Source organism: Molothrus aeneus, chromosome Z (genome assembly GCF_037042795.1).
Source record: "Molothrus aeneus isolate 106 chromosome Z, BPBGC_Maene_1.0, whole genome shotgun sequence".
NCBI lineage: Eukaryota > Metazoa > Chordata > Aves > Passeriformes > Icteridae > Molothrus > Molothrus aeneus.
The window spans coordinates 38,927,300-39,067,663 of record NC_089680.1 but is presented as its reverse complement, the minus strand read 5'-3'; the positions used below and the strand labels follow the sequence as shown (position 1 = coordinate 39,067,663).

Below are 140,364 nucleotides of genomic sequence, written 5' to 3'. Positions count from 1 at the left end.
GCATAAGAAGCCTTTCTGATTGCTTAGGAAGTCAAAGTCCTTATCTCCCGATTTTTGCTGGCTTTGATTCTCTTTGTCTACCTGGATATTGACCTGGCATTTAAGGAAACACAGGCAGTTATTTTGCCTAGACAATACATCCTCACCATCAGTGCCAAATTCGAGACAGTTGTGTGGCAAGGCTTCTGGATCCTGTTTCACTCCCGCATATCTGGGAGCATATTCTGCAAAAATTTCATTTAAAGAAGAAGATATAGACTCAGTGTCATCGAATGTGCAATTTAATAGGAAAAAGAGGCATCCCCAGCCCTCCAAACCGCTGTTGCCCGGGGTACCCAGGGCGGGGGTGGTGGGTGTCCCGATCCCGGAGCCCCCCTTGGGCACGCAGCCTTGGGCAGCGCCAGGGCTGCCTTGGGCCGAGCGCGGGGGGCTCTCCTCCAGGCAGTAAAACCAGGAGGGAGCAGAGTGGGGCAATCCGGCGGCAGAGCCTGCAGGGGACGGCACCGGGGGCTGCGCCCGCGGAGCGAGGGGCGGGGGACGGGAGGAGCGGCCTCCGGCCCCTCCGCGGCCGTGGAACCGCAGGGGGCGTGGAGGAGGAGGAGGAGGAGGAAAAGAAGGAGGAGGAGGAAGAGTATTTGGGGGCGGCTCGGAGCAGGTGGCGCTCAGTGTCGCCCTGGGAAGCGGCCAGCTCGGAGCGGCCCCGGCCTGACCCCGCAGCGCGCCGGCCATGGGCTCCGCGGGCGCGGCGTTGCCGCCCCTGCTCCTGGCGCTGGGTACGTCTGTCTGTCCGTCCCGCCGCTCCGGGAAGCAAGAGAGGAAGGAGGGAAAGAGGGAGGAAAGATCCAGCGGCGGGCGCGAGGTGCGGAGCGGGGGCGGCCCCTCCCGCGCCGCCGGGCCGGGCGCAGACGCGCGGAGGGTGCGCGGCTGCGGGCGCGGGCGGGCGCGGTGCGTCGGCGGCGATCTTAAAGCAGGTTAAACTCCTGGAGTGGCGTGGATTTCACTTTGCCGTAAAATGGACTCTGTGTGTGTGCGCTGGAGCGGAGGGAACGGGGGATGTGTGAATTTAGGATTCTATGATGATTATACCTTTTTAGGCGCGAAGATGATGTTCCCTTTGTGAATGCTGCTCCTATTTGCAGGAGTTCTCTAGGTCTGTTACTACACTGTTGGGCAGATGTCGCTCCTTGGACAAGGATAGGGAAACTTGAACCATCTCCTCCTTCTCTTGGCTAACTTAATTACCATTACATCTATTTTCCTGGGAACTATAAGCAATCATATTCACTTGCCATGAGCAAATTCCCAGGCAGTTTCAGAGTTTTAATATTACTGTATACTCTCAAAACCCCTTAATTAGCAAGTCACCGAAGAGGCAGCATGAAAATGAGTTTTCACTGATGAGCTGTTCTAACTTGTTCTCTCAGTAACTATAGCGAACACTGCAGTGGAATGTGTGGCTGCAGGGTATGAAATAAAATACAAAAATATTAACCTGTGATGTGATATATAGAACAAAAACAACCTGACATTTTTTTTTAAAGAAAAAATTCTGAAAAGTACTAGTAGGCAAAACATTCCACCGTGTACTTATGCCTAATCTATCCTTTTTTCTCCTGGTACAGCTACTGAAAACCAGGACCATTAGCACTCACTGTAATTCATGAGCTCTTAAGATTTGCAAAAGTTGTAGAGCAGTGCTGAAAGCAGAAGATAAGGCTGATTGTGAGAGGAGAATTCCCCTGGCATTTTGAATGACAGAAGTGGGATAGGTCTACTTCGTTCAGGCACTACCCATGATTTATCTCAATTTATACATCTGAAAGCTGTCATAATTTTGATGTGTCATGACATTTGATGTTAGTGGATACAATTACTGGGTTAATACTTGCTAAGGCCTTTTTGATCTTGTTGGAGTAGCAATAAAAGTTTCAGGACAGGAGAGCTTTCATCAAGTGTTTTTAGAGTTCTGCTATGGTGGTACTCTTGTAGCTCTCCCACAATAATTTTCAAGTTGTTTGTATTCTAGTGAACTGGTTTACTTTCTAAGGTGATATTCTTAAATTTAATTGGGATAGCTTGACTGAATTAGTCTTTACTTCTGGAAAATATTCCAAATTATTCCAGACTTGATTTTATGTCAGTATATTAACTTCTGAATTATCAGCTGTATTAAATGGGTCACATGAGGCGCTTTGCTGTGTCTCTAAATTCAACTAAAAATAGTGCAACAGTGAAGTAGTGGGTTACTCTTTGCTGATGTGTACTTTCGTGTCTGGAAATAATTAAGACTTTGTAGATGCTACAAGAAGAAGAGATCTGAAACAGAACTATCATTTTGATAGCATGACTTTGCTACTAACCTTGTTAATTGTTGACCAAAAAGTGTATAGCATAGAGAAGTAGATTATGTCAAGAGGAATAAATGATGCATTAACAGGGCAACCTATGCAACAAAGCTGGAAGCTTTTCTGTTGCTACCTGCTGCGGATAGATTTGCCACATCCAGTTCTTTAAATTTACATTTTAAGAATGCATTTTTTTTCCTTATCCAGTTCTTAAAAGTCAGAGCCAAAACAGCCCAGCTCTCTCTGAGAGTGAAGCCAGTGGAAAATACAGTAGCTTTCCTGGGCTCAATTCTGGTAACATTTTCTTTGGAAAGCTCTAGTGTCCTCATGCTTCAGAGGAGATATTTGAAATTTGGCAGGAAGGCACTATTTGCATTGTCTACCTAAATTTGGCCAGGTAACAAGTCCATGCAAAACTGTATTCCTCTGGAAAGAAATGCATTTTTATCAGCTAGATTCAAAGTTAATTTATGTCCACTTTGTTGTGCACCTTAGTCAGATGTTTCTGTGTCAGGTCTTAGATCTACATCTGCAAATGCAAAAACTTTCTCTCTTGATATCTCATGTTATTTGTTATATTTAAAGCAATATCCATTGTTGTTTAAGTCACTCTTCTTTCCAGTTTGCTTTTGGATGGTGATCTCCTGACTGTCTGTACTGCGTGCTCTTAACTATTTCCTGGGCTTCAGATGAACCAGCTTGTTTTTCTTTTTATAAGAATAATTAACTTCAGAGTGAGTTATCATGTGATAGTGTTGGAGTACCATACAGAGGGGAGGAAGTAAAATTTGGGGTGACCTTGCCTATACTATCTCAGCAAGCCTTCATATTGAAGCCTAACATGCACCTTCCTCCAGCAACCCAGGATGTGAATGATACAACTCTTAGCACATTCATAAAATCTCCAGTCTGTGAAGTACACATCCCTTGAACTCTTTAATTCTGAAATGAACACTTGCAGCGACACAAGGGTTATGTCTTTTGGGCTATGGGTCTACCACATGAGTGCCATGGATTCTCAAGTCTCTCTGTGGGACCCAGGCAGACCGAAGGAGGTAACAGGTCTACCTGAAATTGGGCTCTCTGTATAGAATAGAGAGTTTCCAATGATGGAAATTCCTGTAATAGGCTGTAAGGCCCTATAGAGGAATAGGACACCCTACATTACAGACTCTTTTTCTTCAGTATGCTTTTGTTTAATTGGGGATGGAAGCTGTGATAATGGCATTTAACATGCAAGTTGGAAAGTTCCCAGAGTAAGTTGGCCACCTGGATTTGTCTCTTTTGCACATCAGTACACCATGCTGTCACTGCCTATGAACAGAGAAAGATGGTGTGATCAGATAATGAGCTGGAGCGCCTGCCTTGCTTAGTTTTGAAATTAGAAAGTGGTCTAATGAATGAGAATTACATGTAGGATTAAGAGAAATAAATTTCTCTTTTTTCCTTACAAAAGTGGATTCTTTCTCACTCTCTGTCTCTCTTTTTTTTTTCCCACAAAAGCTGGGTACAATTTCAGACGAGTCATTTGAATCAAATCTTTGACATGTGGTTGGAGCTTTTGTGTTCTTCTCTTTCTCTTTGCTCAGCCAGGGGTTCTCAAAACTGAAGCTGCGTTTTCACGATCTGGTTAAGCTGACCTGAATGTGGAGCTGACGCTGCAAGGACATTTCATCCACTCTTGTTTGTATGTTTCCACCAGATTCTCTGTGCTATCACTATGTCTTAGTCTCGGGAACAGGTCAGGGACCCATTTGCTTAAATAATTTTTCCCCCTTTTGAGCCAGGTTAGTTTTGGAGATGAGCTAAACTGATCCTGCTCACTTGAGCAATTTATTTGTTAGTGCTGGCATAGGGTACAGTCAGAACTCGTGGCCAGAGAAGGGAGGAAAGCTGGAAAAGTCTCTTTCACTTGTAGCTGTCACTTCCACTGGCTTGAGCTGGTTGTGCAAGTGCATCTTGATGTGCAAAACTGCTCTGTATTCACTGCTGTGACTGAAGTAAATGGAAATTGTATTTTAAATGAAAAAATTGAAGGGTTTAGCTGTATCACTAGATATCCAAAAGTGGTAAGTAATGTTTTTTTTATGGAAGTAAGGATGCTCTCTCATTTCACTTGAGTGTTGAAAAATAAATCCTCTGTCACATGCAAATACTTAAATGTTTATTTTCAATATATGTAGGCAATAATCAACAAGGAAGCTGCTAAGATTAAAATAATATACATTAAAGGACATGGCAATTTACAAAGCAGAATGGGCTAAACTGATAACTGAATAACAAATGGAAACAGAACATTTGATGCAATAAATAAAGCTAAAAGTTGGGGTGAAAATGCTTTCAACATGCAATCATGCACACCATGTTAAATCTGTACAGCCTATTTTGATTTCTGCCTTTCTCCCTCTTTGTGATCATCTGTTGATACCTTGATGTTTTATTATCATATTAGTGAGTAATGTTAATGTTTAAAATTATTCTGTAATCTGAAGATGGCTTGAAAGAAGGACCTAAACATGAACTCTTCTTAAAGTAAACCTGTTTCTAGTTTTTCCTTTTTTCTGAGGTAGCAAGAAGTAGCAGCACTACTATGTATTATTTTTGGAGTTTTGCCTCTCACAGCACTGCAGATTGAAGTAAGGCTTCATTCATACTGCATTACAGGACTTGTATTTTGTATTATGTTTATTTTAGAAAGCATACAGGCTATTACCATCAGACACCTAAACACATTAACAGTTAATATTTATTTGTGCATAATTTGGTCAAAGTCAACATGAGATCCTACCAACAAGTTTTAACTGTGTGCTGCCTCTCTCTGAAACAACATGTGAATTGTTCTTTGCTTTTTTGATTCAGTATCACAGCACTTTAATTTAAGAAGTTAAACTAGTAAAAGTACAGCTACTCCTTTTTTTCATTGTGCTTCCTAGCCACTATATAAATATTATCCATTGTGGTCTTTCTTCACTATTGTAATTTTGAATGAATGAAAGTGGAGTTTGTATGTACTCCATGTGATGTACTTTCATGAGGACTAATAACTGGAACTACCAGTGTAATGTCTTAATGTCAAAACAGCTGTGTGTGAATAAAGTACTTTCCTTTAAGATTAATGCAGGTAAAAGGGAGTTTCTGCATCTCCAGATGAGTAAAGCAAGTCATTTTCCCCAGCAGAAATCTTGTGCAGCCTCTATCCAGTGTTGTTATTTTCATTTAAAGGTTTCCTTTGTTAGGCTCTGTGCAGGCTGGTTCCCATTTCCATGGTGACTGTGCTGAAATGCAGACAGGACACAGACTGGTTTCTCATCGGCATAGCCATGCACTTGCATACCAACACATGTTATCTGCTTGGCTTAGGACATTTCCATTAGCAGTTTTAATGTTTAGAGCTTCTTTTCTCTGGAGCTTTTAGACCACATAGTGGTCTGGATACTACACAGTGTTGGGATTTCAGACCCTGTGCAGCGAGACAGAACAAGTTGACAAGCTTATTTTTTGTGTAAATAATTTGGCTCTACTGTTCCAATTTAAATTACTCAAGGACATCAGAGAACTGTCTGAGCCTTAGTTTTCTCTTAAAAGTGATAACACAGAAGGATGTTTATTTATAAACCGTTAGGTGGAAGACTGACATATATCTGTGCTAAATAGTTATGGGAACATACCCCTTCTTAAGGCACTGATAAAAGGATAATAAAAGTAAGTGAGTGTGAATTACACAGGATAAATGATGTCTTCTCTCTGTATTGGTTGAGTGTGAGTATGTGTCTTTGTGAAGCAATATGCAACAGTCTTCTTCCTGCTCATACTGCAATCATTTTCTGGAGGTGGTGAATACTAAAGGCATTTAGTGGTGTCAACATAAGCATTTCCATCACTGCCAAATAAGGCTGTGATTTCTGAATTGCCAAATAAATTCAATATTCTGAGTGTTGGTAATCATTATTTTGAATTATTCCCTGAGTAGCATTTCTGGATCCTCAGGGGAGAAAATTTTATTTTCTCCTGGGGATGCACATGCTATAAAAAATATAGTAAGACTTGCATATTATTCAGGACTTAAAAGAGCAGCCAAAGAAGAAGGATCAACACAGACTCTTTGAATGGAGGATGAGCAAAGAATTTTGTGTGCAACTGAATGGCATGTGCATGGTTGAATGTCACACATGATGAATGTCACGGATTCTTTTGTCCCTTTCAAATTGCTGTTAGACAGGGTGAAGGGCTTGGAAGTTATGCACAGCCCTGATGGAACTCTTGCCCAATTCCTGATTTATTTTGCCCTTTGCAACCTTCTTCCAAGTTTATCATTCTTCCCTTATATCATACACTTGCATGCCTTTTATTTTTTTCTTAATTGCACAAATCTTCTTGCATAACAGGTTGGTTATTTCTAAAGGACAGGCAATAAAGAAATCTTGGGGGAAATTACTGTCAACAGCAGGCTTCAGGGAGGAAGTTTAGTGCACAGTATAAATACCTAAGGAAATAGTGGAATTTGAGGATGGAGAGGTGAGTGGAGGGGTGTGAAGGATTGAACTAAATTTTTACCTTTTATCTATATGACAGCTAATCTATCTGCCTGTCTAGCTATCTGTCTCAAACATAGGGGACCTTAAGCAAGAAAAGCTGGCAGTGGTTGATGCTCTGTTAGGACTGCAATACAAAGCTCTGTGTGTTGATAAGACTGCAGATGACCAGGCTGCTTCACCCACTGGATTTCCTGGTGAACAACTACCTCAGCCAGCTGCAAGATTGGTGTTCTTACCTGACTGAGGAGTAGCTGCCTTGTGCTAGGTCCGCATGCTAGTGCAGCTAAGGATGCTGCTACTAGAAGTTGTCAACCCAGCACTTTCTGGGGGATGTGCCTGTGCCATGCTCTGTGCTGCCTGCAGTGAGGTAAACCAATCGAATTAGCTATCAGTGTGTCTAAATTTCCACATGAACAGCAGTCACTTCTCATGATTTCTCAGTTTCTGTGACTGTTGTGTTCAAGTTTCCCTTCAGCTATGAGAGCACACTGGCTGAGAAATTCTACTTCATTATATATTCAGCTTAAAGAACAAAACAGTAAATTACTGCAATTCAGGTCTAAATTTATTCTTGGCTGGTCCCATTCTCTTAGCTGAGTAGATGTCTGCGTAGGCAACTCAAGTCAAGAATTTGTGTCCTGGTTTCTTTATAGCAACATGGTAAATAAGGAGAGTAAAACACAAAAGAATCTCCTTGAGGCACCTGTTCAAAGCAACAGCCAGTGAAGTATTACATCCTGAGGCAACTATTACATCCTAGATAGTTACCAAATATCACTGAAGAGGAGGGTGTGTGACTCAAATGTCTCTGTGCCTGTATTCTTATTTGAATTTTCTGTTTGAAGAGAATATTAATTGCTACCTAAACAATAGCAAAACATTTTATGAAATAATTTTTCAGTGATTCAACTTCCTTACCAGTAAATTCTAATAAGACAATGACAGAAGTCTATAATAATGAATTTTAAAACTATTTTATCCAGTATTCCTACTGTGTAGTATAAAATTCAGTTGTCTTTATATGCAGTATTTTAGATGCACATAGAACAGATTGAATTTAAAATATTAAACTCAGATTTAGCTGAAATTCCTCAAATGATAATTTAGCTAACCTTTTGTGCATAGAAAAAATTTAGGTGCCATAACACTTTCTTTAATTGTGCTCACCAAATAAAGTTCCCATTTAAACATATATTTAGGCAAATATAAAATAGCAGAAATTATGAAGGAGGAACTCTTAGTAAGATGGGCAAATGTAAACTGAAAAAATCCAGCAGTGCTAGTCACATAGTCCTTCTGCTAATAATGGTTATCCATTTAACTCTAGCCAAATATCTTTTGTTTCACTGTTTAAAGTAAATAAAAAGAATAGTAAATAAAAGTAAATAATAGTAAATAGTAAAGCAAAGTAAATAAAAATAAAGAATGAGAGTAGAACTCTCATTCTTTATTTTTTCCCCCTTTTTGTTTTGGGTGGTGGGAGTAGGGGTTGGTACACTTTTTTGTTGTTTGTTTGTTTGTTTTTGTTTGGTTTTTTGTTTGTTTTTTGCTTTTGTTTTGTTTGGGTTTTTTTTGGGGGGGGGGTTGGTTTTGTTTGGTTTTTTGGGGTTTTTTTGTTGTTGTTGTTTTTTGTTTTTGTTTTCACTTCCAAGCTGCCAAAAGCCAGTTGATTATATTGAACACTAAAAAAGTACTTGAGTCTCTGGAGTTGTCCTTCTGAGAAGCTGAGAGCTACAATAGACTTTGGTTCTGTGAAGACAAAAAAGCAACTGTTCTGCTTTTGTGGAAGCAAGTATTATCTCCAGAAAACTCTTCTTAAATGTACATGGGCCCTTCTCTCTGACCCCAAAATGTACAATGGCTTCATTTTGAAAAAAAAAAAAAAAAAAACTTCCTTCTGAATTCTAACTACAGTATTCTGTCACCAACCTGAGCCCTGGCATCTGGGTAGACCCTGTGTGGTGTGTGGACTGAGGGCTGGAGGAGTGCCTGTTGCAGCCCCACTTCACCTAAAACTTGGTGCCCTTGTCCCAGAGTGCAGGGTTGGGTGCCTTGGACTCAGCACTTTAAAATGCACAAAAAGCCGGCTTCTTGCAACGCAGGAAGACTCCTGCAGCTAAGAGATGGATCAAGAGTGTTTGAACTCCATCCTTCTGTCACCATCATAGACGCTTCCTGCTACTGAGGTCAAGGATGGGGAAGAATTCTGGGAGACAAGTGTCCAATTCAGCTTTCTTTCGAGAGGTAGCTGCTTCAGAAGTAATGGTAATAGTCATCCAGGAAATATGGGAATTAGTTACCTAGTTCCCCCTTGAGCCTCATGGTGTAGTTTCACCCCTCAGTGTTTTCCAGAAGCATCCTTGCTACCTGGCAACAAAGCAGTTAGACAAGCAGTCTCTACCCCATATGTTAAAACGAGGGCTCCTCGTTTCAGGATGTATATTCATGTTTCCAGACAGGCAAAGATACATCTTGCCTGTGGCCTAATGTCTGGGCACTTAGCTGGAAGGAGTTCTGAGTAGACTTTTTGGGACCAGCTACCCATATAACTCACAACTGGTAATTTAGTTGTGCATAGAAAGTTACATAGCTATTCAGTTAAATAATTTAATATTACAAGTCAAAATAATTAAGTTGAAAATCCTTCATTGCCTTTTACTGTTGTATCAGAGTGGGTTAACAGTAGGGTAGAATACTTTGCTCTTAGACAGGGCTGCTTCTACACCTGATTCATATTCTAAACTTTTGTGCAACTTTGTGTAATGACACCTAAGTGACAGGTAATTTTAGGTTCACTGTGGGCTAGCCAGCTGCTGAAGTCTGGGCTTCCTGGATTGTTTTCCTCATTTTAATGTGCCTAAATTCTGCCTAGACACTATCTGGTGCCAGAATTGATCATTTCAAGGTGCATTAAGGCGCAATTTCAGGTGAGTGATTGGGACCACCTGCTTACCATTCAGGATGCCCAGCCATGAGCTCCCATTAAAATCAAAGGAGAGAAGTAGTCATTACTTCTGGCATAGGAGAACAAATGTTCTGATAATTATAGCTCTTCCAAGTATTGTGTTATATATCCTGTGGTGCTTTGAGTTTTTCTTCTTGCAGGAAGCTGATGTAGCAAACATTTTACAGCTGAAGCTGCTCTTATTTCTGTGGCTGTCTGTGTACAGTGTACAGAGCTAAGCTTCCAGTTAGCTTCAGAAGCTGTGAGGGAGGAACAGGGTCTTAAACATGCTGCCCTAAAAATGGTATGATGGAATGGTCACTGGACCCACTGCAGTCCTCATGCTTTAGGATGTGACACTGGAGTGGCAGAGGGATGGATGGTGATGGCAAGTCCCTAAGCTTTTTTCTGGTCTAGCCTTTCAGGTCACATTTAACAGTGATATAATATGATATAACACACAGCATAATATGTTATAATACACGGTAATTTTCATATAGACTAGAGTGTGATATGGGTAGGGAAGTACAGATACCTGTGCTTGCTTTCCCTTCTTGATACTTGTGTGAAAACCAGCATTTTTGCTTTGTACAATCATGTTTTCATAGCAGCTGAGATGAGCAAATGTGGCATATAGGGTGTATAGATAGCAGTCACATTGCTTTCAGTGTGGTGACATGCATTTCCTCTCTTACAGTTGTAGTGTGGCTCATGGTTCTCTGACTATATTTGGAAATATTCCTGGTTTAAAAAAGAGAAAACATGACCACTGCTAATGTGGACACAAGGGAAGAGAAACTGCTGGAGTGGAGAAATGCCACTTGGAAAGTCAGTTTTTATCATAGGGAAGCATGCAAGGCTTTTTGTGTTTATCATCATTACTTGTGAAGGCCAGTGACAGCTGCATAAATAACATATGTATGTGTACAGCTTGTTACCCTCACATACTTTTAATCTCATTGTGGTGTTGAAAAAAAATTTGGTATTCTAAGAACAAAGTTGAAAAATCTGTTAGTACCAAGATAAAAGAAAAACAGCATGTCATAACAAAATGATAGCATTTAAGTGAATTTTCTGCAAAATAAAGCTTTTCCCCACTGAAAACATGGATGGAAACATGCCAAGATAATAAATTTGAGTAGGCTTGAATACTTGCTGTCTTTATTAAAAACTCATAGGAAGCCGTCAGTCCTGCAGGAGCTGCTCCTAAGCACTTATTTGGAGCCAGTCCTTGGTGTATAGTAGGTTGTCTGGGTTTCTTAAATACAGATGAAGAGTGGTTGATTTGTCTGCTCTGGAAGCCAAGGAGGGCAATATCTGAGCCACAAGTAGGGAGTTACCAGGAGAAAGACAAGTCTTGTAGACCAGCTAATGAAGTTGTGGATAAATTTAATTAGATCTCTTATTCTGCAGCAGTGTCAGAACAGCAAAATAGACAGCTCCTAGTTGTGTTATTACAGTCTCTGCAACTTTTCAGTCACAATTTGTGTCCTACCAGGTTTGGGCTGCTTTTATAGGAGGTTATTGATAACTCCTCAGTGCAGCTTTTGCATTGTGAACCATTGCAAGGGAAAGGCAGTATCTCAGGCTTTCACACACACAGAGGCAGTCAGGCTGGAAGCTGACCTATTTCCAGGAAGAAGCAGTCAGCCAACTAAGCCAAGAAAACTTGCTGAAAAGAAGGGGAGGAAGAAGGGTGGGAGGATTGTTACTAAATGAGGCATTGTTTCTCTTTTGTTCCGAGTGGTGGATTTGGGGGTGTCTTTTTTGCCTAGAATTTATTTCTACTCTAAATGTTTTGATTTCTGTTAATTATTAAGAAGTCTGAGATATTGTGGCTGTTGTGAGGAAAAAGTTGGTCTCAAGACAACAGAAAGTAAAACAGTTAGATGAAGTAATAAAATGAAGACTTGCCTTTTTCAAGGTTCTGTAAACATATGAAATAGTGGCAAAAAAACTGAAGTGAGGATTATACAATGTTTCAACTGCCAGTATAAACAGTGTCTTGCCAATCACTTTCTTTATTTTTTTTATTCATGTAGAAGTTTATATTGACTGTATTTAGGAGGTTATTCTCTGTAAGAAGTGTGTTCAGGTTTAAATAAAACCAGATTAAATGTGATTATAAAACTACCATTTTAGTATATGAGCTGAAAGTATCTACATGCCATTATATCTACTGCTGTGGGTGTGCATATTGAAGAAAAAATTATTACAGAAAGTAGAAAAGTAAATATAAAAGAGAAAACTAATGAGAAATTTTTTTCAGTAATATTGACCATACTGGGTAAAGGCTAATACATCTTTTCAGACTGAATTATAAGTAGTCCTTTATTTTTCTTGCATGTTGGAGTGGATTCTGTGTAGCCATTTGTGAGTATTCTAAAGACAGATAAAAAAGTTATTTAATATTTATGTTCATTTATAGGAAAGTCCCAAATGGTGAAACCAATATAGTTGGAGAAGTACATTACAAGAGGAAAAAAAGACTTTCTTTTTTTGTGAGGATTTTGCTCATTGCCATGAGAATTGATCAGTGGCTTCTGAAAGCCACAATGAAGAACATCCATATTGCAATTCAAAAGACTGAAGTCTGCATGGTGGTTGTTGTTTCCTTAATGTTTCCACAGTCTTGTCAATAACGCATTCAAAGCACAACCTATTATGAAAGCTGAGTAATTCTTTCTGTAAGAATACTTGACTAATTCCAGTTGGACTATTGCTCTGATAATATATGTTCTGAATAATAAGGGAGTAACATTACTCTTAAACCAAAATGCTGTTCAAACAGTAAAGTAAGACTAAATATATTGAATATAAAGCAAATACTACTTGACTACCCTCTTTCATAACTTTATTGCTTCCCCTTCCTGCCTTCATTCCACCTTCTGGCTAACATTGCAAGGACAGTAGGTGATTATAATGTGAAGGGGGTCTGTAGGTGCCTGTACTCCCTCTCTAACTCTGGAATCTGTGAGCCAACTTCAGCAAACTTTTGCAGAGGGATGAAAAAATTAACCAGCTGGGTATCAGGCAGACACAAAAGTGCTTTTTCAAGTTCCCTGACAACTAAGGAGATCCAGTGTGACTTTGCACAATAGAAAATAGCTGAAAATCTACCCCAAAGAGAGCCCTTAGAAATATTTCAGTCATGGAGAAAGCTTGAACCAGAGTGTGCATCCACTGTGAGATGAAGTCAGTGGAAAACAACAGCTACAAGTTCTCTCATCCCTCCCACCCCTTTCTTTTCTCTGTCCTCAGCAGGGTCTGACAGGCTTCAGGGCCCTGCTGATGTGTGTTCTTTGGAGGTAGAAATCTTTGAGACCAACAGAAAAATTTTCTTTGTGGAATTTGTAGCGGCTCTCTTCGAGCAGTATAACATAAAATGGCAAAGTAAAGCCCTCTTCTGTAATGAATAGATATTTTTTAAAAGGCCAGACTGAGCAATTAAGGCAATGTCAGCAGCACACATCTTAGTGGCTGCCAATCTAAGAAACTAATTCAGGAAGCAACCAATAATCCAGTGGGGTATTCTTGATTCATTTTTCCACCCAAAATAACTTATAGATGAAAAACCGTAGTGCATGGTTTTAGCGTAATGCCAGGCCATGGCCTTGCTTTTCCTTGGTGACTACATGCTTACCCATTCCACCCCCAAATCCCTCAGCATGCTGCTGACCTTGAGTTTGGGTTTCTTGGGGTCAGCTGCCCTGCTAGAGCTGGCAGAGCGGGCAGTGGTTATAGCTGTGGCTGGGCTCCCTAGCAGAGGGGAGCTGCCAAGGATGCTCTCCTGGCATTGTGACTGACACAAATGCTCACTCACAAAGACAAAGGGTCACTTAGCTGGGTTATATAACAAACTTTTTCTGGTTTATAGCTAGTAGTTGTTTAAAGAACGGAACACCATGACATTAAGGTAAAAAAGCAAACTTTCCTACTGGCAAGGTTAGTATTAGATAAATTTAAAACTTAGTGTGTGGTGGATCCTTACAGACTCAGTGGTCAAAGTCCATTGTCTCTTTTTTCTTCTTGATACTGTCTTTGCTAGACCTGTTTGATGGAGAGAGATAAATAACAACAGCAGAGAATGCCTCTGACTGGATATTTTAATAAGAGGTGAGACTTGGCATAACAGACTCTACTTATGGTATTTTGTAATTTATTGCCATCTAAATTTGGCACATTACCTTTGCAATGTAGTAAAATGTGATTGGAAAGTCAATCTTTACTATTTAGAGTGAAAACAAAATGACACATTTATTATGATACCTATGATACATTCTATTAGAGCTTTACAAAGTTGTTCCACCAAATGAAATAATCAAATACATAAAAATCAGATTTCATTTTTTTATCCTGTTGATTTTTTTATGCTTGATGTTAATCTGAATAAGGGGCTTCAATAAAACAGCTATTATAATCTTAGCATCAAACAATTGATTATCAAACAGACATTTTTTACTTGATCACTTTAAGCTGTGAACTTTGCTCACAAAATCAAAACAATTATGAACTGGGTGTACCTAATATGAGCTTTTACTTCATTAAAACTTGCTTCAGCTTGTAGTGCAAACAGAATGAAGCAAACAAGGCATTAGAGCTATCATTAGATATGTCATTTATAGTTACAAAGGAATTTCCACACGTTGAGGCTTAAAGGTGCCAGTCATAACATGCATTATTTTTCATCCTGCTAGGAGAAAAAAATAAATCCTGGTGTTAAATTATAAAACCAGCTAAATAACTACACTGCAGCTCCCATGGCTCATACTGCAATAATGCAGTTGCTTAAATATGGGAATTCCCAGGGGAAAAAAATCCCATGCAGAGAGATACTCGAACTTATTAGAAAGCTTAGGAGTTTCTTTTATCCCTTTAGGATTTCCTTTCTTGCACTTACTTTCTGAAGCTAGATGTTGGGACTATGCTACTTAGTGAAGGTGGTCCCTTTAAACTGAACTGCCCAAGCAACTTTCCCAGTGGAGAGGAATTGCTGCTTTTGAAGTCTGCAGAGGGGCTTTCAGAAGCTTTAGGCTCATATCTAGCTTCCTTTGTTCCGCAGAGTCTGTTTACTTGACTGTAAATAAAGTGCCATTTACAGACAGAAGTTAGGAAGTGGATTTTTACTTGCCCGACCAATCTCTCATCATGATCATTAGGTCACAAAGTAGAAGTCTGTCACCAAAAGCTATTAAAATCCAGATAGTGAATTAGTTTTCTTTATTTCAAGATTCTTAAATTATCAAAGTTCATTGCCTGAAGGCAGCAACAGATACAGAATCGTTCCAGCTTGGAATATACAGTACTTTGAACCTAGATGCTTCAATGATTGGCACCCTTTTAATGCATAAGAGACCCTCTTATTTTGCACAGGCTTAAAATAGGTCTAAAGGAAACTTAGAATTTTCTCTTTTTTTGGCTGCAAATGCTTGAGTTTCTTTTTATGGATACTATATAAAGATAGATGTACAAAGTGTATAAAAGATGTCCTTATAGCGTACGCACTATATAAGATGGAGGAAAATGGCAGGAATAATGCCTTCTATATTATTGCCAGTATATACTTGCTAGACCCAGCCAACTAAGATTTGTGTGGAGTAGATGTAAAAAAATCTGCTGACAATTATAAAAATGTGGAATTTAAAATGTGACTGAAATATGCTGAAACTAGGCTGATCTGTAAGAACACTGCAGACAACAGTGTATCTTCAGAGGCTGGGTTTTATGATTGCTGTTTTTTGTTCTCTTTTCACTGTCCTTGACTGTCTGCCTGTCCAGAAAGGGAACATGATAGAGTCAGATTTGAAGAGAGCTGTGATCTGGCAGACACTTCTCCATTGTTCCAGCTGTGCATTTTTGCTCTCAAAGAGCAGTGCTCTGATGCTGCACTTGTGCAAATGATTAAAAAGAATAAAACCAAGCCCCAGTGATAAATGGGAAGGATGGGTGAAATGGTTCAGTGAGAAGAAGGCCATGGGAAGAGAAAAAGGACATTGCCTCTGCAACTGTGGTGAAGCCCAGGGAAGCTACAAGGAGTTGAAGCTTCCCTATGCAGGGACAGGTGGATTATTCCTTGCTCCTTGGAGTAAGCCCCCATCTTGGAGAAAATAGGACCACAGAGAGTGGCCCTGGAAGGTTCAGGGATGGATGTTACACACTGGTGGGAGGTCAAGGGAGGACATGAGCTGGCAACACATTACCTACCACACATTATGCTGACCCCACCTGTCTTGTCACAGCACCCCAGGGGAATTTGAACCATGGGGACTTTCCTTCAGGCTGTTGGCTGTCATACCAGCTCCCTGTACTTTCACCCAGTTCTGGAGGAAATTTTTGTCCTGCCTGTAGCATTTAACAAAACTCTCACCTTGGACATAAATTAGAAACATCTTCCATGTATTTGCATCAAAGCTGTTCAATGCACTCAGCAATGTTACCATTTGGCTTGCAGTGTGATTTGCTAATAAGTGTGTAACAGTCCAGAGAGTCAAGAGTTTTTCTCTAACTGTCACTGGATTTTGGGTCAGACTGGAACTGTTTATTATTCTATATTACTTTCATCTCTTAGGTTTGAAAGCCAGCGTTTATTTTCATGTGCAACATATAATGTGGAGAGTTCTTCTTCAGTATTTTCATGCAGGATGGTGCTGTGTTATAGTCTCCTTTGGCCTCTTGAGAAAGGGAAACTGCTAAATCATGCTTGATTTCTGGCTGAGGATAATACAATTTAGCAACAGACACAAAAAAACCCCTCAGGATACGACATGAAGAAAATGTTTTTATAAAATACAAGTATATTAGATCACAAAGGAAATACTGGCAATTGTCGATTACTATCTCAATACACCGTTCCTTGTCCTCAAAACCCAGACATAAACTGTGATTATATGAGGTTGTGTTTAGTGTCAAAAGGCTTGCAAAATACAGGGCAATGAGTCTGTACACATTCTCTTCTCCAGTCTTAAATAGCTTGACTAAAGAAATATATTTATCTCTAAGGATGTTTCTCAAGAAACTATCCTTCTAGCAGTGGGTGACTTTTTGCTTTCCAGAGGCTGACTGGTTGTTTGAGATAACTAATGTATGACTTCCTGTTTGAATTTGTGGTAAAAAAGTAGTAACTCTTTTAGTGTTGTATTTAGTCTTCTGCTAGTGATATTCCTGTTTTGAATTCTGTGGGCAAGGGTACAAAATACATTGAGACTTTCTATAGGTCGTGAACTTTGCCTGCAAACCTGTGTGATTTTAATATTTTCACTATGATTTTATTATCATTATTACTATTACAATTTAGCCCATTCAGTGATGGGCTGTTTCATGCTGATATAAACCCTGTTAACCTCTCTTCCAAAGCTGCTCCTGGGACCTGGGAGAAAGTGATACCAACAGTAAGCTCTCTGCCCATCAAAACTAGAGAAATGGTTAGAATTTGAGATTATATTTTTAAGATGCCATCTCTCCATAAAGTATCTTTGTTGTAAGGGATTATTGAAAAAGCTGCTTCTTTACTACACAATGACTCATACTAAATGATTGTGGTGAGGCATATTTGTGTGTAAAGCAGATAAAACTCATTCTGTCTGGGCACACAGGAAGGGAGGGGAAACATGAGGGACATTGGACATTGTTTAATCCAAGAGCAGCTCTGTGAACCTGCCTCATCTGGAAACCTCAGGGAGTAGCTGAGGTCATGATTTCTTCCATCATTGCCATTTTTGGAGGCTTTTCAGGAGCTCTAAGGTATTTCTCAGCTGGGCTGTAGCTTGTTCCTGGAATCCCACTGTTGTCTCAGTCCTTCCACCTCCACTCTGGGGAAGCAGTTGCCTACTCACAGCAGAATCCCTCAGGGGAGTCTGGTCTTTTTCCTGCAGCCCTCCCAGTGCATATTCTCCTAGGTATCCTCCTACAGCTCTTGATCAGAAAAACAATCAGGCCCTTTATGGATGAAGAGTGGGCCCCCATGTCCTACAAAATTGACTTTGTCCCCAGTCCACATAGCTGGTTCCTTCCAAAATGGCATGGAATGGCATGCCATTATTCCCAGGCACGTAAGTGCCCAAGGAAAAGCAATTAAGAACAAAACCACAGCTAAGTAGAATTGCAATGTTAAATGTCACGATTTATTAATGCTGTTCTACCTTGCATGTTTGTAGTTCTAAGTTTTCCTGTTTGGACAACTGTTCAGACTGTTTGGACTGAAAACAAAGGCTTCTGGCATGATAATGAAATGACTCAAAAATTTAGGTTTTCTGATGCAGCAGATAATCTCATTTTTATTCCAGTGCCACAAACTCAATTATAAACAGTGTTAGCAGGTAAAGTCAGGCCATTTTGTTTGAGCACAAAAATTGAGGTGAATGGAGTTGCACCCAGCTGGTAGTTGGTCACAAGTGGTGTTCCAAGGCTCAGTTTTGCTTTGATATCTCCATTGCCTGGATGAGGGGATCAAGTGCACACGCAGTCAGATTTTGGGTGACATCAAGTTGGATGGTGAGAGTGTTGATCTGCTGCAGGGCAGGAAAGGCTCTGCAGAGGGATCTGGACAGGCTGGATCATGGGCTGAGGCCAATGGTGTGAGGTTCAACAAGGCCAAGTGCCAGGTCCTGCCCTTGGGTCACAACAGCCCCAGGCAGTGCCACAGGCTGGGCCAGAGTGGCTGGAAAGGACCTGGGGGTGCTGGTGAGAGCAGCTGAACATGAGCCAGGCTGTGCCCAGGTGGCCAAGAAGGCCAATGGCACCCTGGCCTGGATCAGCAATGCTGTGGCCAGCAGGGCCAGGGCAGGGATTGTCCCCCTGTGCTGGGCCCTGCTGAGGCCACACCTCCAGTGCTGGGTCCAGCTCTGGGCCCTCACTGCAGGAAAGGCACTGAGGGGCTGGAGAGAGTGCAGAGAAGGGCAATGGAGCTGGGGCAGGGTCTGGGGCACAAGTGCTGTGAGGAGCAGCTGAGGGAGCTGGGGGTGTTTATCCTGGAGAAAAGGAGGCTCAGGGGAGACCTTATCACTCTCTACAGCTGCCTGAAAGGAGGCTGTGGCCAGGTGGGGGTCAGCGTCTTTTCCCAGGTAACAACCAATAGCACGAGCAGAGATGAGCTCAAGTTGCACTAGGAAGGTTTAAACTGAACATTAGGAAAAATTTCTTCCTGGAAAAAGCTGTCAAGTATTGAAGCACTCTTCCCAGGAAAGTGGTGGAATCACCATCCTGGAAGTTTCCAAAAGGTGTGTAGTTGTAGCACTTGGGGACATGGTTTATTGGTGGATTTGGCTTCGGGACATGGTTTATTTGGTGGTTGAGTAAGGTTCTTTCAACCTAAAAGATTCTGTGATTCTAGTGTACCTCAGCAGGCTGTTGATGTGTTTGCTGGGCCATAAGCTTAACTTATGCCTGAAGGTAAAGGAGGATAACAGACCTGTGAATCACACATTTTGCCTCTATTCAGCTAAAACATTCCCATTAGTAATGCTGCAACTTTTGTTAAGACAAACAGTGAATGAGTCACTGATCTCTGCCCACAGTAATACAACACACCTAAAGAGTGCTAGAGAGGCATTTGGCATGGCCAGGGTACTGTGGCAAAATCACTGTTTTTTCAAGCGTGTGTCAAAGGCTGTGTTTATTTTCTTCTGTTGGGGGAGCTGTCGCAGATGAAGAGCCTTTTTCACCGGGATGAAAATTCTTCTTTAATTGCTTCTGTTATAATCATAATCTTTCTGTTAACAGGCATTCTTTATAACTGCTGTGAAGCCTACAATGTTGGGCTCCTGGAAGCAAAAATATTTTCTGGTCCACCAAGAGAGCAGTTTGGATATGCAGTTCAACAGTTTATAAATGAACAAGGCAAATGGTAAGCAGTTTTAATGGGTTGGTTTACGTCCAACTAAAAGGTTAAGTAAAAAAATGTTGCGACTCTTAATATTTCTTTTATAATTCCACATCTCATTTGAAGGGATTCTGGCTAATTTGTCTTTATATTACAGCTATCTTTTTACAAAGAAATACTTAATGTTACTAAACCAAAAGTTGAGATATTCTAAAAGTATGTGCATGTGATGGTTCATGCTTTTTTACTTAACACCATGTCTTTCCTTAACCTGAGGTCTTTCTTATGGTAATCTTTTACTTCATCTCCAATACTCTAATTTCCTTAGGCTTACAGTTTCTTTAGAATTTTAACTTGCATTTAATTTCTTCGTGTACCCAGAGCATCTTTGTTGCTCTTTATGATCTTTTATACTCTTTATTTTAATATGTGGGTATTTTCCCATTTTAACATTTTTAAGGTCAAAACAAATTATTAGGCCTAGTGAGTTCTAATTATTAATATTAAAATTAAACTAAATTGACATAATTTTGTGTCTGGTACAGTATTAACTGTTTGCTTCACAAGGGATGGTGTATTTGGATTTTTATGATAACACAATTATAGCAAAGTATTGTGTTTGCAACATCTCTTCAGCTGCAAAATTTGACCTGAAAGCCTCTGTTGCCACAACATTGGGCTTGATGAGCAATTAGTAAAATAATTTTTCTAGTAATGTTGGTTTCAAGAAGAACTTTAACATATTATTGGGAGTAAGCGCATTTAGCGGAAAACACATTGTTTCCTCTTCTGCAGCCTCAGCAGGCGCAAATCTTAAGGTGTCTTTATGTGTAAGGACTGTAAGTCTTAGAAAGCTGTTGAGAACTACTGAACTCTTCAGTGGCTGTTTGTGTATACATGGGTTTAAGTCTAGAGCAGAAAGCCACACCAGATTGTACATATTATGGTATGCTGAGACACTTCAGACCGGTCATCCTCCATGGACAGGAGTTGTGTCAGAACCCAAATAGCCACAAACAGACAGTTCTGCTTTTGTGACAACACCCTCAGGAACTGCACTTTTTTTCAGTAAAGAGAAAGAAAGATGTCACACGAGAAAGTGTATTTTGCAGTTAAAATTTGGAAAAGTGGCACAGTGACCGAGGCAGCTGAGAGGTTTGTGACCGCGCCGCTGCCATCAGCTGCACGCACTAATGTACAACCCCGACTTCCCAGAGGTGTTGGCTTCCAGGGACCAGAAGACACAGCCAGAGCAGAGCAGAGCTGTAGCCTCTGAATTAAAACCTTGGCATTTTCTCTCCCTCAGCTGAGTAGGCTTCCAACCTACCCCCACTCTTCATCTGATGCTGTGGTGGCTTCTCACTGCATTTCTGCCTGCTTTAATTATGTGTTTAGTCACCCATAGATCAGAGACCTCTTTAAAAAAAAAAAAAAAGCAACCAAACTCCCCCCCCAACTCCCCAACTTCTGTATAAAGCCATTGAAGGAGAACAAGAATGTGTGCCTATACTGAATTGAACATTTTTGCTTCATACGTTGAGAAATTGTTGTGTTTTATACTTCTAGCAAGTTTTTCTGAAAGCTTGCAGAAGAAGCAATAGCTGCCTGATCCATTCAAGCTATTTATGTTTTATATTTCCCTGTTTTAGTTTTGCTTCTAATATAAGAACTCCTCCACTACCACTTTCTTGGATAATGTGTGCTGGATGGAAAGAAAAAAAAAGTAACTTTGGTTTCACTTTTCCTACCTTACAGAATCATGAAATCAGTTAGGTTGGAAAAGACCCTTTGACCATGGAGTTCAACAAATCTTCTCCTAAGTATATGAATATTTTGAATCTGGTAAACTTTTCTGTATGTAGGCACTTCACCATTAGTTCTTTCCCGCCATGGTGTCCGATGTATCTCCAAAAATCAGGGAAATTTTATCAGTTTGTGTTCAAGTAACGAGGACTTGTTAGACACTCTTCAGTGAAGAAGAGCCCTTTTCAGTCTTCCACTCAAAAAATCATTAGGCAAGCTTAAAAAAAAAGTGAATCATGTTCTACTGTCTTGTTCTCTTAATTTCTAGGCTATTTTATTTTTCTTGGGACAACAGAGCTTTATCTTGTATGCGTTATTAAAAACAAACAAACAAACAAAATTAAAACCCAAAACAAAAAACCCAACCAAGCAGACAAAAAATAAACTCCAACCCAAACAGAACATTCAATCTCTTTCAAGTTGTTCAGTAGAGTTGTTTTCTCCTATGAGCCATGCGGAGGCTGCGATCCATGCACAGAGCTCTTGTTGACATGGCTGAACTGGGAACAAGATAAACAGTCTGAGATAAGATCAGGGTGATTTTTCTGTCTGAGGGGAGCATTTATCATCATATGCTTTTGTGGAGAGATCGTCACTGTGCAGCAAGAATGTGATGTATCAGAAAACTCTGTCCAGGCACAGAGAATGGGGCTGCTCACCACACCATGTGCTTACTGGGGTGCCATCTCTCCCCAGAAGAGATTATCCGGAATCTGAGCTCCACCAGAAATTCTATCACTTCCTTAGATTTTGATTAATAAGCTCACAGGCTGCTATATAAAATGCAGCTTTAAAAAACCTCCTGTATTCAAAGAGTAGAAAGAAGAGCTACAGAAATATAGCAGATGCCGGTAATGTTACTCAGCAATATTTCTGGGAGGTGCATCTCCTGAGGCAGTAAGAACTAAAGAAATGATAAAGAGAGAATTTTTGCAGAATTGTTACTGGCTTTCACTTTTTCTTGGAGATGAGTTCAGAGAGAAGAGGGAAGACAGTCCAAAAGGGGAATGCAGGAGTATTGGAGTCTGGTACATGTTGGGACACTGTGGCACAAACCACCAAGGAAGACTGTTTGTGTTAGAGCAGATGATCCGGGATAATTGGGCATTAATCCGCTGTGCATTGATGAGCCTTGATGGTATGTGATGCTCATAAATAAGGACAAACTTGCAAGTCAAGTCCAGCTCAAGCTTTTCACAGTTTCTGGTGGGAATTTTAAAATAGGAGCTCTTTAATGAACTTGAGGAAAATTGTGAATACCAATGAAATTCATCAATTAGAAAAGAAGTTGGCCACACAAGTAATTAGCCACCACAGAAACATAATTCAGTTTATACTGTGGTTCTCCCTGTCAAGAGGTCATCTGCATGTGAATCTTAAACTTAAACTAAAATGTCTGTTATTTTATAATCTTTCAGAAAGTCAGATTGTACCCTATCAAGTTCATCTTGAAGGGGCATTCCCTTAACAGCAGCTGACAGTATAGTCTTCAGAGATAACCATATTTACTCCATGCTGAGAGTTGGTTTTATAGCTGTCTCAGGTGAGGAAGATTGAAACAGTTGTAGATAGCTGTGAAATGCTTTTTCTTACACACGTGTCTTCAGACACATGCTCAGCTGTGTCTGTGTGCTTAGAATTTGCAATTTTAAAAATTATTTTGGTTTTGAATTTATATTGTGGTATTTTTGTATTAAAATATTTTGTTTCATCTCACATGTCAGTAATGACACAATATACAATGCACTTACTGATGTATCTCATAACTATTGCACTACCAAATGTAGTTTTATAAATCATTGCCTAATTCTCACTGGTCACCAAATATAGTGGCCTTTTTCCTGATGATCTGTGCAGCCTCTTCAGACCAATAAGATATTTTGCGAGAAAGACACATTTCTGTATGAACTTCTATTGAAATCAGTACATTTTCAAAGCTTTCTGATTTTAATGAGGAAGGCCATTTCTTTTGAGGAGGGTAATTTTTTGATTTTTTTTTCTCCTAACAGAAGCGGCCATTGTTGCAGCTCTGTCTTTTCAGTGCCAGAACCACTGCTAATGCTGAGTTCTTTACCCAGTTTTGTTTTCCCTGACTGCATGCACCACAGTTTGCCCTTTTCCTGCTTGGAGAAGCTCTGGCTGATTTTTTCTAGGACTTCTGAGTTTGTCACTCAAATTCTCTTGCCATAGCTCACTGTAGTTTTTGAACTTCTGATTCTTGTTGAAAGGATAAAAAGTTTTAGATGGTGAAAGTGCTTTAGTGTGTGCAGAGAAGCATCTATGAGCATGAAGAGTTTTTTGGTCTTCATATCTACTCACCATTTCCTCTAATTGTAGGAAAAAGGCCACATGATCTAAGAGGTTCTTTCTACTCTTATTTTCCTATTAACCATCTTCATGTTTAGAAAACAAAACACAATGCAACACAATAAAAAGCAAATATATGAGAAGAGAGAAAAAAAATAAACCAGAAAATACAAAACATGCTCTGACAACAGCTGGGAATTCAGCCCTTCACTATGAATTCTGATTTTCCTTTCTGCTACATCACACTTTGCTGATTACTAACCTAGTCATGGTGTAATTTCCCAGAAATAATTCCTGTTGCACTTTGATCTGCCACTCCTGCAGCTTGTGTGGTAAGGCCTTGCTGCTGAACTTCATATGACTTCCTAGTGCCATTGCTTTGTATACAGTGTTGGACAATGATTAGGGAGATGAATAATAACATCAGTAGCAATATTACATTATACTCATTTGTAAAGATGATCTGCAAGGACATATAAAGAGGTTTTGTAAAAATAAATATTTGACTCATGGCTGAAAAAGAGCCTTAATTACTACATTATACATTATACAGTTTATTTGGAAACAAGCATTTTCAAGTATTTTAGTACTGCTTTCTTGCATTCTTTCTTGATATATTCTGTTTCACTTTGTCTCATGTATCCTGTCTAATTACAGTAAAAAAAAAATTGTAGTTAGCAGGATGCTAGCCAGATACTCCCTTGCTGTCTTCACTTCTGATGTTTCAGAAAGATACACATGCATTTTCCCAGAGCAGTGTTGTGTAACTCCCTACTGTAATGGTTTATGTTAATTTTGAAAGGCAAGTAGGACTTCTGATTTCTTACGTAGATTAAGGTTGGTGTTAATTATTAAGTAAGGCAGAGAATACAAAAGAAATAGAAATTATGTTATTTCCTAGAGCCTTTGGGGCTGGCAAAAGTAGGGGGCTAAGCTTGGCATAAGTCAGTTAATAATTTTTTCTCAGGCATGTATTGATGACAGGTTAGACTAGTTAAGTCAAATAATGCAATGGGTTTAATAGCTCTGTTCACGTCTGAAAATCACCATCAGTAACAGTCAGTTCTAAGTGTGAATTCTGTGTATGGAGTGGCATTTTTTGGCCTGCAATATAGGTATGACATTGAGAATCACAGACTCTGCAAATCTACAAGGAATACAGAAAAATAAATTAATAAAATAAGTTCCAGTAAACTGTGAGGAGTGCAAGGCAAATGAAAGACAAAATTAAATTTCTTTATTTGGCATAGATTTAAATCTGGATTTAAAATGAGAAAAGTTCATCTTGTTTTGTCTCACATTTTCCTGTTTGTACCATGCAGCAATCCCAAGGTTAGTTTCAGGGGTAGCAATAGCAAAATTATCTTGTGAATATCAAGTTTTAGAAGTGATAGCTCCTTGGTATAACTGCATGTCTGGATCGCAGTTAATGTTGAGGGCAGAGAAAATGGGAGGCAAATAATGCCCATGGAATGAGCAAAAGTATGCATGCTGAAAAGCAGAGAACAGCTTTTAGTAAACACTAGAGCAGGGATGATGTTTGTCTCTATGCCAGTAGCAGGGGTGGAACTTGGAGTGAGCTTGGATTTAGGCTTGGATTTGGGGTCAGCTAGTGCTCAAGCATGCTTCTGTTCTCCTTCTCACTCACTCTTCTTGTGAGTGAAACTGTGTGCTCTGGGCTCTCAGGAAAACCTGTGGCTGCAGAGCTGTGCCAGCACAACACAGAGATTCACAGTGAGTTTCATGACTAGATCGGAGTAGTTGCAGTGGGTATTTCCAAGATACAAGGCCATTCTCTGAACAGTAGCTGTCATCCTGCAAGGACTCTGAAATATGTTTGTCTTCTGGGAAACTTAGAAAAAAAAATACAAGTATTTATAAATGTACACAGTGCAATGTTCAGCTTGACAGTTAATGCTGGAAAGCTGTTCCAGTTTCAGATATTGCACACACAGTGTTGCCATCCATTTTAAAGCTGTTTCCTCTTTCCACAAAAAGTCCTAACCCTTCTCTCCCATCAGCCCAGTTAGCATTTTATATTCCTGTACCCAACTCAGTAGTACCTAGCAAGGTAACACCATGTCTTCCTCCTCCTTCTTCCTCCCACTATTGACCAGCTCCAGCCCTCTGTGTCACTGCAAGTATTTGCAGATTATGTTATCTGTTGGCACATGACCAGTGCAGTAGCTGCTTATGAGCTCTATTTGTTTGGTCCTGAGCTATGGCAGTTCTGGTTTCCACTGTGCTGAAAAGGCCCAGAAACACTCATTAAACAAACAAGAAAATCAGAGGCCTCCTCACAGCTACTGCAATTTTTTTGTTTGAGAGAGGTGTTTGTATGAAGCTAAGTTGCGTATTTAGAGATGCTAGAAGTACACTAAGTCCTGTTCCTGCTGCCTGCATGATCACCCTTTTCCAACAAGGTAATTGAGAAAGAGTTAGGCATTCTTAAAATATCCAGACACACAAGAAAGAGAATCTGAAACCAAACCCCAGCTGAACTAATAAAATAATTTTTTTTGTGTTTGATGAATGTGAAATAAACTTAAAAAGAAACTGCAGTTTAGCAGTATTTTCTCTGAGCAAACTAGAGAAAAACTCTTTCATGTGCATCTAAAACTCCTTTTTGTCATATCCATTTTATTAAAACTAACATCACAGCAGTAAAATCAGATGATCCCTAGGAAGTTAATGATATATATAGAAATTGCTTTAGAAAACAAAAATTGCACAATTTTTTTATAGCACAAGGTATAAAGGTATAGGTTAGATACCTATAAAATTTTAGAGAATAGCAATTTTGCTCTAAACAACCTACTGATGGACTAAAAAAAGATGATTTCTAGTTGAATTCAATATTCTGTATTGGGGCTCCATTGCTTGTCTTCCTACAATCTCCAAAATGCATTACTTACTACCATGGATTGTTCTGTTTGAAAATAAAGTCATGTTGCTGCTGGAGCAAATACCCATAATCCCTGCTTTTCAATAATCTGCTTTATTTTTAATAACCCTTGAGATCATCATTTAGAGACTTTTGATAAAAGAGAGGTGTTCTTAAGCAGTATTCCAAGAAGGTGAACTAAATAGTTTTGTGAAGGCTTTCAGATAAAAATTAAGAGTCTTGAGGGGCAGATGTTGGGGGGAAATCTTATGGCAGATGAACAAATGAGTCAGAGAACATAAATCACTTTGTGTTGCAGGCAAAATTATCATAAGTATTAATTTTCTTGTTCAGGATTACAGACTTTATGCAGCAGATTGTTACCACCTGCAGTATTTTCTTTCTGACTCAGTGTTATCAAGGTGTGGTAGTGCTCAAGCTCAGACATAAGTGTTTTATTGTTGCCGAGTAGATCCTGTAGAAAATGCTTTTTATCAGTTAAAAGAATAACCCAAAAGGAATCAGTTAACCATTAACTCATAGAACAATAAGTAATATGCATCTTGATCCCCAACATATATATTTGTACATTTTTATGTGTCTATATATATTAGAACCTTCACCGTATTTCTTCTGAGCTAGGACATAATGTCACATTAAAAATGCTACATGTGTTGGAGGCAGATGAAGCCCCAAAGGCTCTCCCATTCTTCTTCTCCACCAAAGCTGTCCTTGGTGAATCCAGTGCAGTGTATTGACATGCAAGTAAAGCTTCTGAACAGTTCTGGAGAAGTCTCCTACACCTGAATGCCTTGGGCGCTCATGAGAGCTTCTCTACCTGTTACCTATAGTGTGCCATGCAATGCTGCTGCTAAACTTTTTCAGTATCATTATGGACATAATCAAGTTCCTTTTCCTTTAGGTTGTTGGTTGGTTCACCCTGGAGTGGCTATCCTGCAAACAGAACTGGAGATATATATGCATGTCCTGTTGGTGTCTCCAAAACCACATGCAAAAAATTGAATTTACAAGGTATGTTCTTACTAACAGTGTCTTGCTACACTTGTTAAGTTTTTCCCTGTGTTTGTATGAGGCCAGTCTACCTTATTAAAACTTTTCTTAACTAGCAGTCTGCATAATCTCAGATTCTGTGAAGGCATGTGTGTGCTGCAAGGCCGCAGTGCTGATGAGACATGTGTCTGTCTCAGCAAAAATTGGTGCCTGCCACTGGACCCAGGCCAGGTAGTGCCAGCTGCTGGAGGCACTGGGGTCTCAGTGTCACCCCCTGGGGCACCTGGAGTCCTTACCAAGGGGCAGGAGCACTGTGGGTCCCAGAGCCAGTGGCTGGTGGGCACGGGGCTCCATGCTGGTAAGTGCCTGTCCCTGTCCTCCCTAAACCAGGTAGGGGTGTGTGTCTGTGCTTGTAAAGTAGCTATAAAATGGAGTTCAGGTTGGGATACAGTGAAAATATGAGGCAGCAGGGTGTGCTGAGATGCCTCCTTTGTGTTTATTTGTGGTGCAGATAATTTCTGCCCTCCGCTGGCCCTTCCAGTTTTTTGTCTAAAGCCTGATACTGGATCAGAGGAGTCTGGTGTCCTGAGGAATGTAACAGTAGCTACTCAGCTGCAGCTATTCAGCCAGCCAAAACCATGCAATAGGTAGATTTTTTTCTTCCTCTCTTTTGCCTTCAGCTCTCTTGAGGGCAGATACTCTAAATGGCCATACTTAATTGATGTCTATATTTGATAGTTAGCAAATTTTTTTTCCCCAAAGATTGGCTTTTGTTTCTTTTATCTCAGAATTGCATGCAGACATTTGGAAAAGGCACCTTAGATTATGAAAAATCAAGTTTTTGAAATTAATTCTAACTTAGTAAATTGATTCTACACCTTATCTATTATTCTGTCATTACTTAATTTAATTTTATTTCAGCTTTAATAAATATTCCAAATGTGACTGAAATTAAAAAGGACATGAACCTTGGCTTGACTCTGATACAGAACTCAAAAAATGGAGGATTTCTGGTATGTATCAAGATCATATGGAGTACACACAGAAACTTCTAAAGAGAATCAAGAAACCAGAATTATCCACATATTTTCATAAGTGCAGGCTAAATGTATTTTATTATGCAGCATGGATTAGTACATCCCACTGCACTTACCTAGGGTCCAAAATCAATTGTAGAATGTATCATTAATGCAAGAAAAATTGTGAAGTCTCTCCTTTGTTGTTTATCTAAACATCCTAATTAATGTCTCAGTGATTCAAGTCAGACAATATAGGCAAGAATATTTCCACCATTAAATTATTTAAGGTGGTCTTGCATAGTTCTGATTGTGCTTTCAATGGGCTTTATATAATCTCTCCTCTATCATTCACACTTGCACAGGCACTGTTCTCCTGAGATATCAGTATTTCTAGTCCCTTTTATTTGGTTAGTGAGCTTGGAAGAGGATGCATTTTCTCTGTGTATATTTCACAAACCACTGTCCTTGGAGCCTGCAAAATTCTTACCTGAAAGGAAGTGCATACCTGTTTAATATGGTTTTTTATGATCCTAATCATAATCATGAAAACTCTTGGTGTGTAGGTGTATTTCAGTTTGATGTAGCCATGTGCAGTACATAAGTAAAACAATAAAATACAGAGAGAAGATCTCTAGGCTGTCCTTAAGCTTTGTATTTTTTTGTTGCATCTTCCTAGTAATCACAAAAGTATTCAAGTATTTATTATATTCATTAACATGTAGTTACATGAAGTACTTAGAAGTATGTCTAATTCCAACCTTTCCAGCAGTCCTCATGGAATTAGTAAAGTTATTCATAACTTCAATAGTAACAGTAATTTTCTTGACTTGTGGCTTGAGAAGGCTTTGATTAAAAGATCTTATTCTCTCTCTTGAATAACACTTTCAACTACTTTTAATTGAATACCCACTTTTAGTCAGTATGAATAACTAGAATGTTTTAAAATATCTCATGCAGGGAAATTTGAATTTTCTAATAATATTTGAACTTCTCTGTTAAAAAGTATTTCCTGATCCACATGTTATTGATTGATTCTCCTTAAATTTAAAAAAGAAAAAAAAAAAAAAACACAAAAAGCCAGGTTGAATTCTAAGACATAAACAGTCACGTTTTCATCAACAGGAGTTCTTTTTTGACATAAGGAGAGTGAGGTTCTGGAGACAGGTGCTTATCTGTGACTCAGCCTCAACAAATACCAAAAGCCCCATGGTTTAGTTGTGGCAGGTATTGAACCCTATGCGTGGACAGCCTGCTCCTATTTGCAAGCTGCTTCCAGCCAGGACTTTGCTCCAAGACTCTGTCTGTGGCAGCTGGCCTCTGTGATGGGCTCTGCAGGTTATTTCAGGCTTTCCTCCTCCCAGCTCACTGTTCCTGTTCCTCCTGAGGCCTCTCCCAGCTTCCCTCTGCCTGTCCCAGTCTGTGCTGCGTGCTCAGTCCCTGTGCTCTTTGGCTTGGGAGTGTTACCCAGGCTGGCATGTCTGTGCTGCAGCTCCCAGTCCTGCCGGGATGCTGTTTGATGCCAGGGGATTGCTTCCCACAGGTATTCCAAGTGCAGGGCAGTAATTTCCCACACGCTCATTACATTTTTCTGAGGCATGCTTAGTCCTGTTGGAGAGGTGCTGAAGAATTTCACTGATGGTTAACAAGGTTTTTCTGGATTTCCCATCTAAATTTTTATCAGTTTGTTTACTGGGCAGTGCTGTGCCTTTAGTTGAAAGAAGCAGCTCTCATCTCCCTGCAGGTAAAATCTCCCTTCTCTATTTTACAGCCCAAACCACCCTTCTCCTTTGCCTTGCTAAACAAATACAGAGTTTTTTGGCTGAAATGTTCTTTCTAAAATACGTCTCTCTCAAACATCAACGACCTGGTCTCTGCTGTATTCCATGTGAGTCTTTCCCAGGCACTCTACAGTGTATTTGGTATTTCCGCAACTCAACAGGTTCTCATCACACATCTCTAAGCCATATTTGCTTTGTATGCTGGCTGCATGCTTGCAGACACCCTGCAGTCATCCATCTCCCCCTTCCAGTTTATGCCCTCATCTCTTAATGTTTGTCCTGAAGGAAAACTCCCCACCCCTTTATAACTTTCTGCCTTTCAAGTTCATCTGTTCTTGATATGTGATCTCCGGTTCAGTAATGATGCATCTTAAATTTCTGACTTAAGCAGTGCTAGAACATTAATTTCCCCCATCTTTGTTCCTCTGAAGATCAACAAAGATTATTAGAACATTTTTGCTTTTTCCTCCAAGGTTAACATCACAGTTTTCAACTACCACCAATACAGAAAAAAAAGTTAGAATAAGACCGATCTAAAAAGAACTTTAAATTAATTTTAAAGGCCAGTAACCCTCCTCCAGCTCCATATAGATGATTTATTTTGTACCTTTCACCTTGCTAAAAATCCGTCTTTTCAGTAAGAACTAACCATGCTTCGTGTAGCAGCTAAAAAAAGTACTTATCTCAAGATCAGATAATGTGGATATACTTCCTTTCTCCTCTGCAAAATCCACCATCTGGTCAAATATCTTAGGATAGTTTGATGTTGTCTCTCACTGGGAAACCAAGTGGGCGATTTAGCTCATTTTCGACTTTTGAACTTAATTACTTTTTTCTACCCTCTACTATTCTTGAGAAAAGTCCCTCTTTTCCTAAATAAAGGTGGGTGCAGCCAGAGTGTATATATAAGGAAACTACAATTTCTCACAGTACAGTTGGAGAGAGGTTATGCAGAGGTTATATTTATTTCCTCGAGTTTATAATGTTTTCTTTTAAGAAGGAAATACACCGACTCGCCACCTCAATGCACACACACACACAACTCCCCCTGTATTCTCACGGCAAGATACTGCCTTAATATATGGTTGATATCAGTACATATAAAGTTGTTGGAAGATGTAAATGACAGCAGGATGATGAAAATACTGCTGTTTACAGAGGTTGTTTCCAGCAGCGAAGCAGGGCCATTTTCCCCCAAAGCCAACGAAACCCCGGGGGGGATGCGCGGCCAGGGGCTGGTGCAGCCCAGTGAGACAGCGCTCACCCCGCTGTAGATGCCAGGGGAATTCCCGTTGGGACGAGCCTTTCGGAGGGCTCCCAGCTGTCGGTCCCCCGCTCGGCTCCCGGCTCCCGGCTCGGGTCCCCGCCCGCCCCTCTCAGATCCCGGTTCCCGGCTCGGGTCCCGGTTCCCGGCTTGGGTCCCGGTTCCCCGCCCGCCCCTCACGGCGCTGCCGCGCGTCCCCCGGGCCCGCCTGCGCGGGGCGCTGCCGCCACCTGGCGGCCGGCGCTGGCGCTGCAGCGCAGGGTGCGCGGGATGGGCGAGGGCCGCGGCGGCGGGAATTCCTTCCGCTCCCTGAGGAACTCCGCGGGAGGGGCGGTGCTGGCTGGCCTCATGACCCCAGAGAGCTTCGCTGTCATCCTGCTTGGGGTGGTTTTGTGTGTAGATGTGGTGAGACAAGTATTTGTTATTTTTATCGTTTCTTTTTGTTGTTATTTTTTAAAGACTTGTGGTCCCTTGTGGGCGCAGCAGTGTGGAAGACAATACTATGCAACAGGAGTTTGTTCTGAAATCAGTCCAAGTTTTGAGATCTTAAGAAGCTTTTCTCCAGCTGTCCAAAGTAAGGCAAAGTGTACAAAACACATTCAATTAAAAAAAAAACAAAACAACAAAACATATCAAAGAAAATCAAGAGATACTATGTGGGGGACTGTTAATTTTCATTTCTTAAAAAAAAAAAAAAATAGTATGTCCCAAAACCAAAGTCTTGAGATTTATATGTAAAGCCTGACAAATTGTGATCCGATGCTGATGTAAATATGGTCTTAATCCTCTGTATTCAGAGGCATGGCACCAGCGCAGGCTTAAAACCTGCATACGCTCTTACTGAGTTGTCATTCTGGCAAAGCCTCCTGAGCTGAAGTGTTGCCTGTGTGAGACCTAAATATGCACCTCTGTATTTAGCTGAGGTGTATATTGAGACTGCAAATGCATTTAATGTCCACTTCTTATTTTTGTTTTAGAGTGTTCCTCTGTTATAGATGTTGTGGTGGTTTGTGATGAGTCAAACAGCATTTATCCCTGGGATGCAGTGCGGGCATTTTTGAAAAAATTTGTACAAGGCTTAGACATAGGCCTTAACAAGACCCAGGTAAGTCAAAGACATATTTGAGAAAGACCAAAGAAACCCAAACAAAACCTAAACCAACCAATTTTAAAGGAAACCAAGCATGATTTTGTGTAACTACAGTACCTCAAAGCCACATATTACACAGTTATCCTACTCAGTGTTGGGAATTTTATCTCGTGGTTATCATATTTCAAAAGGGATTAGTAATTTGATCCAAAATATAAATTAACTGAAATAGAAGTCTATGTAATAGAAGTCTATCTAGGGGAGTCAGATCTCTTTCACACATTAGACATAAAAGTAGTTGAAAATAGCCTTTGGGGATGTGATAAAAGTAGAACAGATTTTAATGGACTTTTCATACAACCCTTACTTTCCAACTGCTGCATCTTTAAAACAGGAACTTTTCCTCCTTCTTTACTCACTGATCTTTGAGGGGTTTTTTTCCTTTTGATTTGATGATGGTAAGGAAAATTTTATTGCCTTTTTTTTTTTTTGTTTTAAACATCTTCTGTCTTTACAGTTGTCCATTTTCCCTAAACAGTTCTGAGAACAAAGAGACTGGGGCACTGGAAATCTCTCTCCCAAAGGCTGCCTTCTTCCTTGGGCTACTTTGGAAGTGAGGTGCTTAAAAGCTAGGCTTCCTGCTCAGTTCTATCTGAACCTCACCTTTAGCATCTTCTCTTTTTTGCCTTTGTTTTAAATGCACATCTTATCTTACATTTTTAGCTTCACCTATATTAAAAACAAGTAGGGTTTGCAGTGCTGTGAAGGAACTAACCTTTAGGACTTCCTTAGAAGAGATCAGACTGAGGTGCTGTCAGCTTGTAGAACTATTGCTATCTTCTCTTTTTTCCCAGAGCTCCTAGTATTATTGCTATCCATCAGCCCTTCCAGAAGTAACCAAGCAAACATTTAATGTCTATTATTTCAGATCATTTGCAATAACATACTGTAGTCCATAACAAATGATACAAAGTGCAAGAGCATTTTAGCTTTCTTTGCTTTTCAAACGTGTTAATATTAATTGGTTTTATATGTGTTGAAAGAGAACTGTGCATTTGCAGACCTTTTACACCAACCTGACACATAAGTAAGCATCATGACTCTATGTAACTAATTGAAAAGCATCATAATCTAACACCATTTGTCTTTATTGCATAGGTGGGTTTAATTCAGTACGCTAATGATCCCCGAGTAGTCTTCAACTTGAATACATATCAAACCAAGGATGAGGTTGTTAAAGCAATGGAGAAAACATCTCAGAAGGGAGGAGATCTCACTAATACTTTCAAAGCCATTGACAATGCAAGGTGAGATGCGTTGATGATCTACTGTGCAACTGTTGTAACTTACCTTACATGGCAGTGAGAACATCTTGAGCTTCATTCCCGCTGGAAGTCCATGTGCCCAGGGCCTCTGGAGTAGGTTCCCGGCACTAGGCAGAATCCATCAGGTACATTTACATTGTCCCATGCAGACTGGCACAGGAATATGTAAACTAGAATTGCTGAAAAGCATATTGTTAACCATTGGGTTGAAGTCTACTCTAAAGGAATTCTGGCACCCAACAGAGTTGCTTTTTATGTCACAGATCTCTAAACATGACAGTGCGTCAAACAGAGAGGACAAGGTTTTAGGAAAGATGCAAAACCACTGAAAGAAGCAAAGTTTATCCAGGGATTCAGTGGGCCCAGTAACATTTATGTTTGCAGATCAGGCTTTGGTTGGTTGCAGAGAAAATAAAAACCTCTTGTCTGTTGTCAGTTTATCACTGCAGCAGCATGAGTGTGAAAAAATAGGGAAAATTTAAACCAATGTTTTATGACTCTTAACATATATATAAACCAGGTCCATCTCAACAAGAAGATGCTGTTTTGAAGTTTTATCAAGTACAGAACTCTAGGCCAAAATACATGCTGAATCAAATGAACTTGAGAATTTGGTTTAGGAACAGGCTCAGCTATCAATGGAATCAATATTTGCAGTAGTATTGAGAAGCCTATTATTAATTCTGTTCCATTTTTGTATGAGCTTGATGATGCCAATTCCTAGTGTCATAAAACTTTAATAGTTCTGATACAACCCCCTTTTCATTTAGAAATATTTGTACAAAAAAAAAAATGTTTTTCCTGGAATTTACATTTTTATTAGAAACACCATCCAGTCCTTCCAGCCCTACATATTTTTTTTCCTCCTTCTTTAGTTATATTTCTTATGCACTACAGAAGCAACTTGCTCTAATTCAGTGATGGGCATATCCATCACAGTGTGTGTGCTGGGTTCCATCCATGATGGATTGATGTGTGATAAACCCAATGTTTTATAACAGACAGTATGCCTTCTCAGCTGAGTCGGGAGGACGCCCAACAGCCACAAAAGTCATGGTTGTTGTGACAGACGGCGAATCACATGATGGCTCCAACCTGAAAACAGTGATAGGTAAATGCAATGAAGACAATATAACCAGATTTGGCATTGCTGTAAGTAATACTGCAATTATACATTACTGCATGTTTGAAAGATTGTTTTGTTATGTATGTATCAAAGTACATGTTCTATACAAAAGTGGTATGTAATGCACACATCGTTACACTGGTGAGACTGGAGCAAAGCCAAATTAATCCTCTGAGCTGAGGGAAATACTGGTCTTTTCACTGGCTGAAAAAGCAGGACTAGAATTGCCTGAGCAACTTCAGTGGTTTTCTCCCTTGCCAGGCCTTATGTTCCTTTCCTGTATGAATGGTCCCTTGCATAGGAATGAACTCTAATAAGCAATTCAGTAATATGAACAAAGGTAACTTTTATTAAACTATGTAGAATATTTGCTAAAATAATACAGGAAGTAATGGAGTAGCACCATGATCTCTCTCTCTCTCTTCTTATTTTGCTGTTTGTTTGTTTGTTTCTTTACACAAGGTTTTGGGATACTTAATAAGGCATGAACTGGATACTAAAAACTTAATTAAAGAAATCAAGGGAATTGCAAGTCACCCAACAGAGAAGTATTTCTTCAATGTGTCATCTGAGGCTGCTCTACTGGAAGAAGCAGGAACACTTGGAGAACGCATTTTTAGTATAGAAGGTAAAATACTCAATGCGTTTGAAAAAATTAGATCAGATTCTCCCAGCTGATGAGCTTAGGATTTTGTTTCGCTTCAGTTTGGTGCAGTTTTGTGAAAATAAGGGGTAGCAGGAGCTGCAGGCTTCTCCCTGCTCCGCTCTGCTCAGGTAGGCTCTGGTTTTCACAGGTGTTCCCCCAGCTACTCCACCCCTAATTAGCCTGAGGTTTAAGTTAATTTCTGCAGTTTGGGGAAAACATTCCCCAGCTAAAGAAAATGTCTAAATGTCACGGGCTTCAGGTATGGGGGTTTTTCCATTTGCAACCAAATGTATTTGTTACAACCAGAAGAATAAAGGTATCTTTATGCTTGTGAGCTTCACCTGTGTGAAACCTAAGCTATTTTTAAATTAAAACAAAAACAAAAACAAAAACAAACTAAAACAAAAAACACCACCAAAAAAACCCCAAAACCAAACAAAAAACCCAACAAAAAAAAACCAGACCCACAAGCCAAACAAAACAAACCAGAAGACTGGGTTACTAATTACAGAACTGAAAATGCAATTTGTGTGTTGCCCTCCCTAACACCACCCACACTCCTGTGTATTGCTCAGAGGAAGGTGTTGCAGAGGTGGCACAGAGATACTTTGGCTTTGTCCCGAAAGCCAGCTTTTAAATTTAAATTAAATTGGGACCTTGCCTTGGGGATGTGTAGCCTGCTCACAGCTCCCTCAGAAGCTTATGTCTGCCACTTTCCTGTGCTCAGGAAGAAATATTCCCTTCTCTTTCTCCTTCATTTAATCTTTGCTAGGCCCATACAGCTACTCAAAGCAGGGGAATAGGTCTTTTTACTGAGCACTCCCACTGAATTCCTATCCATCTAGCTTAGGAAATGGATCTCACAGTATTTTTCAAGACAATTACAACAGTTTTTAGGAGTTCTATATGAAAATAAAAATTTCTGTTTGGAAGTTATGAATATACAGTCATTAAAGTTGTTAATTTCAGGGTAGTAATACTTCCTAGGAAACACAAAAAGAGACCAGCCACAATAGCAAGACTGTGCAAACTGATTCAAGCCATCTTGACCATCCTCTTCTGCTCTTTTTTTGGAAGAGACTTATAGCGTGGCTCTTGGCTCCATCTTATAATTTGCCTCAATTGAATCCTCCAAATTTTCTACATTTTACCAGCTCTGATTTCCATTGCTTGTAAATGCTTTGGCCAAATTGGTGGATATACACAGTCCCTCTATAGCTAACTGAGAGGCAACAAGACTGGATTTTGTATGGTTACATAGAGATAACCATATATGCATATCTGTTTTACCAGGTACTGATCAAGGTGATACCTTTCAAATGGAAATGTCACAGGTGGGCTTCAGTGCATATTACTCACAAAAAAAGGTATGTGAGTTTAATTATTTAGTGATACTAATAGATAAACATATGTACACATGAGTGTAAGAAAAGAGAAATAAAAACACAATGTCCAATTTTAAGAACTTTTTACAAGCAGAATATCAAATTATACTTTTAATTTTTTTACACATTATATTAATAAGTATAATTGTATTATAGTTTTTTTCATGTACTAATTTTGAGATGTGTTAATACAATGCTTTCAGTGATTTCTGAGTTCGTGTAGCTGGAAAAATTTAATTCCTCCTTGTTTGTGACTAGCTATACTGTAAAGCTGGTAGACAGCTACCAAAATATAAATAAATCAAATATGGAAAGAATTTCTCTATAAATTATAAAATTAATTATATTTGTTTAAGGCATATTTCACTTAAAAATTAGAACCAAAAATCAGATATATTTTAGTGCTAATCAACTTTAAGATTAACAAGTAAGTTCTCCTTGCAAAATCCAAATGTGGCTCAATCAGCTTTCAACTGAAAGTACAAGAAGGTTGTTTCTTTCTCATAACTCTTAAAGATGAATGAAATAATATTTTATAAGTCCCTTTTATTTTCACAAATTGAAGTTTTAAATTATGAAGCAGTTGATGCTAAGAAATGGAAAAATAATGAGAAACATATGGGCATTTTTTGAGGAAAATTACACATTCAATTTTATTGCAGTTTTCTGTAACAGTATGTCAGTTTAGTGAAGAATTTTAATAACTTGAATAAACTAAACTATATTTGTTTTTTCTTTACAAGTATAAGATTCAGTGTTTCTGTATGAAGTATTCTGTATAATGAGCCATGCTAATTTGGATTTTAGTTTTAACTCTTTTCTCAAGAACATCTCCTTTTGTAAAGAATTAAACTATTTATTCGCATCAGCTTTTTTGTGCTCTCATTGGCACTTTTGTTTTGAGAAAAGAGGCTTTAGCTTTTTTGTACAGCTGCATTTGTGTGATCTTCAGCCTTCTGAGGATCATGGGTGTATAAAACCATGGACTTAGCAAGCCCAACCCCAGCGTGGACAGACATAGGAAATTACCACAGTGTTTAAATAAACCCATTTTATCATGAGTTGCAGTGCCACAGGAGCTAAAGCAGTCACTTATCCTCTTGCAGTCGAAGGGTGATAATCCCTTTCAATGGGGCAGTAAAGTCCTGCACCTAAGGAGCAACGATGAGCAGCTCCAGTCAGCTGCCTGCAGGCTTTAGTCTGCATCACTGCCTTAAACCCAGTGATGTGAAATTGTGCGTGCGACCTTCAGCTTTGCTCACACTTCTCCTAAATCAGGTAGTTCTAAAATGTAGAGTTTTATTTTTTAAAGGATGTTCTGCTGCTGGGTGCAGTTGGGGCCTATGACTGGAGTGGAACAGTAGTTCAGGAGTCTTCAGACAGAGCCACCACCTTTCCAAGCCATGTGTTTGAGAAGATTCTACAGGACAGAAATCATAGCTCATATCTAGGTAAGAGGCTGAAATGCAAATCTGGAAATGTATGAAACCTTGATTGAGATATTAAAGAAGTTGGAAAGTTCTCTCCTAGCTGGATTGGTGTTAAATTATTTGAGAATGTGAAAAGAATTTTTGGTCAAAAGATTATTTTTTACTAGTCAATAGTTCATTGAATAAAAACTTGAATTTTTTTTTAAATCCTGCTATTATCAAAGTGGTAAGCTGAAAAAAAAAAATCAGTCTTTGTCACTGCTGTGGTTTAACCCCAGCTGGCAGCTAAGCAGCCCCTCAATCAGTCCCTGAAAGGGAGTGAGAATACAGGAGAGTTCAAGTGAGTGAACTCCTGGGCTGAGATATAGACAAAGTAAAAGTCAAGCATGCAAGCAAAGCAAATCAAGGGATTTATTCCTCCCTTTCCATGCACAGACAGGTGTTTTCAAGCATCCCCAGGACAGCAGGGCTCCACACACGACTGTGACTTGGGAAAACAAATGCCATCATTCTGAACATCCCCTCCTTTCTCCTTCCTCCTTTCTCCTGCACCTTTATACACTGAGCATGCCACCATATGGAATGGGATAGTCATTTGTGTCACTGGTGGGCAGCTGCCCTGGCTGTGTCCCCTCCCGACTCCCTGTGACCCCTCCCAGGCTCCTCGCTGGTGGAACATAGTGAGGAGCAGAAAAGGCCTTGACCCTGGGTGAGCACTGCTCAGTAGTAACTAAAACATCCCTGTGTTATCAACACTGTTTCCAGCATAAATCCAAATCGCAGCTCCACACCAGCTGCTGTGAAGAAAATTAACTGTATTCCAGCCAAAACCAGCACAGTCACAGAGACATAATAAATCATGGGATTTGAAAAGGCTGCTTAGTGAATCATACTGATCATTATGAGTTGCTTCTGCTACATCATTTGAGTGTCCTTCCCCATGTCGATGTGGATGAGAAGCTGATTGACTTTCTGTTGTTTCATATGTTCTTGCTGTTTTCTTAGCCTTTTCCAGTTCAGTTTATAGATTTTGAATATTACTACCACTTAATAGAGATGCTACTTATAATCTCCATATGTATTTTTGACATGCTTTTGTGACCCAATAAAGCCAGTCTGTATTCTCAGTTCATTGAACTGCTTTCTGTAAACCTTCAACATGCCTGCTCTGCTGTTTCATCCTTGAAAAATGCTACTACTACTACTACCATTAAGCATCTATGACTTTCTCATTCTTAAAGGTATTTAACAATATGCTCTCTTTGCAACTAACATACTCTTTTTTCCCCCTATGGCTCAGCAGTACTTGCATCCAACAAAATTAATAAATCTAAACCCAAGCAAATGAGCAGTAGCTCCTTTGTGTGTATGATCTCTTCAGACTTTCTCTTACTTAATTTTCTTAATAATTTTCAAAAGCTCAGATAATTTCCTTTCTCTACAAGTCAGTTTCAGTGTATTTATTTTTATCTTTCTGGAGCGAACAATGTTGTTGCCTTTTCTGTCCCTTTATTTCCCTTCCACTTTCTGTCCTCCAGTAGGAGCTCTCCATACCAGCTCTCTCTCACCAGCTTGGGAGAGCATAAGTTAAAGAGCTGCTAGAACATCACAGCCTGCTCAATTGTTCTGCAACCCTGCTCTGCATGGCACCCACTCACTTCAAATGATTGTATTCTGTATTGATTAGGAAGGTGTGTACTTAACTTGCAGAATAAAATCTCGTTTTGTTGCTCATTGAACTTGCAGTCAAAAAAGTTGTTCTCACCCTGTGTCTGAACAAAAAATCTGAATTAGACTGGTGTGATGCAAAGATCAAGGCATAATCCTTTTAGACTGTGCTCCTCATATTGTTCTGCAGCTTGCTAAAGGTCTGCATATTCTGTCCCATCACTGGCATTTTGTTATTGAGTTTAACTGTAGACTTTATAAAGGAATACTTTGTTTTCTTTGCTTAAAATAAATTTGATGGAACTAAACCACAGAATTCTAATGTACTAATGCTAGATTTATACTGCTTATACATGTTTACATTTTTACAGGTATTAAATGGCATTTCCTGAAAGCAAATAAATGCTAGAATAATGGTAATGAGGATTAAAATGTCCAGAGAAGTTCAATCAACCCTCCAGCTGACAAGCTGTTCATGTAGCCTCTTCTATTCAAAACAGTGGTCTGTGGTTTAGTGAGCTGTGGGAAAATGCACTGCAAACTTTGCAGAAGCTAGGTGTTCCTCCCTAGTTTGAAGATTTGTTCAAACACTCATCTCATATTTCTCTTTATTTTTCTTTCAAAGGATACTCTTTGCATGTTTTTTTCCTTTCACAAGTGTTCCCCTTCACAAGCATCACATTTTTGTGGTCTACATTTTACTGAATAGACAAAGCTATTGTGTTTTTCTGTAAACCTGCTTCAACTTGATCTGTGTGTCATTGTTCTCTCCAGGAGAATATTGCAAATTCTATGCATATGTGACAGCATAACTTCCCATCTGGAATCGTCACTCTTTTCAATTAACATACCGGATTGACTCATCCTCTGTGCTTTTATGGATGACCAACTGATAAGTTGTAAAGATCTCTCACATATGTTAAATGTTAACTTCTATACCCAGGTTACTCTGTTGCTGTTCTCTCAACTGTGAGCTCTGTCTATTTTGTTGCTGGCGCACCAAGATCCAACTACACTGGCAGAGTGGTGGTTTATAATGTTGACAGTGATGGTAATGTTGCAATTGTGCAGTCACAGAGAGGCGAGCAGGCAAGTATATTTTGGTCATGAATACAAGCTTCCAGGGATCTTTTTTTATTGACCCAGCAGTAAATTGCAATTTGTTTTGAAAATTCCTCTTTGTCTCAAAGCATTTAGAATCCACTTGAACTTTTCTCTGCCGCTAGACTATTTCAATGAGGTTAGCTGTTACTCTTAAACAGTATTTTAGGAAGTCATCCAATTAGTGGCAAAAGATAATATACAAATCTAACTAATGTATCCTTCTGTCAACAATTCAAATCAGGAGACACTCAGTAAATTCTGCTCTGCCTGACAAGTTATGAAGTAGATGACACCAGAAGACAGATATGGAAGCTCAATCTCTTTTTCTCTGTTTGGAAAAGAGGAATGGTTTTAGCTGGTTTTGGTATCATCTGTAAGACAAATCTGAGAGTAGATCAGAGGCTGGGTAGTTTCCTGTGCAATTATAAAAAATACATACTTCCCATATCTTATTTTCTGTTGGCATTTTTATTGCTGAGTGGTAAAGCCATAGCAGCGACTACAGGACAGAAATAGTGAAATACGTGTAAGGATATGATTCTTCCAACAATGGAGCATGCTACATAATTCATCAACATTCAGTAGCATTAGAGTATTAGTGGATATAAGTTTTCTGAATCAGGTGCTAAAACATGATTTACAAAAGCCACATACAGCAACAACCCATTTGCTTATGATTTCAGATTGGCTCCTACTTTGGCGGTGTGGTGTGTTCAGTGGATGTCGACAGGGATTCTGTGACAGATGTGCTGCTTGTGGGTGCACCAATGTTTATGAATGACTTGAAGAAGGAAGAAGGGAGAGTGTACATGTTTTCCATCACAAAGGTAAAAATGGCTCAAGCCAGCGCAGCTTAGGGCTAATTTCTTACAAATCAGATTGGCCACATGCATGCTAAAAGACCTTTGACTTCTCCAGATTCTCAAAGTCACTATTTAGTGAATCTTTTCAAAGTGTTAGTAATATTTAAAGTGACTTTTTAACAAGAATCAGAGCATGTGCTTATCCTGGGATGTGGCACAAGGGCAGGAATGAATGGTGCCAAGCCTTCCTGGTTAGAGGGATGTGTGGAGGCCTTTCCAATGTTCTTTCTTACATGTTCTGCTTTTCAGTAGCAGCTGCAAACTTGCCCCAGAACTGCTTGTGCATGTAATCTGGGAATTAGGCAGCTGGAACAGACCAAAATGGAGCCAATGAGCAAGGCAGTAGCTAAGCACTGTTAGTGGTCAGGGGCTTGGTGCTCTCTGTGTCGCCCTAGTCCTGGTGTCAGGCAATGTGCTTCATGCTAATATAGCATGGGTTGGCTGTATCTCTGAAAAACCTAGCTCAAGGCTTTTGCTAAGTAATTTGCCATTTGTTTTTGGTGAATGTATTCAATGCCTGACAGTATTCCCAAAGCAGTTCTAAGAAATGCTCTTCTACCAGCTTTTTGCATTGTTTCATAGACTCTAACACTGGATTGTTACCATAACTCTTGTTGTCCCCTCTGTTCAGTAAAGCTTACTATCATTTGTCTGATGCTTCACTAACAGTGCTTTTTATTGAGACCCATAGTAGTTGTTTTCAGAATGTATGTATTAACCATACTGAGCCCTCTGGCATTTTTGAACAGTCTTTCATTCACTGGATGTCTGCAAAGCAAATTAATTTCTGACATCCATCAGAGAAAACAGAAAATGGTCTCTTTACTAGGTAAATTGCAATCAAATAAACAGAGAGGTCCTCTTCAGCAGGACCTCAGTCAGAGTATCCTGATGCAACAGGAAACTAACTAAAACAATTTCAGCGTAGATGGAGGAGCTGAAAGTTGGCAGATGACATTGATATTTTGCCTGTGGTATGAGACATAAGATATGAAAGAAAAAAAATGAAAGGATTTTTTTTTCTTTGCTTTTGAAAACCAAATAAATTGGAAGACTATCTTACAATTTTTAGTTGTTGGAAAATGTTGGGTTTAAATTTTAAATAAGAAAGAATAAGGAAAGGTACTTCTAGTGTTTTTTAAAAATAATCTGGATTTGTGCAAGTTGTCCCCGTTGTGCAAGTAATACTTTTCTAGTCATTTTTAATAAATAACTTGGCTGTTATTTCTAAAATTTTAAGCACAGTATGCTAACTGAAGTTAAAGGTGAGAATGCTATTTGCCAGAGCTGCATTTAATCTAGTGTAAATGGGATTATTTAACTATGAAGATCTCCAATCTTTCTTTCTTCATTGGCATTGGAGAGGTCAGGAGTTTACCATTTGGTCGCATGTTTTTTGCATTAGTAGTAAGGAAATTCCATTTCTGTTTCAAAGAATTATGTCCAGTTTCATAATTTCCATTCCCTCTGCATAAAAACCAGTAATCCAAAACTGGAAACTGTATTTTTCAATGTATTGTGAAACTTCAGAACAGTCAGATGAGGACAGAGAGGGCATTTAAGCTTCATACATATGGTTATATTTGCTGTTAGTACTTTGCATAGCATGCTTTGATTTTGCTGTGTAATTCTTGCCAAGACTTTGAGACATAATGCAAACTGAATGGGCAATACAATGGGGAAGGAATTCAATGTTGAGCTATCGGAGGGGAATGTACTGGAAAACAGAAACAAAAAACAATGCACATAGATACTGCTCCTAGGTCTAATCTGGTGCAATGATAGCTGAGTTTCTGCTTTTTCTTATTTGTCATTTTTTAAAGAGAATCTTGGATCAACAAGAACTCTTGGAAGGTCCACAGGGGTCAGAAAATGCACGCTTTGGATCAGCAATTGCAGCACTTGCAGACATTGATTTGGATGGTTCTAATGATGTTGTAATAGGTGCACCACTGGAAAACCAAAACTCAGGAGCAATTTACATTTATAATGGATTTCAAAAGACTATTCGTACCAAATATTCTCAGGTAAATAACTGTGTTGTGTAATGCTGTACTCGGTGCCTTTAAATCTGCTAGAAGAAAACAGAAGGTTTTCTGTGCTTTAATTGGCTACTCTCTCAACCTCTTAAAGGAATGCTGTTATTCTCATGGTTTATTTCACATTTTGTGCCTCCTTTCAGCTGTCAGTATATCCAGACTGATGTTGTGGTGTTTATAAATGAACCATATAGAGGAAAAGCATGTGCAAGATGCACATTCTGAGCCATTTTTGATGCCTAAGTGTGAAGTCAACTACTATCCTAAAACTGACACCCATTATTTTCAGGTTTTTAGTGTTCATGTACAGCAATGAAGATTAGATAAATCCCAGCACTGCAATTTAAAAATACATAATATTAAAGGTCTTTCTCTGGTCTTCATATAAACCATAGTGGTAATCTTATTGTCATTTTCTATGCAGATTTTCTGGTTGCAGCAAGTATTTGTTAGAACTCCTATTAAGCTTCGTATTCTTTGGGTTGCTCAATGTGAGATGGAAAAAGTTTCCAGCTGTATCTGGCATACAGCAGTCAGTTAGTTGATCTGCTCCCAAGACAGAAAAATCTAGTCCTTTGTCTGCTCCAATAGAGGAGAAAGAAGTGCTACAAAACCATCTGAGAAAACACCCACAAATGCATTTTGTTTAAACAATACATTGCATATACAGGGAGTATCAGTGAAAATCTATTAACCAGGCTACTATCTACAGAATTAAGCATGCTTTGGCAAACTCAGTAACCAAACTCTCTTTCCCAGAAAATCTTAGGATCGGATCCTGTTTTTGGACAAAAGCTCCAATTCTTTGGAAGATCAGTAGATGGCCATAGAGACTTAGATGACGATGGCATTACTGACGTATCAGTTGGTGCTGATGGAAATGTGGTTGTGCTATGGTTAGTATACTCTTTCTTAGAAAGGAAGCAGTTAGTGCTTCAGATGCAGCAGTTGAACATGAAGTTAATTAAACAGGAAAAATAAGCAAATTAAAAAGCTCTTTTGTTCCATGTGTTCAGTGCTAGCACACTTACTGCCTCATCACTGCTATCAAAACTAGCTAAAAAAAGAGCATTAGACTGAATCTCTTTTAGGCATTTATCATTTAACCACTGAAAGCCAAGGCAGTACACAGGGCAGAGCCAGGGCATGTGGGAGGAAGCCAGGTAGCAGACCCTGCTGGGCGGGACCTGACCAGGAACGAGAGGGCCAGGAGACATCTTCCTGCTCCTGCTGTGCAGACACATGGTCCAGAGGGAAGGGACAGCAGCAGGGAATGGGGCTTGATGGAGGGTGTTTGTAACAGCAGGCTGTGTACCTCAGTAGCCACAGTATAAGTTTGATAGCTGAGCCTGAGACAGATGAAACCACATCTCACACAACCTGTGTGACCTTTACTGGCTGATAGGCTGGTATGGGGGCAGCCTTGTCCAGCAGGGTAAGGACAGAGAGCAGTAACAGAGAGCTGACAACTAGTTCTGGCAAGAAACACATTTGTAATGGCACATTGCCTTTGCCACAGAAGTCAGAGTACTTTCACAATATATAAAAAGGTTTCACAGAACCCAAATCATCTGCCTGCCTAAGTAGGCTGTGATTTCTGCTCCTTGCTTGAGGAGCTAAATTCAAATGCTGTTTCCTTTCCTTTGCCTGTCTTCATGCCTGAGGCTCCCCATTGTAAGAAAAATATCAGTGAATTGCTACTTCTTTCATAATGAAACTAGATAATTAAAAATGAATGGTTCAGTTTGGACCTTTGACTGCTGCTGCTACTGGGAATTTCATTAAAGAAAATTATGCTCCTTGAAGTACCAGCATTTATTTAGATTTGATTAATGAAGATGCTTGTTCTTCTTTCACTCTGACATTTGGGCTGATTAATGCATTTCATTTTGATTAAAGTGTTTGTTTTTACATGCAGGGTTCCTTTGAAACTCTTCTTCAAAATCTTGTTCAATTACATTAAAGTTGTTTTTCAGAAAAATTAGATAATTAAATAAAATGAAGAATTACCCATTCTCACCTTCCCAGAAGAGCTCTAAAGGAGCAGAAGGTTACTTACTTGGAAAATAGGCCAAGAGCTTTATTCCCTGATACCTTGAGGGATTGATTAGGGCACAGGCCCAAGCCATCAAGCAGCCATTAATTTGACATGAAAATATGTATTGTTGTTGCTGTGAGCAATGATATCAACAAATTCATGTTTACCTAAGGAAAAATAATTTTACTAGTGCCATTAAAAGAAGTTTACATTGGGAACCTAAAAAAATCAATACTAACATTTACAGATAGTATTGGATAACAGCTTCTGTGTTACCTAGTGTTCTTCAAAACACCGTGTAACTTTTGAAATATATTTTTCAGGTCAAGAGGCATTGCAAATGTGTCCATAACTGCTTCATTTAAACCTGAAAGAATCAGTCTGCTGAACAAGAATACAGATATAACTGTCAAAATATGCTTTCAGGCTTCATTTAGACCTGCTAAGAAAAATAATCAAGTGGGTAAGAGTATTTCAATGATTTGTCTTATATGAATTTCGGCAAAAGTCCATTATTTAAATGAGTAATGGAAAATCTAAATATGTATTAGATTGAATGTCAAGAATCACAAGATCAATGTAAAACTTAAGTGCTTAAAAAAGTGTTTTTAAGATCTAATTCATCACTGGCTCCATACTCTTTGAAAAGTGGGGAATTAACAGTATAGAGGACAGCTGTATCCTTGTTGTTCAATAATCCCCAAAAATGTAATTAATGAGGAGTTAGGTTCATCCAACCTTCTGTTTTCAACAGCAGACTGCATACTTTTCCTCCTCATAAAAACAAAATGAAATATTTTTCAGAGGGTCAGAGCAGTTTTCAGTGGGATGAAGCTCTTCTTTTCAGAGCACAGTGAATATTTCTGTGACCAGCAGTGGGCTCCCATGAAGTTTTTAAGTTCAGTTTCACAGACAACACCAGTTGGACTGCTTCAGTGCTACATAAAGTGCCTTTAGGAGCTCATGATTTTAAGCTATAAAATAACAATGAACTTTCACAATAGAATAGTCATAAAACAAAGAGGAGGTGGCAGAAATTATTATGTGATTGAAGAGAAGATGCAGATTGTTTAAAGTCACCTCTGAGTTCAGTGACATTATTGCAAGGCCCCTTTACCTAGGGTAACCCTGGCCCTGCTGACTGGCTTCTTGCCTGAGCTGCAGGCTCAGACATCTGCAGTGGAGGCTGGATTGATTGCCATTTGATGTGCCCCTTGCAAATCAGGACCTAAACCTGTTTGACTGCCTTGGAAAACACCAGAGAAAGTATTTTTGTTTTGAAATTGCTCTGTGTTTAGCTATGAAAAACATGAAATACTTAGTGTGGTCAGGAAAGCCTGGTCTCTATAATACTGAGCATAGTAATGAGATCACAGGCAACCATGCTCAGTCAAAAATGTACTGTTATTCTTCTTGTAGCTATAAAGTACAATGCAACATTGGATGCAGATCTCCAGTCCTCCAGAGTGACTTCTAGAGGATTTTTCAAAGAAAATAATGAAAGGTACATGCAGAGGGATCTTGTGGTGCATAATGAAGAGAATTGTGTTCATGATGTCTTCAGTGTACAAGTAAGTGCAATTGCAAGTACTCTTGCATGACAAAAGATCAGAGGAAGGCGTGGATGAATTTTTTGTCTGTAATGTGAATTTCATGCATGATGTACTGAATTATTTATGTTTCCCAAATCCCCCAAGCTGAAAATACTTAATAAGATTATGATTTCATAGCAACTAATAACTGTCACATTCAGTACACATTTTTAGGATAGGAAAGAGGGTTCTTAATTGTGTTATTCAGCTTTGGTGTAATACAGAGCCCATGGTCTATAGTTCCAATAGATTTTAATTTCCCTCTGAGTAGACTGTTTTGTAAGAACTAAAACATACATGCAAATGTTTTCTTCAAACTAACATTTAGGCAGAACTTGCATGCATCCTAACCCCTGGTACACAACAAGGAATTAAATAGAAATAAGCAGGTCTCCATTTTTCTCCAGAACCAAAGACTGAACAGAGCCCTGAGACTTGCCTTACGCTCTGTTGCATGATGCTAGGTCAGGTAGAGGACTTCTGTCCCTGCTGTGGTTTGCAGTGACCTATTGATCACATTTAGTGCCATGTGGAGCAGTGAACCACAGGGCTAGATGATGACTCATCCAGGACTGAAAAAAAGAGGAAACATGGCATTTACTGTGTTTTAGTGTCACTCAGGCCCAGATGCTCTTTGTGATGGTAAGGCAGAGTGGAATAGGAATTTGACTTCTGCAGCTAGATGAGAATGAAAGCTACCTGGTGATGGCTTTGAGGACCAGCTCCCACAGCTGCAGACAATCTGCATGTGCCTTAGCCCTAGTAGTTACTGTGATGTGCACAGTCTCTGGCAATCCTAGAAAAATCAGTTTTATCATGGAAATTGCACTGAAAACTGTTAATGTAGAGGAGCCCACACTGGTCAATCTCACAAAATTATTTTCTTTAAGAAATGAAGCTTTGAACTGTTGCTTGTCCTTGTTTAGAGCAAGTATTATTTTACTGTGCACTCTCAATTCACAATAGAAATTACCAATTTTACCCTGTTTTCTGTGCTGACAACCATCATCTGAACCTTGTGTGTTTTGCAGGAGCCTTCAGATGCCGTGAATTCACTTAGTTTGCGCATTGACATTGGCCTTGCAAATCCTGGCTCCAGCCCTGTCCTGGACATATCTTCTCCAGCATCTGTGGCCTATAGTGTAAGTATGCAGATTTACTATTCAGAAATGCATGGCCATACACGTCCATAACATGTGCCCTGCAAACACCAAAGTGAAACACATGCAAGTGAAAATTGGTGCTCTGTGTAAGTCACATGGAGGGGTGTCCCCTGGTTCCTTTCATACCTTTGCCTGTATTACGTGAGCTTGCTCACACACACACACACACACACACACACACACACACACACAGAGTCAGCCACCATAGCACATAACAAGCATGTCAGTTCAGCCATGTCACCACTGATGTGAACTTCTTGTTGATGGCAAAGATGAATTCTTTCAGTTTATTCTACAGTAAAGGGGTAGAGAGAAGAGAGATGGAACTAACTTGACTACATCCCCTTTGTTGTCATTGAAGAGTAACCTGTCTGTACCATTCTTGGATCAGTTGACATGTAGCAAGACATTATTCAGTTCACTCCTTCACTAGTCAAGATTTTTAATGTCCTTCAGAGGGATTTTCTTATCTGCAAACCAAGAATGTGCTTCAGCTTGAAGGTGTTTGCACTCTAGTGTCTTCAGATCATGTTAAAAGTTGAGCCCTGTCATTCAGGAAATGTTTTTGTTTTTCCTAGATTCCTTTTATTAAAGACTGTGGTGAAGATGAACTTTGTGTCTGTGATCTTGTTCTCAATGTTCAGCAGAAGGCAGATGATGGGTAAGAGCTGAATCAGTGGAACCCTTAAGGTCCAGTGTCCAGTGTTTTCAACAGTTGGTTTGTCTGTAGGCTTTGGATTAATTTCTAGAGGAGAATGCCTTTCCAGTTCAACATCTAGTTAGAAACAGCACAGATAAAAAAAGCAATGGCATTTTAATCTAAATTTAATCAAGGAAAAAGAGGTAGGATAGGGACACAAACACAGAAGTAGGACTCTAGGACTCTTGTCAGCTTAGACCAACCCAAGTTTTGGTACCTTAGAGATGAGCACATAGTGAGTATTTGGACAAATTGTATGTGACTGGCTGCTGTTGGGAAAGGGAGCACAATGGGAGAGCAGCAACAGCTGCAGCAGCTGTTTTCATCCCTCCTACAGGGAGCAGCGAGGATCCTGCAGTAGCTGTGCCAGTGGGGAGTTGTGGTCAGCTATCTGGGCAGCACATATTCTAAGTCCATGTCAGATGTATATGCATATATATGCATCAGAGATAAGGCTGCCTATGTGGGCTGCCCACTCTGTCCACCTTCCCACCAGGGAAGACTCCTTGAAAATTCAGCAGTCACTTTGACAACACATAATCAAAGTCCAGCACTTTTGGAATACAGTAATTCTATCTGGTTTTAGGAAACACCATCACAGAATTTCTTATGCCAAAGGGTTTAGAAAGCAGAGTGTTTAAGTGTGTACAATGTAGGAAATGTCTTGCTGTGCTTGTTATTTGTTGTTGGCTTCAGGCAACACATTTTCCTGATCCACAGCTGTTCTAGTACCTCTATTTACAACAATGGACTTTATTTTCCAACAGCAAACAACAGTTTATTGTCAGCAGCAAAAACAGAAGACTAACATTCAATGTGAAATTGAGAAATAAAAAGGAAAATGCATATAACACCAGAATCCAGGCCACATTTTCAGACAACTTGTTTTTTGCTTCATCTTCTTTACCGGTGCGTGATACCCAACTTCACTGTTTCTGTAATTGCCCCTGATTTTTGAAGTTCTCAGAGGAATTTTCTTTTTTCCTTTCTAGCAGTGCCTATTCCAGAAAAGAATGTGTATACAAAACTCTCTCACAATTTGTTTTCTTGGATACCAGAATTATTCCCCCAGCAGATCAGTTTATTTAGGTCAAGGAGAGATATTTCCAACTCAGCATAAAAGCTGGCAACTTTTCGAGTTTGACCTCACCTCAGACATTTTTTCCTCACTTTAGGCCTTGGCACCCACATCTTCTTAACTCCCAGCAGCATGCCTGAAGCAGTTGCTGTGCTACAGGGAATTTGTATTTGATAAATCAGATGTGCAGTATTGATGATGAATCCTTAAAGCACAGACTTTGGATCTAGAAATAGTGTTACTGCCAAGGCCATGTGTTCCAGCTAGACAGTTAATCAGATTGACATATGGCTATACCAAAAGCTCTTCTTCCAACAAATTTTATCTTAGAGAAAGCAAAAGAGAGGAAATATGCATACTATTTTGGGGAATGCAGTGTACCTATAATTCAGATTGTTGCTCCCAATTCACAAAGGATGAAATGCAGATTTCAGTGCTTGGCTTATATGGTCAGGCTCCTACTGGAGAGGTGCGTGATAATCCTGGGGGTGAAATCCAGAGCAATCCCTGTACTGAAGGGAGAGGAGGGATAGCATTCATTCCTGCCCAAGAACAGCATTATTCTGAACAATGAATTGGCAAAAGTACTGCATACAGCGCTGGGGGTGCCCCTCTACCTCCCCATCCTGTTGTGCAGCAAGATTGTTCATTTCAGTCCTGCCAAAAGACCACACTGGAGCTAGAATTTTCTTTTGCTTTAAAAGCTCTTTCGCTTAGAAGCACTTCAGCCTGCAAGTGAAGTTTGGACCAAAAATGTGCCTGCTTCAAGGCAGGAAGAAAAACAAACTGAGTATATATGGGTCTTTTTGGAGGTCTTGTTTTGAGGGTTTGAGGATTTCTTGGGTTTTTTTTTTTTTTTGTAGCATAATTCATGAATGGTAAATGTCTAGTAGGAATGTTTTTTTACAAAAGACAATACTTTTTAATAAATTCTTCTCTAAAGGTTGATAATTGGCTCTGGTCTGTGAATTTGTCTTTGAATCAAGGATGATGACAAGCCAATATTCTGGAAAGTAGTAAACAAACTATAATGTATGGCAGATTTTCTTACAGAAAGTTTCATTTCTTCCAGCTCTAAGACTGTGTTAATATATCTGCAAAAGTTCTGTAAAAATTCTGCTAAAAAAGGACTTACAGAAGTTAGTGGTAGAGGTGACCTGTACTCTCTGGCCTGTATTCCTCCTTCCAAGCTCAGCACAAAGTTCTAGTAAGATGATTGCAACCCACAAGAAATCGAGTGGGAATGGTCCTTGTCCCACCTTCCTTGTGACTTCCTCATGGCCCTGCCTATGCCCCACCTATCTGCTGCATCTCTAGGATTTACTGCCATAACACCTATTTTCACTCCTCCTTATCATAATACATATGCTGTTGAAGGTACACACCTCTCTGCCTTATCAAAACCTGACATAAGATGGTGTTTCTGTCTGTTTTCTCTGCAGAGTGATGGGACTGAAGTCTCGTGTCAAACAGGAACAGCACAAAGTACAGTCATTTGCCAAATAAGCTATCCTGTTTTCAGAACAGGACAACAGGTACAGCTAGCATGTTGAAATAAGCTTGAATGATACCCAAAACCTTTTCGGCTGTTGTTTTTTCCTAAGTCTGCATTTATTGCTGATAAAGGTTTCTTAGATTTTACAACAGAGGCATTATAATAAGCAAACTAGGGCTTAAAATATATGACTCCCTGTCAGATTAAAGGACAAAGGGCTCTCAAAGCTCAGTGGTCAAAACCCACAGCTTCCAAATGCTGCTGCAGTTATGTAACTTTTGGAGAGTGAAGGCTGGGGACAGAGAAGCATAGAGCATCATGTGCAGGCTCCTGAGAACTGAGCACAATTCCCATCAATTCCCTCCTGCAGTGTGAACCTGGGGTAACTCCCTCACCTGCTCAGTGAAACTCATCTCTTCAAGAAAGCAGTATTGTTTTGGGAGGAGATGGGAGGCCCACACAGTCCTAAGATGAATTATATATCTTTTTTTTCATATATACCATAAACCTCAGGATATCCACAGTTTCATGAAATCTCTTATTCCTCAAGGGCAGAGGAGAAACTGGGTTCTAGCCTCTAAGATAATCAGCTATAGCAATAAGAAACTTGCTTGAAAGAACAGAAACATGGTGTCCTGTGGTGGGACATGTAGAATAATAAAAAAAAAAATCATATATAGAAAGTTGAGCTTGTTCTGAATGTTAATGGAATTGCTCAAAGTGGACCTGCTGGAACAAATGGAAGAAAAGACTGAATACAAAGCTTGTGTCAATGCTAGAGTTTAAAATGAAGGAATTGTGAACACCTTTTGTTGCAGCTTACAGCTAGTTGTACACAATTTTAAAATGCAAATAACTCATGTTTATGTAAGAATGCCAACTTGTAGGGGAATGTAAGAACAAATTAATTCTGACTATTAAGACATTACTGAAATATTACACAGGAAAGTAGAGAATTCACGTATAGAGGGCAGTTCTAGATTGTTACACACATGAATAATGTCTTTTGGAATGTTATACCAACTTGTTTACTATGTGTCACTTGTCTCTTCTGTAGGTGTCCTTTGATATTAGCTTTGATTTCAACCTTAAAAATCTTCAGAATGTGGCAGTTCTAAGTTTTCGTGCATGGAGGTAAAGTACCTAATGATATAAAAGCAAGTTAGGTATTAAAAGCTTATTTGTATAAAACAATATTATTACACCTGACTCAAATGTGTTTTGATGAACAGTGAAAGTAAGGAACAGCAAGACTCGGACAACCAGGTCGCCTTATCAATTCCTTTGCGATATGATGCAGAAATTCACTTCACAAGGTATGCTGATTTATGTAAACAGACAAGGGCATTTTGCCAAGCTACTTGAAGTAACAGTCTTGAAAGGCCACTAAAATATAGGGAAGCTTTGCTTTTGTTTTGGAAGTCATAAGAAATTCCTCTTCACCAGTAGTTGCAGGTTTGTCCATCCTTCCAACCAAACTTATATGTGAAAAATTAGGAAAGTTGTGGACCCGTGTTTACCTCCAAACACTTGTTACAGGTGCTCCTATGAACAGAATTGATATAAAGGTCAAACAGTGCATGTGGTTTTGATAACATAAATAGTATATACTATATAATAACACCGGGCTTCTTGGCTCAAATGTAATGACATGGGATCAAATCTGGAGTTGCAGTGATCAAAACTAAACAAAGGAATATCAAAAGGAAAAATATGCTCCTCTCAGCAAAGAAGGGAAAGAAAAAAAAGAAAAAAATTATGGACGTATCTGCTGAACCTAGAGCAAGAATAGAAATTTTTTAGCAGTTTGAGATAATGGTTTGAACTAAAACCTGAGGTACACCTGGCAGATTCTCCCTTGCTGCAGCTGCACTGGCACTGGAAGCAGACACCCTGCTTTCCCATGCACCCATCCAGATTCTGGCTCAAATCTACCCCCCTGCCTGGTGCCAGCCCTTTCTTCTCCATGTAGAAGGCAAGTCAGGGCTGTTGCAAGAGAGATCCTTTTCCCTGGGAAGGTAAGGAGAGGCAGCTGAGCAGACAGGGGGAGAGAGACCAACAAAAAGCCTTTTAAGACCTTTTATCTTCATATAGTGCTCTTGAAAGTCCTTACCTTGAGCCCTGGAAACACTTGGTGATTTGGGATGCACTCAAACAGCAATTAGTCTGTTGCTGTTCCAAACAAGAATTATTTCAGTTACAGTTTAACATAGATTGCAACTGAAACAAAAATACATGGGTGTCACTCTTGGATCAAGGTAGGATGTTTGAATTTTCATCAAAGAATAGATTTATTTATCTCTCCCAAATACTGAATTTCTAGGATCAACATGTAATTACACTTAATGCACTTGGTCACCAATCCTTGATGAAAAAATGCTTTTGCATCCCAAAGTGTTCAAAAATTAGTAAATATAAATAGATATAAAAATCCCAGTAAATATTCCCTGTTATTCAGAGAATAACAGAAATTTTAAAAAGAGGGAGCTGCTTCAAAATGCACAGCAACTATGGATCCAGGAAATTAATATTCAGAGATTACCATAGCTACAAGAACTGTTGGCTGCTGTGTAGGATGAGCTGGAATAGGGACCACAGTAAAGAAGATTAGTGTTTTAACCTTCTTTGCAGAAACAGTTTCAAAATATTTGAGATGCACATCATGAATAGGTGCACCAGTCCTGGAATCATGCAGAATTTTTGAGATTATTTTAAATGCAGAAAAGCATTTAAGTCAGTGGTTCAAGTTCTTTCAGCTTCTTGAGAAAGTTGCACGAGACCTCACCAGCAGCAACAGAGACTGCAGGAGCATCTGTGCAGAGGGCTAGCTTCTTAGGAAATTCAGATGGCGCAAACTTGAATCAGTGGGTTTAATTAGCTGAGAAATATAGATTGAAATGAAATGCTTCAGAAGAAGCGAGGAATGGAGTCTATAAAAGTTATTCAAGGGAAAACAAGGGTTTTCAGCTACATCTCCTGAATATGAAAAAATTCAATTTCATATGCACATCAAGGAATGAAGGAATATCTACTGCCAGAAAATGGTTAGTTATTCTTGGAGATAATAAATTTTAAAGAATTAAATAAAATGCATATTAAGCCATGGCATAACTTGGCATAGGAAGTATTTACCTGGAATTAGTTCATTCTGAGGCAGGTAATGCAGCCAAGAAGTAATCCCTTAAAATACAAGATCTGAGAAAAAAGTATTGTTTTGCTGAAGTTAAATCTTTCTAGGGATAATTTCTTGAGTTTCTAGGAGCAGATGTAGCAATATGTGTTTCCAGAGACTTCTGAAAGGACTAGGAAGCTGATACTCTGCATCTTGGAAGGACTGGAGTCTTCAGCAGTGAGAAAGCAGAAAATATGTCATGTGTGTTTTCATTGTAGTCCTTGTAAGCAAGTCCTTCAAGTAAAGGGCCCATGGGAGAAAGAGGAGTTTCAGAAAGGATCCACAGTGCAGTATGGAGGACCACCACTGATCAGGAAGCACATCTGTGAGACTGCACACACATTAAATTGGGATGGTATTCATGGATGTTACCCAGATTAAACAGGGAGAACAGTAAAGATGATAGATTCCTTGTGGAACAGGAAAAGCTGATGTAGGAGTTGTAATAGCCTCTATTTATTGTTAACTCACCAGCTTGCTTTTTGACTGCTCAAATTAGCCTTCTAATGAAAGGTAATGATGAAGAGCAGATACAGTTCTGGCATGATTTAGCAGAGGAGCTGCTCACAGGTAGCAAGCAGTGGGTGTGATGCACTGCACAGGGATGTTTTCCTTGCCTTTGAGTGTGGTTCCAGCTAACTGAGCTCCTCAAGCGCCCACAGTTCCTTGCACCATTCCCTTCCATCGCACACCTGCCATTCCATGCTGCAGTGAGCTGAAACCACCTTTGTGTTACTTCAGAAATTCTGGATTTTAAACCTCATAATTACTGAACAATGTGACCCAAAGAGGACTATGAGGGCTATGTGATATGTGCCATCTACATAAGGAGGGTGATGCCTGTGTTTCCACCCCCCGCCAGTTACAGATGTACCAAGGAGACAGCCAGGAAGGCCCTTCCTGAGTAAAAAGGTGACTGCAAGGGTGAATGTTGCCATTTGTGTGCAGAGAAGAAGTTTGCAGTAGGGCCCTGAAACAATGCAGGGTCTAGAAGCCTGAGAGAGCCTGTATCCTGTACAATTCTCTTGTCTTAATTTCACGTGTTTATTCCAGCTCTGGGCTTCAGCACACCATTTTCTTAAGCAACTTTGTAAAATTCAAACAACAATCTAAGTGACTGACTTCTCTCTCTGTACTTCTGACCTGTTTCACAAAGGCATATCCAGTAACATATGTTTTCAAAGCAGCTGCCAAATTGAAATGTATTGTTTTATGGTTGTTAACCAGGCTTGCCAATATCAACTTTTATGAAGTATACTCTGGTCATAACATTCCTTCCACTGTGAATAATTTTGAAGATATTGGCCCCACGTTCAACTTCTCAGTTAAGGTTAGTAAGTCTGTTTTGTTCTGGTTCAAGAAGTTTCCTTAGCTCCCTCTGTAGCCTGCTCCCAAAACCTTGTTTAAAAAAACACTCCTGCTTTCATTGTCGGATTTTGAAGCTTTTGAATAGGTCAAATAAGAGAAAAAAAAATTGCAAATAGCATAAGTTCTTGGAGTCCTTATAAGGTTAAGGATGACATTTGCACCGGTAGAATAGGGGAGGGATTGGTCCTGCACTGTGTACATATTTAGAAGATGGTTAATGCTTAACTTTAGGCCAGCTTAGACTGTTTTTTCACAGAGTGTCCTGACAACTTGATAAAGAAAAATAAGTCTTTGCAGGCTTGGACTTTGAAACTTGAAGTTTGGCAAGGGTTAAGGGCTCAAACCTGATGCAAGAACTAGCCAAATCACAGTGCTTATTACATAACACAGAAAAAAACCCTTAGATCCAAATATGCAACGTGGAAGAAAGTTAATTTATGTTCCATTTCCATTCCTGTAACTGCTACTCCAAAGGACTAAACAGGCCTATTGGCTGTGGCAGAACATTTGCTTTTCAAAACATATTTCATGCAGTTAATATGAACTCTGCTAAGAAAACAGACAGGAATCTGGAGCTATACAATATACTTTCTGCTTTACTATTCACAAAATTACTACCCCGGTGTCTTAGTAAAAAAACATTGATGTAAAAGGAGTCCAGTTCTTCCATATTCATCCATTATTTCTAATTTTCTTGCTGTATCAAATAATTTATGCATAGCTACCTGAATTAACTCTTGTGTTTTTTGCTTTGCAGGTAACAACAGGAAGTATTCCAGTAAAGATGGCTTCTGTAACAATCAATCTTCCCGAAATGACCAGCAAAGGCAACCCACTGATGTACCTAACTGCAGTCACCACAGATGAGGTATAGAACTGAATTGTGTTTTGGGGGTTTATCAGTACTATAAACATTAATTATCTCCCCAATATTATGGCTTAGTTTAAGAGAATCCATGCTCTTTCTCCTTCCTTCTTCCTTTCTTCCTTCTTTGTCCCTTCCTCATAAAGAGGGAACCACAATTCCAGCAGTACACTAGGCTATTACTTGGCAGATGTGGAGTATCTGGATCTCTTCAATTAGGTCCTTCTCCAAGTTCCTGAGAAAATTATTGTAAAAATGAAATTATTAGATGAGGAAAAGCCCTTCAGGTCAATCTAGGGACAAAAAAAAAAAAACTGTCATAAGAATTATTTACTTCTAACCAAAACCACATATTTTTTGTTTCCTAAAGAATTCAGTGTTCACACTTCAGCCTTTAACAGCCACCATCTAAGCCCAGAAATATATATTACTACAATGAGTATAAACTCCCAAGTAGCATGTCATCCAGTCTCATTCCTGCCATCTTTCCTAGGTCAGAGGTGTTACTTGTGATGCTCAGATAAATCCACTGCAAATAGGGAAAAGACCTTATTCTCCATCTTTCATGAAAGAGAACTTCAGAGCTTCCAAAGAACTGGTGAGTAAATCCCAGGGCTGCAGTAAGCACGACCTTCTGAGCTGAGGGAAGCAGAGCTGACCTTCTGAGCCCACTGCTGTACTTGTGAGGAAAGTTGTGATGAGGTGGCATTCCTTATTTACAGAGCCAGAGCTCAGCCTGGATATTTTCACCGATACTGCATCTGCTTTAGCACAGCCTGTAAGCACTTAATTTGTATGCACAGAACAGCAAAGGCAAGGGCAAAAATTCTGGATGTTGCAAGAATATTTTTTAAAGTGTATTTTTAATGCATGCTCTTGCCTCTTCTTGCTGTTTCCCCTGGAAGAACTGTAAGAACATGAAGTGCAGTACCATCACATGCAAACTGGAACACATTGCACTGAAGGGAGAGTACTTTGTGAACGTGTCCACCCAAATCTGGAATGGAACCTTTGCTGCCGTGAGTATCAGCTGCATCTTTATAGAGCATACAATATTCAAGTATTTTCAAACTCCTGATATTTTTCAAAGTCCAGTACAGAGACCTTACTAAGAGACTACAGAGTACTCTCAGAGTACTTACTGAGTACAGAGACCTCAGTCTAGAAAGACCTTCCTTTCTTTTATACTGGTGTTATTTTTCCCGATTGAAAACTTGAACCTGAAAGTAGTGAGGCTGCATAACGGAGGTGATAAAACTTCAGTCCAGCACAGAATCTAAGAAAATGCTATGATAATGCAACCTTCACAGCTGAAAAAAGTTTCCTACATCTGTTAGATTCATTCTTGGGGAACTACAGTTTTCACAAAACTCATCATAGGACAGCAGAGCACAGTATCATCACAGCCTGTAAAATAATCATGCTTTTTAACTTTTGAACATCACAGCCTACATTGTGGTCATTTCAGATCACATCAAAATACCAAAGCCCTGTTGGTGCTGCCAGTTCTCTTTGCTCTATTTGATAAAGAAAGTGTGGAAACCATCTTTAATTGATTTTTTGTGTTTATTAGAGTAAGTGTCAAAGAAACAGTCCTTGCTTAGAGACCTACAGGATGCTTCAAAAAACCATCAATATCTCAGCCTATTCTCAATCACCATGTGTCCTCCAGGATATAACTCATCATGAGTTACCAGACTTTTGAAGTGAGACCATGTTTGCTTCTTAGCTAGGCAACCAACCAAACGATCTTGGAGTCCTGGGTTTGCCTAACGCGTCAGGAACGTGACGCAGTCTCCTTAGTGTGTCTGGTGATTCTTGTGGCAGGTATTGACATTTAACAGCAGGGCTGTTGTCAGCTCCAGCATTCAACTCTTAAAAGGAAAAGGTCAGGTTGATATTGTTAAATGCGTTATGGCAGTGTGCGACAAAAAGCATCTGTCTGTCTTTAGTGTTTGTATTTTTCTAATCAGCTGGGTCAAGACCATTTGTTAGTGCTGTTAGGTATGAAGAAGGTGGAGACCTGAACAAAAGGTTACTACCCTCACTAAAAAGTGAGTGGGAATTGTTTGTTTACCATCACTGGCTGATGGGAAGGAAAGTTCATATGTAACAGTTCTCCTCACATCTCCCATTTTGTAATTTTCTGTTTGGTTGTAAAAAATTCAGCACAAATAATCTTGCAAGCACTTGCTCAATCATGCACATTATCAACCTTTTTATTTAGTGGCAATCAGCCATTGTCCAAGAAGGGCATGGCAGGCTTGCCAGTACCTGCTAAGCAAAGAAAAGATGTGTTTAGGAATTGAGGTGCTTTGGAAAGTGCTCAGGTGTTTTTCTAAACTTTTAGGTGTGCAGGACACACCACTTGGCCAGATGGCCACAGTGCAGGGATGCAATAACTCACTGCAGAGCCAGTCAGTTTGGTGTGTTGGCCACTGCAGACCCACAGCTGCCCACAGTACCTGGCCCTGCCACACAGGAATGGCTGAGGAGGCAAAATGGCAGAGCAGGCATTTCTTTTGGGTCAGCTGGAGAGAGTGGTCCTGTGCTCCCATGGAGGAGCCATTCCTGAGGTGCTGTGGAAGAGTAGCAGTGAACTGACAGCGTCTGCACAGCCACGCACATCTCTTCCCAGTACATCCACAGAGGGAAGTGGGATCTGGCACGAGGTGCCTTTTCAAATAGGAATTGGCTTAAGATTTTTGTCATCATCTCTGTTTAAGCTGAGAGAGCTATGTCAGAATTTGAGACGTGGAGAGGAACACATAGTGAAAGGAAAAAATAAATGGGGAAAAACAGAAGCACTGGATAGAAGTGAGGGCGGAGGGAAGTAAAAGAACATCCAGTTTCCATTTCTTTCAAAGGCCAGAGATATATTCTCATCTGTCTTTTGTTGCTGTGTCTCCTTTTCTCACTGCTGTTTCCCCCCATCTCTTCCCTGCTAGCAGCAGTGACAGCTTTGAAAGAACTATAAAAAGGATTATGTAAATATTTCCTTCTGTTTTGCTTGAACTGTACATTAAAGGAAAAACAGTTCCTCAATGTCATTGCTAAGTGGATTACGGATATATTATTACTTTGATTGACATGTTGGCTGGGGAAAAATATTAAAATAATTTTCTTAATACTATGATTTTCTTTTCTAGCTGTGAAGTCCTCATTTCAAGGACTTCAGACTTCAAGGACTTTTAGAATGTCTACATTTTAATTGAGTTGCCCTATTACAGAGCTTTACAGCTGTTTTAATCTTCTCTTTCAGTTAATTTTCCAGACATTACAACTCTCTGCAGAAGCAAAAGTTGATACAAATAACCCTGAGTTATTTATCATTGGAGAGAATACCCTAACTGTAAGTGATAGTTAAGTATATTTTTTCAACTTCTCTACCTTTGACTGTATTAAAGTGATAGTATTTCATTTTCAGTGTCCATTAGGAGTACATAGCAACTTGATTATGTTGAAATAATGTATCATTTGACTATATACAAGTCCCTTAAGCTATTAAAATGTTTTCATTTCAGCCCACTGCTATAAAAACCAGACATGGTTAAAACCTGTAGGTCTTAAATTGTAGAACTCTGAGAAGAACTCAGCTAGAAACTTCTGAAATTCAGATAGCTTTCTGTTCATGAAAAGATCAAGATTTGGCTTTCTTGCTGCAATGGAATTAATTTTTATAGATAAATGAGCTCTGGGAAACATGCTCACAAATCTGAGTTATAGTCTTACTTACTTCTATAAGAATATGGTTTGAGGTTTCTACACAAATGTTTGGCAAAGTTCTCTAGAAAATAATCTCATTTGTAAAGGAATGTGGAATATTTTTAGCATTTGGAATAGCTTCATATGGACAATGTGGACACAGTTAATCTCAAGAGAAGTCTCCATACCACTGCTTTATTAGTACTGAATTCTTCTTCCAAGCTTTCTATTTGCTATACACAAACATAAAAAACTCTGGAAGAGTATAGTAGTACTCTGGTAATTACTGTTGTAATAAAAGAGGACACCTTATTCTCTTTGTCTTGAGAGGAACACTCTTCCATTTGCAGTACTAATTTCAGATTTATTTTTACAGGACTTACTAGCCTGTTTTGCCCATAAAATAACCAAGGCTATTAAAAAGCAAAATGCAAATTAGTAAATGAGTCAAATATATGTAAGAATGTGCAGCATAGCCCATTCACAGGCAATAGAGAATTCAACTAAATGTGCAGAAAGCAGTTACAGATTGGTCTCTCTCACTGTGTGGTATGATCATCATCCAATACCATTTTTAATCACTGGTTTCTCATGGATCACTCTATTTTTTGTGAAGAACCTCTAAATAAGCCATTTTGTAATCAGTACAACCTCCAGTGCCTGAAGAACAAAGGAAGTATGTTTTCACAGAAAAATTTCATGCCAGTATTTGAAGTGTTCTGAGTGTTTCAGTTTGGTGTGGTATTATTTCTATTATGAGATGAAGCTCATTACTATACAATGCAAATATTCCAGGTAATTGCACAGGTTTTTTAGGTAACTCATTAATAAGTATTTTTCCATATTTGAAGCATGGTACTGCCAAATCTACATTACCAGAAGTCCTGTTGGCAGTTTCAGGAGAACTAGAATTTAATTATTCAAATGACAGTTGAAAAATGAAAGTCAATTCCTCCCCCAGTCATTGAAACATGTGCACCTGGGACTTCTACACCTTTGAGGCAATAGCTGAGCAGACCCTGAAAGTTATCCACAGGGTTCCTTGGAAACAAAGTGTCTTTTGGGGACCTCCAGCCTGACCTTTACTCAACAATTAGTGCCCTGTGAGAAGTCTTGGTAAATGTGCCAGGTTGTGAAAGTACATTCTCCCTAGAGCAGAGAGTCTGACACTTGGAGTCAGTACCCAGCACGGTACTTCTTGTCAGGCCAACAGGGATACCCAGTCTGCCCTTCACACTTCCTTGGGAACAGGACAGTACAGAAGCAAACAGAGCTTATTTCCCTACTTCCCCTGTTAATTTAAATGGATGTGGTAGGATTCATCCAATTTAATATCTGCATTACTCATCCATATTCTATATACCTAGTCCCTGGAAAGAACAGGTATTTCTGAAATGCAGTTCATCTCATCCTAAATTTGATCCTGAAGATAACTAGGGTGAATTAGGCTCTTAAAAAAGCCTATCCTCCTTTGGGAGTCCAGGAACCATGCTGTAGATAAACACCAGATGAGTTGAATCCCAGTCTCATGGTGTCTTACTGACCACAGTTTAACTTCAGGAAAGATAATTTGTTCTTAGGCATCAATTTTCCTTTCCAATAGTGCCACTTCACTGTTAATCTAATGCAGAAAGCATTACTAGGCAAACTGCATATATGAAATTGGCTTCTTACATTGGATGAACTGGGTTGTTGTTTAGCCAAATAAATGAATATTGCCTTTTGATGCTACATGGGGAAGCTGCTTAGGTATTTTTACGTAAAAGCTTTCACATTTTTTCCATTTTGGAAAGGACTGCCAGCTGGAGGCCAGAATGTTAACCTGCTAGAATCATCACTATGGCCATTCAGTTAGAAAATACACAAAGCCATCCTGCCTTGGTGAAATGAATACACATAACCACACCTAGCACAACACTAGAGCCTTCCAACAGAAATGACTTAAATCACTGAAATGTCAGTCCAGAGCAAGTTTCCCAGAAAGCTTAAGATTGAATTACTCCAGACAAATGTACTGAACAACCACTCTGAGAAAATAAACCAGTGTGACTTGTTTTATCATGTTTCAGGAAGGAAAAAAAACTTTCAGCTAACTGCATGTTGTTCCAAGATTAAATCCAAAAATTTGACAGTTCATAAATATTACAGCAATGTCTCTCCAAGAAACTCTGTTATATGTAATTATATATTTGGTTATACCTAATCCAGCTAGATAGGGTATCACCTGAAAACTAACTTCCAGACACTCTATACTCCTCTGGGAGCTCTCTGGTATTGCTTATGGTTCAGGACATGTAGGTGTGCTAGAGGTGCTCCTGTTTGACTTATACATCTTGCAGCAAATCCATGCAGTTGATCCAGGAGAACACAGATCACCATGAGATCTGTCAAGTCATTAGTGGTTTCATAGAAGGTAGGAACAGCAGGCAAAGGAGACTGAGGCACCTGCCCAGCAGGAGGATTGGAATTTCAGCAGATGTGATGGTGTCTGGCCTCAGTGATTAGTTCTGCCTCCTACAGCTGCCAAGCACAGATAACGGGCTCTGACAACACTTGGTGAAATGGAGTGCTCCTCCAGCAGTCTGATTTTTGGGCTGTACACCAGGCTATTCCCCACCTTCATGTAAACATGGCTGGTTTACACAGTGATGGTGTGTGGAGCCTTTGAAAGGCCTGCTGTTAATGGAGAGGCAGCTGGCAGGAGAGATTTGTCCTCTGCCTGTTATGCATGGCCAAGAGTGATGAGGGCCTCTAGTCCCTAGCTGGCATTGCCATGTGCCACAGTGCAACCAGGCACACATGGACACCAGTGAAAGGGCCGTAATTGCTTGGTGCATTCCGGTCACTGATCCTGGAATATGTGCAGTCCAGGCATTCTTGATCTTTGGTTTACAAATCCTACCTTATTTGCAGTTCACATGAGCCCCTAAGACATAATCTCTCTGCTTTCAGATCCCAGTTACAATAATGAAGCCGGATGAGAAAGCTGAGGTACCAGTAGGTGTTGTGATTGGCAGCATATTGGCTGGACTCCTCTTGCTGTTGGTGCTGGTTGCTGTTTTGTGGAAAGTAAGTTAGTACTTATATCTTAAAACCGGAAAGGGATAAATATATTTGGGCTATTTTCTTTGGAATCTCTCTTCTCTAGTGTGAAACAAAACCACATCTGCAATTTGGTGTATGAATAATACTGCATTGACATTACACCCTTGACATATTTTAGAAGGGTTTATGAAATGAGTCCTTATAGAAACCGGCAAGATGAAGATGTTAAATGATCTGCCAATCATTCAAAACAGGGGCTGTGACATTTACTTTTTTTCCTTTCAACACTGTCTGCCTCCTTCCATAATATCCTATATGGGCTCTGAACACCCATGATATTCCCAGTGGACAAGGGTGGGGATTAAAAACAAGGTGAGAGAGGATATATTTTGGACAAAAGAACAGACAAAAGAAAGGGCAGGGGCAAAAAGTAAATTACAAAGGTTACATAGAAAAAGGGGAGATTTTTTATGTGTGCCAGGGCATTCGTGTTTGAAGTGCTCCTTGGCACACCAAGGCATCATGGAAATGTCCATATCTCAGCAGGGAGAAAACTGGCTAATCAGTACTGCTGCTCTAGCATTCAGTTGCACCAGGTAGGAGTTTAGGGCCCACCTCCTTTCATTTTAGAGGGAGGAATTTTCTACAAATCAAACTCTATAGTGTATGCACGCACACAGGTGCATTTTTACCATCACAGTATTTAGTTTTGCTGAGCAATGAATTATCAATGACTGACTGCAATGTGGTGTTATTTTAATGCTTCTCACAGCTTGGCTTCTTCAAGAGACAGTACGAGAAAATGACACACGATATAGAAGATGTTGATGAAATTGCAGAACTCACAAAGGACAAAGACTGAAGATGAGTTATATGGATAAAGAGGAGATCTGAGCCACCAATAGTAGTTGTGATCAGTCAGTTCTTCAGCTGGAGTGCCTTAAAGCTTAGTAACATTTAAACGTTTTTAATGAAAGCGTCTTTATAGATGAAGTATTTTACAGATTCTACTCTATTGTATGAGTAACTGCAGGACAGTTTGGTTTTTTCAAAAATGATTTATAATGCCTTTTCTTGTAAATTTTTGCCTTTCAAACAAACTTAACCCTTAGAACTGGCAGGTCCGGAGTATACAGTAACATACTGTTCCAGCAGGCCTTCTCTTGATCCACTGCAGAGTGAAACAGAAGAATTTATTTCAGATTATCGTGGAACAGCATCACTTGGTAATTCAGTTGACAAGTACCACGTGTTAAAGGACATTTTCTATTAAGCTGATGATGAATGTGTGGTGAATACTGCTTCCAGACTGGGAGAAGAAAAGTCATTTTTTCATTGACTAGCTCCATCCTTATTGTTTTAGAAAAATAATTTCCACCAGCAAACCTTTGCTTTAACTAATCTATAAACTGGGAACTGTGTATGAAGATGTCTGTTTGGATGTTATAGGGCAACTGGTTGGGCAAAGTCTTCCAAAAGTTCACCATATTTCTTGCTCTAAGGTCACAACTAAATTACTGAAGGATATTGTTTTGGGGAAGTATTGTCAAATGGTATGTATAACTGTCTTCTGCATACTTTCTTCCTGAGAAGAAAATATGAATTTCATAATCACTTACAGCATGTTCTCTGCAATGTTATTACTCATTTTCATCTTGAGAAGCACTACTACTGTTATGCTGGCCTTTATACTCTCAGTCCCTCTGATTTTAGTTTGGCTTTTGACATAAATAGAAAAGACAGTCAAGATCTTGACTTTAATTCTGTATTGAAAGATTTTGCAAGACTAAGAGCATAGAGTGAACTAAAGGGGATAGCTGACTGAGGACTTATGCACATTACAAAAGGGGATAGTGGAGATCTAAGCTCTGTAAAATGTTTACTGCACTTACTTCTTTAGCATCTCAGTGCCCTCCAGGAGACCAAAGTTCAGTACAACCTCCTTACCTATCACATTTTTTTTGGTCCTACCTGTTCATGTCTTGATGAAGTTAACTTATGTTTTATACAGTGAAGTACTGTAGTGCTCTGGAATGAGCTCTAAGCACAACACTTGAGTGACTTTGTTGGTTACACACCTCAAGTTTATCACATGCTGTTATGCTGCCTGGTTATAATGAAAGCTCAGTCTTATAAAGGCCCATGCTGTAAGACTGGTAACAGTCAGGGAAATTGGCCTTTTGGCTGCCTTTCTCTCTCATGCCTGTCAGTTACACTTAAAATTGATCGTGAGAGAAGATGTGTGTAATTTTCATATGCATGCTGCCATGCAAGTGAGATTGTTTCCAGCTTGAGGTGATTTACTTGAAGAGTAAAACATGCAAATGTGCCTGATTGAGAACACGAAGTTATGGTTTCTTCCCCCCAAAGCTGGCTTGTAATTATGCTTAGGCACTTTGCCATTATTTTTTGAGGGACTAGGCTTAAGCACGTTTGAAAGTTTTACTCAGTCTTTTTTAATAGCTAATCAGACAAAAGCCAACCATCTCTTTGGCAAATAACAGCTTCATTTGCAGCAACAGCTGGATTACTCTCAGTGTAGTTTTATATGTGTTTTGAATTTATTTTGTATCTATGAAATGTTATGTTTTGGGACATTTTGTTGCGGTTTTTCTAACATTCTGAAAAACAGTTCAGATTCTTATATCAATTTTCAAACAAGATTCTTGCCATCAGCTGAGTCTGTGACCAAAACAAATATTTAAAAAGTGGGAAAAAAAAATATCAATTGCATAAATCTAAAGAATAAGCTCCTGACTTGTAATTATAAACTTTGAGGGCAAATGCTCTGAGAGTAGAAAGAAAAAATTTGTCTGCCTCAATTCTTATATAAACTTGTGCAGAAAAAAATAACCCCTACAGCCATGTATGTGGGAAGCTCCTACATAATCAGGGTCATGCACTCCAGAGCAGAGGGGGAATTTCACAATACACCAGATTTCTGGTGCTGCCTACCAGGCAGTTCAGGCCTTGACCCAGATTTCCTTCTTTTGCATTCAGTGGGAGGTACAGGTCAATATCCAATATGCAACTTCTTTGGGGATTTAACAGTTTATCAATCAGGTAGCAATGAGTCAATTCATTAGCCTTCATTGGGTTATATTTTGACATGGACAATATAATTCTCCTTCCCAGCCTGGACACAATACTGCTTTTCCAAAATAAAGGGGAGACATAGCAATGGGTAAGGTTTTTGTATTCTAACCTAACCACTCCAAGTTACTAGTTTATTTTTCTTTTACAATTAATACTTAAATGGATATTCAATTTTTGTAATGGGTAAGTCTATTGCACTTTTAAGTTGGCACAACCGCAAATAATACTGGAAATATTATGTATATTTTGTATTGTGTGCAAGGGTTTGGTTTGTTTTTTCCTTTTAAGTTGACTTTTTTAAAGCAGCATGTTTTAAATACCATGAAATTTTCAGCTTCAGCATGTACTTCTGTTTGTGCTTGCAGCAAGAAAAGTCAGCAATACCTTCAGCAAACTCAAGTTATATCTGATTCTGGTCTTGAAATCTAGCTGCTGATTTCCTGAAGTACTAGAATCAAGTCCAAAATCTAAGTAGGTTTCATGTGAGCCTATGTATAAAATTGGAATATACGAGAGAGTTTATAATAAAGTTGACTTCTAAAAGCTAGCATGTAAGCTCTGTGGGAGCAGGGACTGTATCACTGTGGTGGCCTATCTGAGGGCCTACCAGCATTACTGCAATAAAACCCAAGACTACTGCTGAACACAGACTCATTTATTTTTAGACAGCACCCTAAAGAGAACCAATGCTACTGAAAAAGCACTGCATAAAATGGGGCCAAATATGGCTTTGTCCCCGTAGCACACAGTGAGAACCGAGGGGGATGACTCTGCTAGGTAGACAAAGAAACTGCACCTGAAGTCTTGCAGATCACAGTCCAGAGTGAAACATAACCAGTAAGCTGTAATGTACTGTAACCCAGCTCACATAAGCACAAAATATTTGTAAAGCTCTAGCTGAGTAGATGGTGTTAAAACATTACCATGGCCAGGCCTTCCTATAAACATGGGCTTATTATCACTGCTACCTAAAATTACATCCCATTCTGCCAGTCTCTGCACTTTATCTATTTACGGAATTGATCAGCAGTAGCTTTTCATGACTCTGGCTCTGGCTACACCCCATCATATGTTGAAAAAGCTGAAGTCAACTTTTCAGCAGGAACAATGTGGCAAAAGAAGAGAGGGAGGAATTTGGCTATGAATAGAAAGATGACAGGAAGACAATATTGTCAGAAAGTACCACCTGAAAACTACACACTTTCACATAGCTTTTAATTTCCACTTTCAATTTCTCCATACTTTTAACAGTGGTACATAAACATTCAGGTTTCAGGCTACCAATTTTAACACTTCCATCATAGAATATCAGATGAACCTAATCTTAAGGCACAAAGTTCTGTCTTTTTCAGCAAGTCTTAATTGTTTTGCAGAATTACAAGCTAGATTCCTTATATACTGACTTATGTATGTGCTGGTTTTGACTGGGGCAGAGGTACATTTCTTGACAGTAGCTAGTATGGGGCTGTGTTTTGGATTTCTGCTGGAAACTGTTGATAACTCAGGGATGTTTTATCTGTCAGTAAGCAGTGCTCACAGGTTCAAGGCGTTGCTATTCTTCATCCCACCTCACCAGCAAGGAGGCTGGGGGTGCATAGGAAAGTGGGAAAAGGACAGAGATGTGACAACTGCCCACAGCTGACCACAGGCATTCGGAGTATTTGGTGTTTGTCTTCCCAAGCCACTGTCACATGCAATGGAGGTCTGCTTTCCTGAGTTTCACTCAACCTGCCTGCCAATGGGAAGTGGTGAATGCATTCTTTGTTTTGCTTTGCTTGCATGAGCAGTTTTTACTTTCCCTATTAAACTTCCATCAACCCATGAGACTTCACACTCTTACTCTTCCTATTCTCTCCCCCATTCCACTAGTGGCAGTGTGAGTTAATGACTGGGTGGGGCTGAGTTGCTGACTGGGGTTAAAGCCCATCCAAAACTGAACTACAACAAAAGATTGCAAATTAAAGACTAAAAGAATTAAGGTATGAAAATGCATCTCAAAATCTATAGCTAAGTACCTTAATTTTTTATAGCCTGTGAAAGTGAATGAAGTGTACATTTTCATAGCTTTAGAAAAGTTGAGTCCTACATTTTTAGTTAATCTTTTTGTTCTCAGTTAATCAGTCAATTATTTGTCTGCAATCACAAGTTTTAGTATGCTAGCAGTTTTTAAAATGTACTTGCCTCTTAAAATAGTCAAAATAGAACTTTTATAGTATGAACTGCTATAAAGATAGATCAGGGTGCTAATTTTTGTTAAGTTGATACAATCAAACTTTATGGTGTGTTTGTTTTTCAAAAAACTGGCCTAAGGTACTCAAAGAAACTGGTAATTTATAGTCATCAATCTATTCTGAACTCTTTTCAATCACCTCCACAGTTAATTGTATTTAGTGGCATTTAATGCTCAAGACTATTTTTCACAGCATTTTAAAAGGGAAAGGGCAGCACTGTCTGCTTTAACATATAATTTGTTAGTAATTAGATTTAGCAGTTCTTTCTTTTTAATGCTTCTGAAGCAATAAATGAATGTGCTACTCTATAAAACTACAACTTAGTTGGAACAGCTGTGCATAAAGTGAGCAGAGAGAAAGACCAAAAATCTAGTTCAAAGTTGAGCATCTAAAGGCTTCATTCCTGAGTGCAGCAGTGCCACTTTCACGAGCAACAGCCCAAGTGAGGGCCTGTATTTGCCAGCATGGGCAGCACCTGAGCAGGGCCAGAAGCTGCTCCTGCTCAGCCATCTCTCAGCTGCCATCTCCTGGGAAGGCCCCTTGTAAAACAACCCCTTCCTCCCCCGCCCCACTATTCCACGACAATCCATCAGCTGCTGTTTTCATCATATGCATCAGGCTGAGCTTCTCTTGAGAACAGAGCACAGTGCTCAAAATCAGGAAAGGAAACTCTTAAAATCAATCAGTGCTGGTATATGGATGTTCAGCCAGACAAAGGGGTGGATCAGTGTATTCAAATTTTGCCAGCCAAGACTAAAGCATCTTTTCAGAAGGACAAATTATCACTCTGAAGACATGCACTTCCACAGACAACCCTGATCTGGCAGATCTCTACAGGAATCACTTGGTGACCCTCTGGGTCTGTAGCATTTGTGTCTGGGAACATTGCTCTATGTACCAGAGCCACCAACTCAACACAGCTGGTCTCATGAAGAGGTGGGATTAGCCTTCACTCTGGACAAGGCAGAGAAACAGCTGGACACATCCCAGAAAGCTGGGTCTTCCTTGTAGACAGACAGATCTGCAGCTGTCTATCATCCCACTCAATGGACCTCACCATAACACAGAGTAGCCCTCATCCAGCACTGTAGTTCTGCATGTGTGGACAGCGAGAATTGCAACCATATCTTTTCCTAACACACACTGAGACACTGCTGGGATTCATCCCCTGGCCTGGCAATTTGGAAATGCTTCTGGGACACTTCAGACACAGCTTAAGCATTTATCTTAGAACACAGTAATCTGCCCTCTTATGATAATACTGCCCTAGCAGAGAGGGTAGCCCTACAGAGGGAGGCAGAACACTGAGTTCAGAGCATGAACTTAAATTTCAGTGAGATACATTTTACCTCTAATTAGCACACCATCCCTCCCAGAAACATTTCCATTTTGCTTTTACATGCCAGCTGAAGAACCCAAAGTTACACAAGACTGATATATCATTGTTCCAGAACAAAGCAGTACTTGCCTCATGCACAGCTAGGGACAAAAAATGACATTTCATTGTCTTTACCATGGCAGCATACACACATTGTAACACTCAGCTGTGACTCAGTACAACATCTCTTCCATTCATTGTTCCTGGTCACTGTGGGGAAATACACAATTATTCTCTCTTCTTTTCTGCACCCTCAGCTGCATTGCTGATGGAGAAGGTGCACTTAAGGTCACCCTGGAAAAATCTTCCAGGAGACTGCAGTGCTAGAAAGGCACTAAAGAGACACTATTGCAACTCAGGAATTGCCCCTTATCATGGGGTCCCAAATAGCATTTAACAATGGTAACTAAGATATACTATTGATTTTCTGTATCAGCACAACACTAGTATGGAACCACTGCATAAGTTTTACTTAATTCATAAAATATCCACTGAAAAACAAGCTAACATTTATTTTTGTGAAATTAATACACTAATTAGTTGCATAGTAACAACAAACATAAACATGGAAAAATGAACACCAAGTATGAAAAGTTCATGTATTTCTTTCTCTTCTAAAGAGAAAAAGAATTCTTTCACAAAGCAAGTGATTGTGCTCAGTATTCTGTACAATTCCCAGGAAAAATTACATTCAAACAGCAGAGGGCTTCTCTCCAACCTCCAAAAAAACCAAAAACTCAGTCTTGTACTTGACCACCTCTGCCTAGATAATAGGGCTCACAGGCTCACATGGTTTGTAGAGTGTGTATCTGTAAACATGCAAAGAACAGCTGCTGTCCTGCAGATGAAGGCCTGACTTCCACTGAGGAAAGTACATCAAAAATTTAATAAGCACAGTTTAACGATGTTTCTGCCTGAAGCTGTATGTTTCCCTACAATTTACTTAATTCAGATACAGTAACTAAGTATTAAAAGTGATTAAAATCCCTGGGGAAAAAAAAAAAACAATCATCACCTACTTTGCCCATTTTACTTTGTGCAGCTAGAAGTTGTTAGTAGATTTTTGCAGACACAATAAAATACACTATACAGCTGAGGCTTCACTAGTGTGTGATGTAATGATTACAGAATCAAAGACTGGTTTGTGTTGGAAGGGACCTTACAGATCACCAAGTTGCAACCATCCTGATATAGGCTGGGACACCTTCCACTAGACCAGGTTACTCAGAACCCCATCCAGCCTGACCTTGAACTTTCCCAAGGATGGGGCATCCACAGCTTATCTGGGCAACCTGTGCCAGTGCCTCACCACCCTCAGAGTAAAGAATTTCTTCCTATTATCTGATCTAAGCCTACCCTCAGTTCAGCTTAAAGCCATTCCCCCTTGTCCTTGGGAAAATTCCCCCTCCAAACTTACTGTAAGCCCCGTTTAGGTACTAAAAGGTGATGTAAGGTTTCTCTGGAGCCTTCTACAAGCTGAAAAACCCCAGCTCTCAGCCTGTCTTCATAGCAGTGGTGTTCTAGTCTGATAAACTTAGTGGTCCTCCTCTGGACTCCTTCCAACAAAACTTCTTGCACTGGGGGCTCCAGAACCAGATGCAGTGTTCCAGTGGGGTCCCTTGAGGGCACAGCAGAGGAGCATAATCACACCCTTTGACCTGCTGGCCCTGCTGCTTTCGGTGCAGCCCAGGACAGAGCCAGATTTCTGGGCTGCAAGTGCACATTGCCAGCTCATACTGAGCTTTTTGTTCACAAATACCCTCAGGTGTTTCTCCCCAATGCTAGTCTTGATCCATTCTCCCTCCAGCTTGTACTTGTGACTGGGATAGCCCTGACTCAGGAGTATGACCTTGCACCTGGATTATAAATAACTATATATGATGTAGGAACATATATATGAGGAACTGAGCAAATAATTTTGCATTACCTTATTTTCCTTCACTTGTATCTACCTTGTCTGCACTGATAATGATAACCAGATAACACTGCCTGCCAGCATTAGCAGAAATGCCATACACAATGGGATTTGAACTCTTAGCATCTAAATACTATCACGGCACATTAGAATAACAAATAAAATTACCTTGCTCAGACACATATTTCCCCAGTATTTCCAGTGAAATCCAGGCATATTATGTCAGTTCATTTAACTAGTTTTCAAAACAGTAACAAGAGAAAAACTGTAATAAGATTAAATCTGAAATGTGAATATAAATACATACATGAATTGCAGTAAGTTCAAAAAACTATCTTTTCTTTGAAAAAATATTTCATTTGATGACTTTTAATCCCCACACATATTAAGTCAAATTACTGAACATAATTATAGTTGTGTATTTGTAGTAATAGTTGGTTTGGGTTTTTCTTCCTTCAGCACCACACAACTACACAACCAAAAAGTCACTTCAAAATTTTGTCTAGACATCATTAAGTAGTTACAGATTAGCATGTTATTGCTAAGGCAATTCTTTTTGCTGGTAGAGTACTAGCTTTAACTTTGTATCAATCCCTATCCATATTGTTTAATTTAAAGGACTCGTAGTATCAGCTGCACAGTAAAAATCTGTGAGACAGAGCTACTGGAACATAAGCACTACTAAAAATTTAATAACTCTGGAGTACAGTTTGTATTTTCTCCTCTGTCTGCACTAAAATAGTTCATCTACTTCAAGTAGCTTTTATGTTAGAAGAATGTCAAAATAGCATAAAGTTTGCAAACTGTGTCTGCAGTCATATAAAATTAAACCTCTCTGAACTTTAAGATTGAAAAAAATGCCATTGTCCTGTGGTGACCTGCCATGCAGACAGAGAACACAGACTACCAAGGTAAAAGAAGTAGAACAGTATTTATCACAGAATAGTCTAAACCTTGCCACAAAGAATTTTAGGGAAGATTCTTTTAAAAACTGACTCCATGTTAAAAATGCACAGAAAGGCAATTCCAAAGGAGAGTCAAGACACCTAAAACCCCTAATTAATCCTCAGTCATTTCACTCAATCCAAACTAAATTATTGAAATTGAAACATCTGTTAGAACCATTTAGAAACAGAGAATCTCTGTAAAAGCTCAAAGGTAAATATGCTCATTAGGAAGATTAACACTTTATTTTCAAAGGAGTACAATTATTTTTCTGAATTTGCCCAAAAGCATTCCTTGTTTTCTTTCCAAGAACATTCATCCTCATAAATCTCCTGTAATATAAACAAAGAATGGGAAATGTTGTGAGTCTGCTACATACGGCTACAAACCACGCCAAACAACTCAATAGCCACCCCGCTATCATTTACTGATCACATCAGGACTGCACAGCATTTGGCTGGCAAGCAGAAGAGAGGGCAGCACCCTTAGAACATATAAACTTGGCTGAACCACAAGCTGATCCCCACTGAATTTAAAAGGGCCTACCTAAGCTGAAGTCAATTCAACAAAGAGATCTAGAAGAAATTATGTAATAGCTGTAGAGTACACAGCATTCATGCTGCTACATTAACCTACTGTACCATCGTTTTAAGACAAAAATTTAGATGTAACAAAATGTCAATACTAAAATAAAAATTACATTAATACACTAAATACACTACTAATAGATCTTAAGGACAGACTGGATTACCCAGCAGCAGTCCAGTCCTAAGCAGCAAATTCTGAGTCCCTGATTATTTATTCTGAGAGAACTTCCATCTCCCCAGGAGGTATCAGAAAAGTGAAGTAATGTGTGGAATATCACTGTTAACCACATGCCAAGTTCTGCCAGGGAGAGGAGGCAGAGATAATGCTCATTACTTGCATGCAACATTGAAGTTATACAATGAAGCCCTTTCTAGACTTGGGCTGGCTTCTCCACACACTTTTCTGCGCCTATACTAGCTTTGAGACTTCTGCTCATTGTGTGCTGTTGCTTAGTGCTTTGTGCTTTCTCATGGCCACAGCAATGAGGGGCAAACAGACAAGAAATGCTCCTGTTACTTCCAAGCTGCAATGCTGTCCAAAGCAAAGCTGACTCAAATTCTTCCACAAGCCTGTGCAGAACTGAGCTTTGCTACTCAAAAGAGGACAGCTCAGGCCTCCTTCGCTTTCACCCTAGGATGGCCTCAAAATAGAGAGGAGCTAGATGGTACAGGTCCAGGAGAACCTTCCAGATGCTCTACCTGTCACAAATTGGCCTGGCTGCAATAGAGGGAACTCACTGGTGCTAGACACTGACAACCCATCAGGAGCAGCTGCTACTGCCTGGAATGCTGCTAAGGCAGCCCAGATGTCTAAGACTAGCACAGGCCTAAATTTGATTTTGTCCCCGAACTTACCTTTTTCCATATAGGGACAGATGCTTTTAAGGTATTGATGCAGTACATTACAGCTTCAAGGGATTCTGCTCTGTGCGGAGAGGAGACTGCAATAATTACACTTGCTTCAGTTATTGGAACCACACTAGGGAGAGAAGAGGAACAACAGCAGTTTTAGCTAAAACTTAACATCAAGAGCACCCAAAAGTTGTAGCCATGTCACGTCAGTATTCTGTTCACATGCTCTCCTGACTCATTCATACTGAGCAAGTGTCAAACCACATCCAAAAGATTATACACTTTTTAAAAGAAAGAAAACCATAACAAAAATCAGTACCAGATGTTAGAATTCCACACTCTAGAATAAATAAACCCACCAGACAGAGGCTTTTTTCTTCCATTCTTTCTTTTTTTAAAATTAAGCTTATGGAATTAAGAGGGGGAAATTGTTAAAATGTAACAATGCATAGGAAACTCACTGGAAGCTGGCTTAATAATGAACAATAACAAGTAAGAACAGCCAGTTCTTACCTAAAAACCTAAGAAATCATCTCAGTTTGCATAAGAATTTGTGAAAGAACAAATTAATTGCCTCACACTATGCAGATTTCGTAATGAAACCAAATTTTTGATGAATTCTGATTTTAGATTCTTGTTTCCTACTTAGTGTGCTGTGTTAAACTTAAGAGAAGCACAAGGTTCTGTGTTTCTCCTTGCAGTTGTAGCATTCCCAAAATCTCCCTCCCAATCCTCCCTCTATAGTAAGACTCCTTCGGCCCAGTCTATAGGAAGAAATCTCAGCCTAAATGCTTTGACCTGCCCTCATGACAGCCACCCTCTCTGCTGACTATAGAGGAAATCTAGGGAAACCACCCCTCAGGCCTTTTATCTTAGTTACCCTTTACAATCACATCCCAAATTCCTTCAGGATTTCTGCAATTCCTGCTAGTTTTAGCAAGAAATCTTCTCTGAAGTGGGAAGGCCTAAGAGTATGTCAGACACTAGTATTCCGACAGCATTGCAGTTTTGAATCAAAAGGAAAATGCTTATCCAAGACTCAAGGAACAACAGGAGGTTTCTCACAAGCATGGCTGGCAATTACCATGCCCCACAGCCTAAGCTTCCAGACTTTATGTAGCATAAATAGACTAAAATCTGACAATAAGAACATTCTGCAGCCCCTCCACAGGAGAGAGAAGAAAAAAATAAAGTGCTGCCAACTTCATACCTTTAAAAAATAAAGAACAAAATAAACTAACAGCCTCCCCTTCCCTGGAGTGAAATATCTCCCCACTTTCAAAATATCACATCAGCATCAAAGATCCTTCCAGGCTAAGTGTGGACTCCAGTAAACCCTACCAATAAACACATTTTTGAAAACAAAATTTTTGAAACTTAGCTCCAGAGCAAGAGCTTGATCCTGCAGCCAGCTTTGCTGCACTATGGTTTCTAAACACTCTCGTGGGTTCTGCAACTATGTAAGCACAGCCATGTAGCAAACAAGAACTGATATTCCAGTTGCAGAAGAACGAGGTCTGGACATACATACCCAAGTCTATGGTGCACTGCAATATGTTTGACTGAAGGCCATTTCTGTCTAACATCTCTGCAGATTTTCTTTATTTCAGTCTCTGCCATTGAAGTATATGCTTCATATTCTAAGTGAATCACTTTTTTTCCTTCAAAATTATTTCTTGTAGTACCTAAACAAAAATGATTTATCAGCTAAAAGCAGTGGGTAAATGAATACATATTGTATCTTTATAATACACATTATATACTAAATTAATACAGAGTAAAAACCCAGGATCTCTTGCTATGGTCAAGGTCAGCACTGTGCAAATACAAACAACTTCCCTAATCATGGCTGCATAATGAGATTATTTGAACAAGATAAATCTTTACTATAAAAGGGAGAATTTAGTTTACACATTACACAGATCTGCAGCCCACAATACCCAAGGCTGGGACATCTTCTGTGGTAACTGGTAAGGTTATATAAGGTTATAATGGCATTTGCCCATATAATTTTTAAATTCCCAGTATTGAGGAGCCTAGTAGCACTAAAATTTAAGCACAAAGCAGTTTCATATGTGTGCCACATACATTAAGCACTATACAGAGCTATCAGCCTGACCTTCACCAGCCCACTGGTAGAATAGTACTCCACTTTCAACTAAGACCTGAGTTACAGAACCTCGCATACAGGTGTGGACATGTGGTTGTCATAGCCACAATATTCAATTTCCCACCCTGAACAACTTGTATCCCAGGGGACAGGGTAACAACTCCCAGGCAGTTCTCTACTCCAGAGCTACTGTTCTGTTTAGTCCTATGATAGCCATATCAGCCAGAAAGCTCCACACCACTTTAGCCCACGGCAGCTATTTAAGAGCTGCCATGGTCTTGCTCTAATAATTCAGAATCTGTTTTCTAAACATAATGAACTCAGACCCGGAACTGATTCATTTGAGAACTACAAGTCTGGGATGTGGACAACCTAAGTTACATTTATTAGACTAGTAACATGTCTAGTGACTTAGCCACAGATATTAAACTCACCAATGAACAGAGACACTGCCCCACAGTATGGTGAAACAACCAGCTCTGACACTTCATCTACAGAGAGCTTTTCAGACTTGAGCTTGATAAAATCTTTTGGCACATCTTCGTTTTCTTCCATATCACAATAGAAAAACTGAAACCAAACAGACTCTGTTGTTGTTCCTGAAGATACTAGCATCAGCCAACTGCTTTTTATCCAGTGCTCATGCCCCAATTTATGCACAACACAAGGCACTATCTGTTTACCCAAGAGACTAGTCTACATGTGAAATTCACTTCTCAGCAGCCTCACTGAGAGAATATTACCTGCAAATAACAAGCAATGACTTGGTTTTATTGCATACATATTTCTTTCTGATAGGAAAGTCTAGTACAGTGGGATAAAACTATAATTAGTCCAAGGTCCTGGTTCAACAGTACATTCAACCAGCACAGACCACTGTGTAGTGCTGGTAAATCTGTGGTGATATTGTCAGTCCCTCCTACTTATCTCATCAAATCAAACAGTTTAAAACAGAGATTTCTGATAAACATGGATTAGAGTTCTAATCCTAAAGTTGAGTATGCTCTCCAGGACATTCAGGACCTCATACTATGAGTCTGTGACAGACACACAGAAGACACTTCTAACTTATCTGAGTAGAAGCCAGTCATCAGATCACCTAGGAATGAGAAGTAATTTGATCAGCAGCAATGGAACAAGCTGCAGCGAGTAGATGAACTGGCACTTGAAAGCAGTCAAAGAAATGAAGTTATTCTAAGGACACCTTTTTAACAGCCACAAACTAACAAAATTTCTAAGCAGCAGTCAATTATTTTTACTTTATTATCTTTTCTGTTTAAAAGTGGCAGGAAATTTTTCATTATTATCTTGTTTAAGCAAGCTAAGTTTCCACTGGTAGGAAGAAACAACCAGGAAAGAGTAACAAGACCTAAAACCCAGATTCAAAGCAATGCCTGACCTCTCTGGCAATTGTCTTCCATTTACTGCATACATGTTAATCATTTACTGGTACACTGGCTTATAGCTTCTGCTCAGCACAACTGCACTCACCAGACGGAAACACAAGTTGGGTTTTCTCAAAAGAGTACTGGGGTGGAGGGAGAGAATTGCAATCACATCTTCAGACCTAAACAAGAAAAGGTTCTTGTAACATCACACAGAATTCATGAGGTATTTTAGCACAGGATTACACTCCACAGGAAACTAGGCAGTAAGTGATACCTACCTAACAGAACCTGGCAGGTTCAGCCTCCACTAATTGGTGGGATGATGGCAACCTCGTCTCCAGGCTGCAGGACCAGGAGCTGATCTCCAAGAAGCACGTACTCCTGCCGAACAGCAAACACCACTTGATCCCGGATGAGAGCAAGCCTGAGGGGGATTGGAAAGAGCACAAATAGGTTTCCAGACAATGTCTGCATCTAACCATGAGATTTCATTAAACAGCAAAGTGGTGCTCAGTATAGGGCAGCTGAGGTAAAAACCACTGAGACTTGCATAACTTCACTTCCAAGACACTGTCAAAAATACAACAAACACACACCTCCTAATCTTGGATTTTCTTGTAATGGCTAAAAACAAATTAGATCAGTATAATTTTCAGAAATCAGGAATTGGATTTGTCATAGGCCTATGTTAGAACAAACCAATTCATACCAGACCTACTTCAGAAGCTTACAATAAAAAAGTTGGTAACTCAAGAGGCAGCAACTATCCAATCTGGGATTAGAAGGAAATACTGTCTTGATGCAGTTTGGCAGGACTGGAGCAATTTTCTTATACATCAAGAAGCATTGTGGTATGCTGTTCATGAGATCTCATGAACATTCAGTAATCAGAGAGCTGCTCTTGTTGTGCATGCTCAGACTTTGTGAGGCTTTGGATCTTTTGTACTTACAGGTCTGAAACCTGCTATTGATAAGGAGTGGCCACAGAACTAAGAGAGCAAATGTGATGTGTCTTCTGGCAGATCTTCTACATATTTTTTACGTGAGATATTGCTGTGAGAGTCCATAGCTCTGGATATCATGAGGCAGGGAATCATTTCTATGACTAAGTACAATTACATAGCAAGCATGAGGACCATAGCAGTAAGACAGGAGACAAAAGGATTGCATTTTACTTCAGATGACACAGGCATGATAACAGTTCTTCTTTGAGACTACAAAATCTAGCATAACCAGCTCAGCTGTATTGCCTAGAAACAAGTAAGCAGACCAAAAGAGTACAAGTAAAAATCATCTTGTTTCCTACCAGCTAGATAGACAAAAAGTAGTCAAGGCACAGGCTGAGCAGAACACAGTAGCACTGATTCAGAGAACAGACTGAAGGGAGGGATTGTATGAAAGCAAAGCAAGCCACTAAAGAACTGTGCACTACCATGAAACTGAAGTGCCCATTAGAAGGACGGGCTCTAATTAAAGTCCCTTGCAAGCTAATTAGTTGGGGAAAATGTGTCGAACAGAAAAGCACTGTCAAGTACGCTCAAACTGCAATTTGAATATCCATTAGCAATGTGAATAGAAGTCTGTGGTCAATGCCCTACAATTATATTGAGTTTTTCCAGAAAATTCTACCGCCCCAAGTCATCATTCATAAAAGGATAAAGTTGACAAATTACAGCAAAATTACCAATGGTGCTGCTGCTGCTTCTGACATAGACAAAAAGGCTGCAAAGTAAAATATATGCATTCCCTACTGCCTCTAGCACCCAAATACACTTTATTTCAATTCTCTGTGAGGAAAAGGTCCCAGGTCCAGTGTTTTGTGAAGAGTTTCTCACTTGGAAACAGATACCAATGTTAAATAGTTCATTTTTTTTCACAGTGTTTAAGAGCATTTTACTAAAGAAAGACTTGGACATCTAAGTCCAAAGTTTTGGTAAGCCCAGAGTAGTGAGCACTAAATCCTGAGGACCACAACCTCTTTTATAATTTACTCTTTTTTTTACCCCCTTCTATCTCTCCAAAATGGTGTTGCACCTTTGTCCATCAGACTTATTCTTGACAGGACTGAGTACCTTCCCTCAGCTTTAAACAGAGGGGACATTTCTATTAACACCCCCAAGAGCACCAATGCTGCTGAGACCCTTACAGCATACACAGTACTTTCTCAGGACCAGACTCCTTATGAAATACAAACAGCAGCGTTTCAGAGCATTGAAGTGGCTGACCATATTTGTTGTGTTAGGGCTGAGTGGCTGGAAGCCTCTGGGGGCTTCAGTTTCCTTCCTAACCTGCCTCGCAGAGTGTGCCATAGGCTCAAACCAATGGCTCACAGTACAGTTAATCACAGTTAAGTTTGAAAAGCACTCTGTGACCATGGCACAAAGTCCAATCTTCCCTTAAAAACCTTCAAGGAGAGTGACTCCACCACGTCCCTGGGCAGTTCATTCCAATGTCTTTGCATCCTTTCAATGAAGAATTTCTTCCTAATGTCTAACCTAAGCAATTGGAAACACCCACATATTATCATTTATTTCTTATTTATTGTCCTGGCTGTGCTTGATACCTCCTTGCAACATCTCACCTTCTCCACAGACTAATAACATGGTAGTTCTCAGTTACCACACCACAGCTTTCCTGGACAATGGACCATGTGTACTCTCAGGCCCAGTTTTGGGTACATGTCCCGCACCTGGGCCCTCCTTGTGTATACAAAAAGCTACAACACTTCCAGCTGTGCAAAACACAAAACATTTAGTGTTTAGGGTTACCAAAAGAAGGTAACACCATTGGTTTTGTTGAAGTGTTCCAGCCCAACGCTAAGTACCGAATTTGCATTACAAAAAAAAAAAAAAAAATCCACGTTTCTTTGTGCACCTCAAGGGTAACTTGCTGCATACCTGGGGTGGACCTTGACGATCTCCTCCCAGAGCTGCAGAGAGGTGATCTCCCGCGGCACCGAGAGGGTCTCGCAGCGCAGCCCCGCCAGCTCCGCGCTCCTGGCGAAATACAGCACCGAGACCTGCCCGGGGAACAGACAGCGCTCAGGGCCGCGGGGCCTGCCCAGAACACCGCTCCCGAAATACCAGCACACGACCGGAACCAGAGCGCCAAGATCTCGATGCCGATCGGCTCAGCAGCGTCCCTCCTGCCCCGGCTGTCAGGACAGCGGGGGAAAGGAGGAGAGGGCGGGGGCCGGTGAGTGACCGCGGATCCGCGCCCGCCGCCCAGGCCGCTCCCGCTGCCCATCGGGGCCAGGGGCAGCGGGAGCCCTGCCGCCCTGCCCGGCACCGGCCGAGCCTCCGGCCGGACCGGCCTCGGGGTCGCCGGCTGGTGGCACCTACCTGGCAGCGCATGGAGCCGCCGTCCCGGGGCGAGCTGCCCTCCGCCGCGGGCCCCCGGCAGCGCCTGCGCCGGGGCGAGAGGCGCCGGGCCCGGACCGCCCCCTGCGGCCTGGCCGGGAGCGCCGCGGGCCCGCTCCCTCTGTCGGGCCGCGCACCGCCGGTTCTTTCCCTTCTCGGGTGGTGGCGAAGGCGGGAGATGCCGGGGCTTTGCCCCAAAACTCAGGGTACAGTGTTAGGGACGGCACTTTACAAGCCGGATTTTCAGGAGGACTCGCAGCCCCGCGCTCACCGGGATTGCAGATGTTCGCAAACATTACGCGTCCACAGCCTGACGTCTTAAACATGTACTAAATGCACAGGACAGGTAGAATTGGCGTGTAAAAGCCACGGATCCGTTTCAGTGCTGACACAGGATTTCAGGGTTAGGGCCTGTTTCACCTCTGCCTGCAGTAAGTGAGCAGGGTGGAAGCTGGCTGGCTCTCACCGGGGAGGGGAGCGTGACACGGGATGTGTAGTAAGTGCTGCCGAGAGACCCAGAGCAGTTGTTCCACACGGCATAACTGTGTCCCAAAACTACTCCTTGTGGGTGGCCAGGGTTATTTCTGTAGTGTTTGTCTGGTGACACTTGTAACCTCACAGCAGTAATGGAGGAGCTCCTCCAGGCAAACCAGGGGTAAGTCCACAGCCATTAGCAGTGTGCAGAAAATCATTCTGCCAACTCCCAGGGTCCACAATGAGACAGAGGAGTCCTGCAAAAACAAACTCTACTGAAAACTAGGGAGATCCCACTGGGGTATAACCATCTAGGATCTCTCCAGTTTTTAGCAGACACAGCCTCCATTTATTCTAAGCACCGTCCTGCTTTTCCCCTAGGGTGAGGTACTAGGAAGATGCAACTTTTCAGAGATCCGCATACTACGTATCTCCCCTCCAGCATGTATCCCCACACCCATTCTTCCAGAACTTGTTTGGTTCTTTCAGGTTATCTAGTTGTTTGTACAGGCATGCACACCCATTTCTCCTACCATCAGTGCCATAGAGTTTATGGGCAGTAATTGTGATTTGGGCTGGTGGTCATTAAATTGTTAAGGTTGGAAAAGACCTCTAAGATCATTGAGTCCAGTTGTTACCCCAGTACCACTGTGTTGACCACTAGTCCATATCCCTGGGTGCCATATCCACAGGTTTTTTTAACCCTTCTGGGGCCAGTGATTCTACCACTTTCCTAAGCAGCCTGTTCCAATGCCTGATCACCCTTTCAGTGAATTGTTCTTCATATACAAACTAAATCTCCCCTGGTGCAACTTGAGGCCATGTGCTCTTGTTCTGCTGCTTGTTCCTTGGGAGAAGAGACTGACCCCCATCTGGCCACAGCCTCCTTTCAGGCAGCTGTAGAGAGTGATAAGGTCACCCCTGAGCCTCCTTTTCTCCAGGATAAACACCCCCAGCTCCCTCAGCTGCTCCTCACAGCACTTGTGCTCCAGACCCTGCCCCAGCTCCATTGCCCTTCTCTCAACAAGAACATCAGTCCTTCCTGGATGCAACACTGTCGGTGAAAAAAAGCAAAAAAAAATTTAAAAAACGCAACCAAACAACCAACCAAACAAACAAACAAACAAAACAAACAAACAACAAAAAAAAACCCAAAAACCACCATCAACAAAACTGAGAAAGGAAGCAGACTTTTCTGCGTAATAATTCTCTGATTTACAAAAACAATGAAAGTTAAAGTGATTACGTTTTTCAAAAAGTGTGTGATAGAAATACAATCATTTCTGGAGAGCAATTGTATTGCACCAGTTATTCAGTACATTGTGTCTTAATCCTCTGCTGCGAGGAACAAATAAGTTACTTTTTAAAATTGTGTTCTTTTGTGAATGATTAACTGGTGTTGCAAATTGAACTCTCCTAAACACAGCATGTGTCAAGTGAACAAAATAATTGCTTTCTTTTTTTCTCTGGGCTGAGTAATTTTGGATCTATACATCTTAGATGGAATAGATCACTTTGACATGGTGTGTGTGACCCAGCCAGTAGCTAGCAAGTGGCTGGCACATTTTTCCCATGCAAAAGGTATACCATAATAGGTGTTCTCAGAGTGAAGTGGAGGAGTACTGGCCTCAGCTGGAGAAAATTAGCCTCTCAGCCCAGAGGATCTCAGCCCAGAAAACAGTGAGCTTTGAAGGATTTATCTGTACATTTAGGGTTAAGACAACTATGGAATAAGGAGAGATGGGTTACTGACAGTGAATTACAGTGAATTTCTGGATTTTCTTTCTTTGATCTCGAAGAAATAACTCACCTAAACCAATTCTTGAGTATTTTTCAAAGGATGGATCAGTCTTCAGCTCTGCATTACATGATTTAGTTAAAGGCAGATTATGTGCCTAGGAAGCAGAGGAATAGAGTATGATTTGTGATTCTTGTGATCCATTATCTATGTTCTTGAACAGCTAAGAAGCAGTTAAAAGTTCTTAATCAAAACCAGGAATTAAGATGAGGTGTAGTATTAGTGGCTAAAACAAAATTCTCCCTAAATACCTCTTTATTCTGGAAGTCTTATCTTCCAGGAACATCAGCCTCAGCAAGAGGTGGGACAACTACACTTCTTGGTTTGCAAGAATGAGTTTTATCCAGATTGATTTTGTTTGATTGTTTGGTTCTTTGGCTTGTTTGGTGTTTTTGGAGGGAGAGTATAGACACCTACCTAAAATTAAATAAGAGATAATTTTATAGCTCTGGAGGAGATATGCTAGCTCTGTAGAGACCAGGATTCAAAACTATCCATTATTATATAGACTAGGTCTATATGATATTCTCTTAAAATATTTCCTGTTTTGTATCGTTCTTTCAGGCACTATTTTCTTCTTGGACCTTTTGGGTTGGAATATGGGTAGCTGCAATTTATAATATCTTGTTCTGTTACTTCTTGAGTCTATTATTTTCAATTATATCATGTCCTAAGTAAAGGGGCCTTTGCTGTAGCAGAAAGGTGTGTATGTATTCTCCCATGCCAACATGTACATTAGCTAGAATGTACATCATGTACATTTTCAGAATTTATTTCTTTCAGATGTCTTCAATTTCAAAAAAGTTATGTTATGAAGTCCTCCAAAACAGGTGTTTCTTGTTCCACTTCATAACCTTTCTTTTTTTTAATAATGTTTAATACTGAAAATTCAAATTTTCCTGTATATGTGGGATATCCTTACACTTCCCAAATAGCAGCTTAAAGAAGCTCAGTTCTAAGGAATATTCTAGATAGGGATGTTTTACCTACTAATTTCTTTCTTACTTACCATCAGGAAACTTAGAACTTTTAGATGTAACTGGAGTATGCCCAGACATTCTGCTTACAGTCTAAAGCACTAATTCTGCATGTGATGTTGAATGGAGAGAGCCACAGCAAAGTCAGCAATACTTAAATAGGTACACTAGTCTGTCTGCTAGTCCTAAGTTAATTTTGTAACAACTTAGTACAAGAATTGGTATAAAATATGACTGGATGCACTGGGAAAACCAAAGAGGATTGAACTGGAGACATGTTGTTAATCTTTAATTCTTTTTACCAATGATTTACCTAATGTTGCTGCAGAAAAAAAAAGTCTCTCTAGGACTGCACAAGACTGTGATTGTCTAATTTCTAGCAGATTTTCTGTTTCCTTTTGTTTTCATTTTAAACATTTTCTCAGGACTGTTTGGTATAAATCATGAGTTGCTGCTCTGAAGTTCAGATTTATACTTGGGAAATCTTCAGAGAATGTTTTTTACTCCAGTTTTGTTGTTGCGAAGAATTTAGGCCATGTTGATGTCAGACTTGAGTGCTCTTTTTTTTTTTGAGATGTTGATGCATAAGACGTTATTTAGAAGAACAAAGAAAATTCCTTTACTTCAAGCTTCCTGAAATAACTAGGGAAAAGAAAAATTATCACTCATGTCATGGAATAACCCTTCATTACCTCACACACCCTTCATATTCCTTGGGCAACCAGCCAAATCTGAAGTCATTTTAGTATTACATTTTTGCTACTGAGTTCATTTAAAAAAAAAAAAACCACAACAAAACAAAAAAAAGACCCAGAACAAAACAAAAAAAAAAAAAAAAACAAAACAAACAAACAAACAAAAAAAACAAAGGAAAAGAAGGGAAAAACAAACACCCCAACCCCTCCAAAAAAACCCCAAACGCAAACAACCCCAAAAGTAATTTGGAATAATCTACAAGGATCCAGAAGTCAGGCAGGTACAGGAGAGATGTCACTGTGAATTCCAGTAATTCCACTGAATTCAGGTCTGAATTTGGCATCATACGTGTCAACACTGATAATAATCTGGAAAACATCTTCCTATTTTGGAAGGAAGGAGAGCTGTTTCTTGAGTTTCCATAGTGGAACATTTGAGGGAAAAACTTGAAAATATGAATCTGTCTGAGACACTGTGACCTCTAGGATTCCTGTGTGTGAGGTATATGTGGCCGTTTGACCAATGTATTTAACATTTCCCTTGGCACTCTTTGAAATTGTCTATTACAAAACAGATGGCGCAGTAGTTACTTTTTGAAGGGCTAGAAGAGCAGGACTACATCTGGAATCAATCTTTAGGTCCCTAAACCAATAGATCACCCAGTTTTAAGAGGGCCTTCTAATATAATTGCATTGCACAAGTACAGAGAAAGAATACACAGCTTTAAGGCAGAGCATAAGCAGTCCGGAACTATAATTCATAGACACACAAGTCTTTCTGTTCAACTGTCTCATTTATGGGCAAGTCTTTTCTACAAGAATTTATTTTTATTGAGCAACAGCAGTAAGTGAAATGTGTAACTTCTTCAATGAGATTTTAAAAATCCACAAATTTTCAGGGTTTGTATAAAGTATTTTTCTTTTCTGTTGGCAACTGCAGTATTCTTAGAGAGATTACTTCTTTCCTTTTTATACTGTCCTTTGCCCAAAAAGGTAGCTCAAGGTATTAAACTAGAATGCACACCATCATCATTCGAGTAAAGCCAGTTTTGGAGTTTTTGATGATTATTAAGTCATACAACACATGCTCCAAAGAATGATGGGAAAGGGTATTAGGGCATTCAGGATTGATGCTAGCATAAAAAACTATTTCTGCAAACTTCAATGCCAAAGGAAAGTGCAGGTTTTAACCCATAGAACGTCATATTTGAAACTGCCTTGTACTGAACTGCCTGGCTAATATTTGATCTGGATTGTCTAAATATTTAAAAGATTAAATGTGTCATTTGTCTTGGAAAAAAAAAAGTGTTGTCAAAAATGCACTGCTTCCTGCAAAGGTCCCGAATTTCTGTAAAAAAGTTGTTATAGGGCAAGGAATTTGGAATACTATCAAATGAGATATCTGAAATAATGTTTAGAAAGATAAAATTGGTCTTGTATTTCAGTAGGTTTGTATGCCCTTCTGTCCTTTTGTAAAGCACCTAGAACAGGGAGACATGAAAGGCTGGCAGATAAATGATAGTTGTTGGTTTGCATTCCCAGATTACATTTTTGGCACTCTAATTATCATAATGTGTAAGAGTTTAAAATACTGTACAAAGTAAGAAGCATTTCAGAATATCAGTTTTTCTGAAGCCAGTGGAAATTCCCAGGAACTACTCAGATCTGTAGGTGACAGATGAAAATGAAGAAAACCTCTACTAGTTCATAATTTGTAATGTCAAATTACAGATTGAAGTTACCTTGTCTTTCCATTATTTCTAATCTTTATAGCTGCTTTACTTGGCTTGAATGGGGAAGTTTTGCTGAAATTTTAAATTACTATTATTTGAGATTAGTATTTCAGTTTAGTATCTTCATAATAGCTGCCACTGGGGGCACACACATCACAATTTTAATAGAATATTCTGCAAATGGCAGTCTATCTTAGGTTTAGATTCTGGCTATATGACATGGTGATCCTTTTGAAATCTGTTAACGTATTGTAGAAGGTTTGCCTTCAATCTTTTCCTTACATTTAAGATGTAAATATTATATAGCTGGTTCTGTAAAATGTTGCACAACTTGATTAATTCTACACTTAGAGTTTAATATTTTCAAGTAATAGAGTTAAAAATACATACACTTTAATAAGCGCTCCAAAGGAAGAGTTGTACAGTAGAAGTGTACCTGCTCTGGCTCTAGCAGGGGGTGGGCTGCAGCTTGCATCCTGCCTACTCATCCAGCCTACCTCATACCTACCTACTTGCCATCCACAGGATCCCTGCTGATCCCTGCAGATGTTCATCACCACATGGTGCATGTATGAAACTGAATTAGTATTAAAAAGGGAATACTCTTATTGAAAGGGATCTATGCTTTTCACTCATCTGTTTTGCACACTTCCAGAAAATCATGCCTAGATCTTGACTGATGGTGTCTTCCAATGAGGCTGATCAGAAAGGCATTATTTCCACCAGCCCATATGCCCTGGTCATATTCAGCTCCTCTCTGTGATGGCTGACAACTGGAATGCTTCCTTTGTAAATAGGAAAGGTGTTTCTTTAAAAAGGTTATATTCTGTTGAAATTTTTCCAAACCCTGGAAAAACATTGTGTGATTAGTTCTGAAAGCCAGTCACTTGATACTTTTACATTTTAGTATGAATCCATAGGGGTTTTTTTGAGGGAGAGAGATTGTGGTTCTGCAGATAATGAGCTCATTTTCATACTTAAAATTTACATTAAGAGCTATGCTATATAATGGCATCCAGGTAGCAAATTCTGCTTACAACTAAGTAAATGGCATTGCCTGTACTGCAAGTGGATAATGAAAGACCCTTAAACCATCTGTACAAATTCTGTGTGCAAATCTGAGATGTTAAAGTTTCTATGGCTTTGTTTTGACCAAAAGTTTCATTTTCTATTATATATAGTGGCACACTTATCCACATGAGGGCACCAGCTGACATCTTATTCTCAGACCGGTGTGAAACCTGTTTCTGAAATGATCGTGTTTATCAATGGCTGCTCCATCTTTACAGAGCTGGAGTGAAGATAAAGCTGTTAAATGTTACAGTTCTCCAATTTTGGGGTATTTTTTTCAATTCTTAGGGCAGCAATATTTTCACTTTCCCTAAATTCTACATGCAACAGAAATCTTGAAAAATACTTCAGTCACGTAGAGATGTGGGGATGTTAAGTTTTTAGAATAAATAAAATCAAAATTATTTTTTAATTTGGCTATATATTAGAATCTGAAGGAACATTCATTTAAATTGGCAAATTTTAGTATTTCTTAGCTTTGGAAACAGAACCAATATCCTGAGGTTTTAGCTTCGTTCGTATTAAACTCACAATAATATGCAGTCAACACCCATTCCATTTGTAGACAAGCATACAATCAGGTTATTTTTACTATTTTATTTTTATATATAATAAAAGTTATACAATCTTAAAAAAATGCAAAGGGTAATTGATGTACTCTGTACATGTACAGAGTACTAATGACTATACTCTGGGTTAGGCTGAGGATCCAAGACCAAGCTTGTCCATTTCCTTTCCTGGAAGGAAAGGAAATCGACCAATGTACACTACAGGAACAATCTCATTTCCTCTTCTATCTCCTAAAGTTTCAGGCAATCAAAACCGCAAAGGCCTGAGGCTTTCCTCAGGGACCAGCAGATTGCATGCTGTAAGGAGGAGGTATCAGTCTGTTACCCACTTAGGGAAGGCTACCCAAGCAGACCGCACAGTTATTTGACAGAGACAAGTGCACACAACATGAAGAGATGTAAAGGTTATGTTTCTTTGAAAACAATTTGATAGCTTTTTGAAGAAAAATTTCCTTTTTCTTTTGAAGTCAGGGATTTCAAAAATGTTTCAGAGTACATTCACAAAATGTTTTAGCTCAGTGAAGCTAATCTTTCTAGACTCTAAGAAGTGGAAACCTACACGTTTTTCCAAAGAATGATTTTGATTTCTCTTGGTTTCCCCTGCCCAAGCCTGTTTCTCCTTTGACTGTTCGTGTGAACTGGAGAAATTGGGATTCTGGGGCTGATCTTGGTCTTGGGGAATATACTCCCCTGATACATATACTCCCTAGAGAAACAAAATGCCATTTTTTCTATATTAAAGTTATCATGGTAGAACAGAGCTCTCTGAGTGGAGTGGAAAAAGCCTAGGAAAATTTCTTTTCAGTAGAAAGCCCATAGAGCTGGAAAAATCAGAAAAGGTGTTAAATTACTCTCAGTCTTTATTGAAGCATAGACACAAGCATGTTTTGTAGCATGAGAAGTAACCTGAGCATGGGAACAGGTACTAAAAAATTGAGAAAATCTGAACCTACTGAAAATCCTGATGCAAAATGTTGACTTAGTAGTCCATTTTTTCCTAAAAAACAAAAAGGAAAAAATAGCCAGTAAGAGTTTCAAAAGGTTACGATAGAAGAGGTTCTGCTTGATCCATAAAATATTTGATCCGCTAACTAGAAGTCTGGATTAGCTGAATATATATTCACTATCTGAAAAGCCTGATGCCTTGGAAACACCAGAGGATTTCTAAGATTCTAGACCACTTTTAGCAGAAGTCTGACCTCAGTTTATTTCAATGTAGCTGATAATACAGGAGAAAAATTCTATGTCCCTAGAGAAGAAGACAAATCTAATGATGCAAAAGAGAGGACCTGAGATTTCAACATGCACACTGAGCCAACAGGAATAAGGCAGAAAATGTAGCTTTGTTGCTGAGTAAAAGACTGAGAGGGTCAGTAGCACTACGGGAGTGCTCATACCTGAGGGGAATTGTAAAGCTGATAACACTCTGTGTGCCAGGATTTTTGGCACATGTGAGTCACAGCCTTTTGCATTTAAGTAGTAGAAACAACTTAGAGAAACTTTCAAAGTCATTGCAGGAACAAGAACTAATAAAAAGATTAAAAACAAAAGACTGTAAACTGAAGCTGTAGCAACTCTGGCTAGCGTAGCGGAGATTTCTGTAGAAAGCTTCTGAGCAGGGATCTGTCAGAAAGGATAGAAGTAGTGTGATATACTTTTAGCTGTCCAGTGTAATGAACCTTAATTTGTTGCCTAGGTTTTTCTTATAGTTGTTGAAGAGATAGAGACATCTTCAGATAGTGGTTCAGGTTTTTTGTACCAATCTAATACTTACTTATCCTGAGTAAGATATTTGCTGTCTAGAGACAACTGTATAGTTTCACTGACTGTAGAAGGATCATCTGAGACAAGATTAGACACAAAACTTTTAGACAGCCAAAGTGAAATAGTCCCATTGATTTCTAAGTGGTGGTGTGCATTTATAACTAGGGTCTGAGTAATGGTGTCTTCTGCACAGAACCATAGAATCGTTAAGATTGGAAGATACCTCTCAAACCATTGAGTCCAACTGTTAACCTAACAGTGCCATTTTCACCACTGAACCACGTCCCCAGGAGCCATATTTAGACATTGGATGGTTAACCTGATCTCCTTCTCTAACAAGGTGACCCACTTGTGGATGAGGGGAAAGGCTGTAGAGGTCAATCAAGCAGGACCCACCTGCTACATGGCTTGTAATTCTACATAAGAAACTTACAATAGTTGACCTGTCTCATATTTGGTACGTGAAGACCCAGGTGCTAAAAGTAACACACAAATAATGACACCAGTGTGGCACAGGAGAAAGCAGTGATGAAGAGAGGAGTTCAGATGCATGCAGGCTTTGAAGATACAGGCATCCTTGTACTGGGAAGTGGCAACTCTGGAAAAAATTTAGAAATAATGACAGGAATCATGTGTGATGTTTTCCTCAACTCTTCTCTTTTGCTAATATGTATTCAATGAGAGCATGGACCTTTCTGTATACTTAAGAGCTCCTCTTCCTTGCCACATCGATACCCAAATAACAGTAAATGGGTTCTAATGGATCATTTACCAAATCCAGCTGTGCTAACAACATGAAGATTCTGTGATACAGGATCTAAAGTTTCCTAAAAGGCTCCTGATTTTCAAGTGACATGTTTGAAATAATTATTAATATTAAAATTAATAGGAAAACCCCAAAACTCAACAATATGTTTATTAAAAGAGTAATCTTTCCATGAACAAAAGCACTAACATGTTTTCCATAGGTTAACTCTGACTGATTTTCCAGATATCTCTACCATGGAAATCAGGTACTGGTATGATTGGTAAAGCTACTGCAGTGAACTTCTTCTTTTTTTTTTTTTTTTTTTTTTTCCCAGTTAGGGGAATGTCCTACATTTTTTCCCCAGCACAGCCTCAAGGCAGACTTTTGGCCTCCACTTCCTTAGTCTAGACTTCTCCTGGACACCTCAAAATTTTTACCTATACACTGACAGGGACCTGCAACCTCTTTTTCCAGGCAGCAGCGGGACTTGAACATACTTTCTTTGGCTGGTGTTTGCATTGAAGGACAGATGGCAGTAGCCCTTTTTTCCCCACCTTTGCAGTGAGTGTAGATCTGCTACAGAATGCTTCCAGGGTGTGCCAAAAATGGTACCTGTAGCAGCTTGAGAGAAGCTTACTCTGTACTCATGTACAGCAGCTTTACAGGGCTCTGGGAACTGCAAAACCTGCTCTTTTATAGAGACCTGGTGACCCTCAGTCAAATTCTGCAGGACTAGCAGCAAATATTGCAGTAAATGTTGATTAAATTAAAAGAATGTCTCTCTGCCTTTCCAAGGTTAAAACTACTACTGAATTTATTTTTTTTTTCTGGCTGGCCACAATTTACAGCTAATCTTAAGAATAATTTTGTCACTTCCTCTTAAGCCTACACATCTAAACAGCAAGAACATACATACAGCTTGTTGTATGCAGAATGGTATCTGTGGGCTTGAGTTTCACACACCTTTGTATGCTTTCTGCAATGAGGACATTTAATGCCTCTTTTGAAGAATTTTCACTTACAAGTATTTTCAAAATTCATAATACCCTGAAAGTATTGTAGATAACCTGCTAGTAATTACCCCTTTTTTTTTTTGATAATGCACTGATACACTTCATTCAACCTGATGCTAATTATTGCTGGCCTTGTATTAAAAGACTAACAAATGCATTTGTTGCCTGAGTAGATACTCTCTAACACAGAGTAGATACACATGTAACATTTTTAATTTTGGGAGTACTTCTGGTTAGCGGCCAGCGTCATGACCAAATGTGGTAACTGCTGAAAGATGTCTAGGTTTAGCCAAAAGAAACTTTGCAGAGAAAGTGTATCAGTTCACCATGCAGCTGCATGAACATTGATGCCAGCTCCAGCGAGAAGGTATGGGTAGGAACTAGCAGTTGGAAAGTGGAATAATTTATTTCATCAGCATATGCCAAAATAAACTGCTGATGGGTCTGCTAACTAAGGGTTGCCAAATAACAATGATATGTAAGTATAAACTCACTACTGATAAAGTCTTACATTAGTCATCCATAAATTTAAGACTAGAAAACTGAACCCAAATTTAAAAAGAACTCCAGATGTCTGATACCAGAATGTAATCACTCTCTCAAAATTAAATTCAAAGAAGAAACCGGTCAGAAACTTGTGCATGAAGATGGGCATGCTGTTGTCAAAGAAATGAAGGTTTAAATTAATGAAGTCGAGTGCCTTTCATTTTGCTGTCCATGCACATCATCAGCTGCCCTATGAGCTGGAATCAGGGTGCTGATAGCTCCAAGACACAGGCCACGGTTTTGTGCAGACCTAGGAGTGGTTCCTGAAAAGTAAAATGCCCCTATATTTTGAGAATAAATCTAGACTCTGTGATTGGTTTGTCAAATTAAAGACTCACAAGCGGTTAGCTAAACTAAAAAAAATTATATTTGAAGTTACAATGAGAAATTGCTAGAGTATTAAGTAAGCTCCTAGCATTACACCAGGGCCTATGGATTACTCAACTAATCTGGAATAAAGCTTTCTCTGTAAAATTAAACTCTCCAAAGTAGAAAATGATATGGAATTTCCTTTGGGCTAAGTACTCAGATCTCAGACCTGGGAAATAAATGTGATCTGTAACAAACCTAATAGGAGCTCAAATACTACACAACCTCCTCCAGCAACCCCAAAGTAATTATTCTTTTCCTCAGGGCTTCTGTTGCTACATCTTGAGAATGCTTCTCAGGACTGAGGGTAAAATGTCTCTTTTTAGACAGCAGCTTCTAAGCTCCCATCTTATTTGCACACAGCACTGGCATTAGACAATTTTAAAACTGGTGATGAGCAATTGTAGCCTCTTTATTACTAACACTGAATAATGCACACAGTTATGCACACATAAATGAAAATGGTTAGTGGAAACCTGTATCTTACAAGCCTATGTTTTTTACTGTAGATCTTTCTTTTGCATTCAAATACATAAAGAATGGAGATGTTTGGTTTTCCTTTCTCAAAAAGTTGTTACACAGTTTAGCAATGCTTTTTCTTTGCAGCAAGATGAGCAGGAGTTGTTAGTTAAAAGACTTGAGTTTATAATCCGGCATACATGTGACAAGTCATAGAGTGTACATGAGCAGCAGTGGTTTGTGAATCACTTCTACTGTGTTGTCTACTTTTCACTCGGTTGATATGTGATAATCCTGGCTTGTAAACTCTCTTGCCATGTCAGAGACTGAGAAACCGAAAGTAACAGGCATTAATTAAATTCAAGTTATTTCTTATCAGTCTCAATATTATTTCTACCTTCTGTACCTGTTTCAGCCTGTCACAATTCCCTTTAAAAGAAATAACAGCACAGATAAAGAAAATGTAATACTTTATGCAGAGCACAGCACCACTTCAGATACACATGAAAACTGTGAAAAATTTTCACCTTGGTATTGTATTTGTATGTTTCAGATTGAGATTTGTCTTCTGTCTCTTCCAACAAAGGATGTATTTTCTTTATTTTTCTTTTTAACTTTTTTCCTTCTTTTTCTTTTCTTTTTTTTTTCTTTTAACTTTTTTTCCCTTCTTTTTATTTTCTTTCTTTTCATTTTTTTTCTTTTTAACTTTTTTCCCCCCTTCTTTTTATTTTCTTTCTTTTTTTCCTTTTTTTGTCCGCTCTTTCATGTGGATAGGGCAAATTATAGCACATTGGTTTTGGCAGCTATGAAGGAAAATTAATGTCCCCACATTCATAGGCCAATATTTGAAAGGACTGTATATAGATGAGCCATATATTTCCATCACATGAATGAGACAGAGCAACACTGTCAAGAAGTGCTGGAAAGGAAAAGTAAAATATCTTTCCTTCAAAGACTTTACATTACTTTACATTACCACTGTTTTTACATTTTGATCTCAGAGCTTCTTCAGTTCTAGCTTGACCGCTGTCTAAGACATGCTATTGTTAAAATCAGACTACTGGTGCTTCAGAGATTTTGCTAAAGTTTAGTAAATGCAGAGGGAAATGTCACTGCTTTAGTTATAAGCATATATAGGGATAAAATATTGTAAATTATGAAGTACACATTGTATATCATTCTTTAGGAACTAAAGTACAGTAACAACCTTTAAAACTATGATATTTCTCAGGCTATAAGGGTTCTCACAGTGGTGCTACCCCAAGAGGAAAATTTAAATATCATCCAGTAAAATGATGCAACTCAGTATCCTTTTTAAGACCAGTTTATTTAATTTCACTGTCATGCGGATTAAAGCAGCCTAGATCACCATAATCTTAAACACATGTCAAGATGGAAAGAGAGCACAACAGCACAAAGATCCTAACAGAACCTGTTAACATTCATGGCAGGTGTAATACTAAGGGATACTACATATATAAATATATACACACACATATATATACATACATATTATATTTACAGGAGAAACATAACACCACTCTTCCTCTAGATAAGAAATATGGATGGATATTCACTGATGTATGCTTGTCGTGTATGTTTCCAAGAACTGGTGCATGTTGGTTACTGCCTCAGACCCGAGGTTATGCCTCACCCCCAAAGCTTTTCTCCTTCCTTTTTAGTTGGTAGGTGTGGGAGTCTCTTGCTGGTCACTGTGACCCTGAGAAATGTTAGAAAGTTTCTTTTCCCAGCTCGGCACTTAAAGAAGGAGTCAGAGCTCTTCATTTCTTGGTCTCAAGATTGTTTATTGTATCTTACCTATGAAATTCTTTCTCCTGTCCTGCGGAGGTTGGCTCAGCAAGACAGTCCGAGGCATTCTGCCTGCTCCCAGGGCAGTGTTAAGTCTTTATACTAAAAATTATGTATACAATGTTTCCAATAGCTATCACCTATATTAGACAGTGAGCTTCTACTCTAAACCAATCTAAAAGTGCCAACATCACAGCAGAAGATGGAGGCCAAGAAGAAGGAAGAAGAAAGGCTGGATGCACCCAGATCCCTCCATCTTGCCCCCTGAACCTCCATTCTAGAAACCCCAAAATCTACTTTTTCGCTCAATGATAAATTCACTGTTATTCTACTTAACTGTCGTGGCCTGCAGATCTTCATCTAAGGTTGGTAACTTGCTCCATGGGTCATAATCAAACCCACCGGCATCTTGGGCTCTGTGCCAGGGTCCCTGAGCCCCCTGGCAGGGTCTTGGCTGCTCAGAACAGCCAGAGGGATGTCCTGGGTCCTGACAGATAGGGAGTGTGTGCAAACCTGGCCTCAGCAGATGAGTCTGTGGGCTTTGGCCTCCTCCTGGCCAAACCCAGCCAGAGCTAATTTTCAGGACAGCTGCAGGATTTGGCTTTCTTGTGGATACATTCTTCTCCCTCAGTCTTGTTTATCTCCCTCAACCTGAGGTAATTAAACAGTAGTGTCACTATTGTATCTCAAGCTCTGTTGGGCAGCTTAAATCACAGTCCAAAGTTTCAGTCCAAACATGAAGGATGGGTGGCCCTCGCTAATCACAGCTTCTTTATACAATTTCGCCATAATGTGAAAAGGCTTGCTTCATAGCAATGCTTAAGCCATTACCCATAACATTTCAGTCTCTGACATCACTGGTATGCCCAGAGCCCCTGTGAGGCTTTGGACACAGTGCCACATGAGACCCCAAACCCCACAGTGCAGAGGCCTGGCTTTGGAGGGTGGACTATACAGGGCATGAAAAGTTGGGCAGATGGATGCAGCCAGGGAATTTTGGTCAGTGGCTCCATGTTCAGGTGGAGACCCGGAAGGAGAGGTGTCCCTCAGGGCTCTGCCTTGGCACAAGAGTTCCTTAATGGTTTTGCCAATGACACAGAGATTGTATGGATCTTACCCTTAGCACAGGGTTTGCAGGGGACAGGCAGCTGAGCAGGGCAGAGGCTGAGGAGGAGGACTTAGGCTTGCAGATGGAGGAGAAGCTCAGCAGTCTATGCTCACAGCTCAGAAAGCCAGCCATATGCTGGGCTGCATGGAAAGGAGCGAAGAGCAGCAGGTCCAGGGAGGTGATTGTGGCTCTCTAGTCCATTTTTGTGAGACCCTTCCCAGAACACGACATCTGTGTCTGGGTTCCCAAGCATAAGAAGGATGTAAAATTAAAATAGAATAGAATAGAATAGAATAGAATAGAATAGAATAGAATAGAATAGAATAGAATAGAATAGAATAGAATAGAATAGAATAGAAGTTCAGAGGAGAGTGATGGAGGTCATCAGAGAGCTGGAGCACCGCTGCTATAATGACAGGCAGAGCAGAGAATATGTTCCAATCCAATTAGGGAGAGATGCCGCTGCCCAAACCAAGGCACACAAATGAGACCATATGATGACAACAACATGCAGATTTTATTTAGCATGGATTTTATTTAACAAGAAATGCGAAGTAGAGAGATAGAAAGAAATAGGAAAGAGATCTCAGAAAGAGAAAGAATGGAACTCGAGGATCTTTAAGGCCCTTCCCAATACAAAGCATTCTGTAATTCTAGAATATGTGTGTATTTGTACTTTAACTTATTATTATAATCAATATAATTGTTATCATAAATATAATATTATCATCAATGATAATGATTATTGTTATTATTTACTTCTACTATTTCTTCATCTTATTATTATTTTTTTTCTTTTGCTTATTATTATTTACTACTATTACTATTTCTTCTTTTCTATCATCCTATTCTTCTTATTCCTATTCTTCTTCTTCTTCTTCTTATTCTTATTCTTATTATTATTTATTAGAAGTAATTCTTCATCTTCTTCATCTTATTTTATCATTATTCTTATTACTATTCTTTCTCTGTGTTTTTTTCGTGTGGGTTTTTTTTTGTGGGGGTTTTCCTTTTCTTACTACAATGATTTCTTAAACCCACCTTTTATTGGAACTGTGCGTGTTGCAATCCTGCAGTGTGCAGTGAGACCCTGGGAGCAATACCTCCTGTCTGTGCCCATTCTTCATGGATAAAATCCCAAAGGATCAGCTGGTAACCTTTTCAAGGTGAGAGGAAATGGCCTTTCCACCAGGGAAGGTTCAGATTAAATATCAGAAACAATTTTTCCCTGACAGAGTTGTCAGGCATTGGAAGAAGTTGCTCAGGGAGATGATAGAGTCACTATCTCTGGAAGTGTTCAAGGGTTGTCCAGATGTGACACTTGGGGACATGGTTTCAGGGTGATGATGGTGGTGCCAGGGTGATGGTGGGATTGAGTGACTTTCAAGATCTCTTCCCGTCTTGATGATTCTCTGTGATTCACCGCTGAGCCACCTGCCACTAAATGTCCCTCAGGAGTGCTGGTTTGGGCTGGCCACATGAGTAATATTTGGTCTTGAAAACACCCACTTGGGATGCTCCAAAGCAGCCGGGCAGTGCTGAGGCTGCAGGGCCACGTCTAGGCAAAGGCAGCCCGTGTGGCTGCCTCAGGACATGGGGCAGGCTGTGCGCCAGCCACCACCTGCGCGGCCCGGGCTGGGGCCAGCAGCAGGCCCTAATCCTCGGGCTGCGGTGCCAGGCAGGGGCAGCACAACTGTCTGCACAGCGCCCACAACGCCAGTCTGAGATAGGAGGGATGCTTCTCGTGGGGAGCTGGCTGCCGCCTCTGGCGGCGCGGCAGGATCTGCCAAAACTACCACCTTCCTGAGAGTGTCCTCTTCAAAAAGGGATATCTCTGTGCACCAGGTGCTTGCACCACACGTTGTTAATCGTTGTTACTAGAAGGTCAACAGAGAGAAAAGCACATGGGAGGGGCTTTTTGTATGGTATTCCAAGGGCCTTTATTAGCAGCACACTAAAGGGAACCAGGGACAAAGAACCAAGAACAAAGGAGGGTCCAGGGTCATATACGGGATAAGGGAGGTGGAGCATCAGGTCTGAGGGCCAATGGGTTGAGGGAATAGGGACGGTGCAGAGGCAGGGTTAGAGGGTAACAGCCAACTGGGATTCTGGGAAGGAGCTGTAAGGAATGAGGACCAATAGGGAAAGCAGAAGTGAGGAACATTCTAGAAATGCGGAGGGGAAACGAGATGATGTAACTTGGCTTATTAACATAAAGGCACAAGGAACTGTGGGAGAACATTTCTTTGTGTCGCCCAACTTAAAGGGATATCTCTTCCCAGGGCATCCCTGCCTCCCTTCTATATCTTGGGATGCAGCAGCAGCCTGTGTGGCTCCCTCAGGATGTGGGGCAGGTTGCATGCCAGCCACCACCTGCGGGGCCCAGGCTGGCATCAGCAGCAGGCCCTAATCCTCAGGCTGCGGCCCCAGGCAGGGGCAGCACAACTGTCTGCACAGTGCCCGCAGCACCGGTCTAACATAAGAGGGAGGTTTCTTGTGGGGAGCTGGCTGCCACCTGAAGGCTTGGGCTCCCAGCTGGGGACCTAAGCAGCTGGGGATGCTGCACGGGGCAGGGCCTGCCTCTGGCACCTGCTTCTTGAAGGCAGGAGAAACTGCAGGTCCTCTGGGTGCTTGGGCTTTCACATGGAGAGGCTCAACCGAAGCCTCCTGAGGGACAGGAGCTGGAAGCTCATCCTCTGCAAAGTGTGCCAGTCTTTTGTCTCTGTCTTCTTCTTCAGACAGCTCAAGGACGCTCAGATTGTCCCACTCATCCTTGTTCTGCAGTAAGGGCTTGACCTCAGTGTGGTGAACACCCATGTGTTCCCATCTGTCCTGCATGAGCTCTTTATCACTGTCATTTTCCCAGCTGGACTGCATGGAAGGTCTGTTAATATTCCCTTTGGATACCTTCTGTCCAATGGAATCTTCCTCTTCAGAAAGTTCTTGGACAATGGACTCTTCCCTATCAGAGAGTTCTTGGTAGCTACTGACTTGGGGGGACAGCTCTTGCTCTCTGTATTCTTCCCAGTTTTGGGAGCTACCGACTTCTTGGGAAAGCCTTTTCTCCATACGTTCTTCCCAGTCAGAAAATTCTAGGTAGCTCCTGGATTCTTTCAGGTACAACTCTTGTTCCATGAAGTCTTCCCCTTGGGACAATTCCTGGTAGCTACCAATTTCTCCTGGGGACAGCTCTTGCTCCGTGCAAGCTTCACCTGAGCACAATTCCTGGTAGCTACCAGCTTCTCCTGGGGACAGCTCTTGGTCTGTGCAGGCTTCCCCTGGGGACAATTCCTGGTAGCTAACAGCTTCTCCTGGGGACAGCTCTTGCTCCATGCAGGCTTCCCCTTGGGACACTTCTTGGTATTTGTTCATTTCTTGATGGGAGAGCTCTGGGTCTTCTTCATCATCATACTGGAAAGGCTCAAGATCCCCAGCCAAGGTGCCCTTCTCTCTCTCCTCTCCACCGTGCAATCCCTGTCCTGACAGGGATGACTCCCTGCCTGTATCCTCTTCCTGCTTACTGAGTGCCTGGGCTCCCAGCAATCTGGGTGAGGGGCTGGGTGAGGGGCTGAGTGAGGCAGAGATTGGTCTCTCTTTCCTTTCTGCTGGAGCTGCTGCTTCCAGTTCTGCAGCCATGCTTTGGTCCACGTCCCTCTGTTCCTCTGGCTGCTGGCCAGATGCCTGGACCTCAAGCTCAGCCTTGCACACCACCTCAGAGCTGATGTGCCCTGCTAAGTCCAGCAGAGCCTGGCTGCAGCCTGAGGTGCTGTGTGAGGCAGGGCTCTCTGTCCCTGGGCTCTCTGGGCTGTCTATCTCTGTCTCTGGTCTCTCTATCCCTGACAATGGCATCTCATCACTGGGTACAGGAGAATCTGGTGCTTTTTCCTCCTTGGGAGCCAGAGACTCAGGGGATTTCTCCTCAGCAGCTCCAGCCGCAGCAGCAACAGCTGCTGGCTCAGCCTCTATGGGACTTCCCAGGGCAGGAGAGGTGCTGGACAGCTCATGGGCTGCCTCTTCTGATACCTTAGTGCCTATGCTGCCAGAAGAGCTTGGCCTCTGCTGGGCAGAAGTTTGGGCATCCTCATCATTCTCTGTATGCAAGGGTTTGTCCCAGGTCTTGTATCTGACTCCTTCTCCCCATTGGGACAGCCTCTGGCTGCTCACACCTTCTTCCTGTTGGGACTGCCTTTGGTCACTCTTGTTTTTTTCCCATCGGGGCAGCTCTTCAACATTGTAGCCTTTTCCTTGGGATAAGTCCTTGTCACTGTTGTCTCCTACTTGGGATAACTCTGAGTCTTTCTTGTCCACTTCCAACTGGTGCATGTGTGGATGGCCTTGCACATCTTGCAAAAGAGATAGATCCTGGTATCCCTCCCCTTCCCACTGGGACAGCTCTTGGTATATTGGATCTTCCCACTGGGAGCACTTTTGGCATCTGTCATCATCTTCATGCCATGGGTACTGCACTGTCATGTTTTCTTCACAGTGGCACAGCTCTTGCTGTGTTCCACCTCCCCACTGGACTCTCACACCTACCTCACATGGCAATGTCATTTCTTCTTGCAGTTGGTAAAAGTCTTGGAGTCTCATTTCTTGCCACAGGCAAAGCTCTCGGCCACAAATACTTCCCCTTGGGGAACATTCTTGACCTGCATCATCTTTCCACTCTTCATCCATGTTGACAAAGGCCCCCTCCTTCTCAGTCTCTGACAGGGGCAGGCCTGAGCTGCCCTTTGCTCCCAGCCTGGTCAAGGGACTAGGGGGCTGGGAGCTGGGGTTTACCTTGGCCTCTTCCATTTCAGATGTCCTTTGATGCAGGGGGATCCTGGGAGCTGCTTTCTCCTGAGATGGAGGTTCTCATGTGATTGGTCAGCATGGGATTGGCTCTGCACCCCCTAAGTACCCCCCTGGCAGGGCGGGGCTCTGCCACGTCACAAGAGCCTCTGGGCACCCCAATGTCCCGTGTCACTGAGGGTCCTGACACAACGCACCTGTGTCCTGTGTCACAAAGGGCCACACCTTGCACCTCTTCAACAGCCAAACTTGCTGGAATTGTGGGTTTCTAGCCCCATCATAACTATTAAAATTCCAGCTATTAAAATTTTCAGAAATGCCTCTGCCTGAATTAAGGTGCAAATGACACCATATGCCAAAGTGAATAGAATAGAGGTGGGGGCAAGAAAGAGAGTGATAGAAACAGATTAACTAGAAAATATCACCACTCTGTTGATCCCAATGGTGTCCTGTTGGTGGTCTCCATGAGGGCTTCTTGATGGTGAAAGGAAACATTGAGTTCAGTGGATTGTTATACACTTGGGCTGGGTGGGAATGCCGAGGTACCTCCCCACGGGAGGGGGACAAGTTTGACACAGTCTCTTGCAGATCTCTCTGAATCTGTCGGATCACTTTGTATCACATGCAATGCTCTGCTGCAAGGCCTCAGCAATGAGGCTGGGGAGAGCTTTGTGGGTCTTTGATGGATTATGACACCTCCTCAGGGCCCTTCATGTGCATGTCCCATGGATGTGACCTTCCTGAGGTGGGAGGTTTTACAGCTGAGGCAGTTTGTGTAAGGAAGGATGGGTCAATGGTGTGCTGGGAATTCAGTACACATTGCCAGACTGGGGAATGACTATGGAGCTCCTCAGTTTTATTTCACATGCAATCCCAGGCAGCTAGAATACTTCTGGTGGGACAGACAAATTTATAGATATGTGACAGGAAACTGTTAGATATTGATTGTATGCAGTGATACATATTATAAACTTTGCAACTATTCTATGTTCAGTACCTTTCCTGAAAGAAAATTCACAACTAGGTAATTCTCATATGACTGGCCTTTAGCTCTTGGCATTTATCAACAGTATGGCCATTACATCAGTGTTATATTTAGTCATGGAGAGAGAAATTGTGGTAAACAGTCTCTCAAAACAGGGATCAAGGGCATAATTGATTTAAACTGACCCTGACAATGAAGTGGTCTCATTACAGTGCTCTGCAGCCAGGGTCCATTAAAGTAATCGGGTGTTTTCCTGGATGCTTTTGAGACACTGAAATTTTGTCAGCATTGAAATAGAATGAACTGCCAGGAGTGTATTTGTAGATGTCAATGGCATCTCTTTCAATGTTTTTCTAATTCTGCTGCATATAAGACAGAAAAGTATAGGTTCCTCTGTGAGAGATTTATGAAAACAAAAATCTTAGTAACTCCATTATCTGCACCATTTATTTTCATTTTTCTAAGGCATCTCCAGGGTTTCCAGATATAACAATTTCTGCAGGGGCTGTTCTTCCAAGAACAATTTTCTTAGGGGATAAATGGAAGAACAATATATCTGTAACATGAATTTTTAAAGTTTCCAGAGAGAAAATACTTTTTTTATCCCTTCCAGGAAATGTTTTTTGTAATGCAAACATTCTACCTTTTAATCAGTTCAAGATAATTGGATACCTGCTGTTACTCTGGGAATTACACCTTCAAGATGCTAAGGAAAATATTTTCCAAGTGGGATCAGGCAGGCACTAGAACAGGTTGCCAAAAGGGATGTGCGGCCTCCATTCAGCTCATCTGAGCAAGGCATTAAGTAGCCTGAGCTGATGTTGCAGGTAGTCCTGCTCTGAGCAGGTTCTTGGATTGGGTGATATCCCATGCTCCATTCTAAAATTAGTTCTTCTCTTAGGCTATTATTTCGAGGAGTTACACAGAAAATGCTAACTTCTTCAACTCTTGCACTTCAATTGACAGCAGACACCTGTGCTCGGGGATGTTTATTGTCTACTCAGACTTGGGCCTTTATTAATTAGTAAAATAAAATAACTGACTGAGAAGGAGAAAATGAGGATTTTTATGAAATAAGTGTGATTTTAAAAGTGTGGCAATTTTCTTTTGACCTTAGGTAAGTACTGAATATTCTTAGTTATGAATAATAAAAATTAGTTTCTTTTTACAAAAACTACTTTTATGGCAGCCTAGCACAAGTTTCTTGAAAGGGATTAGCTCTGATCTTATTCTTGAGAACAAAGGCTGGCCATTGTCTCTTGATAGCTTGGATGCCAAAATACTTTTGTGTACTCACTGTTCTGAATACGATTTCACATGGTCAGAGGTATGAGAAATTTGAAATCAGCCCTGATACAGAAAAACACCCAAACAAGTTCATGTTTTTTCTTTAGTTGCCCAAACAAGTTTATGTTTTTTCTTTAGTTGAAGCATGGTCTGGATTTTTCTTTTTGTCCAGGTAGTGGGTTTGGACCACAAAATGCTGATCCACAGATAGAACTAGCCCAACCTGTGGGACTCTTCCCATTCAGATTTTTTTCTCAACCCATTAAGTTGTAAACTGCTAAATTGCAGAAAATGTCATTGTGTGTATTCCTTGGAGAGTAGAAGACCTGGTTCCATTATTTGACTAATTTTTGTGGGTTTCTTTCAGACCTCTCAACATGTGTTTCTTGCTGGCTGAGTCTCTGGGGATGTAAGAAACAAAGACCGGCACGTTTTTATGCCTTTAGCACTGAACAGCACTGTGGCTTCTCTGGTTACCGTATGTCCCAAAAAGCAAATGTGGGGTGCCAGATGATGAATGACATGCGCCATGCTACTGGCTGAATAGAAGTGTCACACAGGATTCAGCTGCACCACTTTCTTGCCTGCAGGTCTACATTTTCATTCTTCCTCAATTTGATGCGTTCAGAGTTAAAGTTTGTGGGGCACAACTGAATGCAAAGATCTAATTCTCTCATTTTAAGGGACTGAAATTAAGATCATATTTGCATGAGGCTCTCTTAGTAGTCTGTTAGGAAACAGGATTTTTTAGGAAGTGTTAGGGTTGAGCTGAATAAGAGGGATCCCCTTCTCTTTCAAGAGGGAGCTAACAATGAACACATTCCTGATTAAGGTACCTGGCTATCTACCCAGAGTTAGGCGAGATGAAACCAGACAGAGCACAAATGCTAACAAGGCCAGCCCTAATCCAAACAGTCTGAATCCACAATTTAATTTTCCTAGGAGTCACACAGACCCAGCCTGTTTAACCTTTTTTCTGTGCTTCTGTCCTTCAGTTTTCATATGTCAATGACATTGTCCTTACTAGCAATGTGTGGGTTCCTACTCCACGCTAATTCATTTTTCTTTTGTGGAGAAGTTACCAATAGCAAGCTACCTAGCATGTCTCAAGGTCCAAACCTGCCCACAGGCAGGAACCACAGACCACAGATGAGCACATGCATGGAACAGTTTTTGGAGGCAGAACAACAGACAGACAGAGAAGAGAAAAAAAGAGATGCTGAACTGAGGAGGTGAAAGATAGGAAGAAGAGAGGAAGGAGGAAGATGAGGGCTGATAGAAAGTCTTCAGTTACAAGAATACACATCTGGGTTTTTGTGAGAAATGTAGAACCCCTAATTCCACGCAAAGTCCAGAGCTGTGTGAAGTCTGCCTTGCTGCAAGTAAGCGATCTCCATATCACCCTGTACTCCAGCCCTTCCACCCTGTTACAGAATGGAATCCAGCTGTAGTTCAAAAATCATCCAGGAGATTCGGAGTCTGATTTGGATTTTATTCTGCCCTGTAAATATGAAGTGACAAAGTAGTTTGGAAGTACAGAAAAAGTAAAATATGAGAACTTAAAAGAAGGCAGAAATGCAAAGCTGGCTAAAATCAGAAAGGTGAATTATGGCTGATAAGCTTAGATTCTGTAGGAATTTTTTTCCTCTATTGGTTAAGTATTTCCAGTTTGTATATCTAGCTGTCATTTTGTAAATATCCAATAATTGTCCACTAGTCAATACTAGGTGCATCTTGCTAGCCTCCCACACTTCTGGCATCTGAGAGTTTTCTCTACCTCCTCTCAGTTTTCTCAGTCGTTACCCACATTTTTTTTCTGGGAAAAGACTTCTATCTGCTGCAAAGCATGTCCTGCAGTGGTTTGGGACTCCTTCTATCTCACTGAAGCTTGTATGCATGAATAAGAGCAGTGGATCCGGTGCACTCCTTTTCACTGCTGAGCCAACATTTGGAGCCATTTTGTATCTCATTAGACACATAGAGTATTTTAGCATTTAAAATTTCAGTGTTTTCTAAAAAATATTTTACTTCATTCATAATATGCAAGGAATTAATATCCTGATTTATATGCCAGACTGGCAAACAGAAGAGGGAAGGGTGTCTAGCAAATAGTGTTTCAGATTTTGTCTTAGGGGTTTCCCAATTTTTCTCTGACCATCTGTCTTTATGTATGATTATTCTACTACAAACCTTGTTATGATACCAGAATAATTTTATAAATATGCAATTAGAGGTGGGCCCAGTTCAGCCTGAACATTTGTGTGTATGTTTGTGTGTTTATCTTTGCCTCCGTGTATGAGGTTCATTTCCAAGGAGTCCAAACCTGGATTCAAGTCCAAAGTCCTCAGATGGTCCCTGTCATTACAGAAGGCTAAGCCAAAACAGCTGAGCACAACTTTGAAGACATTTACATTCTAAATCCTAGTCCAAATGACTAGAATTCCTTTCCTTCTCTCATCCCTTTAATCTAAATTGAAGATAAGATCTAGGGAGCACGGGAAAAAGAAAAGACAATATCAACAGTTGATATTAATTGCCCTTTATCAATCCCTGAAGGATTCTCAAAATATTTAAACAATCTGCTCTAAGTAACAACATTAATAAACTAAATGTGAGAAAGAAGAAAAGCCAGTAATTACAGCAGAGTTTAAACATCACATCTGATAAGTAACAAAGACCTCTAAATTAAACGAATAAAAAAGATAAAACAGAAAGCATAGTAAAAAATAATCAAAGCATTGTCCTAAATGACATAGAGGTCACATGAATTAAATACCTCTAATGTCTTTCCAGAAAGAAAACATCCTTAAAAGCCTGGAAGAACTAAATTAATTCTTCATCAGCATTCAAACTGCTTCCCCCTCCTTTCTATCCCAGCATTTTTCCTAAGGCCTCATGCTTGACCCATAAAAACCATGTAATTGTAATAAATAAAAAATAAACTTTTGACAATTAATGGAAGATTAGAGTGTTGTAGGAAGTAGGTGGAGTATGAAAGCCTAAAGCCAAGAGTATATTCAAGGCCTGAGAGAGGTTCTTTATATGGGATATATATGAAATGTATGGAATTTATTTGGTATTTATTGAAATTACACATTCTCTTTGCCAACCAGTTATATTTACTAAGTAACAGTTACTTGCAGATTCATTTGATTTGAAGATAATTTTTTTTAACTTTTATAGCAGTTCTGCAATGTTGTAGAACCCAAATTTTTGCCAAAACAATCCCAGTCAGGGCAATTTGCAAAAGCTTCTGGTGTGTTAGCTTAATGCAAGTTTTTGGGTTAGAGATAAGGCTGCTGAATCGTACCATACATGATTTTTCTTTCACTGGACTTGAATGGACAGACACCTTAAATCCACCTTTATTTAATTCCAAAGCCTTTAATTCCAAGGCCTTTGGGCAGGCAGCTGTTCAGCAACCTCTGCCAGCACTTCCTTCTCCCTACTGCTGAAACCTCCTCATCCTCATCCTTGATGTTTTACATGGCTGATAGTCTTCTCTTTCATCAGTCATTTCTAACGAAGTGATACAATGGAGTTTAATAGACTTCACTCTGGTAGCAAGTATATTTTTTCTTGTTTTGCTTGCATTTGCTATTAAGAAGTTACATTTTTATGCAACCCTGCAATAATTTCATTAAGATGAAACATTGAGGTCAGTTCCATTGAGATGAAGGATATGTCAGAATTTCAAGACTGTTTCTCATGTGGTTCTTCAGTGACATGTATTTTTTCATATTAAAAAGGAAAAAAAAAAAAAGAAAAGAAACCCCAACAAAGGAAATTGGCCTGGGGAAAATGCCACTGAGATACTGTTAAGAAGTCTGACTTAATGCCAAGCAGCATATGCAGGGCGAATGCTTAGTCCACCCATTGTGTTACAGCCACAGGGGGCTGAGAATAGTACCCTATGAGATTTTACCAGAAGTATGGTAAAAATATTCTGGTATAGCTGCCTGTCTTTATGAAATGGGAAACCTTAGTTTTTACTTTAACTTATACTACCTACTTGGACATAGGTTTTTATTTCTGTGTTGACACTGCATCATTGTGCATCCAAAGAAGTGCTGTAAATGTAGTGCAGACTATTCCTTAGCATACTCAAAGTTAGTTGTAACCTGGATACCACTTATTCCAGTGCAGGTGATGAGGGGCCATGAAGTCCATGGCTGCAGAAGTCATGGCTATGGTGCATTTACCAGTTAGTTCTTTTACCAGAATGCAGCCTATGAAGATCTATTTCAGTCTATGCCTTTCAGGCATAGGGCAGAATTAGAAAGGTGAAGAGAAAAATCATCTTTGTTCATTTTAAACTCTCCAGTTTTAAGAACAGTGTTGTTTACCAGAGAACCTGATCCATTTTTGACAGGTTTTCTTTTCTTTTCAATAGAATAAGAAAAAATAATATAGGGTTATCTGATAGCTTGGAAGTGTGGAAGTGCAAACCATGCTGTGCTGGCTGGTCTCCCTTGAAACACACCCTTTGAAGGGCAGAGACCTGGTGTAATCACTGCCTCCTCACCTCACTGAGGTGGCCAAAGCAGACAGTGGCTCCCAAAACTGGAGCACAGCCCTGGTCTTTGCTGGTGGCAGAGCACAATGCTCTACCTCTTGCTCCAGGCTTGGAACAAATCTGCTATTCAGCCTTAAGGAAAGGCAAATTTGTTAACTAGAGTATTAGCTACAACCTTCAAAACAAAACTTGTTATTTTATTGTCACAGAATGCCTGTAGATTTATGAGGCCTTGGGAATACAGTGAATTAATCACAGTAGTACTTGTTTGTTTTTATAAAGTTTTGCAAAACAAGTAATAAAGTGTTTATGTGATTTTTTTTTTTACTTCAAAATCCATTAGATATTGTTCTGAGTCTAGTTTTCATTAAAATGAGCTGTTCTAAAATACATCTAGGAGTCATGAGCTGGTTGAATATGATTAGGATTTCAGGAGTTACGGTCACAAGTTGAAAATCATCAGATCCTGAGTTTAATCTTCGTTATATTTCTTCTTTAGCTACAATAGTAATCTATAAATTTTATAAAAACTCCATGATAAAATTTGTGTTATTACAAAGAGCTACCTAGGAAAAAAAAAAGGAGAATTATTAAAGGAAATAGGCACTGACTTTCCAGTAAAATAAATGGAAGTATTGAAAGTTTTACTTTACTCTTGAAGTGATTAATAATTTAATGGAAGTCTTCTATTTTAGAATGCAGATGTTTTTTATTAGGACTGCTAAAATGCTTAAAAAACCATTGCATAATTTGTCAAATTACATCCAAATGCATTAACCAATAAAATATTTGTATTCAGTAGTTCTGAAAAGGTATTACTTCAAAAGCTGATGTACTAATCATTCTTCAAAATCTAATTCTGGTCCTATTTTACATCTCATTTCACGTTAAGAACACCATGTCTTATATCTAAAACACACTGAAACCACAGGCATCCCTGCATGTTCCAGCAATGGCAGTCTCAGCTGGTGGGGATGCCTGCTATCTCCATGCTACATTGCCTCTTGAAGGAGTCTGTTTTCTCAATTGATGACATTGCACAGCATTTATTTTTGCCAAGGCTTTTTCAGTGGAGTGGCATGATGTGAAATAAAATAACCTGATGAAATACAACAAGTTAATAATAGTGCTGTACACAGAGCACCTTTCATCATGACAGATCACAAAGAGTTTTACTTAGATTGTACATATAAAAATCATTCTTCACCCACCACTGAAATGCAGTTACTGTTACAGAAGAATAGGGTAACCATACCATGCCAGGAATAACAGCTTTTTTGAGTAAGGGAAATTAAGAAAAATGTCTTCATATGAAACAATAATGAGAATGCTTAAGGACACTGGATCTAATTACTAGCATTTGCATTTGGTCAACGTGTTTAAAGGACTTCTTGTAAATACATGAATCATTAATAGGAATAGGGGTATCCATAAATATTTAATTTGCCACAAGTTCTTGTGACTTTATTTTGCCTTTTCTCAGAAACAGCACCTTAAGCAGCAAAAAAAGAGGAAAGAACCACATATATTTAAGAATTGTTTCAAAATTTACTCAAGAAGGAAATGGCAGTTAGTCATGAAACATTGGCTCTAAAATGTTCACATTTTTGGACCAAATACTGGACAGTTCTAACTCTTCCATGAGATGTAATTCAACAGAGACCCATTATGGATATTTTTGTGAGCTACTGCAGACCATAAGGGTAACCCAGGTTTTTTAATAGATCTCTTGGGGCAGATTAGAGTGAGCAACTATGTTGTGTGTTTGTATATTTGTATATTTACAAACACACAACTAATCTGTGTGTTTGTAAATATACACATGTAGGGTTTATTATGGAAAAATTTGGTTGCAAAGAAAAGCAGGTATGTAGGCATTTTGGTTATTATTTCATATAGTTATGTGCACAAAATCACGCTATGCAAAGCCAGTGTGCATGAAGGAGACAGAGGAGTATTACAACTTTATTTGAATAAAAGGAGCATCCACTGGGGCATACACTCATGCAGTTTCTCAAGGTTTTGGAGGACGCAGCCTCCTTTAATCCTAAACTCCTGGCCACCTGTTGCCCTCTTCCTTTCCCCATTGGCTGAGGTACTGGGAAGGTACAACCTTCCCAAACCACCTACCACATATTTCCCCCTTGAACACATAATTTTCCTCCAAAGTTCAGAAATCCAGGCTATCTGGGTCCTGCAATAGACTTAGTGCACACCAGGTTGTCAATTGCCCTAAAATTCAGTGGTTCAAACTGTAGTCAAACTGCCTGGTTTCTATAAAACTTCGTGTGGCTTGAGGTTGATAGAGACATTAAGACCCATTTCAAAGACATTAATACCCATTTCTTCTAAAGACCCTCACCCACTGAGTTGTTTGTAAAGACATTAGAGATCCATCTTTCCTATCAGTAGTACAAAAATCTGAAAGCATTGCAATATGAAAGTGCAACATCTCCCAAGAACAAGCACAAGGCAAAAGAAAGAGAGGGAGAAAGGACAAGGGAATGAAGATCTCACAACTTATAGGCTACACAATGAGACTTGGGTGCTTCACAGTCTTGGTCAAAATGTGGTCACAAACTGAATCTGATCATGGGTGAAGTCCTGAAGAAGTGGTGGGCAGAAAACCATAGGAAAATCCATGAAACACAAATCCACTGGGTGTATAATCCACTCTGGTTCAGGTGGGAATGCCCAGGTAGCTCCCCTGCAGTGGGGACATTTTGGGAGTCCCTGACACCTTCTAAGACAGCAGAGCTGCCCATCATACCAGCACAGTTGAGTCAGTTATGGCCCATTAGGGCTGCTAACAGAGATGAACGCTCTCAGGCCACAGCCAATGTCTCAGTACTTCCCTGGGGTGGGGAGGGAGCCCCATCGCAGTGTTTTGTGCAAGGCAGGACAATTGAGCTTGGCAACAGGCACCTGCCCGACTCCAGTATCACTCACAGCCCATCCTTCACCCTCTGTCTTTTCAGATCAGAGGTTTAGCCACTGCCCGCCCAAAAGCTCACCTCCTCCACCTCAGCAAAGCACCCTGGCATCTCCACAAATCGGGGAAATGTTTTGAGTTATTACTGTTTAACCATTCAGTCTCTCACAGGTATGTCCAGCTAGAATCCTGTCACACCAGAGGGTGTGAATCTGAGTTCCAGTGCCATTCAGTGAAATATAATACTGGCAGTGGCAATACTGGTGCTGTGTTTGCTCTCAATGGTTCATGATATAACATGAATATATTGACACTGGGAATATCAGAGGAAATGTAACTGTAAGCCATAAGCATTTACAATGCAGATCTATGACTCTTGATTTAAAAATGCAATAAAATTGTCATAAGTTATTCAATGTGCGGCAGTTGTGCGGGGTTTTTAGCCTTAACTATTTAAAAGTCATGGAAAAGAACAAACATTTTCCTTTGAAGATTAAGTCTATTTGCTGTAGGCTAACAGCACTCCCCATCAATGGGCTTCATTAATGTGCTGCATGTGCATTTTGCGGCTTGATCACTGTTTTTGCAGCAAACAGATACTGAAAAATGGAAATGATCATATCAAGATAGGGAGAGCTAGAAGGATCATAGCATCCTCTTTTTCTTGATACTCATTGCAGACTGTAAATCAGCATCAGTGACATTTATCACATTGTATATATAGGAAATCTAGCCAAATATGAGAGAGGAATTTGTTTGATGCTTCTCAAAAGCTTAAAAAATTATTGTAAATTCACTGGAACAGAATGAGCTGAAGGGTTAAAATGAAAATAGCAGTTCATGACAGTAGTTTAAGCTGGTGATGAATTATCCATACAGTATCATAAGGATTAGTCTCCTTGCATGTAATTATTGATTCAATGGAAAAGGATATCAAAACAACAGTAATGAGGTTTGGAAACTGAAATAAACATGAAGAAGGCCAGCAGTAATAAAAAAGTCCACACTTAAAGGTAAGGAATATGAATTGGAAGTATTATACTGTGATTCAGTATGAAAAAAAGCAACCCAACGTAACTAAAGAATCTAAAATTTATGGATATCAGCAAAAATGAAAGTTAATAATGATGGACAGTGGTTTAGATATCTGTAATATCATCTAGTGCCTAAAAAGTATGTTTCAGGGCTCGACACACAGAGGAGAAGGCAGTAAGGGGCAGCAGGGGTGGAGTTACAAGTCAGCTCGGAAAACTAAACCTATCTGCAGCTCTGACAAGTGAACCAACACTGCTAGGTAAGAGCCAAGTAGGGCTCTTAAGTTTTGTACCCTTCTAGAAATTGTAAGGCATTGCTTTAATGGTTTTTTTTTCTTCACTTCTACAAGGAAATTCTTCCATTCCTTCCCTCCTCCAGGCCTCGCTTGAATATCTATCTCACTGATATCACAAAACTTACCTTCAAGTTATGATTGTAAATCTATATCCCTTATCTCAGATTTCACTCTCATGCCAATATCCTCCATTCTAGGAAAATCAGTCCAGATTTTAAAAAAATGGAAATAAATAATTTTCATCCAATATTTGCCAACTCTGCAGAATTCCCCAGCTTGAAAAACCTCACAGCAAAGATAATACTAGGAGGGTGAAGTATGCAGTAATAAAGGCTTTAGTCGATGATAAGGAAGGCTTCAGTTCATACCCAACTGAGGCCTGAGTCACCAATTTGATCCCAGAGTTGTTCTGGCTCTCATTTCTCATTCTTAAAATGAATTTAATAGTCTCTCTATATATCATAGGAGTCTTGTGAGAGTAAATATGCCACAGATGGTAAAGTACTTAGACATTAAAATCCTTAGAGCCAGAGGAAATCAAAAATTATATCCTTGTATCTGACTTTGGAGTAATTTGAAATTGAGTGCAAAAAGGTTCAGAGAACATCCTAGACACAATTGCCTAATTTACAGCACATATTTTATTCCATTAATTAAATTTCCATTATTCCTATGAGTTGTCCATAAGTGGTTTAGGAACATAAGAATTCCCACCCCATCAGGAGGAGAGTTTAATAGAAGGCGGGCATTGTGGCACTGCAGCAGGGCGAGTAGCACACGGCCTCCCAAGTCTCTACCATCTGTGCAGCTCTGACTTCCACAGTTAGTGGATTTTGATAGATGTTGTTCAGTTGATTGTTTTAGCCCCACTTCTTTTTTTTTTTTAATTTTTTGATGTTTTGAGGTATTGTCTGAGGCTCACCAGAGAGCTGAATACCCCAACAGAAACGATGGGATGCTTTTCTCAGAAGAGAAACCAAAGTGAGCCTATTACCACCAAGCTGTTGGAAGTATGGATGGAATTTAGTGAATATGTTATCACCCAACAAGAAGAATCTCAGCATCAGCCAGCCCACTTAATGTATTTTATCAGTAATACTCTGTGTGTGGAGGTGCTTATCTGTATGTTATCTTCTACATCTATAAACTTGATCTATTTTCTGTGACTATACAGCATCTCTATTTTGAGTAAATTTGGGGTATGGTGTAAATATTTACAGATATTTACACACAGGACCTTGCTTTTTAGCACTGAATACTCTGTCTGCATTTCTAACCTGGAGATAGTTTTTTCAGTAGTAGACTTTCTATGTTTTCAACACCCAGGTTTAACGAAATGACATTTTTTTTCTTGATTAAATCTGGTATTTGTACACCAGCTTTTCATCAGGAAAAGACTCATTCAGGGCCAAGATCACGTTCTTGTTACACAAAACTGGTAGTTGACATTGTCAACACCCTTATTAACTAATTCTTAAAGCAAGCTTTTAGATCATTATCCCTTTACTCGGCCACTCACATGTGGAAGCAAAGGCAGATGGAATACACAATATTCCTCCAGGCCACAAAGAAATCATTAGCAGAAAACAGAATAAAATCCTGATTCCTTGTCCATTATTTAGATGATGCCTTTTCCTTGCTAAATTCCCCTGCTGTTCAGCACACTAACTCAACACAGTGCTTCTTAGAACACTCACATTTTGATCCAGTGTTTCAGAAGAACATAGAAATGACAGTAATAGTGGCTAAACCCTCTTGGGTTTTGTGCAGAGTCCAAGAGAAGTGAAATAGAGATAAAGTACAGCTCTGGGAATGGGGCTTGGTTTTGAACTTTTGTTAGGTGAGGCTGCCCAAACAGATGGTACTAGGTGGTGGCTAACTAACCTCTTCCAGCTTACAGGAAAAGAAGTTTCACAGTTGTTTCATAATCCCAGCAAATCTGTCTTATTTTACAGAAGTAAGGCTAAATTGGCCCTTTTTAATTTGAATGCTGTTTTCTTCTAGGAGAAATGTTAACTTCTTCTACAGGAAAATATCTGTGAAACTCTACAATATGATATATAGTTCCTTTTTTCAGTTTTTATTTTAAAAAATAAAAAGGAATAAACTTTTAGATCTTGGCTACTTTTTTACTATTAAATACGTCTTGGCACTTGCCTAGATTATGGAGTAATCTGTATGTTGCACAACATCATCCTTTAAATAGGTCAGCCAAAACTCTACATCCAAATACACGCTATGCTCAGATCTCAGACTTTTACAGTTGGATTCTGTCTCTCTAATGGTCTGAATCAAAATTCAGGATACATCCAAATACCCTGAAGCAAGGGTATTGCAAATACAGATCCAGCATGTCTGGCACAAGTCTTTCATTTTCAGGCTTCTTTTTTTATTCTCCTCTTCCCCACCCCATCTCCTCCCTTTCAATTAGGGCAAAAGCACATTGTTATTCCAAGAAATCTAGAAATTATTATTTTCCAGGATAGTTGATATTCATACGTGAAAAATGATAAAGTGATTAACTTTCAATACAACTTGAGTAGACCCACAGAAAAGAGTAAAAACATGTAAATTCAGCACATATGTTTTGTAAAGAAAACCTATTGTCCTCTCTGGGAGGCTTTATTTCCTGAGCTTTTTAGGCAACATTTCTTTGTCCCATAAATCAATATGGAGGAGGCCTGGTGCTCAAGCCTCTGTTTCTAGCTACAGTTGCAGAAGGGTTATATGTGTAGTAGGATAGTTACCAAAAGTCTGGAAAAGTCCTCTCAGAACATTACAGTAGTTGTGAGTATTTGAGGTAATCACATTATATACAATGCGTATTGTTTTATTGTGGCTGATATTTGGCTTTCTATCCTTAAAGCAGAGTCAGAGCTCTAATTAATCCTGAACCATCACAGTGACACATTTTCCAGAGGATATGAGAACTGAGACTGATTTTTCCATGGCTTTTTTAATGTCTCCCCTTTACTTGATTTCTTTTTTGAGCCCAAGCTGTTGCCACAGACAAGCATAGGACAAGATCTCAGTATTTGTTATGTCTTGCCTTCCAGGATATAATTTTTCCTAACTATCTTTAATTGAATGGAAGTAACTTTCTTTTATAAGTCTACAAAATATAAGGTGTGCTCAGATGCCTAAATGCAAGCATTAACATTGTGTCAACCCAGTCTAGTTTTGTGATTGTGCAGTCTAGAAAAGCTTGTTTTGGTGTACTGGAGCATGTCCTCTGGCTGCAGGTGCTTATATTCCAGCACCTCTTTCATTAAAAAATTAACTTAATATTTACAAATTATTTTGTGCATAATGACTAATGGGATTTATAGATACTTTCTTCTATTCTTGCCATTTTAATAATCTGTTGAGCACTTAAATTTACTCTTTTGGCATTTCTATCTCTCTCTATCATTCTTGCAGTGACAGCTTCAATGCTCCATTCATCTCACAAATGCACTTTTACACATCTTCTCAGATCTCATCTGCACCTTTTCCTCCCCTATGCCTTGGTTTGCCCTCACCATTGGGTCCCTCAGGCTCCAAGAAACTTGGACTAGAGAAGCAACTTTATTTCTGTAAAGACTAGGGCTGGGAAATAAAAAATATGTTATCCCAAGCTGCTCACGTGCCTTCTCTAACTACCACCACTCTCAGCACTTTATCTTGTCCTTCATATTTTATTAATTCACTGCTTCTACTTCCCCTTTTTTGTCTCATCCCATCCAAACTCAGAGAGGGAGAGGTTTATGTTGGAGGCAGCTTTCTCCCTCAGCTCTATCTCAAGCACAAACGTGGGTGCTGGTAAATAAATTAAACCTCTTCAGGCAGATGGAAGGCATAGTGCTGCCCCAAGGACTACACAGACTAAAGGCTGTAGCTGTTCTACTAGCTGGGTCATGCTGCTCTTCCACACTGCTCAGCACCCACCTCGACATCTGTTGCAAAATCGTGTCTTGGATGAGGATTGACCTTTCCATCTCATCGTGGAGTTAAAGCTGGGGTAGCACTTGCATACCAGGACAATGTCTGAAAGTCCCCCTGAGTTCCCATGTACTAAGTACTGCACTGGAGTAGTCCTCACCCCAAATATGTCAGTCTTTGTTTTTTTGTTGATTTTATTTTTATTTTAGCCCAAGTACCAATATTAGGACAGTCTGTGCCTGAGACCATGAGAAAGGAGATGCCTGTTTTACATTCCTGTGCTGCAAACACCAAAATCTGACCGTAAGTTTTGCTGCCTTTTCTTCAAATCCTAGCTACTATTGGCATGATTCATTTTTTGTTTTATAATAGTAGCCAGATGTCCCAGTCAGGGTCCTGCTGTGTTCAACACCATAGAAACATATAGGAAGAAACAGGCTTTTCTCTGGAAAACATAAAATTTAATTTAGGAAACAAATGTAGTATTGTAAACAAGGTGAGATAAGCATCAGGGTGACTAGTTGCTGTAGGCTGGTACTGGTCACCAAAGAACAGTGCTACATCATGCACTGGGACTTCTATGGTGCTGGACAGCACTGGTCACTGACCGACTGTGGGTCTGTCATCAGCAATCAGATGGTGTCAGGAGCAAGTCCTGAAACAGAACTTGAAGCCAATAAGTTGAATTTAGTAGACAAATCCATGCAGTCTGATGGGGGAGCATATGCCTTGGTTAGGTTTTTTCTTTATTGTCCCAATGAGGGGACAGCAAATCCCTGACAAGATAATGCTGGGTAGGCTTGTGGAACAAAAGCTGTAGAAAAGTGCTAACGGGGAAAAAAGCCTCCCTTGTGCAGCAGTGAAGGGACAAAGCTCAGTACAGTTGGGTGATGGTCAGATCTCAGTGAGGAAATGGTATAATAAAGGCTGGAACTGAGAGAATGAAGAAGACTAAAGGGATTTCAAAAAGTTAGGTATTTTTATTTGATACAATAATAATTTCCCTTTAGATCTGAAACACCTATCTTTCTATTTTCTGTTCTTGAAATACTAAGTACTGTATCAATTTTATTATTTTATAAATAAAACCATGCTTTTGAATAGACAACATAAGTAATTTCTGGAGTATATTTATAAAGTAATTTTGCCTGGTGTATAGATGAAATGTGCTTTTCATTCAGTTGACCATTTGGTGGCAGTACACGTTAGCCTCACTTTTTGGATGATAATGTGTTATTCATTATGGTTGTATCTCAAATTTGTTCCTCTCAAATGTGTCAAGTGCAGGAGCCAAATCTTTATATAAAGTCTGCAATGCTAAGGGGTAAATGCCCGTTCTAAAATCTCACTAAGAGAAACAGGTATTGATATGAAGAAAATAGTGTTCATTAACGTTTCATTGTAAGTTTTCACCTATGACAAAACTGTTCCTTTTGCTTCTTACCATTGTTTCTTTTAAGTGTGACATTTCACTCAGAAATTATGCTTATAATGAAACATCAACAGTATGTCAGGATTGCTTTCTTCTTTACATGGAAATTAAAATGAAAACAAAATAAACAAAATTAATGGCCTGCACAGAAAGAATAAATTCCAGCTATAGGATAAAAAACATGTCCAGGACTTTCTGCGGTAAAAGGCATGTGTTACCACACTCCTGCAGTGCAAAGTACACTACACTCTGAATGAATAGTTCTATCTGGTACAGTTTAGAGAAGCACACAATATCTTGTTTTTAATGCAGTGCAGGTGTGGGCAGATAAAAATACCAAGTCTCATTAACTCATAATATATATATATATAAATAAATTTCTATCTCCAATACTAGTGTACTAGATCAGACTGTTAAAACTAAGAGGAGGGACGTGAAAAGGAATCATCTGTGGTGCTCATAGGGGTTGATACGTGCTAATCTCTGTTTTGATATGAGCAACATTTCACTGGACTGTTTATTTTCACTAAGATGTTTATTGAACTTATTTATTGAGCTGTGATACTTCTTGGGAAGTGTTTCTGGCTGTGGACAAATACCATCTGCAGTAAAGTAAACTTGTGTATAAAAAAGCTCATTAACACAAGCTGAAACCAGGAAAGGATCCTAGAAAGGGGCCAGGGAGGGGACCTGTAAAGTAATGACAGGATGGAAGGGCAGAAGGACACTGAGCTTCAGGGCTGGACAGCAGTCCAGCTTCAGGCTGACCACCATGCAGTGAACTTGTATGAATGTTACTGCGTGCTCTCAAGCAGGCTGCCTCCACCTGCAAAGCATTCCTGAAGAAAAAAGAATTTCTGAAATATGGACATGGAGGTGCAAAATGCACAAATTATGGATCACAATTATATCTAAATATTTATACATAACAATGTGTATCTACATTAAAAATGCATTTTCAAGTCTCTATGAATTTGAAAACTGAAATCTGAATTAACTTTGGAAGTCCCTTAATTTTCAACAAAAGCTACAGGTGCACTCTAGTTTGCAGTAGCTGTCGGCATACCCAGTTCTCGAATAGAGAATAGGCAGTTTGATTTGATCTCCTCTGTTTGACAGTTTGTCTTCCTACATTTTATAATCTTTATATTTTTTCAACATGGGACATTTATAAAACCTCAAAACACCTGTCTGCAGGAGACAAGTAGTCACTATACCTGAGTTTTGGGTTCTGGAAACGAAAGAACCAAACTATTTAAAATATTGCAATGCCATACCATGGTCAAAAATATAGAAGCAGCATTCCTTTGGGGTAGAGAACTTGGTAGTTTCTGAGTCATATTATTAATATCCTTCTTGTTTTGGCATCCACTTAATACATTACACTGAGAACACCACTGGATTCAGTTTAGAATTTAAACATTAATTTAAAGCATAGTTTTTCCCAGTAACATCACAATTTGAACTAAGGAGCAGGAAGTATACTTGAAAATTGACTGATATTTTCTGAAGAAATTTTGAAAAAACATTATTAGCAGTAGTCACAGAGTTTGAGTGTTACCTGCAAGTACTTATTCCTGCCACTGGGAAATATCCAAGTTTCTCTAAATCAGGTAAGGCTTGTGAGATTTCAGTGAACACCTCAATAGTAGAAGAGGTGGAGCTGCCACCTTATCCTCACCCTCAGCAGCTGTAAAGGAGCTCTCCTACATCTCCTAAAATAAGAAGACTTCACTGGCTAAGGAAAGTTTCTTTAAGTTTACAGCTTCAACAGTTAAAAGGAAGGTAAGCCATATAGCAGGCATTGATATAATGAGATACTGTTTGTAAAAGGTGGTGTCTGATTTCTTAGTGGGCGTGTCCTACAGTCACAGGAGTGATTTGTGGCAGGAAAGTCATCCTGGAAGATGGATAGACCTGCTGCACACTTAGGCAGTTATTTTGTCCTCATTAGGAAGGATCCAAGTTCACTGAGTTCACCTATGCTAGAACTTTGTCTTACTAACTTGTTACCACATGGCCATGCATTAACTTGGTTGCTCTGTATTTGTTCCTTGCATATCATATTCTGTAGTAAGTACAAACTATCCTACTCCTGCTGCCATGAAGGAGTCAATTCCATGAAAAAAAGACACCAGGATAGTTATCACAAGCAACCCTATGCCTATGTTATGCCTGCAGTGACTTGCTCCTGTGGCAAGAACTGGAAAAAACATGGGGTAAAATCCTGCTGAAGACAGCTTTGCTTCTGTTCCTAGTGTGAGGTGGCTTACCTCTGGCCTCACATTTTCCTCCTATCTGCCGGGCCTCCCAATATGTGTGAAAACTATAATCTGCCTTTTCTTCACTAAGATTTTTGTATTGTGGTAGTGTTAACAGTTAAGATCAAATCAATTTTCATAATAGAGAAGCACCATATAACTGTTCTGTACCTTTGCAGTGGTAGACTTTTCCTAGAGGTTTTTTGTTCTTTTTATACTGCTGAAATGGAGAAAATGAACTTAGGACAGTTTTTTTAAAAGCCTAGACCTCCACAGTTTTTCGAATTAATGAGTTTACTAATGAGAATAGTAATTCCAGTGTGCATCTATTCTTTGCTGAGTTGAGGCACAAGTATTTCCAAGGAACATGATTCTTGTCCAAAGGATATAAAAGCTACAGACCCTTACCTAGAAGGAAACACAGTAAGTAAAAGATATTTATGTTTTCAGGAAATTAATGTCTTCTCACATGCAGTGGGACAATCTGGGCTTGCGCTTGTGCTTTACTTTTCCCTGTAATTCCTAGATTATTATAATAGAATTATAAAATATGCTGAAGTGGGAGGAGCTAATCAGGATCATCAAGTCCAACTCCTGGCCCTGCACAGGACATCCCCAATAATCACACCATGTGTCTGGGAATGTTGTCCAAGCTCAGTCCAAGCTCTGTCAGGGTTGCTGCTGTGACCACTTTGCCCAACCAACCTCCGGGTGAAAACCTCTGATACACCGTCCCTGACACAGCATTAGGTCATTCCCTTGAGTCCTGTTGCTGGTCTTCCCTTCATGAGGATGTTGAAGGCCAGAGGGAGGTCTCCCCTCAGGCTCCTCTCCTCCAGGCTGGACAGACCAAGTGACCTCAGCTACTCTTTATAAGGCCTTTCCTTCAGAATTTTCACCACACTCATGGCCTTCTTTTGGACAGGCTCTTATAGTTAAATGCCTTTTTTATACTGGGGCTCCTAAAGTGCCCCCAGCACTGGAGGTGAGGCTGCCCCAGTGCAGAGCAGAGCAGGACAATCCCCTCCCTTGCCTGGCTGGTGATGCTGTCCCTGATGCCCCCAGGACACGCTTGGCCCTCCTGGCTGCCAGGGCACTGCTGGCTCATGTTCAACTTGCCATGGACCAGAGCCCCAGGGCCCCTTCCATGGCACTGCTGTGCAGCCTCTCATTCCCCAGTCTGTCTGTACATCCAGGGCTGCCCCATCCCAGGTGCAGGATCCACCACTGTCCCGTGTTAAACTTTATACTGTTGTTGATTGCAGCTCTCTAATTTGTTAAGGTTTTTCTGCAGGGCCTTCCTGTCTTCAGGGGAGTCAACAGCTCTTTCCAGTTTAGTGTTGTTGGCAAATGAACTTAGCATTCCTTAGAGTTCTGCATTGAAGTGATTAATGAAGATGTTGAAGGGCACCGGACCGAGGATGGAGCCCTGTGGAACCCCCCCCATGACAGGTCACCAGTCTGATGTCACCCCCTTCACAGAAACCTGCCCATGAGCCTGGTCTCACCCATCCCATGGAGTGTTTGTCCAGCTGTGAGCTGATTTTGTCCAGAAGAATACAGTGAGAGAGAGCAATAGAAGCTTTACTGAAATCCATAAAGATCACATCAACTGGCTTCTCTTGATCAACTGGGTAGGTTACCTTTTTATAGAAGTAAATGAGGTTCAACAAGCAAGATTTCAGACATTGTGAGCCATGCTGTTTGTAGGTAATAACTCCTACAACCTGTGGTGAGTCCATGGTGAGAGAGCTGTGCCCCTGCAGCCCATGGAGGACCACAGGGATGCAGAGATCCACCTGCAGCCCAGGGAGGAGCCCACACTGGAGCAGGGGGATGCCTGAAAGAAGACTGTAAACCCATGGGAGGCCTGACCTGGAGTGGGCTCCAGGCAGGGACCTGCAGACCTGTGCAAAGAGGGGCCCATGCCTGGAGCAGGTTTCCTGGAGGGACCCACGCTGGAGCATTCTGTACCTGGAGGACTGCACCCCACGGAAAAGTATCCTACCTTGCAGCAGTTTGTGCAGAGCTGTTGCCCATGGGATAGACCCACATTGGAGAAGTTCATAGAGAATTTTCTCCTGTGTGAGAGAGCCTATGCTGGAGCAGGGAGAACAACTACTCTCCCTGAGCAGTGGTAGGAGCAACGTGTCATGAACTGACTGTAATCCGCATTCTCTGTCTCCCTGCACTGCTGTGGGGGATGAGGTAGAGCTAGGAAAGTGTTTTTAAGGTTTTATTTTATTTGTCATTATCCTGCTCTGATTTTGTTGATAATGAATTCAATTAATATCTCTAATTTAAGTTGATACTTGGGTAGTGATTTCTCCTGGGCCTTATTTCAACTCGTGAATCCTTCTTTCTCCCCTGTCTAGCTGTGGAGAGGACTGATAAACATGCTTTTGTGGAGGTCTGGCATCTAGCCAGGGTCAACTCCCAGAGTTCTCTGCAGGATTTGGCCACTCAGAGGTGGGGTGCATGTCACTTGGGTGGGATACTTTTCCTCTGAATACACTGTAGTACATATGCTCTTTTTTGTACCACAGGAATTTTGCTAAACATGGGAATATCAAATCAGAGAGAAACTCAAGTGAAGTGCTTTGAGGATGGACAACTTCTATGTGTGTAAGATTGTTTCACGTGGGAAAAAAAGTGAACCTTTTCAACCTGGCACTGTCTTTCTTTTGACTGTGGAGATCTCTCTTTCATAAAAACAGTGTCACAGCCTGTAATTAATAATCAGTGGGAGAATCAAGGCAAACCAGACACTCGAAGGTGGTGACACTACCCTGCGAACTGTTGCACTGGTTTTAGCTGGGGTAGAGTTAGTTTTCTTCATAGCAACTGATATGGAGATGTGTTCTGAATTTATGCTGGAAACAATACTGGTAACACAGGGATGTTTTAGCTATCACTGAGCAACACTCACACAGCGTCAAGGCATCTTTTGTGCTCCTCACTGAATCCCAACAGCAAGGAAGCTGTGAGGGCACAAGGAGTTGTGAGGGGACACAGCCCGGACAGCTGGCCTCAGTTGACCACAGCGATATTCCATCCCACATGGCATCAAGCTCAGCATGTAAAGCTGGGGGAAGAAAGAGGAATGGGGAGGATGTTTGTGGTTAATGGCATTTTTCTTCCCAAGCCACTGTTACACATGATGGAGCTCTGCTTTCCTATGGGTGGCTGAACACCTGGCTGCCCATGGGAAGTAGTGAATGAATTCCTTATATCAAAACCTACTTTTAGTCCACCATGGGGGAAGTGAGTGAGTGGCTGCATGGGGCTTAGCTGTCATGGGGTTAAACCACGACAGCTGTCCATAACACTGTCTGTCAAAATTAGTGTAAAAGACAATAACTCCAGTCATATTATTACATTTGGGATTTTTATTTCAGGAAAACCAAAGCCATGAAGGAAACTATTGGAGACCGGGTTACATCTTGCTGAATCAGAAGAGAATTTGAAGTAAAAAGTCTACTGGATAAGAGCAGCATGGATGTAAGCAGATGGGGCTAAGCACCAGCATTCTCTTCTTGGAGAGAATGTCCATGCATTTAGCAGGAGCAAAAATTATAAACATGTGCCCCATTTTCAACTTAAGCAAGCAGTAATTTACAGTCACCAGTGGGATTATTGTAATGTCCTCTCCTTTATGTTTTCATAAGAAAAGAACCCAGGCATAGACACTACTGCTACTGGATTTGTTTTATGTAAAATATTATGTTGGCCCTCAGTTCAGGGAGTATACCAATAGGTAGCGTCAGAAATGTTCTGTTACCTCATTTCATAATCAGTAATTAGATAGTTATGGCACTCTTGCTGGACCTTTGCTTACCTAATACTGTCTTGACATCAAATATAAAAGAAGGTTGTAATTCAGTCTCTCCACGTGCATGTATTGACCAGTTTCATTTCAGTTCAGGACATTGTGTCCCTTTATCTGTGACTCTGCCCCTTCACTACTCAGCTGAACAGGAGCAAAGGGCTTTTCTAGTGAGTCCTTGCCTCAAGAATCAAGGCATGGGTGCTGCTGCTGTCTGCAAGGGCAGGCACAGCAAATCCATCTGTCCGTGAATCTTTAATATAACAAAGGCTCTGGCTCTGCACTCGCCAACTCATGCACCCAGTGAGGCTGGGTCAGACCTCGTCTGGGTGACATCATTGTGGCACCACTGTATTTTAATCAGTGGGAAGGGTAAATGAGGAGAAGAGAAAGGGGGTTTTCCTCAGATGATGTGATTCCAGCTGCCCTACCTGGGGGGAAGGGAGGAAATGAGCCTGAAAATGAAGGTTAAAGTAATGGGACAGAGACCAAGGGACTTGTTCTGGAGCCATGGCTTTGCCTATGTATCTCTCTCATTGCCTCGTGGCAGGGGAAGAACAGGAAAGGCTGAAAACACATGAAATTTTACTACTCTCATGCTATAGACTTAATTCATTTTACATATCCAGTCTAGTTTTCAAACCCATTCAGATATCTGGTGCCTCCACATGAAAACCAGACCCCAAAATTACTTGCCTATAAATGGCCAATGAATGGTTATGTACATTAGAATGCCCAATCTAACGCCTAAGAGCAAGCTAAGCCAGGAGCTACCTTATGTCAGAGAGCACACAGCTGCCAGGAACTAGAAAAAAATAAACTCCAAGGACATCATGTGTCTTAGATCTTAGCCTTTGCTACAGGCTGCAGAAAATTGCTTTTACACCCATGATATGTACAGCCAGGACTCTTTCTGGTAGGTATATGTTTCTAAAGAGCCAGGCAGAGCTCATTTGTTTCTTTAAAAGTATTGTTAGCACCTGTTCCACCCCCTTCAAAAGTAGTGAGAATGTTCAAGAGGAAACAGAGTCAATTCTTTCCTCATCTCAGAATATTTTAATCCCCCTTTTCCTGCTTTTCAGAAGATGGAGATCACCAGAAGGTGGCCTATTCCTCCTAGACTTTTTTGGGAAGTAGAAGAGGACTCTTTTCACCCCTTTGGGAAAATGGGGCTGCTATGCACAAAATTTGAAAGACTGAGTGATGGAGGCAGAGCATGAGTCCCTGGTCTAGTGGTCAGGCTTAGGGGCTGAGAGACATGGTTTGGGAGCCAGTTTCCATGGTCATTCCTGTATTTTAACAATATCACCTAAAATACAGATACAGTCATGGGAGCAAAAACCAGAACTCCTACCAAGCTAAGCTACTTACCCACTTAAACTACTGAACTGTGTTTCACTCCATAAACTTTTTAGCCTTGTCAGTCGACTGTACCTTTACCCAAATTGGTTTAGTCTGGTGGCAGGACATGTCTCTCAAAGGGAGGACATATAACTCTGAATCATCTCATAAACAAGAGGGAACTAAATTTGGTTGACTCTGCCAAGGTGGATAAATTTAGGTACACAAATTAAGCAACTCTGGAGGAAAATTTAAGCTGAAAAAGGTCAACTGCGTATTAAACCCAGGTGTTTTCAGGGATAGGCAGGCATTTTCAGGATAATGTTTTGGACTTCTAGCTTCTAGATCCCAAATAAAGTGCTTAAGTCCTCTTTTGAACCTGGCCCAAAGCCTTGTTTGGATCTGAATACAGCATTTACATTAAAAATCACTGCTTTCTCACCTTACTTTTAGGAGCAAAGTTCACTGAGTTCATGAATATAAGCCAGTGATCCTGAAAGTTTGGCAAACACAAGAAAAGGTGGTTCAGAGAGCTGGGAATCTGGCAGACCTACAGCACTCAGATTCTACAGTTCATGCATCCTCAAAGCAAGAGAGATTAAATTTACCCTCCCAAGCACCAGCCTCACTAGAGCTCAGTGCAGCAGGCTGGGAGAGAGCAGAGAGTCTGATCTGGTGCCATTGTGCCTGTAAGTGCTGTGACATTGTGGAGATCCCCCTGCTAACACTGCTTAAAGCACCGTGTGCACAGGGAGCTGTACTTAACAAGCCTGCCAGTTGTTTGTGAGCACAGCATGTAATATCCTGGCACTGTGGCTGATTGCTTACAGGTGGTAAAAGAGAACCTGACATCCACGCTGAAAGCACCTTTGCACAATATTAGCCACTGCAGCAGACATTGGAGACAGGTGACAAGAATGCATCTGCAGTCCTTACTAGCATATCTCCGTGCATTTACAGGGAAGTTGCAAGTGAGAATGACAGAAACAGCAGTGGGAAGGGATCTCTAGAGATTTTTCAGTCATGCCTCCCACCTGAAGCTTGTAACTGTGGGGTTCTTTTCAGTGCCTCACTGTCTTCTCAGGCCCCTTGCGTGCTGACAGATTCAAAGATATGGAGTGCATTTTGGGCTCTATAGTACAAAAGTCAAATAAAAGCTTAAATGAAAAAAGGGGGAAAAAAAGGAGAGGAGAGAAGTCAGGAAAGATCCTCTAGTTTTGCAACACATGTCGAAGTGCATGGGTAGTCTTGCTGCAACTGGAATGTGTGGAGCTTTTTTGCCATTAACCTCAAGACGAATGGCTTGTTTTAAAGACAGTAAAAACACCATGCTGTGCAGGTGCCTCTATGTGTGGGTGGATTTCTCAGGAGGATGTCAGGGACTGTAGCCACAGCATTGGCGCTCCCCAGTGCTCTGCACCGTCTGTGGCGTGTGAGGGGGAAGCAGCTGCAGTCCTGCACAGCACTTTCCCCAGGTCCTCCTCTCCATCACCACCCCTTTCGCCTCCAGACCTCTGTACCTGAAATTCCAGACTTGAGGTTGTTAAACAAAATGCCAACTGAATAGAGCAGAAACTAGTAAATGAGCAATAAAGGAATTTGAACACAAGAGGGCAATTAGAAAAGGAGTTGAAATGGGAATAATTAGATAACATAATTCTAAATGAATAGTGAATCTTAGTTAATCCTATTAACTATTTGCAATAAATAGAATAAGTGGTTTGTCAAAGTACTGCTAGTTTTTCTATGCTTTGATAGATCAAGGTTAGTTACTGTTAGAACCACAACATTATGCTTTGTTTTCAACTGATGAAGGAGTAAGATTGATTTGAAACATATGGTGAAAAATACTGCCGTTCTTTGTTTGCATCTGTTATACTTTTACTCGTTAGTAATTGGTTCACAAGCTGCATTTCTATTTTTTTTGTTGTATTTTTTAATATATTAAGTGAAAACAGAGACTTTAAGCAGATGTACAAATGGGAGGATAAACATCTCAGAATGCTTTGAAGCTGTGTTATTTTTTTTTCTAGTTTGTTTTATATCTCTAGGGCTACACACAGGGTTTTCTGCTGGTGAACATGGGTGAAAGGCTTTTTATTGGGTCCCTTGGACCCAGTGAGTAGAGGGTCCATATCTGGCATCCTGTAATAGCAATTTTTCAAAGACATAAGAATGCACCCAAAGTAGTAGCACCTTCTTCTGTGGTTTGCCTCTGTTTTTAAAAGGGTTAATTTGTATTGTATCAGAAAGGTTCTGAAGGAAGTTCCAGAGTGTTTATTTAGCTAAAGCCAAGGCTCTGTCATGTGATTAGTTCTTTAAAACTCACAGCCTTCAAACTGTGGATAGCCCAATACATAAAGGTAATTCTTAAGGGTGCAATGCAGTGGATTCCCAGCATTTTCACATCTTTATTCTTTTCTTAGATTATGAAGAACAGCTAATCATAACCTCGTGATCAGTGAGTGCATACCAGAGCAAGCCTAAAAGTCAGTGGAAATTACAGTGTGTGTGCACTTCAGTACAATCAATTTTGTTTGTTGTTTTAGTGGCATGATTCCTGTTTACAGCAATCAAACCATCATATTACACAAAGTAAATCAATAGGGTGATAATGTAGCTGTTTACTGTGCTTATAGACTTGCCTGTGACTATGTCTAGGACACATAATATCACACAATGCAATGTTCTTAATTTTTTATTTCCCTTTGGATGAAGGTTGACATAACTCACAGGTACAAGCAAATCCCACCATGCTACAAAATATAACATTTATAAGAGATACATATGGTACATATTTATAGTGAGCAAAATAAGGACTTGTTTCAATTATGCATGTGGATTAGCTCTTTGAAGAAAAAAAAAAGTAGGTGTTACCTCATGCCCATATAAATCCAGGGGTAAAACATGCCTAAAACAAAACCCCTTTTACGTGCTGTTACTTATACATGAACATTAACATTTTTCAGGCATAACTCTGAACAAGATACACAGACATATGCTGCTATGAATCTTGGAGAACATGCTGTGCTTACATTTTTCAAACTATCCAACAATTTCAGCAATAAATTTATTCTGTGCCAGAAAAGGACAGTATTTGGATATCCTGTGGGCACAAGCAATATATTTTCAACGCACATCAAATGCTTATAGGCAGATGAGCAAGTAACTATTGGCTAAATTAAGAAGTAAACTTTCAACATTTCAGCTGTTTGAGACATCATCCCATGCACACATTATTACCTGCTGTACCTTGCCCTGTACCCAGTGCATCCTGTCTGCCTTTCATTGAGATGTAAACAGCATCATCTCTGGGAGGAGACACTGCAGAGTCACAGGCCACTCTCACTTCTGCCTCAGATTTACTCTGCAGTAACCCACTTGTTAGAGAAAAATTACAAACAGTAAAACTGGGTCAGTTAATTGTAATTAAGAGTTCATCCATGTCTGTTTCATAGGATGGAAATTGCAGACTTGGATCCCTCATTCCTTTTCTGGGAGATACAGGACAACTAGGGAGAAGCAGGAGCAGGAGAACCTCCTGAAGAAGGACCATCAAGCAGAGGGTACCACTTTCTGATTCAACACAGGATGAATCTAGCAGACAGTGACATTGCTACAGACTTGGATTTTCATGATATTTAGGAGAGTTATATGCATCCACTTTCTAATTCATGTTTTGTCTGGGAAAAAACTGTGCAGTTAAAAGTAGCATTTCCAGCAGAGTGGGGGGAGTGGAGATTAATGATGTCTGTAACTAAGTTACATTTTCTTTGTGTATTATTTTGTGTATTCTCTTGAAATTAATCCATAAAGAGTGAGAACTTGAAGTCTTCTGTGCGTTATTTGCAGCACGAGCTTTTTTGGAGGTTAGTGACACTGATTCTCTCGTCCTGAATCTCTCCTATCTCCATAGTTTCAAGAGTACAGAACTGCTTCCTCCACAGCGTGCTCATCAAAAGAAACTGCAGTATGTCGTGGTCTGAAAACCTCACCAGAGCATGTTAGGTTTGGCCCTCTCCCTCTGTCTTCCAGAGACTTCCAAATCTTCCCTTAAGGGGAGCATTCTTCGGATATTCTCTAAAAACCTTGTTTTGTTTCCTGGTGTTTCAGCCTCCCTTTCTTAGGTTTTGCTTTATCAAGTCCTCTAGGGACTTCTCTAGGGTCTAGATCATACTAGGTAGAAACATTTTCTTTTGAGGTTTTTTTGGTAGTTTTTTTCCATAATAACTTAGGACACAAATTATTTGTAAAATCAGATTTGTGTGTTTAATAAAATGAATACAATCTTTTTCAGATTATTTGACATTTTATGGAATTCTATTTATTTGTGTTTCAATTAACTTTGTTAACAATGGCAAAGCTAGTAATGATGTTTGGCAATCAAAACCCATTATGAAGTATTTGAACAATACAAGGTTAGTTAAGTTAAAGGAGATGTTGTGCAGAGCATTTCAAATTGAATTTGGATAGTGGCAAGCATCTGTGTGTTTGGAAATCTCTAAATTTCTGCCTGAAGGGTAAATTGAAGCTTATATAAACAAGAACTTGTGATCTAATGTTTGGGCTTTTACTGACACAGGCACAAAGAGACACACAGATGCACACACATAAACCTCTATGGGAGGTTACAAAATATAGGGAGGAACAAGAGAGAAGAGTAGAGGAAGATATGAGACATGTTTGCTGTCTATTTAATGTTTTTCACCCATGTAATACAGTTTGGCAGACATTTTCCACAGTTCCACCAAATCAGACCTGTAAAAGCAATTATCAGTCATCATAACGTGAATCAAGTTGAACTGCTGTGGTTCTGAAAAGCGTGACAAAATTAATTGAAATTTAGGCAGTGAATAGTTTTCACTTCCTGAGATAAGGTGTGTTTTCAGGGGAAGCTTGTTGCTATGTTGGCTTTAGTTAACAGTTCTTAAGTCTCTTGTTAAAGGATTTGTATTATTTCTGTGGGTGGATCACAGTCTCATCCAATTATGACTTCAGTACAGCCAAGCTTTGTGTCATATGCTTTACTAGCCCATACTCGTTTGCACATTCCTTTCACTTCACAGGAAGATTTAAAAAAAAAAAGAAGGCAAATTTTTCTCTCTCAAGTGATTACAAACAGTACTTTGGAAGTATCAAATTCTACTGCATGTTCATTTCATTCCAAAAATATAATTTTGGTGGCTTAGTGGTGTATTGTTTTAGTAACTACAATAAAATTGTTTAAAATCTGGCAAAAAAAGTATTAGTTCTCAGCCTAGAAGCCAAATGTGATATATATCTATGTTTTCTTGGCTAGTTATCTTCTAATCTCCTGACTGTAGAGAAGAATGAATTTGCTTTCATGTTGTGTTACATCTTTTTTAAAGCAATTTCTGTATTTAAATGGTTTACTGCTAATGATTGAAATTCTGAAGGCATTGGTATGAGTGCTAGTATGGTAAATACGGTATAGAAAGGAAACCGGAACTTCCTTAGTCCTTGGGGTATATTGTGTTCCTAACTGTCTTTTTTTAGCCCAATTTTGCTCTAAAATTATTTTAAGTTTTGGAACTTTTCTGTGCCAAGTTACAAGAAATATCAAAATATAATTTTTAGGGAGTTTTTTTAGAGCTGATTGTTTTGATATATAATTGTTTTTATATTTTCTAATGTTGGCCATTGGTTCTTGCCCTTGGGGTCTTTTCATGTCCCACAGAGTGCAATTCTTTAGTCACTTTGAAGAAGAAAATTAGATGTTCTTAGATGTTACAAAAAAAAAATGTTTAGTGCAAGCAGAGTTAATATTTCAGTACATTTTTCCAGATAAGACATGCCAGTAATATAGATAGGATCTGTAGCTCTAAAATAATTTTCAGACTGAAGACTTGACTAAGAGTCAAAAGAAGCCTTAGTTCTCCTGTCAAACCTCACATAACATAGAAGGACAAAATAGTATTATATAATAGTTGTATGAAGGTTTCTTCTCAAAAAGACTGAAGCCTTTTATGGCATCCTCCTGCAGCTCCCATTACATCTTCCCTCTGATCTCCAACATTCCCCAAATATCTCTGAAGCAAGAGAGAAACCAAGAGTGAGGATGCCAGACAGGATCACACCAGAATCTAATCTAGCAATTTTGAGCAGTTATGACACTCCCATGACTACTGCAAGACTTGAAATTGCTGCATGAAGTTTAAATTTAATCCCACTGAAGTCATTAAGATCCAAACTAATGGAAGTCAATCTAGCATTTAGGGACAGCAAAAGTATTTAGACTGTACATAACAGGCTTCCACAACCTAATAATTTAACCAGAATGTATTTCTGTATTTAATATTTCTTTTCTAATGAGTCTATGTAACACCTGTGTGCCCCAGGTCTACTTGGACTTGTTGGCCATTTGGGACTAATGCTTAGAACTGGGCATCCCCAAATTGATTCTGAGCCTGGGAAACCACTGCAATTGTACCTGAGGAAAATTGAAGCCTAGCATCTGAGCAGGTACCATTTGATAAAATGAGCAAATGACAGGCAACACAGTTAGCCTTGCAATGGTAGCATTCTCCTTTCCCACTCCTCAGCCAAACATAGTTATTTGATTGTAAAAATTCTAATTAAGCACATTATAATGAAATGGAAATTTCCCAAGACATACTTCATTGCTAGAAATAGGCTAAAGGATACTTACTGGAAGTGTTCTTTCCCTGTACACTAGTTATATTGTCCCTTTCTTCCAGTGCAAGGTCTAATTTGGGACATGCAAAGAGCTTTTCAGTTTTCCCCCATTCTCTCTACCCTCTGGAAATTGTTGCATTTTTGAGCACTGAAGCACACGCACTCTGCAGTATTACATTTCTCCCATCTGGCCTGCAGCCTCCCTGCTCAGGCAATGAGCTCACTGGATCTCATAAGCTGTGGCAGGGTTAGTCTAGGTCAGCAAGTACTGGAGAGGGTCTTCACGCAGAGGCTGGGTGGTGCAGGAATCATGAGTGGCATTTCAGCAGGTGGCATCCTTTCCTTTGGAGTTCACCCCAAAATAACACTGCCATGTGCTGGATGGATCCACAAGTGCAACCCAAGTTCAAGTCACCCCACAGGTCCATGAAGGTCACGAGCAGAGTGCCAAGTGTCCCCTACATTTCACAGGGTCAGCATTTATGTCTGCTGAGCCCCAGGACAGTGTGTCCCTCACTGACACATGCTACCATGCAATCCCTCTGGGAGAGACACACCACATGGCCCTGGAAATGACAATACCATCTGCTCCATCACCTCCTACCTGCCACCTGCCAAACAAACCTCTTAAGAACTGGGGGAGAAGAAACCCAGGGTGGTTCTCCCCAGAGGATGTTGGGACCTAGCAGGACCTGGGAAATACAAGCCAAGTTAAATTGTGCATAAATAATGAGACTCAACTGTTCAAAATCTCCCTGAAATGTCAGGTGCATTAAACTTTCCTGGCTTTCAGGACTCTGCAGCAATTTGGTCATGTTGTTCTGCATCATCTGCAGCTCTGTTTTTTTCTCCACTTGCAGAGGTCTAAAACTTTCTGACTGCTATAGACACTAAGAATGTAAAACAGTGTCCAAAATTCAACTGTTAGCAATTTTCCCCAAAAAATTAAAGAGGTCTCTCCTCCAATGGCCATCCAGCTTTTTTTTCCCCTCTGGAGACCATTCACACAGCAAGAAAGAAATCACCTTTTGGACCACTTGGTTCTTTTCCCTGAGATCTGTTGGGTGTAGTGTAGTTCCCAAAACATTGAACTTCTGAGACCACCTGGGAGAGCCCTACAAACCACTGGTGGTCCATAGACCACAGTTGGAATGCTGTTCTGTTAGGCTACTGGTTAAAGAAAAGGAAATTAAACACAGAAAGTTGTTAAAATGACATTGTGTGTGAGTCATGGCTCCACATTAAGTAATACTCATACAGAGCACTTGTCTCCCTGGATGAAAGCTCCCCACCTTCTGTCTCTAGTCTCTACCTCTTAATAATAAATATCATATTTTCCTATTACACAAATGAAAGAAATGCTAATGCTTTGTCTGAGAAACAATGAAGTGATAGGAATAGAAATAGAAATAGAAAGTAATGAGAGGTATATGACTGAATACACCACTCATATATTTCTGCCACCGACATGCAAGGAATTCTTTAAATTTCCACTGAAGCCTGTTTAAATGAAATATGTCAAATAATACTCCTTTTTCACATTCTCTCTTTCCAAAGTGCACCCCAGAGCAACAAGACTGATTCTTTTTTGTTCAATATTGGGCTATAGCAATCTTGCTTCAGCCTTGCCTGCCAACTGATGGGATCATGCAGAGATAGTGTCTAGTGGTCACAGATTTGTGCAGTTCCCTGTCTGATTTTGAAGCCATTTTTAATGAGCTAATTTTTATGATTGGTCACTTGCTTAAGCTTTAAGAAAATTGTTTCAGATCTAGGGAACGACTGCTGTGCAACAGTGGTCCTTTACAATTGCAGTCTATTATTATTATTCTTTCATCAGATTACAAATGTTGTCCCCTCAAATCCCAGATATGAAGATGCATCACACAGAATACAATAAGCCCTACAGTGGACAGCAAAAGAAGGCTTTTTCCCTTGGCATCCTCCCACTTTCAGGTCTTGGACCCAGAATATAGTGCTAGTTTGTAGTGCTGTTTGTGACACAGTCACATCTCTATCCAGATGTTTCCATTTGGACCCTGTTAATGTGCATGGAGTGAGCAGAGCTCTGAATTTGGCTGATTCCTTATGAGAAGCAGTGGGACCAAGGACTAGATATGTCACACTTGGGACCTGCTCCCCACAGTGGGTGGGATGGTCTTGTGCAATCCATAGCAAAGGAGAGGGGTCAGAACAATAGATTTCTGCCAGCAGGGACATAAAAAAATTGAAGTGTCAAAAATATGGTTAGTGATGCACACAGGATTGTTGTCAGCCCTTTGCAGTGGTAAACTGAAACCTTGTATTTTCAGCTAGCGCCTCATTCCCAAGGCTATTTGTTATCCTCTCAATGTGGCACTGGAGGAGGGAATAGATGAGACAGGACTGCCAAATCCCTCCATTGCATGAAGCACACAAAGCTGACAGGCTGGCAAGGAGCTTGGCAAGAAGCTGGCTGTGCTACCACAACACTAGGATGATGGTTGCTGCCCTTCCTGCCCCAGGGCTGGGATCTTCGTTTGCCTGTCAGCAGAAAGGCAAGACTTCTAACTTCTGGGATTTCAGGTACCACTTTATGAGAGCATGACTTGGTTAACTTTTTTAAAGCATTCCCCAGCAAATCCACCACACTGACAACATTTCAGTAACAGCATAACCTGGCAGCATAAAGCTGGAAAGAAAGGAAGGAATGATGTAGACAAGACTCTCCAGAAAAGCTCTTGCTAGAAGTGGCTGACGTGAATTTTCCATCTGGTATTTGCCGCCCATCTCTCCAGCAAGGGTGACACATCAACCAGCTCACTTTGGGCTGGAGACCACCAATACAGTTCCTCTGTGGTGTGTATGTGAAAAGGGGACACTTTGAGGGAATTTCCAGAAGTGTATTGGCCACTTCTGTATTCTGGAATTGATACTCTGAGCTTGGATGGTAGGCCCATGCTCTCAGCTATCAATGATAACATCCTGCATGAACAGTAATGATGGCAACAGGAATAATTTATGGTAATATACTAAGGAACAGTATTTCTTCCAGCAGAATTCTCAGAACCACTGCTCAATGTGAAGATAAGGACAATTTCACTACGGCTTCAACAAAGTGAATAGGATATGACCTAATCTTCCAGCAGTAATGCTAGAACACTTTCTTTGGTTGCTTTTAACAGATTTACATATCAACATAATGCAAATGAAAGGTCAATTTTGTTCACTCCCACATGCTTTTCTGTTTACACACAAGTTCAGAAAGCAACTAACCTTGCACTTCTAATTTTTACTTTGATTAGACATTTGAGACCTCTTAGTAATGCTGGAAGTAGTAAACAGGAAAATTATTAAGAAACCACTTGAAAACCAGTTCCAGAGCTTCTGGCATAACGAGTGGAATTTATGTCCCAGTCACCTGGCACAAAGTTAGCAGAGAGTGTGGTGTAACAGCTTTTTCCCATGATCATAGCTGCTAAATTTTTTTGACTTCTACGTGGGACACCAGCATTAGACAAGGTGAGGTACCAGAGGGAAGTCATCTCCCTCTGTGAAAGGAGAGAGGTTTGGCCAGGACTGTAGAGAATCCACAAAGCATCCTCTCACCACAATCACTTCCCAGATTAAGTTCAAAGGTGAAGCTGAACAGACAAGGATGGAGACCCAGAGAAGGACCCAAGAGCCCTGTGTACCCCTCTGTGATACAGCAATGTACACAGAGAAAAAGCAAGCTATGCCCTGGTTGGAATTTGAAGTCTAGCAAATTTATTTCCATATAAATGTTCATGAGTGCCAGAATTTGTGTAGTGGCATCAACCTTGGAAAAACTAGTTATCACAAAACACCAGAGATCAAGCTTCAGAGCAAAAATTGTCATCTCAATTTGAGGCATTATAGTGAAAGCAGAAACACAATTAAATAATTCTGGCATTTGGAAAAGTGTTACAAAGTGCATGGGGACATAGCCCACAGCAAAACTATTTGACAGATATTTAGCACTTTTGAAGTCAATTCCATCATCTCCCCCACCTAAGTACATGAAACTCTTTGGCCTATGTATGGTCTGGATTACTATGGGAGCTAAATAAACCCTTAACCATAATAAATATGGAATGGTGCAGCATTCCCTTGTTTGTTTCATGGAAAACAAGGCATGATAGCACTTACTTATGTCTTTCTTGCTTTTTTATATGTCTCTGTTCACTCCATGCACCTGGTGTCTTTTGATGATTCATTTTAATGTGTTCAACACATGCTTGTACACAGACTGAGATCACGATAGAAAAGTGCTGCAGAGTGAGTATCCAGGGATCTACGCCCAATCCATTGTTGACAATGACAGTGACAAATGCTGTCAATATTGTATAATGTGAAAAAAAAATCCTACCAGAAAATTCAGTCTCAGAAAATTCCCTCCCGGAAAATTCTGTCCTGGAAAATTCTGAAAAACACAGATCTTCCAAAGGTTTGATGATATAAGCAAAAAGTCCCTCAAGCACATATTTCCCTTGTAGAATGTAGATGGTTTCAGTACTTAAAGTCAAGCATACACATATGTTCTGTGGTGATCCAAAGCTGTTACCACTGAAAGTATATGGCTTTATCTCTGTTCCCCTTCTACTATGATCATTGGTGTCAGATTTATGATTTACTCTAGATTCATGACATACACCAGACTGTCATTCTTCCTAGGCAGGCAGCTGAAGTAATCTCCAAAATATTTAGCATCATACCTGGAATGTGTGTTGATGGTACTCAGTGAGTTTTGATGAAATTTATGTAATTCCTTATAAGGGTATGTGGTTCCTGGTACTGCAGAGGGACCCAGAGATGGAAAATAATCACTCCTGTAATTCCAAACTACTAAAGGCTGTCTTTGGAGTGCATTTTCAATCTTGTTTCTTTACCTTTAAGAGCACAGATTACTTTTATTACATAGGCAGACAGACAGACAGACAGACAGATAGTTATGGCTAAAACTACCACAACAGAAAAACAATGTTTTTCATTTAAATTGTTTTGCTTTTCAGTCAGCTTGTCTTACTCAAAAGCAACAGAAGACCCTTGACTTCATTTATATTTCAAAGCACAGTCACTCTTAGACATCTGTTTTGGTGGAAGTTTAAACTACTTTGCTGGCTTTGTTACTTTATATAAATGTTTAAAGACAATTCAATAAAGTGCAATTTCTTTGAGACAGGTACTATCATGTCAGTTTGAGGTAATCATGGCCATGCCTGCTTACATGTTTTTAATGCCATTTGATAGGTGTCACTGACTTTTATGAAAATCTTTGAGGCACTTCCTTATAGACTGTGTTTGGAATTACTGTACATATCTCTTTCCTGGCCTCTGGCTGAATCTTACAATGTAAATAGGTTCATATGGCTGGCACAGAGAGGAATAAGGTGTGTATTACTACAGCCAATACTTCAAAGGGGTATGCATGGTTTCAACCAAAATTAAGAACAGGAGAGCCTTATGTAGAGCCTTCTCTTTTTTTTTTTTTTTCTTTTCCTTTTTCTCCTAGTTGTCTGCTTAAATGAAGAATGTCTGGGGTGAAGCTTTCCAAAGAATTATTTTGAATAATTTAAATAAAGTTATATGTTATCTTACTTGGATGGGGTTTTTTCTTTAGAATTTGTTGGTTTCAGGCAAAACAACTTAGAAAAAAAATAGGGATGTTAGAACTTCACAATAGATCCATTACTGCACTATCAGCATGTTGAGCCAAGGAAAAGACAATTTCCAGTATTTGTGATTATAAAGGAAACAAAATTATTTAAACATATGACAACCAGAAAAATCATATTGACTATATAAATGCTTTAAAAACATTGAAATGCTCCATTCAGTAAACAACAAGCCCAACAAATACAATTATGCTGCTGGATCTACCTACAATAAATAATATCCTATTCACATTTAAAAGCAAGAGCTGCAACAGAATTCATTATATGAAGTCCATGCAACTTCTGATATAACTTTATACACTCTTAATGTCCTTAGAAGAGTTAAAATAAGTATTCTGCTATTTCATTTCAGACATGGAATGAAAATTATGCAAGAGAAAGTAATTTTTTAAAAGCTTTCATTGCAACCAAGGAGACACAACTGTTTGAAATGAGTTGCACTTGATCTCATTAGCATTGAATTTGGTCTGTAAGAACCACTATAAAGTATGTACCCCAAATGCTGCACAGTTATTTTGTGTTTCAATCATAAATAGCCTTTTTTACTAGGGTCAGGCAAGGAAAAAAATCTATCTCAGGTTAGGATGAACAGACTTTAAATACAGGCTAGAGAGGAGTACTATACTTGCACACAGAAATTACAGGAATTACAAATTTTTTTAACTTTCTTCTGTAGTTTATTGAAAATTATTTGATGCCACATCTGTTTTTTTGGCCAAAGTTGTCCATTTAATAGCTTTTTTCCTCTCTTTCCTTTCTCCAGCATGTATGTTGCATACTACTTCTGAGGTTATTTTCACTATATCAAATTACATTTTAAAGGAAGAAAAGAAGGATTTAAGATCTGAGTCCATAGCAATTAGGAGAAAGAAGCCCAGATACAAGCTTTTTTGGAGTATCTGTTCAAATGGAGGACAACAGCCCTACAACAAATTTTGTCCATATTCAGGCAGGACATGGACAATCCTAATCTCCTGCATGAATGCATACAGCCTTTTATAACCAAGTTTTCCTGGGACTTCTCAATTTCTGCTACAACCCCACAAGAGAGGAGCAATGCACGCTGCCATCCAGATGTAAAAACTTTTGTCTAAAAGAAATTTTCTGAACAAAAATAATGCAATGTTATTTTTATTTTACCAATAATCTGTCCCTTCATTCCTACTACTTGTAAACAAACAAAAAAAAAACCCACAACATCAAAGTGGTTTTCCTCAAGGGAATTTTGTGTGAGACATGAAACCAAGTGAATAATAATTATGAAGTGACAAGATAAATCACTATGTTATGGTTATATTTATAGAAAGTGAAAATCCTTAAATATCATCTGCAAATTGTGCATCACACTACATCTGATAGATTTGGTCTTCCCTCAGAATATTAAGAGAATATGGATACACCAGCTGAAACAAATGTTGCTTTAATTTTCCGTATGCTGTGGAAGAAATATTATCATTTGTTGCATCCTTTAGGTACAATCAATATTTTGCTGAAGTCTGTAGAAACCATTATATTATTTCAGTGAAGCACTGGACTAGATCCAATGCCAGGTGCTTTAGAAACATGATAAAGATGGAATCTGGTGGTGTATTTAAGATAGAAAGTCATGAGGACCTGACCTAAAAAAGAATAAAGTTACTCTTCTTAACAGTAATAAATAAGGTAGTGTTTGCCAAGACAAATTGGAAAGATGTTATTGATGCAAACATTGGGCAACACAATGCATCCAAAGAAATAGTGTGGGAGGCCACACACATCAAAGCAGATGCTGAACTTTAGTTCAAGTATCTTTGAAACATTAGAAGTAAG

The 140,364-nt window shown here is 40.0% G+C and overlaps 3 protein-coding genes and 1 long non-coding RNA gene across 4 annotated transcripts; 2 read left to right on the top strand and 2 right to left on the bottom strand.

Moving 5' to 3' along the window:
- Nucleotides 1-27,793: 27,793 nt before the first annotated feature.
- On the top strand, nt 27,794-68,344 carry ITGA2 (integrin subunit alpha 2). Its single transcript, XM_066569766.1, has 28 exons — nt 27,794-28,004; nt 31,718-32,112; nt 32,167-32,281; nt 32,685-32,812; nt 33,956-34,104; nt 35,124-35,274; nt 35,711-35,876; nt 37,188-37,261; nt 38,592-38,730; nt 41,321-41,466; nt 42,165-42,308; nt 44,168-44,371; nt 45,143-45,279; nt 46,745-46,884; nt 47,841-47,992; nt 49,045-49,155; nt 49,755-49,837; nt 50,644-50,785; nt 52,397-52,489; nt 53,507-53,583; nt 53,682-53,765; nt 56,849-56,951; nt 57,747-57,857; nt 58,348-58,452; nt 58,760-58,873; nt 61,117-61,206; nt 64,512-64,628; nt 65,377-68,344. The coding sequence occupies exons 1-28, from the start codon at nt 27,794-27,796 to the stop codon at nt 65,464-65,466; spliced, it is 3,771 nt and encodes a 1,256-aa protein (XP_066425863.1). The 3' UTR covers nt 65,467-68,344.
- A 6,048-nt stretch (nt 68,345-74,392) lies between these two features.
- Nucleotides 74,393-79,422, bottom strand: LOC136569312 (molybdopterin synthase catalytic subunit). Its single transcript, XM_066569699.1, has 6 exons — nt 79,385-79,422; nt 79,210-79,285; nt 78,153-78,288; nt 77,140-77,293; nt 75,612-75,735; nt 74,393-74,501 (listed from the first exon to the last, which is right to left on the bottom strand). Exons 3-6 carry the CDS (start codon nt 78,271-78,273, stop codon nt 74,433-74,435), a joined length of 468 nt encoding a protein of 155 aa, XP_066425796.1. The 5' UTR covers nt 78,274-78,288; nt 79,210-79,285; nt 79,385-79,422; the 3' UTR covers nt 74,393-74,432.
- On the bottom strand, nt 78,253-82,534 carry LOC136569313 (molybdopterin synthase sulfur carrier subunit-like). Its single transcript, XM_066569700.1, has 5 exons — nt 82,448-82,534; nt 82,004-82,125; nt 79,385-79,530; nt 79,210-79,285; nt 78,253-78,288 (listed from the first exon to the last, which is right to left on the bottom strand). The coding sequence occupies exons 1-3, from the start codon at nt 82,457-82,459 to the stop codon at nt 79,404-79,406; spliced, it is 261 nt and encodes an 86-aa protein (XP_066425797.1). The 5' UTR covers nt 82,460-82,534; the 3' UTR covers nt 78,253-78,288; nt 79,210-79,285; nt 79,385-79,403.
- Nucleotides 82,146-130,017, top strand: LOC136569314 (uncharacterized). Its single transcript, XR_010785334.1, has 3 exons — nt 82,146-82,301; nt 124,455-124,557; nt 129,682-130,017. It is a non-coding gene; the product is annotated as an uncharacterized lncRNA (long non-coding RNA).
- The last annotated feature ends 10,347 nt before the right edge of the window (nt 130,018-140,364 follow it).

Excerpts from the sequence above, each read along its gene's own strand:
- ITGA2 (XM_066569766.1), top strand. The coding sequence starts at position 27,794 with ATGTGTGTGCTGCAAGGCCGCAGTGCTGATGAGACATGTGTCTGTCTC. Across the intron at positions 32,113-32,166 it reads TGGTTTTGTGTGTAGATGTG|ACTTGTGGTCCCTTGTGGGC; the intron begins GTGAGACAAGTA and ends TATTTTTTAAAG. Across the intron at positions 56,952-57,746 it reads CGTTCAACTTCTCAGTTAAG|GTAACAACAGGAAGTATTCC; the intron begins GTTAGTAAGTCT and ends TTTGCTTTGCAG.
- LOC136569312 (XM_066569699.1), bottom strand. The coding sequence starts at position 78,273 with ATGGAAGAAAACGAAGATGTGCCAAAAGATTTTATCAAGCTCAAGTCT. Across the intron at positions 75,736-77,139 it reads GCAGTGCACCATAGACTTGG|TGTGGTTCCAATAACTGAAG; the intron begins GTATGTATGTCC and ends TTCTCTCCCTAG. Across the intron at positions 74,502-75,611 it reads CTGTCCCTATATGGAAAAAG|GAGATTTATGAGGATGAATG; the intron begins GTAAGTTCGGGG and ends TTTATATTACAG.
- LOC136569313 (XM_066569700.1), bottom strand. Across the intron at positions 79,531-82,003 it reads ATCGTCAAGGTCCACCCCAG|GCTTGCTCTCATCCGGGATC; the intron begins GTATGCAGCAAG and ends AATCCCCCTCAG.